The 144,179-nt window shown below is 35.1% G+C and overlaps 4 protein-coding genes across 5 annotated transcripts in view; 3 read left to right on the top strand and 1 right to left on the bottom strand.

Moving 5' to 3' along the window:
* Nucleotides 1-35,307: 35,307 nt before the first annotated feature.
* LOC126966963 (uncharacterized) lies at nt 35,308-54,965 on the top strand (the record flags this gene model as incomplete). The annotated part of the gene is made up of 6 exons (XM_050811279.1): nt 35,308-35,325; nt 42,043-42,482; nt 43,055-43,315; nt 47,456-47,572; nt 53,906-54,016; nt 54,602-54,965. Coding segments are annotated over 6 exons (1,083 nt in total), but the record flags the coding sequence as incomplete, so codon positions are not given.
* Nucleotides 54,966-64,208: 9,243 nt separating this feature from the next.
* LOC126966698 (uncharacterized) lies at nt 64,209-94,873 on the top strand. The gene is made up of 3 exons (XM_050810898.1): nt 64,209-64,592; nt 85,667-88,185; nt 91,986-94,873. The coding sequence occupies exons 2-3, from the start codon at nt 85,667-85,669 to the stop codon at nt 92,095-92,097; spliced, it is 2,631 nt and encodes an 876-aa protein (XP_050666855.1). The 5' UTR covers nt 64,209-64,592; the 3' UTR covers nt 92,098-94,873.
* Nucleotides 94,874-99,538: 4,665 nt separating this feature from the next.
* On the bottom strand, nt 99,539-128,342 carry LOC126966748 (ninjurin-A-like). 2 transcript variants are annotated; one of them, XM_050811018.1, is made up of 7 exons: nt 128,056-128,342; nt 114,210-114,297; nt 113,854-113,970; nt 111,399-111,509; nt 105,128-105,195; nt 103,998-104,171; nt 99,539-102,875 (listed from the first exon to the last, which is right to left on the bottom strand). In XM_050811018.1, the coding sequence occupies exons 1-7, from the start codon at nt 128,197-128,199 to the stop codon at nt 102,684-102,686; spliced, it is 894 nt and encodes a 297-aa protein (XP_050666975.1). In that variant the 5' UTR covers nt 128,200-128,342; the 3' UTR covers nt 99,539-102,683. The 2 variants fall into 2 exon arrangements, with proteins under 2 accessions (XP_050666975.1, XP_050666976.1); XM_050811019.1 differs by lacking the exon at nt 128,056-128,342 and adding an exon at nt 117,397-117,496.
* An 8,030-nt stretch (nt 128,343-136,372) lies between these two features.
* The window catches only part of LOC126966756 (23 kDa integral membrane protein-like), a 9,155-nt gene continuing 1,348 nt past the window's right edge, over nt 136,373-144,179 (top strand). Inside the window, exons 1-4 of the mRNA XM_050811037.1 lie at nt 136,373-136,549; nt 138,983-139,171; nt 140,196-140,348; nt 141,630-141,815. Coding sequence (XP_050666994.1) covers nt 136,490-136,549; nt 138,983-139,171; nt 140,196-140,348; nt 141,630-141,815 — 588 coding nt within the window. The 5' untranslated portion in view covers nt 136,373-136,489. The remainder of the gene's footprint in view (nt 136,550-138,982; nt 139,172-140,195; nt 140,349-141,629; nt 141,816-144,179) is intronic.

The raw sequence follows: 144,179 nt of genomic DNA, 5'->3' as shown, positions 1-144,179 counted from the left end.
CAGATAGTTTACCAGCACTGTTCCTCGTCAAATGTTCTGAAGTATTGGCATTACCTGTCACCTTGCTTTTTAAGAGATCAATTAATGAAGGTATCATGCCGATCAGGTGGAAGGCGGCATTCATATCACCTATACATAAAAAAGGTCAGAAAGACAAAGTGGAAAACTATCGACCGATTTCAAAATTATGTCTTCTTGCCAAAGTGTTTGAGCGCATCATCTATAATCAACTTTACCCTAGCCTTAAAAATGTGTTAAACCAACAACAGCATGGTTTTATAAAAGGAAGATCAACGGTTACTAATTTACTTGTTTTCACTGACTTCTTAACTGATTGCATGGACGGCGGTCAACAAATTGACGTTGTGTATACAGATTACACCAAAGCTTTCGACCGCATAGATCATAGAATCCTTCTTCAAAAACTTGCTGGTCTTGGTATTAGGGGTAACTTATTTAGATGGTTAAGTTCGTACGTAAAAAACAGAACTCAGGCAGTTGTTTTAAATGGCTACACCTCCTCATGGATCACGATACCTTCTGGAGTTCCTCAGGGCTCACTCCTAGGTCCTTTATTATTTATCTGTTTCATAAATGACATCGATACATGCTTTCATCATTCCAATTATTTACTTTTCGCTGACGACATGAAGATATTTCGGCCTATCAACGATATCTATGACGTTGATCTCCTTCAGGAAGATCTCAATAGACTAGCAACATATTGTAGTAATAATAAGCTTTGGCTTAATATACCTAAATGTCTTTTTATAAGTTTTTCCCGTAAAAAGCTAATCATCAAATTTAATTATACTATAAATAATCAATTTCTATTGCGGGTCGATTGTGTCACAGATCTAGGTGTAGCTCTTGACTGCAAGCTAACTTACGAATGTCACATCGACAATATTGCAAATAAGGCATCACAAGCACTTGGGTTTATAATACGTTCAGCGAACTGCTTCAAGAGAATGAAAACATTAAAAATTATTTTTTGCGCTTATGTTCGTAGTCATTTAGAGTATGCTAGTCAAATCTGGAATCCGGTATATATGATACATAGTAAAAGAATTGAACAAATACAGAAAAAATTTACGAGATTTTTAAATTATAAGTTCAGAATTCCCAAAACAGATTACAAGACTCGGTGTACTCGATTTCATCTCCTACCATTAACACTCCGTAGATCCATGGCTGATATTACGACTATTATGAAAATTGCTCAGGGTAAGATTGACAGTCCAACCTTGTTATCTAAAATAAACCTCAATATACCGTACCAACATTCTAGAAAAAAGAATCTCCTCCATATTCCACTCATGCGCACAAACTATAGATCACACTCCTTTATACCACGTACTTCGTATAATTTTAACAAACTAAAATCATCCGAAATAGATCTTTTTTGTTCCAGTTTAGGTAGTGTTAAGAAACATATTATACAAGATTATTTGCAAGTCACAGAAAAGTAATACAATGACAACATAATATATGTATACTTTAAGTCAATTTAAATTGCAAAAAATCGTAGTTAACTAGTACATAGTAATGCCTTTAATTAGTTTAAGCATTTGTAAAAACGTAAAAAAAATACTATTTAATACCTATATGTGGAGGCTTTTAATTGGCCTATATATAAACATGTAGATATATGTTTTTGTATTGACGGCTGTTAGCCACTCTATGAAAATAAAATAAAATAAAATAAAATTATAAGCTATTGCTGGTTGAGATTGTTAGCTATTACTGGGTGAGATTGTTAGCTTTTGCTGGATGACATTGTAAGCTATTGCTGGTTGAAATGTTAGCAATTTCTGGTTGACGTTGTTAGCTATTGCTAGATGACATTGTTAGCTTTTGCTGGTTGAGATTATTAGCTATAGCTGGTCGAGATTGTTAGCTATTGCTGGGTGATATTTTTAGATATTACTGGATGACATTGTTAGGAATTGCTGGATGATATTGTTAGCTATTGCTGGTTGAGATATTAGCTATTTCTGGTTGACACTGTTAGCTGTTGCTGGGTGAGATTGTTAGCTATAGCTGGATGACACTGTTAATTATTGCTGGCTGAGACTGTTAGCTATTGCTGGTTCACATTGTCAACTATTTCTGGTGGAGATTGTCAGCTATTGCTGGTTGACATTGTTAGCTATTCCTGGTTGACATTGTAAGATATTGCTAGTAGAGATTGAAAGCTATTGCTGGTTGACATAGTTAGCTATTGTTGGTTTAGATTGTTAGCTATTGCTGGGTGAGATTGTTAGCTTTTGCTGGATGACATTGTTAGCTATTGCTGGTTGAGATTTCAAGCTATTGCTGGTTGACATTGTAAGCTATTGCTTGTTCACATTGTTAGTTATTGCTGGATGATATTGTAAGCTATTGCTGGTTGATATTGTAAGTTATTGCTGGATGAAATTATTAGCTATTGCTGGTTGAGATTGTTAGCGAATGCTGGTCGAGATATTAGCTATTTTTGGTTGACATTGTAAGCAATTGCTGGTTGAGATTTTTTGCTATTGTTGGTTTAGACTTTTAGCTATTGTTGGTTGAGATTGTTAGCTATTGCTGGTTGAGATTGCAAGCTATTGCTGGTTTACATTGTTAGCGATTGCTTGTTCACATTTTTAGCTATTGCTGGATGACATTGTTAGCTATTGCTGGTTGACATTGTTAGCTATTGCTGGTGGAGATTGTTAGCTATTGCTTGTTGAGATTGTTAGCTATTGCTGATTCACATTGTAAGATATTGCTAGTAGAGATCGTAAGCTATTGCCGGTTGAGATTTATTGCTATTGTTGGTTGAGATTGTTAGCAATAGCTGGTTGAGATTGCAAGCTATTGCTGGTTTACGTTTTAGCAATTGCTTGTTAACATTTTTAGCTTTTGCTGGATGACATTGTTAGCTATTGCTGGTTGAGATTGTTAGCTATTGCTGGTTGAGATTGTTAGCTATTGCATGTTGAGATTTTTAGCTATTGCTGGTTCACATTGTAAGATATTGCTAGTGGAGATTGTAAGCTATTGCTGGTTGACATTGTTAGCTATTGCTGGAGGAGATTGTTAGCAATTGCTGGTTTATATTGTAAGCTATTACTGGTTGACATTGTAAGCTATTGCTGTATGACATTGATAGCTATTGCTGGTTGAAACTGTTAGCTATTGGTGGCTGAGACTGTTAGCAATTGCTGGTTCACATTGTTAGCTATTGCTGGTGGAGATTGTAAGCTATTGCTGGTTGACATAGTTAGCTATTGCTGGTGGAGATTGTATGCGTTTGCTGGTTGACATTGTAAGCTATTGCTGGGTGAGATTGCTAGCTATTGCTGGATGAGATTGTTGGTTATTAATTGATGACATTGTTAGCTATTGCTGGTTTAGATTGTTAGCTATTGCTGGGTGAGATTGTTAGCTTTTGCTGGATGACATTGTTAGCTATTGCTGGTTGACATAGTTAGTTTTTGCTGGTTGAGATTAATAGCTATTGCTGGTTGAGAATGTTAGCTATTGCTGGTGGAGATTGTCAGCTATTGCTGGTTGACATTGTGAACTAATGCTGGTTGTCATTGTTAGTTATTGCTAGATGAAATTGTTAGTTATTGCTGGTTGAGATTGTTAGCTATTGCTGGGTGATATTGTTAGCTATTGCTGATTGAGATTGTAAGCTATTGTTGGGTGAGATTGTTAGCTATTGCTGATTGAGATTGTTAGCTATTGCTGATGAGATGTTTGCTATAGCTGGATGAAATGGTTAGCTGTTGCTGGTTGAGATTGTTAGCTATAGCTGGTTGAGATGTTAGCTATATCTGGTTCATATTGTTAGATATAGCTGGATTAGATTGTTAGCTATTGCTGGATGAAATTGTAAGCTATTGCTGGTTGAGATTGTTATCTATTGCTGGTTGAGATTGTTAGCTATTGCTGGCTGAGATTGTAAGCTATTGCTGGGTTAGATTGTAAGCTATTGCTGGATGATACTGTTAATTATTGCTGGCTGATACTGTTAGCTATTGCTAGGTCACGTTGTAAGCTATTCCTGGTAGAGATTGTTAGCTATTGCTGTTTGATATTGTTAGCTTTAGTTGGTGCAGATTGTAAGCTATTGCTGGTTGACATTGTGAGCTAATGCTGGTTGACATTGTTAGTTATTGCTGGATGAAATTCTTGTTATTGCTGGTTGAGATTGTTAGCTATTGCTGATTGAGATTGTAAGCTATTGCTGGGTGAGATTGTTAGCTGTTGCTGGTTGACATTGTGAGCTAATGCTGGTTGATATTGTAAGTTATTGCTGGGTGAGATTGTTAGCTATTGCTGGTTGAGATTGTTAGCTATTGCTGGGTGAGATGTTTGCTATAGCTGGATGAAATGGTTAGCTATTGCTGGTTGAGATTGTTAGCTATAGCTGGGTGAGATGTTTGCTATAGCTGGATGAAATGGTTAGCTATTGCTGGTTGACATTGTTAGCTATTGCTGGGTGAGATTTTTAGCTATTGCTGGATGACATTATTAGCTATTGCTGGTTGAGATTGTTAGGTATTGCTGGGTGAGATTGTTAGCTTTTATGGATGACATTGTTAGCTATTGCTGGGTGAGATTGTTAGCTATTGCTGGTTGACATTGTAAGCTATTGCTTGTTCACATTGTTAGCTATTGCTGGATGAAATTGTAAGCTATTACTCGTTTAGATTGTTTGCTATTGCTGGTTGAGATTTTTAGCTATTGCTGGGTGGGATTGTTAGCTTTTGCTGTTTGATATTGTTAGTTATTGCTGGGTGATATTGTAAGCTATTGCTGGTTGAAATTGTTAGTTATTGCTGGAAGAAATTGTTAGGTATTTCTGGTTGAAATTGTAAGCGAATGCTGGTTGAGATATTAGCTATTTTTGGTTGACATTGTAAGCTATTGCTGGTTGAGATTGTTTGCTATTGTTGGTTTAGATTTTTAGCTATTGTTGGTTGAGATTGTTAGCTATTGCTGGTTTAGATTGCAAGCTATTGCTGGTTTACATTGTTAGCAATTGCTTGTTCACATTTTAAGCTATTGCTGGATGACATTGTTAGCTATTGCTGGTTGACATTGTTAGCTATTGCTGGTTGAGATTGTTAGCTATTGCTTGTTGTGATTGTTAGCTATTGCTTGTTGAGATTGTTAGCTATTGCTGATTCACATTGTAAGATATTGCTAGTAGATATTGTAAGCTATTGCAGGTTGAGATTTTTTGCTATTGTTGGTTGAGATTGTTAGCTATTGCTGGGTGAGATTGTTAGCTTTTGCTGGATGACATTGTTAGCTTTTGCTGGTTGAGATTTCAAGATATTGCTTGTTGACATTGTAAGCTATTGCTTGTTCACATTGTTAGCTATTGCTGGATGAAATTGTATGCTATTGCTGGTTTAGATCGTCTGCTGACAGAGATGATTTTGTTAGCTGGTTGAGATTTTTAGCTATTGCTGGCTGAGATTGTTAGCTTTTGCTGTTTGATATTGTTAGTTATTGCTGGATGAAATTGTAAGCTATTGCTGGTTGAGATTGTTAGCGAATGCTGGTTGAGATATTAGCTATTTTTGCTTGACATTGTAAGCTATTGCTGGTTGAGATTGTTTGCTATTGTTGGTTGAGATTTTTAGCTATTGTTGGTTGAGATTGTTAGCTATTGCTGGTTGAGATTGCAAGCTATTGCTGGTTTACATTGTTAGCAATTGCTTGTTCACATTTTTAGCTATTGCTGGATGACATTGTTAGCTACTTGAGATTGTTAGCTATTGCTGGTTGAGATTGTTAGCTATTGCTGGTTGAGATTGCAAGCTATTGCTGGTTTACATTTTTAGCAATTGCTGTTTAACATTTTTAGCTATTGCTGGATGACATTGTAAGCTCATGCTGCTTGAGATTGTTAGCTATTGCTGGTTGAGATTGTTAGCTCTTGCTTGTTGAGATTTTTAGCTTTTTCTGGTTTACATTGTAAGATATTGCTAGTGGAGATTGTAAGCTATTGCTGGTCGACATTATTAGCTATTACTGGTAGAGAATGTTAGCAATTGCTGGTTGATATTGTAAGCTATTGCTGGTTGACATTGTAAGCTATTGCTGGATGACACTGTTATGATGACGGTTGACATTTTTTGCTATTGCTGCATGAGATTGTTAGTTATTGCCGGATGACATTATTAGCTATTGCTGGTTGAGATTGTTAGCAATTGTTGGGTGCGATTGTTAGCTTTGCTGGATGACATTGTTAGCTATTGCTGGTTGAGTATTCAAGCTATTGCTAGTTGACATTGTAAGCTTTTACTTGTTCACATTGTAAGCTATTTCTGGATGAAATTGTAAGCTATTGCTGGTTGAGATTGTTAGCTTTTGCTGGTTGAGATTGTTAGCTATTGCTGGTTGAGATTGTTAGCTATAGCTGGGTGAGATTTTAAGCAATTGCTGGATGACACTGTAAATTATTGCTGGCTGATACTGTTAGCTATTGCTGGGTCACATTGTAAGCTATTGCTGGTAGAGATTGTTAGCTATTGCTGTTTGATATTGTTAGCTTTTGCTGGTGCAGATTGTTAGCTATTGCCGGTTGATATTGTGAGCTAATGCTGGTTAACATTGTTAGTTATTGCTGGATGAAATTGTTACTTATTGCTGGTTGAGATTGTTAGCTTTTGCTGGGTGAGATTGTTAGCTATTGCTGATTGTGATTGTAAGCTATTGCTGGGTGAGATTGTTAGCTATTGCTGGTTCAGATTGTTAGCTATTGCTAGGTGAGATTTTGCTATAGCTGGATGAAATGGTTAGCTATTGCTGGTTGAGATTGATAGCTATAGCTGGTTGAGATGTTAGCTATATCTGCTTGACATTGTTAGCTATTTCTGGGTGAGATTGTTAGCTATTGCTGGATGTAATTGTTAGATATTGCTGGTTTAGATTGTTAGCTATTGCTGGTTGAGATTGTAAGATATTGCTGGGTGAGATTGTTAGCTATTGCTGGATGACATTGTTAGCTATTGCTGTTTGAGTTTGTAAGTTATTGCTGGGTGACATTGTTAGTTATTGCTGGTTGAGATTGTTAGCTGTTGCTGGGTGAGATGGTTAGCTATTGCTGGATGATATTGTTAGCTATAGCTGGTTGAGATTGTTAGCTATTGCTGATTGAGATTGTTAGCTATTGCTTGTTGAGATTTTTAGCTATTGCTGGTTCACATTGTAAGATATTGGTAGTGGAGATTGTTAGCTATTGCTGGTTGAGATTGTTAGCTATAGCTGGGTGAGATTGTAAGCTATTGCTGGATGACACTGTTAGCTATTGTTGTTTGATATTGTTAGCTTTTGCTGGTGCAGATTGTAAGCTATTGCTGGTTGACATTGTGAGCTAGTGCTGGTTGACATTGTTAGATATTGCTGGATGAAATTGTTAGTTATTGCTGGTTGAGATTGTTAGCTATTGCTGGGTGAGATTGTTAGCTATTGCTGATTGAGATTGTAAGCTATTGCTGGGTGAGATTGTTAGCTATTGCTGATTGAGATTGTAAGCTATTTCTGGGTGAGATTGTTAGCTATATCTGGTTGATATTGTTAGCTATTGCTGGGTGAGATTGTTAGCTATTGCTGGATGAAATTATAAGATATAGCTGGTTTAGATTGTTAGCTATTGCTGGATGAAATTATAAGCTATTGCTGGTTGAGATTGTTAGCTATTGCTGGTTGAGATTGTAAGCTATTGCTGGTTGAGATTGTTAGCTATTGCTGGGTGAGATTGTAAGCTATTGCTGGATGATACTGTTAATTATTGCTGGCTGATACTGTTAGCTATTGCTGGGTCACATTATAAGCTATTCCTGGTAGAGATGGTTAGCTATTGCTGTTTGATATTGTTAGCTTTTGCTGGTGCAGATTGTTAGCTATTGCTGGTTGACATTGTGAGCTAATGCTGGTTGACATTTTTAGTTATTGCTGGATGAAATTGTGAGTTATTGCTGGTTGAGATTGTTAGCTATTGCTGGGTGAGATTGTTAGCTATTGCTGATTGAGATTGTAAGCTATTGCTGGGTGAGATTGTTAGCTATTGCTGATTGAGATTGTAAGCTATTTCTGGGTGAGATTGTTAGCTATTGCTGATTGAGATTGTAAGCTATTGCTGGGTGAGATTGTTAGCTATTGCTGGTTGACATTGTGAGCTTATGCTGGTTGACATTGTTAGTTATTGCTGGATGAAATTGTTAGTTATTGCTGGTTGAGATTGTTAGCTATTGCTGGTTGAGATTGTTAGCTATAGCTGTATGAGATGTTTGCTATAGCTGTATGAAATGGTTAGCTATTGCTGGTTGAGATTGATAGCTATAGGTGGTTGAGATGTTAGCTATAGCTGTATGAAATGGTTAGCTATTGCTGGTTGACATTGTTAGCTATTACTGCGTGAGATTGTTTGCTATTGCTGGATGATATTATTAGCTATTGCTGGATGAAATTGTTAGTTATTGCTGGTTGAGATTGTTAGCTATTGCTGGTTGAGATTGTTAGCTATAGCTGTATGAGATGTTTGCTATAGCTGTATGAAATGGTTAGCTATTGCTGGTTGACATTGTTAGCTATTACTGCGTGAGATTGTTTGCTATTGCTGGATGATATTATTAGCTATTGCTGGTTGAGATTGTTAGCTATTGCTGGGTGAGATTGTTAGCTTTTGCTGGATGACATTGTTAGTTATTGCTGGGTGAGATTGTTAGCTATTGCTGGTTGAGATTGTTAGCTATAGCTGTATGAGATGTTTGCTATAGCTGTATGAAATGGTTAGCTATTGCTGGTTGAGATTGATAGCTATAGGTGGTTGAGATGTTAGCTATATCTGGTTGACATTGTTAGCTATTGCTGGGTGAGATTGTTAGCTATTGTGGATGAAATTGTTAGCTTTTGCTGGTGCAAATTGTTAGCTATTGCTGGTTGACATTGTGAGCTAATGCTGGTTGACATTGTTAGTTATTGCTGGATGAAATTGTTAGTTATTGCTGGTTGAGATTGTTAGCTATTGCTGATTGAGATTGTAAGCTATTGTTAGGTGAGATTGTTAGCTATTGCTGGTTAAGATTGTTAGCTTTTGCTGGGTGAGATGTTTGCTATAGCTGGATGAAATGGTTAGCTATTGCTGTTTGATATTGTTAGCTTTTGCTGGTGCAGATTGTTAGCTATTGCTGGTTGACATTGTGAGCTAGTGCTGGTTGACATTGTTAGTTATTGCTGGATGAAATTGTTAGTTATTGCTGGTTGAGATTGTTAGCTATTGCTGGGTGAGATTGTTAGCTATTGCTGATTGAGATTGTAAGCTATTGCTGGGTGAGATTGTTAGCTATTGCTGATTGAGATTGTAAGCTATTTCTGGGTGAGATTGTTAGCTATAGCTGTATGAGATGTTTGCTATAGCTGTATGAAATGGTTAGCTATTGCTGGTTGAGATTGATAGCTATAGGTGGTTGAGATGTTAGCTATATCTGGATGAAATTGTTAGTTATTGCTGGTTGAGATTGTTAGTTATTGCTGGATGAAATTGTTAGTTATTGCTGGTTGAGATTGTTAGCTATTGCTGGTTGACATTGTGAGCATTATGCTGGTTGACATTGTTAGTTATTGCTGGATGAAATTGTTAGTTATTGCTGGTTGAGATTGTTAGCTATTGCTGGTTGAGATTGTTAGCTATTGCTGGGTGAGATGTTTGCTATAGCTGGATGAAATGGTTAGCTATTGCTGGTTGAGATTGATAGCTATAGCTGGTTGAGATGTTAGCTATATCTGATTGACATTGTTAGCTATTGCTGGGTGAGATTGTTAGCTATTGCTGGTTGAGATTGTTAGCTATAGCTGTATGAGATGTTTGCTATAGCTGTATGAAATGGTTAGCTATTGCTGGTTGACATTGTTAGCTATTACTGCGTGAGATTGTTTGCTATTGCTGGATGACATTATTAGCTATTGCTGGTTGAGATTGTTAGGTATTGCTGGGTGAGATTGTTAGCTTTTGCTGGATGACATTGTTAGTTATTGCTGGGTGAGATTGTTAGCTAGTGCTGGTTGAGATTGTTAGCTATAGCTGGGTGAGATGTTTGCTATAGCTGTATGAAATGGTTAGCTATTGCTGGTTGAGATTGATAGCTATAGGTGGTTGAGATGTTAGCTATATCTGGTTGACATTGTTAGCTATTGCTGGGTGAGATTGTTAGCTATTGCTGGATGAAATTGTTAGCTTTTGCTGGTGCAAATTGTTAGCTATTGCTGGTTGACATTGTGAGCTAATGCTGGTTGACATTGTTAGTTATTGCTGGATGAAATTGTTAGTTATTGCTGGTTGAGATTGTTAGCTATTGCTGATTGAGATTGTAAGCTATTGTTAGGTGAGATTGTTAGCTATTGCTGGTTAAGATTGTTAGCTATTGCTGGGTGAGATGTTTGCTATAGCTGGATGAAATGGTTAGCTATTGCTGTTTGATATTGTTAGCTTTTGCTGGTGCAGATTGTTAGCTATTGCTGATTGAGATTGTAAGCTATTGCTGGGTGAGATTGTTAGCTATTGCTGGTTCAGATTGTTAGCTGTTGCTGGGTGAGATGTTTGCTATAGCTGGATGAAATGGTTAGCTATTGCTGGTTGAGATTGATAGCTATAGCTGGTTGAGATGTTAGCTATATCTGCTTGACATTGTTAGCTATTTCGAGGTGAGATTGTTAGCTATTGCTGGATGTAATTGTTAGATATTGCTGGTTAAGATTGTTAGCTATTGCTGGTTGAGATTGTAAGATATTGCTGGGTGAGATTGTTAGCTATTGCTGGATGACATTTTTAGCTATTGCTGTTTGAGTTTATAAGTTATTGCTGGGTGACATTGTTAGTTATTGCTGGTTGAGATTGTTAGCTGTTGCTGGGTGAGATGGTTAGCTATTGCTGGATGATATTGTTAGCTATAGCTGGTTGAGATTGTTAGCTATTGCTGATTGAGATTGTTAGCTATTGCTTGTTGAGATTTTTAGCTATTGCTGGTTCACATTGTAAGATATTGGTAGTGGAGATTGTTAGCTATTGCTGGTTGAGATTGTTAGCTATAGCTGGGTGAGATTGTAAGCTATTGCTGGATGACACTGTTAATTATTGCTGGCTGATACTGTTAGCTATTGCTGGGTCACATTGTTAGCTATTGCTGGTTGACATTGTGATTTAATGCTGGTTGACATTGTTAGTTATTGCTGGATGAAATTGTTAGTTATTGCTGGTTGAGATTGTTAGCTATTGCTGGGTGAGATTGTTAGCTATTGCTGATTGAGATTGTAAGCTATTGTTAGGTGAGATTGTTAGCTATTGCTGGTTAAGATTGTTAGCTATTGCTGGGTGAGATGTTTGCTATAGCTGGATGAAATGGTTAGCTATTGCTGGTTGAGATTGTTAGCTATAGCTGGTTGAGATGTTAGCTATATCTGGTTGATATTGTTAGCTATTGCTGGGTGAGATTGCTGGATGAAATTATTAGATATAGCTGGTTTAGATTGTTAGCTATTGCTGGATGAAATTATAAGCTATTGCTGGTTGAGATTGTTAGCTATTGCTGGTTGAGATTGTAAGCTATTGCTGGTTGAGATTGTTAGCTATTGCTGGGTGAGATTGTAAGCTATTGCTGGATGATACTGTTAATTATTGCTGGCTGATACTGTTAGCTATTGCTGGGTCACATTATAAGCTATTCCTGGTAGAGATTGTTAGCTATTGCTGTTTGATATTGTAAGCTTTTGCTGGTGCAGATTGTTAGCTATTGCTGGTTGACATTGTGAGCTAGTGCTGGTTGACATTGTTAGTTATTGCTGGATGAAATTGTTAGTTATTGCTGGTTGAGATTGTTAGCTATTGCTGGGTGAGATTGTTAGCTATTGCTGATTGAGATTGTAAGCTATTGCTGGGTGAGATTGTTAGCTATTGCTGATTGAGATTGTAAGCTATTTCTGGGTGAGATTGTTAGCTATTGCTGATTCAGATTGTTAGCTATTGCTGGTTGACATTGTGAGCTTATGGTGGTTGACATTGTTAGTTATTGCTGGATGAAATTGTTAGTTATTGCTGGTTGAGATTGTTAGCTATTGCTGGTTGAGATTGTTAGCTATTGCTGGGTGAGATGTTTGCTATAGCTGGATGAAATGGTTAGCTATTGCTGGTTGAGATTGATAGCTATATCTGGTTGAGATGTTAGCTATATCTGATTGACATTGTTAGCTATTGCTGGGTGAGATTGTTAGCTATTGCTGGATGAAATTGTTAGCTATTGCTGGGTGAGATTGTTAGCTTTTGCTGGATGACATTGTTAGCTATTGCTGAATGAAATTATAAGCTATTGCTGGTTGAGATTGTTAGCTATTGCTGGTTGAGATTGTAAGCTATTGCTGGTTGAGATTGTTAGCTATTGCTGGGTGAGATTGTAAGCTATTGCTGGATGATACTGTTAATTATTGCTGGCTGATACTGTTAGCTATTGCTGGGTCACATTATAAGCTATTCCCGGTAGAGATTGTTAGCTATTGCTGTTTGATATTGTTAGCTTTTGCTGGTGCAGATTGTTAGCTATTGCTGGTTGACATTGTGAGCTGGTGCTGGTTGACATTGTTAGTTATTGCTGGATGAAATTGTTAGTTATTGCTGGTTGAGATTGTTAGCTATTGCTGGGTGAGATTGTTAGCTATTGCTGATTGAGATTGTAAGCTATTGCTGGGTGAGATTGTTAGCTATTGCTGATTGAGATTGTAAGCTATTTCTGGGTGAGATTGTTAGCTATTGCTGATTGAGAATGTAAGCTATTGCTGGGTGAGATGTTTGCTATAGCTGGATGAAATGGTTAGCTATTGCTGGTTGAGATTGATAGCTATAGCTGGTAGAGATGTAAGCTATATCTGATTGACATTGTTAGCTATTGCTGGGTGAGATTGTTAGCTATTGCTGGATGAAATTGTTAGCTATTACTGCGTGAGATTGTTTGCTATTGCTGGATGACATTATTAACTATTGCTGGTTGAGATAGCTGGATGAAATGGTTAGCTGTTGCTGGTTGAGATTGATAGCTATAGCTGGTAGAGATGTAAGCTATATCTGATTGACATTGTTAGCTATTGCTGGGTGAGATTGTTAGCTATTGCTGGATGAAATTGTTAGATATTGCTGGTTGACATTGTTAGCTATTACTGCGTGAGATTGTTTGCTATTGCTGGATGATATTATTAGCTATTGCTGGTTGAGATTGTTAGCTATTGCTGGGTGAGATTGTTAGCTTTTGCTGGATGACATTGTTAGTTATTGCTGGGTGAGATTGTTAGCTATTGCTGGTTGAGATTGTTAGCTATAGCTGGGTGAGATGTTTGCTATAGCTGTATGAAATGGTTAGCTATTGCTGGTTGAGATTGATAGCTATAGCTGGTTGAGATGTTAGCTATATCTGGTTGACATTGTGAGCTATTGCTGGGTGAGATTGTTAGCTATTGCTGGATGAAATTGTAAGCTTTTGCTGGTGCAAATTGTTAGCTATTGCTGGTTGACATTGTGAGCTAATGCTGGTTGACATTGTTAGTTATTGCTGGATGAAATTGTTAGTTATTGCTGGTTGAGATTGTTGGCTATTGCTGATTGAGATTGTAAGCTATTGTTAGGTGAGATTGTTAGCTATTGCTGGTTAAGATTGTTAGCTATTGCTGGGTGAGATATTTGCTATAGCTGGATGAAATGGTTAGCTATTGCTGGTTGAGATTGTTAGCTATAGCTGGTTGGGATGTTAGCTATATCTGGTTGATATTGTAAGCTATTGCTGGGTGAGATTGTTAGCTATTGCTGGATGAAATTATTAGATATAGCTGGTTTAGATTGTTAGCTATTGCTGCATGAAATTATAAGCTATTGCTGGTTGAGATTGTAAGCTATTGCTGGTTGAGATTGTTAGCTATTGCTGGGTGAGATTGTAAGCTATTGCTGGATGATACTGTTAATTATTGCTGGCTGATACTGTTAGCTATTGCTGGGTCACATTGTAAGCTATTCCTGGTAGAGATTGTTAGCTATTGCTGTTTGATATTGTTAGCTTTTGCTGGTGCAGATTGTTAGCTATTGCTGGTTGACATTGTGAGCTAGTGCTGGTTGACATTGTTAGTTATTGCTGGTTGAGATTGTTAGCTATTGCTGGGTGAGATTGTTAGCTATTGCTGATTGAGATTGTAAGCTATTGCTGGGTGAGATTGTTAGCTATTGCTGATTGAGATTGTAAGCTATTGCTGGGTGAGATTGTTAGCTATTGCTGATTGAGATTGCAAGCTATTGCTGGGTGAGATTGTTAGCTATTGCTGGTTGACATTGTGAGCTTATGCTGGTTGACATTGTTAGTTATTGCTGGATGAAATTGTTAGTTATTGCTGGTTGAGATTGTTAGCTATTGCTGGTTGAGATTGTTAGCTATTGCTGGGTGAGATGTTTGCTATAGTTGGATGAAATGGTTAGCTATTGCTGGTTGAGATTGATAGCTATAGCTGGTTGAGATGTTAGCTATATCTGGTTGACATTGTTAGCTATTGCTGGGTGAGATTGTTAGCTATTGCTGGATGAAATTGTTAGATATTGCTGGTTGACATTGTTAGCTATTGCTGCGTGAGATTGTTTGCTATTGCTGGATGACATTATTAACTATTGCTGGTTGAGATTGTTAGCTATTGCTGGGTGAGATTGTAAGCTATTGCTGGATGATACTGTTAATTATTGCTGGCTGATACTGTTAGCTATTGCTGGGTCACATTGTAAGCTATTCCTGGTAGAGATTGTTAGCTATTGCTGTTTGATATTGTTAGCTTTTGCTGGTGCAGATTGTTAGCTATTGCTGGTTGACATTGTGAGCTAGTGCTGGTTGACATTGTTAGTTATTGCTGGTTGAGATTGTTAGCTATTGCTGATTGAGATTGTAAGCTATTGCTGGGTGAGATTGTTAGCTATTGCTGATTGAGATTGTAAGCTATTGCTGGGTGAGATTGTTAGCTATTGCTGATTGAGATTGTAAGCTATTGCTGGGTGAGATTGTTAGCTATTGCTGATTGAGATTGCAAGCTATTGCTGGGTGAGATTGTTAGCTATTGCTGGTTGACATTGTGAGCTTATGCTGGTTGACATTGTTAGTTATTGCTGGATGAAATTGTTAGTTATTGCTGGTTGAGATTGTTAGCTATTGCTGGTTGAGATTTTTAGCTATTGCTGGGTGAGATGTTTGCTATAGTTGGATGAAATGGTTAGCTATTGCTGGTTGAGATTGATAGCTATAGCTGGTTGAGATGTTAGCTATATCTGGTTGACATTGTTAGCTATTGCTGGGTGAGATTGTTAGCTATTGCTGGATGAAATTGTTAGATATTGCTGGTTGACATTGTTAGCTATTGCTGCGTGAGATTGTTTGCTATTGCTGGATGACATTATTAGCTATTGCTGGTTGAGATTGTTAGCTATTGCTGGGTGAGATTGTTAGCTTTTGCTGGATGACATTTTTAGCTATTGCTGGTTGAGATTTAAACCTATTGCTGGTTGACATGGTAAGCTATTGCTTGTTCACATTGTTAGCTATTGCTGGATGAAATTGTAAGCTATTGCTGGTTTAGATTGTTTGCTATTGCTGGTTGAGATTTTTAGCTATTGCTGGGTGGGATTGTTAGCTTTTGCTGTTTGATATTGTTAGTTATTGCTGGATGATATTGTAAGCTATTGCTGGTTGAGATTGTTAGCGAATGCTGGTTGCGATATTAGCTATTTTTGGTTGACATTGTAAGCTATTGCTGGTTGAGATTGTTTGCTATTGTTGGTTTAGATTTTTAGCTATTGTTGGTTGAGATTGTTAGCTATTGCTGGTTGAGATTGCAAGCTATTGCTGGTTTACATTGTTAGCAATTGCTTGTTCACATTTTTAGCTATTGCTGGATGACATTGTTAGCTTTTGCTGGTTGACATTGTTAGCTATTGCTGGTTGAGATTGTTAGCTATTGCTTGTTGAGATTGTTAGCTATTGCTGATTCACATTGTAAGATATTGCTAGTAGAGATTGTAAGCTATTGCTGGTTTAGATTTTTCGCTATTGTTGGTTTAGATTGTTAGCAATTTCTGGTTGAGATTGCAAGCTATTGCTGGTTTACATTTTTAGCATTTGCTTGTTAACATTTTTAGCACTTGCTGGATGACATTGTTAGCTATTGCTGGTTGAGATTGTTAGCTTTTGCTAGTTGAGATTGTTAGCTATTGCTTGTTGAGATTTTTAGCTATTGCTGGTTCACATTGTAAGATATTGCTAGTGGAGATTGTAAGCTATTGCTGGTTGACATTGTTGGCTATTGCTGGTGGAGATTGTTAGCAATTGCTGGTTTATATTGTAAGCAATTGCTGGTTTACATAGTAAGCTATTGCTGTATGCCATTTATAGCTATTGCTGGTTGACACTGTTAGCTATTGGTGGCTGAGACTTTTAGCAATTGCTGGTTCACATTGTTAGCTATTGCTGGTGGAGATTGTAAGCTATTGCTGGTTGACATAGTTAGCTATTGCTAGTGGAGATTGTATGCTATTGCTGGTTGACATTGTTAGCTATTGCTGCGTGAGATTGTTAGCTATTGCCGGATGACATTATTAGCTATTGCTGGTTGAGATTGTTAGCTATTGCTGGGTGAGATTGTTAGCTTTTGCTGGTTGACATTGTTAGCTATTGCTGGTTGAATATTCAAGCTATTGCTGATTGACATTGTAAGCTATTGCTTGTTCACATTGTTAGCTTTTGCTGGATGAAATTGTAAGCTATTGCTGGTAGAGATTGTTAGCTATTGCTGGTTGAGATTGTTAGCAATTGCTGGTTGAGATCGTTAGCAATTGTTGGGTGAGATTGTAAGCTATTGCTGGATGACACTGTTAATTATTGCTGGCTGATACTGTTAGCTATTGCTGGGTCACATTGTAAGCTATTGCTGGTAGAGATTGTTAGCTATTGCTGTTTGATATTGTTAGCTTTTGCTGGTGCAGATTGTTAGCTATTGCTGGTTGATATTGTGAGCTAATGCTGGTTGTCATTGTTAGTTATTGCTGGATGAAATTGTTAGTTATTGCTGGTTGAGATTGTTAGCTATTGCTGGGTGAGATTGTTAGCTATCGCTGGTTGAGATTGTTAGCTGTAGCTGGTTGAGAAGAAAGCTAGTTCTGGTTAACATTGTTAGCAATTGCTGGATGACGATACGACATGGGTACCTTCAAAAAAGCGCCTACACCTTCCTTAAAGGCCGGCAACGCTCTTGTGATTCCTCTGGTGTTGCAGGAGAATGTGGGCGGCGTTGATCACTAAACACCAAGTGACCCGTACGCTCGTTTATCCTCCTATTCCATAAAAAAAGGAAGATGTGACATACCGCGAAATTCAGCCAACTTAAGACATTGGCATGAGTCAAATACAAATAATCTTGCATGAACAATTAGGTGTAAAAAAGTTGTTTTCGCGATGGATTCCGTATTTGCTCTGTGAAGAGCAAAAAGCGGCTCGCGTTACTTGGCGCGTCAGAACTCTCGAAAGATTCCACACAGGATCTCGAAATACTGTATATAACATCGTATCAGGTGACGAATCCTGGATATACGCGTACGAACCCGAAACAAAAAACCTACAAAACGGCCATTTTGGACACCCCAACTTCCGAATGGAATGGTTGCTTCATTGATTGGTTCCATCGTATGGAAAAAAGTGTCAAATTTTCGAAAAGCAATAAATACACTTTTAAATAGTTATGTTCTCACTTCCTTGATTCCCGAAATATTCAGTGCCGCCCTCGTACAAAACTGAAAATTCTATTATTTTCAAGTACATGACGATCTAAAGTAATTAGTATTTTATGGAAACAGCTATTGTCAGTATTCTGTCAGGGACGGCGATTCTTTTCGAAAATGATCGTTGTTTAAATCGATTTGAATCGTAAACTGATGAATAGATACACAAAACAATCAAGATCAAAAAATCGAAATTTTTAATCTTTTAACGACGTAAATCGAAAAAGATCGATTTCTACAAAATTGATTTTTCGAGTTTACATTTAAATGTAAATCGATTTTACGAAAAACAAAGAACATGTCATGATAAAATCATCTCATATTGGTAAAATTTGTTTTTTTCAGTTCGGGGAATTCAATAATACCAATTATTATTTTTATAACGTAATCAAAGTCAGATCAGATATGAAACAAGATATTTATTCAAAATGTATTTAATTCATAAAATGTTAAACCAATGTTTTATATCTAAAAATTCTTAAAATAATAGATTGTCTGTCTTTTTGTATCCAAGCTCCACTCATCACATGCAATATTGCCGGCAGTTGAAAAAAGCAAGGAACAGACTATTTCACGATACCCTAATACAACATGGCTGTTGAGTGAAAGCTGTGATTTTTTGTGGTACTTTCGACACCATTAAAGTATATAACCTCTTATAACAGAGTCTTCTAACATGTTTAGTAGACAATCATGATCCAAGGATTCACAAGCTCTAGAAAAATCTATAAATAGTGCTAACACATGCTTCCTTTTATCCAGGTTTCGGTTAACAGTATCCAAAAAATCAGATAGAAGGGATGTTGTGCTCTTTTTCGACTAAAAACCATATTGACTCTTACATACTATGTTATAGTTGGAATAAAATGAATGAATCAAGGCGCTTGTGTATTTTTCCACTAACTTATCAATGGATGATAGTTAAGATATGGGTCGGTAATTACTTACCATTTGCTATTTTTATAATATATAAATCCATAAATTAATAATATATAATTTATAACACCAGTGACGCGTCGGATTTGACACGCACAATTTTGAACAAAAGGAGGCGAAGTCAAGCATACAGCGATCTCGCAAGTTTTCAAATAAATAACCCTTCTACCGGAAACACCGTTATTTTACGGGTACATTCATCTTATTTTAAATATTTTTTTAGGTTTTTGTCAAAACAAAACAATCGAATGGCAATTTTCAAGGTTGAAATATCGATTCACTGGATCGATTCAATAGTGCATATCGATAAAATCGACCTAAAAGATCGATTTTTCGATTAATCGATATCTGATCGCCATCCCTTCGTTAGCTATTTGCTGATTGAGATTGTAAGTTATTGCTGGGTGAGATTGTTAGCTTACCTTACCTTGAAAATTGCCATTCGATTATTTTGTTTTGACAAAAACCTAAAAAAATATTTAAAATAAGATGAATGTACCCGTAAAATTACGGTGTTTCCGGTAGAAGGGTTATTTATTTGAAAACTTGCGAGATCGCTGTATGCTTGACTTCGCCTCCTTTTGTTCAAAATTGTGCGTGTCAAATCCGACGCGTCACTGGAGTTATAAATTATATATTATTAATTTATGGATTTATAGGTATATTATATAAATAGCAAATGGTAAGTAATTACCGACCCATATCTTAACTATCATCCATTGATAAGTTAGTGGAAAAATACACAAACGCCTTGATTCATTCATTTTATTCCAACTATTACATAGTATGTAAGAGTCAATATGGTTTTTAGTCGAAAAAGAGCACAACATCTCTTCTATCTGATTTTTTGGATACTTTTAACCGAAACCTGGATAAAAGGAAGCATGTGTTAGCACTATTTATAGATTTTTCTAGAGCTTGTGAATCCTTGGATCATGATTGTCTAGTAAACACGTTAGAAGACTCTGTAATAAGAGGTTATATACTTTAATGGTGTCGAAAGTACCACAAAAATCACAGCTTTCACTCAACAGCCATGATGTATTAGGGTATCGTGAAAAGTTATTTCTTCTATTGAGTAATAAGCAGCCAAAGTAGTTGATTTGTTAGCTTGAAATCCAGTTTGTTCTTTTTTTATAATATTATGTTTATTTAGAAAATGCATTATTCTTACATACATTGCTTTTTCCATTATCTTTGAGAAAATAGATATAAGAGTAATTGGCCGATAATTATTGATATCGGTTTTAGTACCCTTTTTGAGTAAAGGCATAATAACAGATAACTTTAAGATTTCTGGAAAGACACCCTGTGAAAAGGATATATTAATTAAGTAAGTCAAAATATGAGAGATATTGTGCTTGCAGTGTTTGAGTATTTGTGTAGATATGGAATCATAACCTGTGTGCCTTTGTATTTTTAAGAGAATTTATTATCTTTATTACTTCGTTTTCGGAACATGGAGAGAGAAATATACTATTATTGATTGAATTTATTTTGTATTTATATTGATTATTCCAATTATGATTACAATTTTTAGTCAAATCAATAAAGGAATTATTAAATGTTTTTGCAATGTCTAATGGGTTTGTTGTATCAACGTCGTTATAATGAATTAGGTCAATACAATTTTTAGCTATCATATTATTATGACTACCTTTTTTCTTTATTATATCCCATGTAGCTTTAGTTTTATTTTTTGAGTTTTGTATATATTGATTATTTAGGTGTCTCTTAGAGCAGTCAATACAAGACCGTAATATTTTGCTATATTTTTTTATCTTACTTTCATGACACTTTGATTTTTAGTGATTAAATCTCAACTGTCTTTTCTTAATACAAGCTACCTTAATACCTTTTGATATCCATTTATTATCGTCAACATAATTGGACATTTTCATTATATATGGGAAAGCAAAGATCGTATAACAGGCAGAAAAAATCATGAAAATTTTTGAAGGCTGTACTGGCATTTGACTCATTTAATACATCGATCCAATTTAGAGATTGTAAGTACATATTAAATTTATGGATATTCTCTTGACAATAATCCCTAATTTTTATAGACCAATTTTTCGGTTTATTTATAAATATTTTCGGTAAACTTTCTAGTTGGCATGATTCATGATCCGATAGAAAAAGTTTAATTACTTTGCCTTCTGCTGTAGGAATATTTGTCGCTGTTATATCTAGACATGCTTGTTGTCGAGTTGGTTCCGTTATATTTATATTAATATTGAAATTACTTAATAGATTTTGAAATAATTTTGATATCTGATTTTCTTTTAATATATCAGTGTTAAAGTCTCCGGCTAATATAATATTTTTATTATTATTGATGGTTAATTTATGGAGAAGTAGTTCTAATTTTTCAAAAAATAAAGTAATATTTGTGTTTGGTGTCCTGTATATACAAACAATGTAGCAATTTATCGCTCTTACTTCAACAGCACAACATTCAAATATTTTTTCGGTTGAGTATTCAGTACACTGATCGAAAATCTTATAATCTAGAGATTTCTCCAATAAAATACAACTACCTCCTCGTCTTTCATTCAATCTACAAAACGTCGAAACGACATCATAATTTTGCAGTATGAGATTAGATTCTTCTCCCCTTTTTATAAAAGTTTCAGTAAGACAAATGATACTTATATCTACTTCTATTTCAGACAACGCTAGCTCAATCCATTCTAGCTTATTTAAAACACCAGCAATGTTTTGGTGCAAGAGTTACATTTCCTTACATGGTTTATAGTCGAAAAAAATTAGCTTGTGTATTATTTTCTAGATTGTTTGAGTCGCTTTATTACAATAGTTTTTAACTGACAATATCGTTTTAACAATTTGTGTAGACATTTCTTTTTGGTTTCTAACGCTTCTATTTTTGTATTTTAGTTTATTTAACCAATCCTTGCATACCAAAAATTCCTGTCTATAATGCTGACTTTCTAATTCGTTGCTGATGTTGTTGCAAACTTTATTAATATAATTATTTTTAGCATTATAGTATCCAGTATAATTTACTTTTGAATTCAAATATTTAGAATTTGGATATTGTTGACATATTTGTTTTAAATAGTTATTAATAAGAATTTCGTTAAGATGAGGATTTTTCACAATATTCAATATTATAATATCAGTACCTTTTAGGTAGCGTAGGAGGGCAGCAGTCTCAGACATAAATACGAACGGATTTCTATTGTGTTCGCCTAAACTAAGAATGAATTGGTCCGTTTGGCAAGTTTTTATTTTGTAACACGAATCGATTATATTTTCTGTACTGGCTGAAGGTTTTGTTTCTGCTGAGATTTCATATTTTGAAGTCAAATTAAACGTGGAGAGTCGAGAAGCTATACCCACACATTGTTTACCTCCAAAGATAAATAAACGTTTTTTCTTTTTGGGTTTATTTTCCTCATGTTGCATGGATGTCGACACACTTTTTTTAGGCTTGAGATGATTATCATAGGGATTTACAATATCAAAATCAATCCTACGTTTACCTTTTAAAGTTCTAAGTGATGAGAACTTTTTGAATTTCTTATTAGAGCTATTTTGGTCGGTGTATATATTCAAAGTAGTTATTTTTCTTTCCAGTTCACTAATAATAATAAAAAAGTCTTCTTTAAGAAATTGTTTTCTAAAATGAATTCTTCTATTTCTCTATTTGCCTTGTCTAATAAACATTGCAACGTGAGAATTTTTTCTTTGAAATCATCTAATTCGCAATTAATTGTAGACAGGTCCGGTAAGCTTTTAATGTCTTCACTAGTGCTAGGTGATGTTTCTAAGTAGAGGTCATCCATACTCTGATTCTGTTTCCGTTTGCGTAAAGTTATTATTCTTTTTCCATAATTACTGTTTATCCAATTTAGAACTACCTTCATGAATTCACTTTATTTATTATCACAAAACCAAAGCTAAATTTAGTTAAGTATTAAACCTCGTGAGTGTTAGTTTCGTGCTAAAGTGGTTTATGCAAAATACATATCGGTGATAATTCGTTCAAATACACATATAAATAATCAAAATATAATAATCTCACTATTGTCACACAGCCAATCCAAAATAATGTATGTGAACGTCGAAATCGTGTGTTGTTGCATTTATTCAATATTTAGTGTTAGAATCACTCGTAAAGTATTTGTGATAACGTTTATTGTTGAAGCACGGAGTACTTTTAAAAATCAAGGTAACACAGATTTATTTCATTAAAATTTTTACAAACTTTTCTTTACTCGGAGATCGGAGACACCAACACGATAGGAGTGTTTATATGTTTATTCACTGATTTTAAAGCTTTGTCCACAATATATGTTGTTAGTCGCGTATGTATTATTTCACTGCACTTGTTTTTAATTGAGAAATTTATGTTATTTGATTTTTAATATACAATAAATACGGAGTCAATGTTTACAGTGGCTCGCTGGCGCCCTCTGGCATATGTCTATATCCTAAGGGTAGCATAATATATCCATTGTTTCATTTTTTATTAATTAAATAATTATAATACATTTCTGATGGTTTTAGACTGCATTATTCCGGAATTCCTAAATCATATTTTTTGAATTTATAGTTCTATAGGCGCGTTATGAAAAAAAATATGAGAGTGAAATTTTAAGATGCGCGCGCATCATTGTAACACAAAAGCAACTAGCAAGCAATTTTTGAAAATAAATATCTTGTTTCATATCTGATCTGACTTTGATTACGTTATAAAAATAATTATTGGTATTATTGAATTCCCTGAACTGCAAAAAACTAATTTTACCAATATGAGATGATTTTATCATGTCATGTTCTTTGTTTTTCGTAAAATCGATTTACATTTAAATGTAAACTCGAAAAATCGATTTTGTAGAAATCGATCTTTTACGATTTACGTCGTTAAAAGATTAAAAATGTCGATTTTTTGATCTTGATTGTTTTGTGTATCGATTCATCAGTTTACGATTCAAATCGAATTAAACAACGATAATTTTCGAAAAGAATCGCCGTCCCTGAGAGAATACTGACAATAGCTGTTTGCATAAAATAGTAATAACTTTAGATCGTCATGTACTTGAAAATAATAGAATTTTCAGTTTTGTACGAGGGCGGCACTGAACATTTCGGGAATCAAGGAAGTGACAACATTACTATTTAAAAATGTATTTATTGCTTTTCGAAAATTTGACACTTTTTTCCATACGATGGAACCAATCAATGAAGCAACCATTCCATTCGGAAGTTGGGATGTCCAAAAAGGCCGTTTTGTAGGTTTTTTGTTTCGGGTTCGTACGCGTATATCCAGGATTCGTCACCTGATACGATGTTGTATACAGTATTTCAGGATCCTGTGTGGAATCTTTAGAGAGTTCTGACGCGCCAAGTAACGCGAGCCGCTTTTTGCTAGCGAGCAAATGCGGAATCCATCGCGAAAACAACTTTTTTACACCTGATTGTTCATGCAAGATTATTTGTATTTGACTCATGCCAATGTTGTTGTAAGTTGGCTGAATTTCGCGGTATGTCACATCTTCCTTTTTTTTATGGAATAGGAGGATAAACGAGCGTACGGGTCACCTGGTGTTTAGTGATCACCGCCGCCATTCTCTTGCAACACCAGAGGAATCACAAGAGCGTTGCCGGCCTTTAAGGAAGGTGTACGCGCCTTTTTTGAAGGTACCCATGTCGTATCGTCCCGGAAACACCGCACAAGGAAGCTCATTCCACAGCTTTGTAGTACGAGGGAGAAAGCTTCTTGAAAACCGCACTGTGGAGGACCGCCACATATCCAGATGGTGGGGATGATATCCTAACTTGTGGAGTGTCGTGCGAAGGTGAATTCCTTAATCAGCTTACGCACAGCATTAACGTTTTCTTTGAATAATAAAATGAATGAATCAAGGCGCTTGTGTATTTTTCCACTAACTTATCAATGGATGATAGTTAAGATATGGGTCGGTAATTACTTACCATTTGCTATTTTTATAATATATAAATCCATAAATTAATAATATATAATTTATAACACCAGTGACGCGTCGGATTTGACACGCACAATTTTGAACAAAAGGAGGCGAAGTCAAGCATACAGCGATCTCGCAAGTTTTCAAATAAATAACCCTTCTACCGGAAACACCGTTATTTTACGGGTACATTCATCTTATTTTAAATATTTTTTTAGGTTTTTGTCAAAACAAAATAATCGAATGGCAATTTTCAAGGTAAGGTAAGCTAACAATCTCACCCAGCAATAACTTACAATCTCAATCAGCAAATAGCTAACGAAGGGATGGCGATCAGAGATCGATTAATCGAAAAATCGATCTTTTAGGTCGATTTTATCGATATGCACTATTGAATCGATCCAGTGAATCGATATTTCAACCTTGAAAATTGCCATTCGATTGTTTTGTTTTGACAAAAACCTAAAAAAATATTAAAAATAAGATGAATGTACCCGTAAAATAACGGTGTTTCCGGTAGAAGGGTTATTTATTTGAAAACTTACGAGATCGCTGTATGCTTGACTTCGCCTCCTTTTGTTCAAAATTGTGCGTGTCAAATCCGACGCGTCACTGGTGTTATAAATTATATATTATTAATTTATGGATTTATATATTATAAAAATAGCAAATGGTAAGTAATTACCGACCCATATCTTAACTATCATCCATTGATAAGTTAGTGGAAAAATACACAAGCGCCTTGATTCATTCATTTTATTCCAACTATAACATAGTATGTAAGAGTCAATATGGTTTTTAGTCGAAAAAGAGCACAACATCCCTTCTATCTGATTTTTTGGATACTGTTAACCGAAACCTGGATAAAAGAAGCATGTGTTAGCACTATTTATAGATTTTTCTAGAGCTTGTGAATCCTTGGATCATGATTGTCTAGTAAACATGTTAGAAGACTCTGTTATAAGAGGTTATATACTTTAATGGTGTCGAAAGTACCACAAAAAATCACAGCTTTCACTCAACAGCCATGTTGTATTAGGGTATCGTGAAATAGTCTGTTCCTTGCTTTTTTCAACTGCCGGCAATATTGCATGTGATGAGTGGAGCTTGGATACAAAAAGACAGGACAATCTATTATTTTAAGAATTTTTAGATATAAAACATTGGTTTACCATTTTATGAATTAAATACATTTTGAAAATAAATATCTTGTTTCATATCTGATCTGACTTTGATTACGTTATAAAAATAATTATTGGTATTATTGAATTCCCCGAACTGAAAAAAACAAATTTTACCAATATGAGATGATTTTATCATGACATGTTCTTTGTTTTTCGTAAAATCGATTTACATTTAAATGTAAACTCGAAAAATCAATTTTGTAGAAATCGATCTTTTTCGATTTACGTCGTTAAAAGATTAAAAATTTCGATTTTTTGATCTTGATTGTTTTGTGTATCTATTCATCAGTTTACGATTCAAATCGATTTAAATAACGATCATTTTCGAAAAGAATCGCCGTCCCTGACAGAATACTGACAATAGCTGTTTCCATAAAATACTAATTACTTTAGATCGTCATGTACTTGAAAATAATAGAATTTTCAGTTTTGTACGAGGGCGGCACTGAATATTTCGGGAATCAAGGAAGTGAGAACATAACTATTTAAAAGTGTATTTATTGCTTTTCGAAAATTTGACACTTTTTTCCATACGATGGAACCAATCAATGAAGCAACCATTCCATTCGGAAGTTGGGGTGTCCAAAATGGCCGTTTTGTAGGTTTTTTGTTTCGGGTTCGTACGTGTATATCCAGGATTCGTCACCTGATACGATGTTATATACAGTATTTCAGGATCCTGTGTGGAATCTTTCGAGAGTTCTGACGCGCCAAGTAACGCGAGCCGCTTTTTGCTCTTCACAGAGCAAATGCGGAATCCATCGCGAAAACAACTTTTTTACACCTAATTGTTCATGCAAGATTATTTGTATTTGACTCATGCCAATGTCTTAAGTTGGCTGAATTTCGCGGTATGTCACATCTTCCTTTTTTTTATGGAATAGGAGGATAAACGAGCGTACGGGTCACTTGGTGTTTAGTGATCAACGCCGCCCACCTCTTGCAACACCAGAGGAATCACAAGAGCGTTGCCGGCCTTTAAGGAAGGTGTACGCGCCTTTTTTGAAGGTACCCATGTCGTATCGTCCCGGAAACACCGCACAAGGAAGCTCATTCCACAGCTTTGTAGTACGAGGAAGAAAGCTTCTTGAAAACCGCACTGTGGAGGACCGCCACATATCCAGATGGTGGGGATGATATCCTAACTTGTGGAGTGTCGTGCGAAGGTGAATTCCTTAATCAGCTTACGCACAGCATTAACGTTTTCTTTGGTGACTGCAGTCTTTGGGTGACCTTGACGGGGATCATCACTGAGCAAGTCCATATTGGAATTCAGCAAACCAGCGATAAATTGTGGTTTGGATGGGGCTTCATCACCAAGTGCAGAAATCATCCGGTCAACACACTGTTTTTGTGTTAAACCACTTCGAAAGTCATAATAAATCATCGCTCTAGAATTTTCTCGAGTCAATTCCATTTTCTCAACGACTAAACAAGTTTGACAAGACCTTGTGACAAGACCGAGATTTTTTTTAAATATATAAATGGTATTCGATTTTTAAAACCCAGGAGTTTTTAATTAAAAAGATTTTAATACGACAGGAACGGTGGAAATATTCCATTCCCGATACTTTTAGTGCAGCCTATGTATGACGTCTCCAACTGTCAATAATTCACACTACCCCTGTAAAAAAGACGTAACTACACTTGCATCAAAAATGTTTTATTACGTAAATAAAGCGGGCATAATGGCTTACACGTTCTGTCAAAATATCGTGAAGCTATCGACAAAAATGAAGGAATAAATGCAAAAATACTAAAATTTTGCGACTTTAGAAATAATAAAATTCCAGCATAAAAAAGAGGTATGCATATTACCATTTATTTGCTTTACAATTTTCCCGCTTATAAAGTCTTAATTAGGTTTACGTTTATTAATTTTTTTTAAATTTTAAAAGAAGAATTACAAGAATAAAGCAAATATACTTAAATACTTGTTCCTACATCTAGGACTATTGTGTAATTCTAATTACTTATTTCTTCTATGTAACTTTTAACCGATAGTTTATGTGTGATTATTGTTACAAACTTTCCACCCATTAAAACTTCACAATGCGTAAAGTGTAGTTGCAGGTACTACTTTATTGCACGAAGCATTTCATACCTGATAATGGGTAATTTTTAATACATGGTTTTAATAAGAAAAAAAAAATAAAAATTTGTTCGTGTGATTAAAATTAAGTAAAAAAATAAACTATTTTTAGTGTCGTATAAAGAAAAAAGAACTTATTTGATGTATTGCAACTAACAATACAAGGCACGCAACTGTACCTACACCGCTTGCGGCTTGCTCGTCGGTTAGTCGTGCGCTAGCGTTGCTTCAAGTTGTACGTAGTGATCAGTGTGCTTCGATCACAAATATTATTACGACGACCTACGTAATAAATTATTTCGTATGTACCTTACTAGCAAAGCTGGAGGGAGATAATCCAACACACAAAGTACGACGGCGACTCTGAATCGAGAGTAAAACAGATTATTTGTATGACCTCCAAGCGAAATAGAAATTACTTCCGAAAAGAAGGCACCACATAATTATGAGAAATTTTATTTTGTAGCGTCAATTTCTACAGATTACAATAGTTGCGACAGTTGTTGACCATGTTGAAAACGATAATAGTCTGTTTGAAGTCACTGAAATTATGAGTACTCTTTACTGCGAAAACATAGAAGAACCTTTGAATCAAAATCTTACAATACCGTCGTCATCGAATTCCAATAAGACTTCAGAACAATCCACACAGATTAACTTCATCGCATCACAGTTCACGGTGTATTTGTGATTTGCCCCATATATATATATTTATATCTTTGCCCCATTTTAATGATGAAAATACTTTTCAAGAAGTCAGAGCCCTAAAAGAGCTAGAGATGAAAGTTCGTGGCAACTAAACAAAAATAAGCAATTGTAAAATTCTGAAAAAAGTTACCATTCTAAATCTGCCAAAAAAATAAATGGAAAGAAACATAATGGGTGATCCATGTACATGTAAAAAAAGTGCACAGAAGAGTTAGATCACTCAGAAAGACAACTTGCATTCGAAAGCTACTGGCAGTTAGCTAATCACGAGCATCAGTGCGATTATATTTTCAAATACGTTAAGGGAAAACCAACACGTGCACTAGTAGGCTAGAACAGACCTCGATCGCAGACAGTGATCTATACGTTGCCAAAAAGTAATGGACTTGATACAGTTACTGTTTGCAAAACGATGTTTTTACAAACACTAAATATCGTTGACAAAATAGGATAAAAAGCTCTTGATAAACATGAAATCCAGAAGGTTGTCGATCTGCGAGGTCAACATACTAATAGAACAATCAAAATAAGTGAAAGTACCTAGGTAACAGTGAAGATGTTTAGAAAATGAAAAACGGCTTAATGTAGCAAGTTGCCAATACTTTTATTGTTTTTCGAAGTAATCTCCATTCCTCTCTACACATCGTCGCATTCGATGGAACCACTGAGAAAAGCAGTAGGCCAATTCTTCCTCAGGGATCTATTCTATGGCATTTTCGTACGCTTTCACCGCATATTCAGGGCTCGTAAAGCGAATATCTCAAATTTTATCTTTAGTTCTTGGGAATAAATAAAAGTGCCTGGTGCAGGGCCTGGTGCCCTGCGACTTCGTCAGGACTGTATGGCGGAAGACTCATTATCTTGACACTTGCCATAGTCAAATATTCAACAATCCGTTTTGCAGAGTGCACTGAAGCATTGTCGTGGTGAAGGAGGATCCGACTTTGAGAGCGCTGCTGTCGAATTTTTCCCAAGACAACAGGCAAACAGCGATTGACATACCAGTCTCCAGTAAATGTACTTCCATCTTCTAGCACAAAAGTCGCGAAATGATCTTTCCGACCAAAGAATGAGGCAATCATCTTTTTTTCTTAACTTCTCCTTCCAAAGCATGTGCCACCGCTTCCTTCAAGCTGGTATGATGACTCAATCGTACGGCTCTCACTCTAACTTTGGCGTCCCGTATTCCATCGATGAACACTTGGAGCAACATTTCTTCTACTGCGGCTGGCGACGACTGATATGCTTTACGTACTAGTTTCTCAGCTTCCACAGACCACTGCTGTAGAGTTTCGTTGGCCCTTTGACTGCGGTCTTAAGTTGCGCCCGGTACACATGCTCGAGGTGATATCACCACAGCGTGCCTCCAACGCGTCAAGAAAGTCCTTGTAGGTCACTTCCTGCTTCCCAGCGCCGAGTGCTTCCAATACGGAGAGTGCATCGTCCCGGGGCGCTAGTGTGAGGGCAGAGTGCGCTTCTTGGTCACTCCAACCGCAGCCTCTTCTGACCGTCTCCAATTGTAGCCTGAAGGCAGCCCAGGAAGACTTGCCGTCGTAGGGAGGTACTTTTAAATTTCTGGTTGATGTGGTGTTTGTTGTGACACACAACCCTCTCACTGAGCTGATGAATAGTTACTTCCATCTCTCCCATCTTCCGTTCAAAGTTTTCTTCAACTTTGTCCATCTTCTTTTTCACACTGTCAATCCGGGCGATCCCCTTTTCCACAGCGTCAATACAGATTGGATGTCTGAAGCTGAACATTTCCAAGGTATATAATTAGCCAGTTAATATACACAGAGTATTCAATATTAAATTAATTAATATTTATCTTTTTTTTTATGGAATAGGAACGAGCGTACGGCTCAGCTGGTGTTCACCGCCGCCCACATTCTCTTGCAACACCAGAGGAATCACAGGAGCGTTGCCAGCCTCTAAGGAAGGTGTACGCGCTTTTTTTGAAAGTACCCATGTCGTATCGTCCCGGAAACACCGCACAAGGAAGCTCATTCCACAGCGTTGTAGTACTCGGAAGAAAGTTCCTTGAAAACCGCACTGTGGAGGAACGCCACAAATCCAGATGGTGAAGATGATATCCTAACTTGTGGCGTGTCGTGCGAAGGTGGAATTCGGCGGCAGGAATCAGGTTAAACAGCTCTTCGGAACACTCTCTGTGATAAATGCGGTAGAAAACACACAATGAAGCGACGTCTCTACGCAACGCCAAGTGATCCAGCCGCTCGCAGAGCACTAGGTCCCCGATAATTCGAGCTGCTCTGCGTTGCACGCGGTCATCGAGCAGATACTGGGGTGCGCCAGTCCAGAGATGACAGCAATACTCCATGTGTGGCCGGACCTGCGCTTTGTAGTGCTCTAGAATGTGGGCCGAAAATCTACTTAAAATACTTCTACAAATACTACTGTTCCAATTTTTTGACATGTTTATCTTCATTTATTTATCTTAATTATGGCAGTTTCGAAAACACGATTACGAAAAAAAATCTAGATAGATTTATTTTTTGAAAAATAGTTTTTATTTGAATTGTTTTATATTATCATAAAACTATGATAGCTATAAACACAAAACTTATTTAATTCGATAGTTTATTAGTATTTATAAATTTTCCTTGTGGGTTTTATCAATACGCTTTGTGAATTATTTTATATTAATTTTTTTTTCGTATTAAACCAAACGCGACGCCTTGGTTGCATGCTTGCTCATGCCAGAAGTACGCCCGTGACCACTGTCAAGCAATGTACTGTGTTCGTGTCTCTCGGGCTCACATTACGTAAGATTTTAGCAAACACGTACAAAGCGGGAATCATAGTAAAAAATAATGATGATGTGACAGCGTATTTGTTAAAATATATAGGTAAATGTAAGTCGGAAAGTACTAAAATAAAGTTAAAGTAATATTATTTTGAATATTGGATTTTTGTACTATGTACTTTAGGGAAGTTAGAAATCCAAGATGGCCGCCGCGCAAAAATATGATTTCAACAATATGGATATCGTGTCCGAGGTTCCCGAGGGTGCAGAAAACGATATTGGGATTATTTTTGAAATCCAAGATGGCCGCCGCTCAAAATTATGATTTCAGCAATATGGATATCGTGTCCGAGGTTCTCGAGGGTGCAGAGGACGATTTTGTGATAATTTTTGAAATCCAAGATGGCCGCCGCACAAAATTATGATTTCAGCAATATGGATATTGTGTCCGAGGTTCTTGAGGGTGCAGAGAACGATTTTGGGATCATTTTTTAAATCCAAGATGGCTACCGCTCAAAATTATGATTACAACATTATGGGTATCGTATCTGAGGTTCCCGAGGGTACAGAGAACGATTTTGTGATCATTTTTGAAATACAAGATGGCCGCCGCTCAAAATTATGATTACAACATTATGGGTATCGTATCCGAGGTTCTCGAAGTTGCATAGAACGAATTTGTGATAATTTTTGAAATCCAAGATGGCCGCCGCACAAAATTACGATTTCAGCAATAGGGATATCGTGTCTGAGGTACTTGAGGGTGCAGAGAACGATTTTGGTATCATTTTTGAAATCCAAGATGGCTACTGCTCAAAATTATGATTACAACATTATGGATATCGTATCTGAGGTTCCCGAGAGTGCAGAGAACGATTTTGGGATCATTTTTGAAATTCAAGATGGCCGCTGCGCAAAATTATGAATACAACATTATGGGTATCGTATCCGAGGTTCTCAAGGGTACAGAGAACGATTTTGTGATCATTTTTGAAATCCATCTCATGCGCCTAAAGAAGTTTCACTTCAAAATGCATAAAAATATCACAGCCTACTCTTGCGCAACCGTTTTTATAAAATATTAAGCGGTCCTTCCAGGGTGGGGTCGTTGACCCGCATCGCTCGGCTAGTATCTCAGCCATGCCCGCATAGAACGTATATCTAACGCTATAGATAAATACGTTCGAGTGATTTTTGCCTAAAGTGTTGGGAAAAACCTTGCCTAAGTATTAACTTTTACTGATACTCGTAGCTTGTATAATTAGTGAAAAGAAGATTTTTGACACAATTTTTCAATAAAAAAGTGGATTCGACAGATTACTAAATAAAAAGATATACCAATTTAAGTATTTCTTTCGCTCTCCTGTAAAACACACTTTTTACACTTATGCTATTGTTCTTCTCAAGGTATGAATTGTAGTGCCGCTCAAAATTATTGAGTTTTTCAATCCCAAAGCGAATCCCAAGCGGCAGAGCTTTGTCATGAGCAGGGCGTATCAATTACCATCAACTGAACGTCCTGCTCGTCTCGTCCCTTACTGGCATAATAAAGGTACATCTTTGACATAAACATTCCCGGATTTAAACCGCTAAAACAAATTTTGTTTTACTTTTACCGACACTGCATTAAGTACATAAAACGCGAAATTTTTTGTCGTGGCTTACGTTGCATTGTTTCCTTTTTTATGATAAAATTTTAAAATGTAACATATTTCTTCATTAGGTTCTGAACTTGTTTTCTATTTTTAAACGTACCCGTTTTTATGTCATCAAAACCAACCATATACAAAGAGATTTTTTTTACAGAAACACATACTAAATATTATGCAAAAGGAAATTGTAGAACTAATTAATTGGCCATCTCGGTTTTCCGGAACGTTTAGGAAAAGTTTTGTTGCGCATAGACGCTGTCGCGGTAATTACGGTCGTGATGCGCGTAACAATGCAATACATTCAGCTTGTTGCGGAAAATTAAACACACGTATAGTGCAGGGAGCGGCGGAAATGACTCACGATGATCATATTCGTCATATATCATTGTTGTAATGTCGTGTAAAATTTATGTTTCGTTGATACCAGATTTGAGCATGTTGGTAATTTTGGAACAAATAACTTCATTGTCATTCCGGACATTTACCAGACATTTCTAAGTCAGTATACAAACAAAAGAGCTTTGTGCACTGTCTATTACGTCCTTCTTCTCACTTCAATTATCGTTATCCCACTGCCTACAAGTAATACTATTACAATTTGTCCCAATCGCAAGCTAGATTTTTCAATCAGCGGGCAAAGGTCTGGGACTCGCAATTTCTACGCGCTTGCAAATGTTTTTCTCTTTGCAACGTCGCCGGAGCGTCTCTCTCGCCGCTGCTCCCTGAATATGACACACTGGATTATTCCTCAAAAAGAACGAAGATGTTTTGGTTGAGATGATGATGATGCTAAAATAAAAATTATAATGACGATGATCGTATGGCCCTGAGCTTGCGCCGATACAAACGTTTCTTATTTCCTACATGAAAGGTAGTACCGGACTAAGTGAAGTCAGCCCGTGTCACCCTTTACCTGTAAAGGTAATTTTTGCGAATGTCGTCCATTAAATCAAATACCGTATTATAAACTGCTAACTCTTGGTAGACCTAGATCTACAGGTTCCTCTAGATCTAAAACTGACGGAACAGATTCCACCATGATCTGGTGGTGGTATCGTGTTCTTCTAGTATTATTTCTTATGCTTATATGCAGCGTTATGGTGATAAGAGTACTAAAGCTCTCGCAAATCACCAATTGAGATATTACTGGAGAAGGCTACGGAGTGGGGTTAGTTGAATCTTAATCATTTTAGCCATTATAATGCGCTAAGGTAAAGTCACGCGTTCGTTATTCTTGTTACTCGATGATATTCTCCTTGGTGTCTTGCCGATGAGCTGGGTATTGCGTTTTCGTTATTAAATAGCCTAATCATGGCGTATTGCTCTCATCTCCTCGCTTATGTAAACCAGTAGCTTGAAATATGGAATTGGAGTTGCTCGAACTGACCAGTTCTAGTTCCTATTCTGTGAGCGGTTTGATGTTCAAATAGTGTTTTTTATGTGTATTTATGTATGTTTAACTGAGTATATTATATTAATTATATCGTTTTATTGTACCCATAAAATTAGCTATTTGCGACAAGATAATTTGCGTAATAATGTGTTAATATTATTAATATTATAAAATGAAACATAACTTTAATTTCCTATGAATAAAAAAATATATAAACTGTAATAAAAACAATTATAATTTGATTGTCTTATTCTTAGTAACAAATATATCATTATAATTATATCGACACGAAACATAGGCGTCAAGCTCATCACTATTGTAGAGATTTCTGCTAGATAACGCTTAAAATCACATAATATTATAAATAAGAGTGTGACAGAATACCTTCCCAGTGACGTGACGATATGAAGCATGCGTGGATTGTGGTAAGACGATTTTGTTTTAAGTTATTGTCACTTCTTAGACACATCAATCATTGGTAATACTTAGTCTGGCCATAAATACTGTTACAATTAAAAAATTAATAAGATATTACATTTGAATTTCGAATCTGTCATTTTTATATGATTGTTCATTGTGTTCTCTCATTTTGGCGCCAATACATTGTACAATATTTTGCGATGTTAAAATAGAGAATATTAAATTATGACTGCTGTGGTAGCTTATAAGTGAATTATTTCTTATCCATATTATTATTATATTTTAAGTTTAAGCATGTAAAGAGTGTAATTTGTTACTTGCCCAAATAAATAAATAAATAGAGTGGGGTGATAACAAGAACCGAATCGCTGTGATTGCATTACAGAAAGCAGGTATGCAGCCAAATGCAATTTTTTTAAACTCTCCATACGCTTGGTATTAGTAAAATATTTTTACCGGGCTATTAATAGGTACAATGAGACCTCCTCTGTTTGTGAAAGGAAAAGATCCGGCCGTCCACTTAGTGTTCGTACGAAAAAGGTGGTCAAAGCAGTAAGGGAAACAATTCGGTCGGAAAGAAAGGTCCGACAACAAAATATTTTATCTCCATAATACCTTTAATTATTTAAAATATGAGTGAGTTTATGTATTGTACTCAATTACTTTATTTTTCATTAAATTAAATTATTTTTACTAAGTTGTGCAAGTTTGAGTAAGTATTTTAGTTGCATCGCTTCACATACACGCACAGAATTTAATAAATATATTTTGATATTATATAGAAAAGTGCGTAAATCTATATTTCTGGCCAGACAGGTTATCAGAGCTTCACAAAAAACTATTTACGAAAATAATTATTTATTTTTACAGTCAAGACTTCCAGACCTATCTCCTGTTAATTCTTTTATTAAACTTTTGGATGATGAATAACGAGACGCTCTTTTATATTTTGTAACAGACCTCATGGCTGACCCAGACAAGGGTACTTGCTCAATTAATGAGTGGATCCTGCATTTACTCTGATATTAATAATTAACAAGTTGGTTCCTATTAGCTTCAATTAAACCAATCTATAAATTCTTAACACAATTATTTTCAAATTACGATTCATTTCTTAACATCCATAAATAACGCATCAATATTATATAAATACTAGTGGACCCAACAGACGTTGTCCTGTACACACGTTTTAAATTTGCAAAATCTGTCCAGCCGTTAAGAGGAGTTCTTATTTATATGGACGGAGAGAATTATATTATATGGACAGAATTGAGAATCTAAACCAATCTCAAATTCACTGAAACAAACAAAAATATCATCAAAATCGGTCCAGCCGTTTAGGAGGTAGTTTAATTGTGAATCTAAACCATTCTCGAATCCACCTGAAGACACACACCAATATCAAATTCACTGGAACACACAAAAATATCATCAAAATCGGTCCGGCCGTTTAGGAGGTAGTTCAATTGTGAATCTAAACCATCCTCGAATCCCCTTGAACTCACACAAAAAATTTCATCCAAATCGGTCCAGCCGTCTAGGAGGAGTTCAGTGACATACACACTCACAGAAGAATTATATATATAAAGATTATAAATATTAATATAAATACGATTATTAATTATTATTCTAGTTAATATTCCTTTTATATTCTCTAATGAAATATTGCATCCCAATATTTTTAATTAGTAATTTAATTATTTGTATAGTTATATTTTCCTCGTGCGTACAAAGACGCTTTCGTCTTTGCAATGATTCAACAGAAGCATAACACATTGTATCAATGTTCAGTGATGTAACACGTATCTACTTGGTAGCCGCTATTAAATGTGATAATCACATCACATCACCGACATACAACAATCCGTCAGTCATTGTCGGTGATTCATTGTAGCCCATGACGTGTTGTCTTGCAACAGAGTACATATTAAAACTCTTACAAACATAACACTATCAACAATTATAAAATAAATATACATTACAGAAATGTGCGTTGAACATCGAAATTAAACTACAGCTAGAACCACCAGGCAGTTTACCAGTGGGAGGCTCCTTAGCACAGGATGCCGGCTAGATTATGGGTACCACAACGGCGCCTGTTTCTGCCGTAAAGCAGTAATGTGTAAGCATTATTATGTTTCGGTCTGAAGGGCGCCGTAGCTAGTGAAATTACTGGGCAAATGAGATTTGACAACTTATGTCTCAAGGTGACGAGCGTAGTTGTAGTGCCGCTCAGAAGTTTAGGTCACATATTAATCCATATCTCATTAAAGCTAATGTCATTAACATGGAATATCGCAACGGTTACACCTAGCTACTCTTCTCTTTGGAATTGTGACGACCAAGACTACATAATGTGTTTTTCTTTATTCTTTTTTTAATTTTATTGTTTACTGGCACTCCGACAGTTAACCAGGTAGATGCTGAAAATCAGCGCTGCAGCCAGTATTGGTTTACAGTATGAGCTGAGCATCGGCCTTTTCCTTTGCCACACAGCCACATATTTAGTTAAGTTGTGATTAGGAATATATATTAAGTATTTAGATTGTATTTTTATGTATGTGGTATGGAATTTTTTTTTCTTATTCTTATTCTTAATGGGCAGGGCGTATCAATTACCATCAGCTGAGCGTCCTGCTCGTCTCGTCACGTATTTTCATAAAAAAAAGACCGAAACGTTGGCTTGGGTGGTTCGTGTCTTGAACCAGGTGCAGAGTTTTGCTGGGAAGTCCATAGTAATGCTTATAGTGTGTCTTGTTTTACTCCATCTACGATAACCTCTTCATCAGTATGTCTTCACTCCTTTTTGTGATTTGTGTGAGTTATATTTCATTATGTTTTTTTTTTTTATTATTTTTTATTAAACTACGGATTTGTTGCATTCCTACTGTAACAGCATTAGGATAGAGTTTGTACCTATGTCTAACATTTTAATATAACAAATGCGTTCAAGAAAATAAATGAAAAGGTTCTTAATTTGTAACAATATTAATGGGCAGATAAGTTATAGTATACTTAGATACCACGAACATTTAAAAGCACAAACAGTTGTTATTAATTGATCAAAGGTGAAAATGGGTGCACTTTAGGGTAGATATATATGTATTGGTTTTTATGGTAATAATATTTATTTACTTAAGGCACTAAACTAATCTATGACACTTGTTAAATGACTTTAAATATTGATTCTACTTGTGAGTACGCGGAACTCTTATTCTTATTAATTGGTTACAATAGTTAAAATGGTTACTCGGACCGGCCCTGTAATGTTTATAGAATAATGGTTAACGGTAACTGGGACCGGCCTGATCAATGGTTAAACACGCACTGCCTTACTGAAGGCAACACGTGGTTATAAGTAATTAATTTTATCTACTAAGCAATATTTGTAATATAATGCTGTTCAATGGATTTACTTCGAACAATAAGTGTACGGAGTCCGTTTTTTTTGTTATAAGCTAAATACTCTAAAGTGATATTATCACAGAGTAGTGAGCAGGAAGGTATTTAAAGTAGCCGTTGTGACAGTACTCTGTCTCTTGCGTCACAGAATCACTTTCTCTCAAATCAGTATGTCACTAACCTCTAGCGTTCCACAGCATAGATAATACAGTCATCAACTTTAAATCTAAGTTCATGAATACAATGTTTATTAAATCATGCGTGTAGTACAATTATATGAGTTTATTAGAGAGAATTATTTTGTACATTTGGCATAGCTTATTAAAACGTTTGTAGCTAATTAAAAAATATAATTTTTCAAAAGTACGTAGGTAATAAATACAATTGTATTTTATGTGTTTTGGCAAAGCTATGTACACCGTAATAGTTGCACATATCAGACACGTTACCCTGTATGTATAAAACTAGTTTGAAAGGATAATATTTGTTATGTGGTTGTATTTAATAAATAAATAAATTCAAGGTATGAAATAAAGTGCATTTAAAGTTTTCATATTAAATTGTAGGATGGTATTTATATAATAATAATAATTGAATAATTTATAGCTACTATGGCCCACATAAATGTCATAATACAGCCAGATATAATTATAAGTACATAAATGATTAAATTATTAAAAAAATTGAATTTTACATTATAATTAATATCAAAGCCCTATATTCCTCAGTCACTGTGTGCAACGTGCAGTTCACAACAGCGGTTTACTTAAACACAGTCGCTGTACGATCTTTGCATATAGTCAGTCCACAGGCTGCATATATAAGGTGCAGTAGGCCCTAAAAATAGTAATCTTAAGATCAGAAGAGCGCCTTGCAAACCTACGGATCACGATATTAGCTCTTACCGACATCGCCCTTCGTTCCCGCTCAACATCTGCGTCATCCTTCAGGGAAGGTGTTACTTAATGGCCAAGATATTTAAACAGATCAACTGTTTTTTATGAACATAATATTTAGATGAGCTGTATCTTTTTAAAAGTCTTATGAAGTCTTATATTATATTTGTCTAGAAGAAGAAATAACGAAATGTACGAAATAATGAACTTATACAGATTAACTGTGACATCTTCACTTAATAAAAATTACATAGTAATAGTTTAAACACTTGAATTGACTAAAAGTAGTGTTAACTTTATGATTTGTTGTTTCTAATATGATTTGTTACGAAGTTGTGCATTCTGAATGCTCTGTCATTTAAAACAACTACTAGAAATGTTGTTAAATTTATATTTAAAGATATTTGTACCTTTAAACAGAAAATTATAAATTAGACACACGATCAGTAGGAACCTTAATTTGTATTTATTATCAATGATTTTGCTGGGTGTTAAGTTGTTCAAATCTTCTCCTTACCCGACCAAATCTTGTATACTCTTGTTATGTTATCTGTCATCTAGTACGTCACATTGTTTTGGTTTTAATAAAAGTGAGTGATTTGGGCTCATTTCTCTTTTGTGTCATTATTTACTTGACTGCTTCCCAGTTTGCACCTTCCAATAAATAATAAGTAATTTTAGGTGAATATTTATTAAATCAAACTCTAAATACGTATGAATGAATATATTGACAGACTGGGATCTAACGTTCAATTATTATTTGGCCCCAATTGATTGTTTATTTCCAGTTCCCTAGAGGCTGACTACATGTTCCCAAATGATCACTACATTCTACCATACAGTCGAACTGTCTGGGCCCATATTCTGGTAGTGAGGACTTTTTTTCATTCATCAATCATAGTACCTATAATTATTTAATTTTTTTTTATGAAAATAAGTTTTTTTAAGACGAGCTTGACTTCAGCTGATGGTAATTGTTACGCCCTGCAAATTACAATGCAGTGCCGCTCAGGATTCTTGAAAGTCCCAAAAATTCTGAGCTCGTCACCTTGAGACATAAGGTGTTAAGTCTTATTTGCCCAGTTATTTCACCAGCTACGGCGCCATTCAGACCGAAACACAGTAATGCTTACACATTACTGCTTCACGGCAGAAAAAGGCACTGTTGTGGTACCCATAATCTAGCCGGATTCCTGTGCAAAGGAGCCTCCCACTGGTACCTGATACATACCTATTAACAAGACTGTTATTGTAGTATCTGTATTCATGTAATAACTACTAATATATTTCATGTGTTGTCTGTGTGTATGACCAACAGTGAGACAACCACCAGTGGTTGGTAGTTATATTCTCGACCTAAGCACAGAACTAAATTATTGTTCTGGATTTTGGGCTACACCGTGAGCAAAATAGATGTTGGATAACTAAACCTCTTGTCTTATTTCGTTGATTTCTTCGAATCGCGGAATTCTACTGCTGTATGGGATAAACATGTACAGACGCGGCACCGCTTTTTCGTGTCGAAAGTACATCTAAAGCGGTAGGTGCACGAGTGATAGCTGCTAATAATATAAAGCACAGGCCAATATACATCCTTCGATGGTGGTATAGCTTCCATAATACATATCTCTTTCCTTTGGGGTTGAGACAATATTATGTTCATGTAGTCTGACAGCTCTCCACAGCACCATAACACCGACACGTGACCTGGTCTGGCACGGGCCTCTGTCATATTAATAAGTTTGACAATTTAAAGAGGTAATTTCGCCTGCTTTATGAAAGGGAGAAAGAAAGAAAACAAAGCACCTTATCTACAGATTGCAACATAAATTATATTTTTTATTAATAATAACATAATAGGTATTTTTCTTTATTAAATTATTTAAATAAAAAGGAAACTTAACTTTTAACTATCTAAATTAGACAGCTAAAGTTTCAATAAATACGACTCCACTTAGGTGCAACTGTAGGTATACCAACAGAACAGGTAGAAAACTGATAAAATATTCTCGACGTTATCTGAATTTTTGTCAAAATCTGATAAAAATATTTATTTTCATCAAACTGGTGTTTGGTAATTGTTTTAAATTTTTATCTAGTGTTGTATACAGAACTTGGTGGAAAAAAATATTATTATAGTTTCGCCTATCTTCACAGTGAATTAGAGACTCAATGATATATATACCTGATATAAGTCAGTACATGTAATGGTGTGGTGCTCGTGAAGATCACCTTAGCCCTTTGCTCTTGCATGAGCATTTCTGTACAACTTTCCCATAATTATGGATTTCCCATAATATATAATTATATAGAATTTACCATTCCATGGATGATAGAAGATTATTGCTATAATGGATATTCTTATGAAAGCAAAAAATATAACCATATTCTTAGCACGCATACGTGTTATCTTTTTAAGCTGTAAACTGTGTAAAAACTTAAAATTAAACAATTTCGGTGTTTGCTATTCGTTTGACAGCAACGACTCATTTATGATTTACATCTAATATATAAAATTATCATGTCGCGTTTTTTTTTTTTAATTTTTTTGACATTTTTTTTTAATTTGCTTGATTATGAGTCAGCATTAAAAAATACCCACAACTTCAAATTTTCACCCATCTGCGATCAACAGTTACTTTTGTATCGTGATTTTAATATCGGCAATACAACGTTTGCTGGGTCAGCTAGTAATTAATAATATTATATTCTCAATTGAAATTTAGACAAAACACTTTTTACATAAATATTATAATTCATATTAAATCATAATATGTTTAATTATAATTAATCATAGTATGTTTAAAACAGGACATAATTTTGGCATATTTTCTCATCGCCGCGGCAGAATGTCTACAAGAAACCTCGGATGATAAAAACGTCACGTCGTTATTTCCAGTAAACACAACTAAGATTGAAAAATCCGAAGAAGAAGTTATCAATATAACTGATGTGCCCTCATCTCTTAATGAAAACAAGACTAATGAAAATGAAAGTAAAGGCAAAACTGACAGTAATGGAGAAGGTAAAAATACCAAATTTGATACAGCAATTTGGCACATAGATGCTAAACTAGTTGAACCAAATATTAAAGATAATAGTACAAAGCTTAATAAGACAGAAAATAAAGTATTTAAGCCAAGCCAACAATTAGGTACTTTTTACGGTGAAAATGCATTTATTGTACCAAAACTCAAAGATTCTGATTCATTCACACCGGTGATCAATAACCCATCTGTGAACCATAACAGGTTAGTAAAAGTAATTACGTAGGATAAAAAAATATTGTGTATGTGAACTTTATATACGTAATTGATTGGAAGGTTTCTTTGTTTTCATTTATTGTATACGTTTCATATTAATTTTAATTCATATAATAATAATAATATAAGCGTTTATACAGATAGTAGAATTTACATATTATAGATTTACTACTATCCTTAACTAAGTATCTATCACTATCCGTTTTTCTCTTGAAAAAGGCCTCTTCCAACTTTTTCCACTCTTTAGCCATGTCTTGCCTGCTATTATACTAAGTTCACCTGACTATCTCCTGTATTGTTTCCCCCTGTTTTCTTTTTAGGTTTCTTGATATCTGTGATATATTTGCTCCATTAATTGTCTATACCCCGAAGGGTGTGTCCCGTCCAGCGTCATTTAAGTTTTCATAAAGCATTGTTACATTAGTTTTTTTATGTTTTCGTTTATTTGATACAACTGACTAGAAAATATAGTTAAAATATCGTTCAACAAGTTCAAAGGTAAATGTTTTTTGTGTGACTAAGTTCTTCAGACAAATTCACTTCCTTTATTCGGTTTATAGTTCACCAAATGACGTTATCAAAACGAAATTGAGGATACCATACTACCCGACACCTTATAAATATGAAGATGTTAAGTTGAGAGACAACAGCCACACACTGCTCGACTCAAAGCCAACAGCAGAGGTTCCCGTGAAGATACCGGCCGGTGGGCTGTACAAATATCCTGATCCATTTAAAGAGAAACCTAGTTCTGACGGAGGACATGATGATTTTGGATTGGAATTTGACAATGATTCAATGAAAAATTCTATGAAAAAGCGGTGAGTGATCAGTCTGTAATAAAATAAATATTGTAAATTAGCTATTAATTTTATGATTTGTAAAGGCTTAATTCTTCAGTAAATTGTCGCAAAAATATTTTTTATTAAAATAAATAAAAATTAACGTTATTAAATATTGATAACGATTAATACTAACTGACCCGACAAACCTTATTTTATAAATAAGGTACTTCGAAAAATATAGGTTCTGGGTAAGTTATCACCAACATATCAAATAGCAAACCTTCTCCAAAACGTTAAATGAAGTATAAATTATTCTGTTTGGCTCAGCAGTTTTTGCAATATTCTAACCGAAGGCTTTTGCCTTTATCCGTGCCGTCTCTCCATTTATTAGTATATATAGTCATATCAACTACCATTGGATCACCTAAGTTATAAAATAAAAACTACGTATAATAAAACCGACTTCAAAAACTGAAAAGTATAAAATAAAGTAATAAAGGCTTAATTGCCTGCCCGCTTTTGTGGTTGTTTTGTTCTAGACGAGTACTAGTACCAGTGCCTTGCACCGAATGTCGGCTAGATTATGGGTACCACAACTGCGCCTATTTCTGCCGTGAAGCAGTTATATGTAAGCATTACTGTGTTTCGGTCTGAAGGGCGCCGTAGCTAGTGAAATTACTGGGCAAATGACACTTGACATCTTATATCTCAAGGTGACGAGCGCAGTTGTAGTGCCACTTAGACTTTTTGGGATTTTCAATAATCTAGAGCGGCATTGTAGTTTGCTGGGCGTATCAATTACCATCAGCTGCACGTCCTAACGGACGAGATGAGCAGGACGTTATGAAATAAGTTTCATAAAAAATCAAGCCATCCCGCTCAAAGTCACGCATGGCGGGTGTAGGTACCTGCTTACATTTGACTTGGCACCGACATCAGCCACCATCCACGTAAACAAAAATATTCATAAAAAAAGTACTGGGCCAAACTATGTTAATTTTTAAAAGAACCAAATGACAAACATATTGCATCAAATTATAGATGAATCATGCAAATCGGGTCATAAATCTACATACATAAAAAATACCGATTGAATTGCCAACCTCCTACTTTTTGAAGTCGGTTAAAAAGAGAAAATATCTTAAATAGTTAGAACAAAAGAAAGAGACTAATAAATGCATAAATCAAATGTATTTTAGTGAGTGAAAGGTGTAACACGAAGATAAAGACGTATGTAATAAATCTATAACAATCATTATACTCGGAAAGAAAGCTAATTGATCTCGTTAAGCTGTATATACAGGCGTCCCTTTATTTCTATTCGAACATTTTATAAAAATTACTTGCCTCGTCTGGGACTCGAACCGACTTGAATGTAAAAAAAAACACCCCTTCTTTTATGATGCCAATCGAAAGAATGGCCAAAAACTAATAACTCTTCTTAAGTAACATAGTATTTGAAAAGAAAGGAGCAACGTAAAACGTTTGAGCCAAATTTCAAGAAAGTTATTTATTGCCAACGACGACGTTCGAAAAGTAGAGATATTATAATTCCATAGATAGCATTGATTATTCGTAAATAAGTATCCACTTTATAATTAAAATACTTTATAACATTTTTTTAAGTTTAAAAGCGATACGAGAACGTGGGCGAGTTACAAATAGAATTGTGCCATATCATATCAAGTATTGACCATAAAACGATAAGAAAATCAAGAGGCAGCGGACTCATTAAAAGATTGGCGATATGCGTAAGACAGGAGGGATCACATTTGGAGCATTTAATTAATTAATTAACAAAAAAATTCCCACTATGTGACTACTTTCTCATATCTAGGTACATGTCATAAAAGTAGGAGTGTTTTTTTTACATTTCAGTCGATTCGATTCCCACATGAGGCAAGTAATTTTTAGTAAATCTTTGAATGCAGAATAACTAAATTTTACAAATAACATAAAGTCTTCTTTCAGTAAAATACCCTACCTACGCGATATTTAAGGTACTTTCCCTTCATGTCCCATAACTTTGGGACACCCTGTATATATAAAAATAGGTAACTTACTCTGTGCTCGCTCATAATTAGTTTTTGACCCTGGCTATTGATACACGGATTTGTAACGGTGCTATGCTTTTACTCTGCTCGCATTCGGCTTGTGAATCGGATTCTGAGTAATTATTTTCACTACCTACTGAAAAATGTATGTTACTGATTACTGCTGTATTGCTTAAATTCGCTTCGTAAATAAGCCATTATTTCTCGAAAATAGTAAAAGATAAAAAATTGTTATTGTGGGTTATTACTAAGAGATAGACATATACCCACCATCGCGCACTTTTTCGTCGAATAACAATGTCTTCATTTAGGATATCACATTAGAAAACTCTAAAATTATCAGTGTTTCTCTACTATCATCATAATCTTCATTGTCATTTAGCTGGAAGACGTCCACTTCTGCGTCTTTTGTTGCGTGTATAATTTATAGATGCTTGTCTATCTGTAGGTAACTTGCATTGATTTGTTCTATATTAATTAATATGATTATAATCATCAGTCACACACTACGTTCAATACATCTCACATTCAAATTATCCATAAATAAATTTTACTGAATCGACAAGCAAACCCATAGTATCTGGGCAATTATATATAGTATATTATGTGCATAACTCATAAGTAATACAAATAATAGTTTTTTATTAATATTAAAGGCAAAAAATTGCATAAGATGTGTATTAAATTAAATTTTTAGTTATTTGATACTTTTCAGTTTTTCAAGTCGGTTTTTTTTAAACGTTGTTTATATTTTATTTTTAACGTTTCAGTGTCAGTTAGTAATAATATATAATCAACTTGAATGAAAACTCCAAAAAAACCGTACACAGAAAACAATTATGTCATCCAGGTAGACGAAAATTTTTAAATATAAATGTTCATAAAATGAAAACTACTGGGCCAAACTATGTAAAATGTATGGTACCAAATTGCATCTATTTCGCATCAAACAAAAAAAGAATTACGTAAATCGGATCATAAATCTCAGAGTAATCGGTGTACATACATAAAAAAAAATACCGATCGAATTGTTAACCGACTTCCAAAAGGAGGAGGTCGTCTTGGAAGTCGGTTAAAAACGTACCGACATAGCTTTAGCATATCTTGATTTTGTGACAAAAAATCTCCTGTCTAGATGCATTATCCAGGGAGAAAAAAGGGCAATACGTTTGTATGGAAACGCTGCTAGCGTCCCCTCTTAATTGCGTTCTTAATAGTTTATACTTCTATAGTCGTTTTACATCTTTTTCTTGTTTTGTAATATCAAATTTAATCAGTAATAGAATTAAGGAAATATTATAAATAAAATTCTGAAAGTACGCAAGTACACATGCAAACTCTCTTACGAATTATATCTTAAAGGCATATTCCTTTAGAATTTTTTTTGATGTCATTTTTAATATACTAGATACTACTACCGCTTCGGAACCAAATGGTGCTCTGAGAGAGAAGAAGACACGCAAGAAACTCTCCCAGCATTCTTTTTTTGCGCTCTTTTTAATAAAATATACAATATTTTATTGTCATTGCTTTTGCTATAAATAATCATAATCTAGTCCCAGGCTATCCGATAACTTAGGTATGGAGTAGTAGGATTTACGAAAGAGCCATTTTTTAATAAAACATTTAAATTTTTGTATTGATAATGCCTGAACAGTGGCTGGGACTTATTATAAAAGGGTATAATTTACCCCTTAATCTTATGAAGCCTACTAGAATTAGTAACAAAGTTTCGAATCACCTCAGTTCATGATCTTTTAGTTAATTTTATTGTTTATAATTATTAAGTACGGTTGCAATAACCACATAGGAACCTATGAATAGTTTAGACAATGTGGAACTAGTTTAGAACTGAGTCGTAAGTTCAAAATAATTGCTCCAGCTAAATTCATTAAAATTTTCAAGGTTTCAAAAAAAATGGGAAGCCTATGGCTTCTTACTATTTTTAAAAACTCCCCAGAACATTGGCCAATAAAATGAGCCAAATTCAAAATTTAGCTTTGGACGTCAACTTCTCGGCCATCCTGTATACAGCATACCTGCCCTTGAGATTTGGAACTTAAAACTCCCTGGAAGATTTTAATGTAATTTATCTTAATTCTCTAATATTTTAACGTTTCAGTCAAAATCCGTGGCACACGCTCCTCAACTTGGTGACAGCGCTGCTGCCGGTCGGCATCATCATATCGGCGCTGACTCCTGGACTCGTCACCCTTCATACCACAGGCAACAAACAGCAGTTAGTATTGTTGACAGCTTGTAGTCCTTTGTAAACAACAACCTCAAACAATCAGAGATGGATGAAAAGAAAAGCTAGTAGAGAAACAAACAGACCGAAAATACTGCAAATGGTTTTATATTTAAAGCGAAATAGCGGATAATACCTAATTTATTTTATGTATCAATTATTGATTACAACAACGAATGTCAAGATCTTGCAGTTAAAATGCTTCTTAAAAGTGTGCCTAAGCCCGCACAGATTTGATTAGGGCTTTTAAATGGTCTTACGGATTATTGTTCCCTTCTTGTGAAATCGCTGTTCCATAGTACTACTGTCACTGTCGTGGTCACATGATTTTTCGCATAAACAGCTTATTTTAAACTATACCAAACATGCTCAATATAATAAAGATCCGCGCTGCTGGCTCGTTCGCTCTCACCTTTTCGCAATGTTGTCGAACTTGTGCAGCGACGTAGAGTCGGGCATTATCTTCCATTAGAGTGGCCATGTAAGATACCAGGTGAGCTTTTTAAACTTCTGTTACATAGTGCTGTGTCTTCATACCACATCTTCTACTGTTTTGACGAACCATGTCGATGAACAAACGTTCTGTTCGCTCGATCATCAAAATGCCATCCCACACCGTACACGAACCGTCTCCAAAATAAACAGGCTCCTAAATGAAACTTGTATATCACTCTCCACGTCGAAGATAGACTCTTCTTCAGCCGTTCGCACCATTTAAACATGTCCTACAATCATCGGTGAACAATGTGAAGGCCCATTGCTCTTCAGTCCAATTAAGTTGTTCACGCTCAAATCTTACACGAGCTTGACGGTGAGCTGTAGACAGCTTTGGACCATTTGATGGTCTAAAATGGGTGATTGCCGTTTCCTTAAGTTTACTCCGCGTACTTCATTCAGTTTTGTGTTGATGTTTACTGAAGTGAGGAAACGATTCCGTTTGGAAGTTGAGACATTAAATCCGTCGTGATGACGGGGGATTGCTTGAGTTACCCGTACCGCGTCACCTTTTATTAGAACCTGTCTCATCAAATCTTTGGTTTACTCAAGAAACCCTAGATTATAATTTCTAGCAATTGTTCGTTGATCCAAGCCTTCCCGCACCAAAGCCATTATTCGAGCAGCTCGTTTGGAGAAGTATCCATATTTATGGTTACGAAACAGTTGAGCTTTAAAGACTAATAATCTATACTATTGGTCACAATAAATTATGTCGCAAAAAAAAACAAAGAGAACTAATATCAAACTTTAATAACATACGAATTTGATTATGAAAGAGTTTATAATCAAAGAGCATATAAGTACTACGTAATACTATAATATTATCTTTTACTGAAGTTCTATTTTTAATTTATTTATTTTTTATTTTATTAATTAACAGTCTCGACATTTTCATTTAGTTTCATCTAAAAAGTTTGCATACTAAATAAAAATATTTATACATTTAGTATCGACCTTTGACCACTTCAAATGGAAGCTGTAGAGACAGTCCCTTAAAAAAATATAGCTATGTGTTGTTTGTCCGTTTTTCCAATCCTGAGGCTGTCTCTCTACTGATATTTTAATGGCAAAAATGAATAAGCAAACACTTATCATAAAAACAATCGCAGCAAATGATATTGTTCTATTTCATATTCAGAATACACAATATAAGCTGCTGTTGCGAATATTTTATAAAGAATCTGTAACCAGTTGAGGTGAAATGTCTCTTACATAAGGCTGGTGCGTGCCGCGTGCGAGGCTGGCGTGCGGGCCGCATCCGCGTCGCATGCACACAATAATATGTAAAATTTATATAACTTCCTTTATATGTTATATTAATATGTTGCAAAATATCTTAAATAACTTCAACTTAGTTTGTTCCTCTTTCTTCCATTCTTTATGCTGAGAGCATGAAATCTTTAATCTTTTAGTATCAAGTAATGTACAATTTCTTCTTCTTTTTTATTTTGTTAGTTTCAAGTATTACTAAAAGTCGGAACATGCAGTGTTGGTAGGACCGACGATCTGGTCAATATCGCCGGAATACGTTGGATGAGGGCAGTGCAGGACCGTTCGTCGTGGAGATATTTAGGGGAAGCCCTTTGCCCAGCAGTGGATGTCTTCCGGCTGATGATATGACGATGATGAAGTATTACTATAATAAATCCAAATTCTTCCTGCTAAAGAGTATTTACTACTTACAATTGGGAGGCTTCTTTGCACCGGATGCCGGCTAGATTATGGGTACCAAAACGGCGCCTATTTCTGCCGTGAAGCAGTAATGTGTAAGCATTACTATATTTTAGTCTGAAGAGCGCCGTAGCTAGTGAAATTACTGGGCAAATGACACTTGACATCTTACGTCTCAAGATGATGAGCGCAGTTGTAGTGCCGCTCAGAATTTTTTCAATAATCTTGAGCGGCACTGCATTGTTATGGGCAGGGCGTATCAATTACCATCAGCTGAACGTTCTGCTCATCTCGTCTTATTTTCATAAAATAAACAAATAAATAAATAAATTAACAAGTGGTGAGTGTGAGCATTCGATGGAGAAATCGATCAATGCTGATGCATGTGCATGTGTGTGTGGAATGATAGGTGACCAGGTGATCACCCCTACTCTGCAAAACAATCTCTGTCGCCAAGTATTTCCAGATCAAACTTATGGAAGATTTAATAAGATAGTTGTAACGCCAATAGTTCACTTCTAACTGAACTGACTATTAGAAGGAGCGACATGCTCTGTGCTTCCCTGTATCTCTGTGTACTCTACACTACAGATGATATATTGAACCGTGCTCGACTGGTAAATATGTCCTGTATACTTCATATATCTTGAGTTATACTGATAAAAATTCTTGAACCGATCGGAATAATACTAATACGAGATGCAGCGTGCTTCAGAGAAGGTATCTATATAATTTATGGTGATTACTTATTCCAACACCTATATTTTTTTGCCCTGTACTTTCCCCGGCGCATAAAAAGAATAGGGGAGTCCCAGGCCCATGGGTGTCGTAAGAGGTGACTAAGGGCTGTTTTGAAGTGGGAGAGTCACGCTGCCGGCCTTGTGTTTCCTTACGGAGACGCAGATATCTCGAGCCAGCGATACGTCAAATTTAACGTACCCCGGGTACAAAATTGAGCACAATTTTTGCCAGATACCCCGACGTGTGTACGTTAGGGAGGATATCTGCTGTTGCCGTCTCGGCAATTTTGAGGGTAGGGATCTGTCCACTGTCTGGCTCCGCGTAGATTTAGAGGACCACGTCCGCATCTATGCGTGTGTCTACAGGTCCCATAGTGGTAACGCAGAAACCGATTATCTCATGGGCTGCGTTCAAGTGGCAATTGACGACGTGCTTGCACAGATGCCTCCGGTGAAATCGTAGTCTTGGGTGATTTCAACGGGCACAATGCTAAATGGATGGTGATCCAAGTCACGTACCACAGACTACGCAGGGCGATCTGTGCATAATTTTGCATTGGCGTATGGTCTGTCCCAATTGGTTGAGTCGCCAACGCGGCTCCCGGATGTGGATAGCCACATGCCGTCCTTATTAGATCTTCTGCTGACTACACATCCCGATGGTTACCAGCTCTTTGTCGACGCCCCTCTCGGAACGACCGACCATTGCCTGGTCAGGAGTGTAGTGCCTATCCGACGCCCACGTCGCAGACCACCAGCGACTCGCCGCGTTTGGCACTACAAGTCAGCAGATTTGGGATAGGATGCGTTCCTTTTTTGCTTCCTGCCCTTGGGGCAGGGTTTGTTTCCCTGCGGATGATCCTAGTGCCTGCGCCGCTGCAGTAGCTGATGTGATACTACAGGGCATGAATATTTTTATACCAAGCTCTGTAGTACCGATCGGTGTCAGATCACAGCCTTGGGTCGATGCGTCAGTTAAAGCAGCATCTGACTGCAATAAACAGGCGTATCGAACTTGGGTTGCGCCACTGGGCACAAAGGATCCGAACTGCACAGTTCTTAAGAGGAAATACAACCATGATTTTTTAAGCGGCAAATCACCCGTGCAAAGTCAAAACACGTCGTCAAAATCGGCGAGCAGCTTTCCAGTTACCCGACCGGAACACGCAAGTTCTGGTCGTTGTCGAAAGCTGCTCTGGGTAACTTCAGCCAGCCGTCCATGCCGCCGTTGCACATGTGGAATGACACCCTGGCCCATATGGCAAAAGAGAAAGCCGATCCTCTGTGCGCTATTTTTGCCTCAAACTCGACTCTTGACGACAACGGAAAAACACCGCCGACCATCTCGCGGTGTCAGAGCTCTATGCCTGAAGTACAGTTCAGACAGAAAACTGTTAGGCGAGCTCTGTTTTCGTTGGACGTCAGGATGTCGAGTGGGCCGGATGGCGTTTCTCCAGTCGTGCTTAGAACGTGTGCCCCTCCTGAATGCCGGTGCTAACGCGTTTATTCCGGCACTCTTATTCCAAAGGCATAGTCCCTGACTCATGGAAGTCAGCCCTTGTCCATCCGATCCAAAAAAAAAGGAGATAGTTCGGACTCGGCAACTACAGGCCTATTGCTATTACCTCCCTGCTCTCCAAAATCATGGAGAGCATAATTAGCCGTCAGCTCTTGGTATACCTAGAGGGTCATCAGTTGATCAACGACCGACAATACGGCTTTCGCCATGGTCGGTCAGCAGGTGATCTTCTGGTATACCTAACACATAGATGGGCTGCGGCTATTGAAAGCAAGGGGGAAGGCCTGGCAGTTAGCCTGGATATAGCGAAGGCCTTTGATCGTGTATGGCACAAGGCGCTCCTCTCAAAACTTCCTTCATTTGGGCTTCCCGAGAGCTTGTGCAAGTGGACCTCCTGCTTCCTCACTGGGCGCAGCATACAGGTCGTTGTCGACGAACATTGCTCGAACCCGAAGCCCGTGAATGCTGGAGTGCCCCAAGGCTGTGTGCTATCTCCTACGCTGTTTCTTCTGCATATCAATGATATGTTGGACACCTCCAACATTCATTGCTATGCAGACGACAGCACTGGTGATGCTGTATACACGGGCCATGCAGGTCTCTCTCGGGAAAATGTCAACCAGTGCCGGGAGAAACTTGTGTCTTTTATCGAGTCCTCTCTTGAGAAGGTCGCGGTAAATTGAACCTTGTCCAATTTAACCCCCAGAAGACTCAAGTTTGCGCGTGTCGTATCACCGCTCTTCGACAACACCTCCCTAAAAGCCTCGCCTAGTATCGGAATACTGGGTCTCGAAATCTCGAGCGATTGCCAATTTCGTGGCCATCTGGAGGGCAAAGCCAAATTGGCTTCAATGAAACTGAGCGTCATTAATAGAGCACGGCAATACTTCAAGCCGGCCCACATTCTAGCGCTGTACAAAGCGCAGGTCCGGCCACACATGGAGTATTGCTGTCATCTCTGGTCTGGCGCACTCCAGTATCAGCTCGATCCATTTGACCGCGTGCAACGCAGAGCAGCTCGAATTGTCGGGGACCTAGTGCTCTGTGAACGGCTGGATCACTTGGCGTTGCGTAGAGACGTCGCTTCATTGTGTGTCTTCTACCGCATTTATCACGGGGAGTGTTCCGAAGAGCTGTTTAACCTGATTCCTGCTGCCGAATTCCACATTCGCACGACACGCCACAAGTTATCCCCACCATCTGGATGTGTGGCGGTCCTCCACAGTGCGGTTTACAAGGAGCTTTCTTCCACGTACTACAAAGCTGTGGAATGAACTTCCTTGTGCGGTGTTTCCGGGACGATACGACATGGGTACCTTCAAAAAAAGCGCGTACACCTTCCTTACAGGCCGGCAACGCTCCTGTGATTCCTCTGGTGTTGCAAGAGATTGTGGGCGGCGGTGATCACTTAACAACAGGTGACCCGTACGCTCGTTTGTCCTCCTATTCCATAAAAAAAAGACTAAGAAATACCTATACATTCGCAGTACAAATAATTCATTAAATGATATTAATAATATTAATAAATAATATATTTATTTGCAATATAATGGTGTTAAGATATTATAATAATGAACTTATATGTTTTGCTACCACTATTCCTAGCATGCAAATATTAAACTTAATAAAATTAATATCAGAATTTCTTAATCCATGAATTCCTTAACACTAAAAATTATAAGCATTTAGCCAATTACATAGCTTATTCTTAAATAATCTAGAATTTAAATTTTTAACGCTACTCGGTAACTTATTATAAACACGAACACAATTACATACACAACTTTTATTATATTTAGTCATTTTGGGAACATCATGTAGAACGAGTCTTTGTCATTACGCCGTTACAGTTGATTCCGAGGTATGCAAAATACTAAATGAATATAATATTGGCAGGTATGGCGACTACCACAGATCTGTTTCGGATGTGTCCGATCTGCCCCCGGTGAGCGAACGATGCAGGCGGAGATTGCTGTGCGAGATCCACTCCGAGAAGAACTATGTGCGGTGAGCAGTTTCTTGCATACATCACTAGTTTACCAGTGAGAGGCTCCTTAGCACGGGATGCCTGCTAGATTATATATGTATAGGTACCAGAACGGCGCCTATTTGTAAGCATTACTGTGTTTCGGTCTGTGTTCGCCGAAGCTAGTGAAATTACTGGACAAATGAGACTTGACATCTTATGTCTCAAGGTGACGAGCGCAGTTGTAGTGCCGCTCAGAAGTTTAGGTTTTTCAATAATTCTCAGTGGCACTGCATTGTAATGTTTAATTTAATTTTGTTGGGACATTCCTGCTAGATCACATATTAATCCGTATCTCATTAAAGCTAATGTCATTAACATGGAATATCGCAACGGTTACACCTAGCTACTCTTCTCTTTGGAGTTATGACGACTAAGACTACATAATGTGTTTTGCCGCCTGCAGTTGTAGTGCCGCTTAGAATTTCGGGTTTTTCAAGAATCCTGAGCGCCACTGCAATTTAATGGGTAGGGCGTATCAATTACCATCAGCTGAACGTTCGGCTCGTCTCGTCCCTTATTTTTATAAAAAAAAAGTGCATTTGAAATGTCGTACTTGCTTTCAGAGGTGCGAGGGCCACGCTGGCTAGAGCGTGCTACAAGATCCGCTGCGAGGACCCAGACGCCATGCATCAGCTGCTGTCGTGGCTGCTCAATCATCAAGCTGGACAATCAAATATGTATAGCCCGTATAGCACGTGACAGAAGAGACCAGTACCATAACGAACTCTGTTATAGACCCTTCACCAGATTTGTTAGGCAGACTAATTCCCACACAGAGAATTCGTTAAGAGTTACTTGACAATTGTTTGGTTTCACAATTGAACTACCTCCAAAACGGATGGACCAATTTTGATGATTTTTTTGTGTGTTTCAGTAATTAGTTTAATAAATTTGAATTAAAAATTCTACTTTTAGTGGGATTTTCTATAAAAGCGTATTTTTTTAGTGTTTTTTAACCATTATTTATTAAAATTTAAAACGTGTGTCGGGTCCGCTATTATACTATATATACTACAATCATTATTATATCTATATATATAAAAATGAATTGCTGTTCGTTAGTCTCGCTAAAACTCGAGAACGGCTGGACCGATTTGGCTAATTTTGGTCTTGAATTATTTGTGGAAGTCCAGAGAAGGTTTAAAAGGTGAATAAATAGGAAAATGCTGCTAAATTAAATAAAAACTACAAATTTCTTTTTCCTTTGATGTGTCGATACATAATTTCTATGAGAGAATTTATTGACGCACGGTGTGACAGTTCTGCTGTGAAACAATTTCATTACGACAGCAGGGTGAATATTTTAATAATAATAAAATGTTTTGATGTTATGATATATTATTGACAAATTCATATAAAAACATTATTTTATTTATTATAATATACAGAATAACGTCTGTCGGGTCAGCTAGTTAGGATATAAAATTGAATTAATAGCTGTCACAGTAGTTTTATTATGACAATAATAAAATGAAACTGTTTACAAGTAATTAATTTGTTTTAAGATTAGTGTTTTTATGATTAAAGCATTTGTTTTATACCGTGATAGAACTATTTTTTTTTTATTTTTTATTCACCCTTACTGTGAGAAACTACCAATTGATTTATTTATTAATTTAATGTCAATAAATGCACATATAATGTGCGTGTCTCCAACTCACCTAGTATGTAATAAACAAAATTATATACATACTGTTTGTCACTCGAACCGAATTTTTCCTATTGAATAATATTGTTAATTTCCACATGGGATACTCAAGAGATAAAGCCTATGTTATTATATTTGAAACTAAACGAAAGTTAGTGCTGGTTATATAGTTTCTAATATAAAGGATGGTTGGGTATCACGGACGCTCGCCACGCATGCGCGGGCATGACGCACGCGCCACACACTCACAGCTCGAGGATGCGTGGTACACTGTTCAAGCCCAGAGCGGAGAAGTCATGATGTAATGGAATTAACCATAATCTGTGGTCGGAGTAAATGTTTCCTGATGTAAGATGACAAGATGACACATTCTTCCTGTTTTATGTGATCAAGTATGTAAGTATTTGGCCCATCTGATTTGCAGCAGCATTACCAACCTACAACAGTGACTATCTGGTCTAAGGAGTATCCCGACAGCAATCCAAGACATTGGATGGCCAGTTTAACAGTGGCATATTTAGTATATTAGCGTATTTAGTTCCTTTACAGATCGGTCAAGCCATTCTCGAGTTATAAAAAGACATAGAGCTGTTTCACCTGATTCCGGCCGCCGAATTCCACCTTCGCACGACACGCTACAAATTAGAATTTCATCCGCACCATCTGGACGTGTGGCGGTCCTCCACAGTGCGGTTTTCAAGGAGCTTTCTTCCACGTACTACAAAGCTGTGGAATGAGCTTCCATGTGCGGTGTTTCCGGGACAATACGAAATGGGTACCTTCAAAAAAAACGCTTACACTTCCTTAAAGGCCGGCAACGCTCATGTGATTCCTCTGGTGTTGCAAGAGAATGTGGGCGGCGGTGATCACTTAACACCAGGTGACCCGTACGCTCGTTTGTAATCCTTTTCCATAAAAAAGATGACTACAGACATTTGTAGTAGGTATTGATAGGGGCACGACTTAACTGGGCCCAACTACACATTTCTAATGTCAAAGTTAAAGCTAAAAAACGCACGAACGTTTGATTCGTTAATTAGTTTATCTGTAATGAATAAAGTGCATTAAGTGTTCACAGATATTTACTAGCAAATTACAAAATAATAACTAGATTAATATTAACAAATAGAAGATAAAATTTTATCTAGCGACATGGTAAGATTCGTTAGTTTATATGAGAATGTTAATCTATTGTACACAATACCTATTATTATTTAATACAGAAACAGACGTGCATCTACACGCACGTGTTCAATAAAGACATTTATTGAATACTTTTTCAAATTCAAATTCAAATTCAAATATTTTTATTCAAAATAGGATGTGAAATCACTTATTGAAAGTCAAAAATAAAATTACCACCCATTCCAAAGTGAATGCCTCAGGCCTGAGAAGAATGGGCGCAACAAACTCAGCGGGCTTTTTTTTTCATCAAAAATATGTTTTACAATTAAAGTAACATTTACAAAGTAACATTGTACAATTAAACTTATTATTTAATAGCCTGAGGGCGGTCGCTCCCACACAAACGTTTTTTAACAATTCTTTTGAATAACTAACACCTTTGTTTTGAACATTTTCTGGGATCTTGTTGTAAAAGCATATACATCGCCCCACAAAAGACTTACTAACTCGACTAAGCCGAGTAGTAGGCATCATCAGTTTATGTCTGTTCCTGGTGTTAACATTATGGTTTTGACAGTTTCAGGCAAATTCACTTATGTGCCTATGAACATACATTACATTATCAAGAATATATTGAGAAGCAACAGTCAAGACGTTAATTTCTTTGAATTTTCCTCTCAATGATTCTCTAGGACCTAGGTTATAAATAGCGCGAATAGCCCTCTTCTGCAGCACAAATATTGTGTTAATATCAGCAGCGTTGCCCCATAGCAATATACCATAGGACATAATACTATGGAAATAACTAAAGTATACTAGTCGCGCCGTATCTATGTCAGTTAATTGTCTAATTTTTTTAACCGCGTATGCTGCAGAACTAAGTCTGTTCGCCAATCCTTCAATATGGGGGCCCCATTGTAATTTGGAATCTAGAGTTATGCAAAGAAATATAGCAGATTCCACCGGTTCTATCACCTCTCCGTTTAACAAAACATTTGCATTTACATTTTTGACATTTGGTACGGTAAATTTAATGAATTTAGTTTTCTTGCTATTTAACAATAGGTTATTAGCGCTAAACCAGTACAGATAAAATATCGTACGCTTTGTCATACATAGCTTGTGAAGTGAAGTGTCGTCCGCAAACAATACTACCTTATGTTTTTTCTCTATAAGATTAGGAAGATCATTTATATAGATAAGGAAGAGGAACGGTCCAAGAATAGACCCTTGTGGTACCCCCATACTGAGTGGAGTCCCAGGAGATCTCCTGCCATTCACGTTGACCCTCTGAATTCTATTGTTTAGATATGAAGTCAGAAGATCGAGCGTAGTTCCTTTTATGAATGTTGAACACAATCAAAAGCCTTAGATAAATCACAGAAGATGCCAAATGCATTCTGCGATTCCTCCCAGGCATCAAAAATATTCTTGATCAGCTCAACACCTGCATCCGTTGTTGAACGTCCCCTAGTAAAGCCAAATTGTTTCAAATGAAGTAACTTATGAGAGTTAAAGTAAGTAAGCATTTGGCTTAAAATTATTTTTTCAAAAATTTTACTAAGGGTCGGCAAAAGCGACACAGGACGATAGTTGTTCGGGTCAGAAGAGCATCCCGACTTAAATATTGGTGTAATTTTACTATGTTTCAGAAGGTCAGGAAACACGCCACGATTAATACAATTATTAAATACTATTGCAAGATATGGTGCTATGACATCAATTATTGAACTTATTATTTTAACAGAAATGCCCCATATATCAGCAGTTTTTTTCATGTCTAGAGATTTAAAAGTTTTAATTATTTCTCCAGGGCTAACAAAACTAAAATTGAAACTTTGTTGACATCCTATAACATTTTCCAGAAGAAGTGACTCAGCAACACTGGTGGAGGAGACCAGAGTGTTTGTGATAGACACTGGAATCTCAGAAATTTTTTTCTCAAAAGCAGTAGCAACTTCCTGCTGAGATTGAATTATTGTATTGTTTATTGATAGATTATATTCAATGTTGCGGTCTTTCAATCTTCCAGATTCCCAGTTAATAACATTCCAAGTCATCTTTATTTTATTTGGTGCATTTTTAATTATTTGTCTGATATGCATAGACTTTGCAATAGAACAAACACTTTTAAATAATTTAGAGTATTTTTTAACACACTCGAGAAAAGATGTATCATGATTATACAATGATCTCTCACTATACAGTTCATATAGCCTTTGTCTGCTCCTATGAATGCCAGCTGTTGCCCAATCATTAAATGACAGGAGACCACCTGATTTGACTGTCTTAGAAGTAAATATAGAAGCAAACTCTGTTTTAATTATTTTAAATAACATATCATAAATTTCATTTGGATTAATATTATATTTGAATAAATCCAAATTTGAGAGTTTAACTGACACATTGCCTCTATATTTCTCCATTCGCCTATTATTCACAGGAACAAACGTAAACTTTTTAATTTTAGTACATTTATTGACCTCAATATTAAAAGAGGCTAACTGACCAAAGTGGTCTGAACTCAGTTTGTTAATTATTGCCTGAGAAATGGGTTTATAATTGGTAAATATGTTTTCAATACAGCTTTTGGAGGTGCCAGTTACTCTAGTAGGCTCTAAGAAAATATTGGTTAAATCATATGATTTGAATAAAGATCTGAATCTAATACTGGTTGAGGATTTTTCTAATAAATTAATATTAAAATCACCACATATCATGATATACTTCTTGGACTCAGATAATTTTAATAAAACCTCCTCCAATACACTTTCAAATAATTCATAACTACTTTGCTTATTCATATTCTCTTCAGTCTACACTATATTATACTTAATAATAAATGCATATAAATTCTAATTAAAAATTATTGTGTTACATAAATTTAGACGTTGTTATCGATATTATTTGAAATTGAATAGTTATGAACACAAAATTATAAACAGTGCCAAGTTATTGAATATGAAATCACGTCGATCACTACGCTTTGCCTGTCTACTATTTGGTGTAATCACCAAACAACAGACATCATATCTTCATGAAAAACTTAAATTCTCCTAACGAAACGTAAGAAGTGTTTTATTATTAATTTGCCCCACACATAACACAGCCACATTTTGTGGAAGTTTTCGGTATACTGCTACAAAATGCTGGAATAACATACCACCTCCAATTAAAAGCTCTTCATCTGTCACTGCTTTCAAAACAAAATTCAAACGACACTTGCTAGAAGTTCCAACTGACAATTCAAAGTAACCAATTGAGTATCTTGCTCTGTTAATAAAATTTTATTTACCTACTTTAAATTTCTATAAGTTGATAGTGATAAGCTCTTAGGGATTTATTGTTATTTGGTGTTATGTATAGAACATCATTGGGTTTTATTGTTGATTTATTGATGTCATAAGGATATATTTTATTTTGTTTAAAAGGTCAAAGTTATGACTTATCTATTGTTTATTCAACCCTATTGTTATTTTATTTATAAGAAAAAATTTGCCGATTACTTACCAATGTTATGATATTATGATTTAATATTATGTTATTATTATTTTCCTTAAATTGATAAGTGTATTAGTTACTGACAGATTTAATTTTTATTTTAATTTTTTTGTATATATATAATTTTATTTTCATTGCCAATGTTTAGGGCTTGGTTTTAATTCTCAGAGTCTATGTCTCGGTGTCTAGGGAATACCAGCGTTGAGAAGTAAAATTGCCAACATAATGCTGACTAGACACCATTTTGATTCTGTAATGTCCATAATATTGTTATTAGTAATAAGATTTCTGTATTTTTGAACCAAATAAAGTTTTTAATTTTTAATTATCATTATAAAATAAATCGAACATGTTGACTATATAACAAATTTATTCGTAATATGTAACAGCTTGGCAGTAGTAACAAGCTGTCAGTAGGCCAGGCCGAGGAACACATCACAGTAAAAGCTAACACGCTGTAGGCAGACCAACAACATTAATCGCCGACATCCACAGTTTCTCTGGCGTCATTCATTTGATACTTTTCAACACCGTTCAGCGCTAATTGTGTCCTCCGGGCATCGCTGTCGTTAATTTCGATAACACTATACACTGATCAGCTAAACAAAATTCTTTATTAAGATATCTGTTACGATAACGAGATATTTATAACATTCGTATTTATTTATTTATTCGAACAGTACATCTTGAAACAGAGCGTCTGGGTTCAATTTAAGCAACAAATTTAAGGATTTGGGCCTCTCAATCCTTATACTATTTCAGGGTTAGCCACCACCAAATGTTACCTAGATATTGATAGGAATTCTTAATTCATGTTTCATGAGCAAAAGAAACCCGTAAAATTTACGATAATTAAATTTTTTAAGTTAGATTTTTTCGGTTAAAAACCAAAGCCAATGCTTTAGCAAGAACCCTCTTCTTTTAAGAGTCGAGACCAGGAATCAACCAGCGAACATATAATTTATTATCTTACTTATATATATTATATTTGACACAGAGTAAACATTACGAACAAAATCAGAATCCAAAAAAAAAATATTATCGAATTGGTGAAAAATCTATTAGCTACTCGTGTTCACTCAACTAAGCGCTCTATGATTGACAGTTAACAGCAGTGCAAACTAGCGCTCCCAGTGCCGGTCGACAGCTGAAAATATACGTTCTAATTGTCTTAAGACGTAATGTGTATTGGTATATAAGTAACGCTATTATCGCTTGGGACTAAAGTTATTGTATCTTTATTATTTTATGTTTATTATTGTATCTGTGCCAACGGATAATCTTATTTGAATCAATGGCAATAAAGAACCTTAATGAGCCAACATATTAAAGAGAGAGTGTCCTCTGAGTAATATCGACAACTGGAGAGCGGGCCCTGAGTGTAGTGAAGTACTGGAATGTCGCCGGTAACGAGTCCACATCCGGAAATGTATGTAATGTAAAGTGTAGGCACAGACGACAGTATAAAGTGTATTGTGTAACGCGGTGTTGAGAGAAAGTTGACGGCCTTGGTGGAGCTCATCTCTGCTGATGGCGGCGGATGTGTGAAGACATCTATCTCTCTACATTTCTACAGCACCAGAGTGCCCACATATCTCCGATCAGTATCCGGTGAAGCTGTTGGATCTGTATGGTGAGTTTGCTCCGTGAATCTTCACATAAAAAACAGTTGCTGCTTCATCCATATCTATGAAACTTACGTTAAAATTGGCAAAGTGTATATAAATAAACTAAACCAATGGACGTAACACAAATATACACATCATGACCTCATAAATAAGGTGTGCGCCACTGGTATATTCCAATGTTGCTAAAAACACATGAAAACAGGGGCGTACATACCATGTAGGCAATTAGGCAGTGCCTACATCGTTAAGAACCTAAATAAATATAGCACTAGTGTTAACGTTTCTTTTAGTTCAATTTGGTTCCGTTATTCTTTAACCAAACTGTTAATTCAATACAACAGTATTGTATTCAATAGAACCTATTGAACCTATACATCCACCCATTAAACTAAAGTATTAGATTGATCAAATGGTGCGTAAACTATATGCGAAACAGAAACAATTTCAATATTTAAACCTCAAAACCTAGTACTGTCTGTACAGTTATATCTACAGTGCCTACCTAAAAGAAATCCAATTGCACGCCCCTGCATGAAAAAATGAGCGTCGAAGCTCACGTGTATAATATATAATATCCGGACGACCGAGCCTTGCTCGGATTTTTAAGAATGTACAAAACTTGAACAAAAAAAAAACTAATAGGACTTCTAGATTCGAACCGGGGTCTTTAAATAAGTAATATTTTAATATTTACTATTTACTTAACAACGCCATCTGCTGTTGTGTCGTTAAAGCAATTAGTTGCTCACAAAAAATAGTATTATTATTCGCCAATAGATGTATATTACGATAAATGAAATGATAACAGTATATTACGATAAATGAAATACGAAAAAACGTAAACTAAAAGACATAATAACACGCAAAAACTACAAAATGGAATTGAGCAGACCACTTATCAAGGGCCAGTAAGGATAGATGATACAGTATAGATATTAGATGACAAAAGAAGAAGAGGTAGTGGTACTAGATGGAGAGACGATCTGGTAAATTACGAAGCAGTGCCATGGTTCCACACAACAAACAATAAGGATGAATGGAAGAAGATGGATAGGGCTTTGCCTAGCAGTGGGATGATATTTAAAATATTGTAAATTAATTAGCAATAGTTTTATATTGTAATAGGCTTTAATAAAATAATAAATAAAATATATACTTTTCCTTTTCTGAAGCACAAAGATGGCATTAATATTTTTATCTTCTCGATGTGTCTCGCGGCAAATGGCTGTCTCATAGAAGACCCAGATATTGTTTACAATCTGTAGTTTTGATTATTAATATTAATAATTTTGGATTTTTTAAATATTTTTAGTTGCAAATCTTACGTAATATGTTTTCGATATCTTTATCCTTTAAGTGATTTTGTGTATCTTGTATGACAGCTTCAATTTGATGACCGAAATGATATTGGCTATTTGCTTTTTATGACAACATAATAAAAGTCAATAAAACTACAAAAGTTGATCTTTAAATTTCTCCATCTATTGACACAGAAATTAATTTCAATCAGAACTTAATACTCGCTGTGTGGTTCTATTTAAAACATGTCGGGGTTTCCTTGATGAATTACGTCAAAATAATAAACCTAACGAAGGTAACAGTATTATTACAGTAAATATTGGTGGGAATTTTCGTCAAAAATCAAATCAACTTAGAAATTTTTGGGATTATTGTAAACGGTTAAATAAATCGATGAACAAATGAAAATTCTAAAAAGATTTTTTTTGCCTGTATAATATAAGTATAGGTGATGATAGTTTTTTTTTTTTTTAAATTGTTTTAACAGACACGTCATGATTACTATATTCTAATGATACTGCTATAAGAAGAAGACATATTTTATTTCGATTTTATAGTTTTAAATTCATAGATAAATTTATAAAATACTTAAATCTAGTATTGTACTACTAAATACGTATTAGGTAAGTACAATAATAGTTAAATATTTTATAACCGAGTCTAGATAACTTGCGGCTGATAAAATACTCGTATTAAATATTGTGATGAGTGTTGCTAGAAGTTCTATGTCTAATTACTAGACGTGAGACGTGAAACACAAAGAATTCACAAGAAGGTTGTTACTCTTACTAAATGAGTTAGAGATTAGCGCGGTCCGGCAAGCTTTCTCAAACCGCTTCAAGCCTTCGGTCCGTTCAAACATAACTCATGTAAAGCTTATGCAACATCTCCCTCTTCAACAAGTGAATGCTTACACAACCGTCTCTCCACCGCCACGCCACAACGACACACGCCACAGTCACAACTATAGCACCGCGGACACTTGACGACATATCTGCTGACCGTACACTAATCAAATACTCACGCTGAACAAAAAAATCGATTTCGAATATCTTGATTTGGATCTTGTTCATATTTTGAAAGTATTAAGTGACGTTTGGAGACTGTTGATATAGAATTAAGTAATTTGGATAACGACTCCAAGAATTAAGAAGACGGCTAGAGAGAGTTAAATTGTTTAATAATTTGAGAAGTGGTAGACAGGAAGTCGGGTTCCATTGTAAATTTTAAATTTTGAAAATAAGTGTGGACCGGACGAGTGGCGAGAGTGTGTGTACGAAGGTGAGGGCATGCGCCTGCGCCGTTGATAGTTTCACTTTCTAGGCGACTGGACGACACGGACAGCGGCCACAGGTAAGAATGCGTCATGCAAACGATTTACCACCACTGCACTAATTAATATTGCAATTTACCCTCATTTTGCACTTGGTGGTGTAAATTGAAGAACCTACCAATTATGAAGTTCATGCATCTTAAACAAAACATAAGAATTATATATTACATAATAAATATTACTTACTGAAAATAACATTGTATCCAGTTGTTGCTTAACACGTTATGTTGACAAAAATAATTTGCAATTAGGAACATTTAATACTTTCTGTTGATTCCTTGAACTCGATAACTGATTCTGTTTACCGCTTTCCCAGTACATCTTCTTTACTTTACTTTATTTCGTCCTATTTTACCTCAATTTCTATTCCTATCTCTTTGGTAGCTTAATGTCAAATGTTTGTTTTACTTCTATGGCCTGTACCTACTTACTACCTCTTGTTATTAATTTGCCTGTCATCATCATCTTCCGGAAGAAGTCAACTGCTGCACAAAGGCCTCCACCAAAGATCTCCACGATGACTGGTCCTGCGCTGCGCTCATTCAACGTATTCCTGCGATCTGGACTGGATCGTCGCATTCGTGGACTTTTCTGCACCACCGGTCCGTTGTACTATGTGCCCTGCCTACTGCAACTTCAGTTTTGCAATCATTTGGGCTATGTCGGTGATTTTACTTCTACTATGGATCTCCTCATTTCTGATTCGATCTCGCAGATCTTTGCCTGTTCATTTCCGCTTAAAATTTCTACGTCTAATATTCTGTCATCTTTTTTTTATTTCACGATTTATTTTTTAGGTTGGTAGAAAATTGTGCCAAGACTTGTTTAATTCCCTCTGGTTTGTATAGATTTGTTAAGACGACTAACTATAACTACTGCTTCAGTATATATGACAAGCATTCTTATACTTAAAAGTCAACTTGACCTAGTTTTCGGCCACAGAAAATGACCTAAACATTATCCAACAGCACCACCACCTTTCTTACACGTAGAACCAAAGTGTCACATTAACTTCTTTTGGTAGTGTCAAAGAATATTTAATAGTGCAACTTGTAGTGTTTCGTTATCGATATATAATTAGTACCTACTTTCAAAATAGCTCATACCCAGTACCCAGCAGCTGGCAGCGCTCCTTCGATTCTTTTTCTAATGCGCTAAATAGGTATTTCGGCAGCGTTCATCACTTACCATCAAGTCATCTGTGCGCTTATTTGTTCTGCTGTCCCATAACGGCCCTTCCCAACATTGAATCTATCTCTTGAGATAAAAATCGTAACTATCGTTGACTTTTCTGTCCCAATAAACTTATCGGCGGTAACTCACCTTATAGCTTACCGGCGATAGAAGTTTGTATCGAAACTGCAATGCACGCGTCCCAATATAAGGCGATAAGAATGACTTATCGGGTATATTGGGACAGCTAATTACTGACAGTGGTCGTCATTTATCTCCATCTGTAGATTGTATATTGGGAACGGACATTAGACAATAAAATAAATGACTACTTGTAAGAATAACTGTGTCAGAGTAAGTCCTGAGTCCTACGACAAGCTCTAAATGTTCGTTGCAGGACGCGTGCTGCGTGAGTCGTTGACCTACTAATGTTATCAGTAACACTGATAAGGCGAACCATTGTTACACTTACGTAATAAATATGTGCCTATTGCAACGGTTAAAAAATAAATTGAGTGCAAACTTCTTTATCTGCTACTGTTATAATAGTTACCCAAATTCAAATAAAGGTATATAAAAATGTATATTGTACCTTCCATCTGTACCGCAATTACAGAAAATTTGAGTTTTTATGAGTAGAAGAGTTTAGTAATATATTTCTACTCTATTAAATTACAAATAAGCAAAAAAATGTTGATCATAACCAAGTACCTTGCTTAAGATCAGTGATGATGGCTGTGAATCCTACTAATATTATAAATGTGAAAGTTTGTATGTCTGGATGTATGTTTGTACTTCTTTAACGCAAAAACTACTGAATAGATTTTGATGAAACATTACAATAATATAGTTTACACACCAGAATAACAAATAGGCTATAATTTATAAAAATTTTGTTGCTCGTCGGCTTTAAAAAGTAAGTCTGAGAATAAACGGTCGAACTCTTAATATCATTTATATTGCAAAACAACGTTTGCTGGGTCATCTAGTTAGTTATAATATTATTAGTATATTATATTATATGGCACAAGGTGCTTCTCTCGAAACTTCCATCAGTTGGGCTTTTCAAGCGTTTTTGCAAGCGAATCTCCAGCTTCCTCACGGGATGCAAGCATATAGTATATTTATATAGTTGGTATTTTCTTTGATAAACGCGAAATAAAATACTTTTAAAAGGATTGAGACGCGTGTAATTCTAACTGTATTTTTTACATAAGGTATTTGCGTAAAATATACATTTTTTATTTAACTTGGTGTTTCGTGACCTATGTAGAAGCATGTTGTCAAACTTATACCTTCTATCAATGTCCTTGTGAAGGTCGCGGAATGGGGTGAATTGAACTCTGTGTTCAATTTAACCACCGGAAGAATCCCTTTAAATTTTATACCTTCTTCTTTTATGTAGTTAACATGGGACACATTTTTATTTAAACCCCGGCAAACTTCGATAAGATATTTTTTAAATATTACTGAGTATTAATAATGATATAAATCAAACGAGTGCCAGGCCGATTGATGATACAGTCTGCAGCTGAAGTATCCTTCATCATTGTATTTCAATGTTCTTTGATGTATAATACAAAAATCACCTAATTAAGAAAACTCAGATATATACTGCATTTCATTTCAATGCATCTTAATTCCCTTAAATTGCAATTGTTCCATTGCAATTTAAATGTGCTCCTGTGTTCAAGTGGATACGGCAAGCGTCAAAAAATTGCCAATATCTTCTTATCCGTAGCCAAAAACACCAGAGAGAAATATTTAGCGGGTGTATTAATAATTGATCTTGATTCTAAGAGCCATAAAACAAAGCGCAACGCTTTTGTAGACAAATAAGTATTTATTTCAATTTAGCTGGCGGCGGCCATTTTTGTTTAGCATACAACAGGAAAATTTTTTTGTGATTTTTTTTTATAAAAATTATTTATTTGAAAGAAATCATAAGATCATGTTATAACGTGTCCACTTCAGTAAAAATAATACAAAGAATTCAATTGAAATATTTTTATTTAGACGCGTTTAGCAAAAACTCTGAAAGAGCGGCGATATCACAGCACGAATCTATCTTAAATCACGTTTTTTGCTTACAATAACCAAGGTTATTTATTTAGCAACCCGTTACATAAACCGCATAATGATACCTCGGATAATGTAAACACAAGTGGCTATAGCGTCTCAAGTGGCCGCGCCGGGTTTGGCGCCAAAACTGCAGATGGCTTCTGCGGGTGCGCGGGACGTGTGAGCTTAGCTTTATATTCGTGAATACCTAAACAACGTCGGTAATGTTAGCATTACTTAACACTTAACACTTAGGTGTTAGAGTACTCTAACATTGCACCATAACATATTTGTCAAGTGGAAACCAAAGTTTGGTGATTGAATACTAATATCGTATGTTTGGTTGCACAACAGACTGCAGAACGTCGACAATGCCCGCACGTTATTCGACTGCAAATCGTATCAAATCACAATATGACATTGTGTTCACCTGAAGCTTGCGACACTTCCATACCTCAATCGATCAGCACGTCGCGGTTTATTCCCAATTGATGAGTCCGTCTGCCCTGCGCTGAACAGTGATTATAATATATTAACGGCCTTACAAGTAAAATAATAATAATATTGACACACTCTTAGACAAATTATCTTGCCCAAAACTAGGCATAGCCTGTACTATGGGTGCAAGACAACGATATATAATACAATATACTTACTTAAACATACGTAAATACAAATAAACATTAATGACTCGGAAACAGACATTCATATTTGTCATATAAATGATTGCACCTACCGGGATTCGAACCCCGGGACTTCTAGCACACAAGGCACGGTCTCTAACCAATGATCTATAGGGGTCGTCGACAAATAAACTTGGTATAAGCTTATAATTGAGAATAAACCAAGATTATGCAAAATTTTGACCAATAGACATTTTGTTTATGATTGGTTTATTTGGACGTATCACGATTCCCGCGTTTTTTTCAAGGCTGCCGCAAAACCGCAAACTTCAGAATTATCATTGAATTGAGAGTGTTGCCAGCAATATAGTCAACGTATTGCATATTCTTGGATTATCCTCAGTTGTAACTTTATACCAAGTTTATTTGTAAGGCCTGGCCTTGATGTATGCAAAAATGTTTTCCCTAAAGGAATAAATTTTTGCATGCATCAACAGAATTTGTTGGAGGTTTCAACGAAATCGCTTTCTAACCCTTTTGAGATTAAATAAAATGATGTATGGTTGAATTGTGCATCTTATATAGGTCTATCTCTTAAGGATAACATAATATATCCATTATAATACTTTAAAAAATTGACAATTATAAAGCGATACTGTAAAAACAGCTTTTAAACGCACAAATACGATATTAATCCTTATGATTTTTATTACTAAATTAACTATTAACTATTTACAGTAACTTTTATTACACATGGCTACAGACTAAATTTTCCGAATACTTGCATATATTTTTTCTATCGATAGAAATCCGTCTGTTGGGTCAGCTAGTTATAAAATATAAATATAGTAAATATAGTATAGTAAATTAGTCAATGTACGGACATTTGGACCTGCCCGACTTGACAAGGATTGATACTCATTTTGTTCAGATAATAATAACTAACAATAGGGCCAGCGACAGTCTTAAACCTTCATATGCATCCGCACCGTACAATACTAAGTAATGTCTTTTACATAAAACAATGATTGGTATTGTAAGCAGAGATTTGTAATCTATGGTGAGAACTAGATCATAGATATTACGAAACGCATTTCCCATAAAACGAGACTCTTGTTTTTGTTACTTCTGTACTAAAACAAGTGTATTCACGTCGTAGAAAATGGTCCCACATTTGTGACGATTCCTTGATTTGATAATGCAATTGATATATGCTCTCAAAATATATATAACAGATATTTCATCAGCGTGTTTTATACTTATCTATCTGTCAGTCACTTTTTTTGTGCTGTACTGACAGTCCCGCAATTTTTTTTAATTTTAAACAAAGGACGAGACGAGCAGGACGTTCAGGTGATGGTAATTTATACTCCCTGTCCATTACAATGCAGTGCCGCTCAGGATTTTTGTAAAACCTCTAAAATTCTGAGCGGGATTACATTTGCGCTTGTCACCATGGGACATAAGATGTTAAGTCTCATTTGCCCAGTAATTTCAATAGTCCTTCAGACCGAAACACAGTAATGTTTACATATTAATGATTCATGGCAATAAACGCCGTTGTGGTACCCATAATCTAGCTGGCATCCTGTGCAAAGGAGCCTCCCACTGTTTATACTTTCAACGATTACATGTTTCACAATTACTTGGCAAAAGTTTTAGTAATTTCTATCGCTCAACGGGTTCAGCCTATCACCCGGTGCTCTCGTCAGGTCAATTAACTGATGAAAGAGAACATTACACAACTCTCTAATTCCAAGACAATACAATTAAAAGTGAAATTTTCTCATAAACTTTGAAACACAAAAGTTTAATCAGTGGAAACGGTGGAATCTAACATTATCGTTGCTAAACTTACTTTTTTATTAATTGTAATGACTGTTAATGAATTCAAAATAAAAAAATTTCATTTGTAGGCCACAAATGAAATTTTACAGAATTTTCTTTCAGTATGCGTTCCAGTTAACTTAGTATAGGTTGTTTAGTATTCAAAATTTGTTTGATAATGTAGGTGCTGATATACGTGCGGATAATATCTTCCTTCTAGGATATGATAATATGACAAATTTTTTAAGGGGACAGGAAAATATGATGGTGATAATTATAGTATAAATTATATATTTAACTAGCGAATAGAATATATATAGCGAAATAGTGAATTTTAAAAGGAAATAAAATAATAAAGGAACTTTGGAATTCAAAAAATAAGTAGTCATAAGCCATCTAGAATAAATTTCCCATCGAATGGTGGTAGTGTCATGTCGATACGATCAGTGGTTTAGGCGGGAAAGAGTCTCAAACAAAGACCATTTTCATTACATATTTATATAGAAAAATAGTTAGACTAAAAAGTAAAGTCCATTCTAAAGGGCCGACACCTAACGCTTTTGTGATTCCTCTGTTGTTGCATGAAAATGTGGGTGGTGGTGATCACTTAACATCAGATGACCTGTAAGATCGTTTGTCCCCTTTTCCATGAAAAAAAATTAAGTTATATTTTAGGTAGGTAAACCAAGTAACAGAATGTATGGTCAATTACCAAGGTCTTTAGTCCATTGGTATCACTCCAGTAAAATCCTTTGTACATTTTAATCATACTTCGTATTTGAAAGAAATCAGTTTAGACCTTAGGGCAAACCAATTCAAAGATTAATTTAATCGAAGGCTCTTTAGAAGTACTCTATAGTAACACTTATAGTCGTTTTATTAGATTGCCGAAATCCTGGCGTTTGGCAGCCGATCAAGTTTTACAATTAATTACTTTTCCAATTGGGTTATGAGGTAAGAGTGATTGGATGACGCAACACTTTCACCTCGCGGGCCGCGGCCTGTCTCTCTCATCGGGCTTCCTTCTGTTGCGTCACAGTCCATCGGTCGCGCTTGCTGACTTCCGATCTGAGAGTTGTACAACCTCGTATGCATATTTGTAGCTGCCTTGACTTACTTACTAGGACACATGTGTTATGTTGTTAAACTTTTCACCTTATGTAGATAGCCTTCCATCGAGCGACATCTGTCTATATTGTTCATATAAATGTGTTGGAGCTTTGTATATTATTGCGTCCAATCTGGGACATCATTGTATGATTGTATCTTCATGAACTTTTAAATGTTTACAAAAACAAATACTTAGCCCTTATTTCTGTTGCTAAGTTTTATCTATCTCAATATAAATTATTCTCTAGGAATACTAAATCAATATTGCTTTTTGGCAGCGGTAAAATTAGTATTAAATTGCTCTCTGACAAAGGTGTCCCCTAGTTTTAGAGATTGTTTTCTATTTGTGACTTTTATAAGCCATGTTTTTCCACAATTTTTTAATCATGATTATCATCATATATCATCTACCATCTCACTCTTTGACTCCCTGACCTTTTCTGACTATCGAAGGAAATAGACATCGGAATATGCAGCGATTGGTAAAAAGGTATACTAATGTATATATTTTCGTTATATTTCATATATTTTTAGATAATCGTTAGTATTGAATTATTATTATTCAAGTGCTGACTACAAAACTTAAATATAATATGTGGAATAGCAGACTGACAGATAGCATTTAAGCCTGTGATTTAAGTTCATGTTACAATAAATTATATAGAACATACCATCCCGGATCCGGATATATTCGAAAGGGTATATTCTTTTTTTTTTTAATAAATTTCTTTATATATATTATGGACCATCATCTACAGATGATGTTAAGTCCTCAACTTCTCCAGATGATACATTTGCGGTAATGTACTGGACATCTGGTAAAATGCCATTTTGACTTTTAGTGGCGTTTTGAGAATAATTAACTTATTATAACATTGTCACAATACACATGAAGGCAAATTTGCAAAAACCAACACTCAAAAGCGTTTTATTAGTACAAACGCTTGGCATAGACTAATTTAGTTGACTAAAAATTCAAATGCATATTTTTCCATTCTAAAATATACGTACGCATCAGTACTGAGAAGAACGAGCGCAAGAAACTCACCAGAAAATTATTTTTCTTCTTATATATATAAAAATGAATTGCTGTTCGTTAGTCTCGCTAAAACTCGAGAACGGCTGGACCGATTTGGCTAATTTTGGTCTAGATATTTGTGGAAGTCCAGAGAAGGTTTAAAAGGTGAATAAATAGGAAAATGCTGCTAAATTAAATAAAAACAACAAATTTGTTTTTCCTTTGATGTGTCCATACATAATTTCTATGAGAGAATTTATTGACGCACGGTTTGACAGTTCTGCTGTGAAACAATTTCATTACGACAGCAGGGTGCATATTTTACGAAGTAATTTTTGATATTATTGACAAATTCATATAAAAACATTATTTTATTTATTATATACAGAATAACGTCTGTCGTGTAAGCTAGTTTTAAAATAAAATTTCGTTACGATACAACTTATTAATCAAATAGTCTGAGGATGGTCACTGCATTTCCAAGTCATTAAAATATATATATATATATACTATTTAGTATATTATAGTTTTTAAGAATTCTTTTGAATTTCGTAACACAGTTGTTTTGATTATTTTCTGGGATCTTGTTGTAAAAATATAAACACCGCCCAACAATGGACTTACTAAGTCGATTTAACGGATTATTTGCCATTACAAGTTTTGTTCCTGGTGTTAACATTATTATTATTACATTTTCTTGAACATTTACTTATTTGCCTACGTCCATACATTATCATGAATATGGAAAGAGAATAGTTAATATGTTAATTTCTTCATATTTTTCATTTATTGATTCTTTAGAACCTAGGTTAGCGCTATTTTTAGCGCGACCACATAATATAATACTAATATAATTACTAAACTAAATACGCTGCATCTATTCAATCAACTGCGTTAAATTTCAACCATGTGTGCTGCAGAACTAAGCCTATTAGACTATCCTTTAATATGTGGACCCCACTGTAATTTGAAATTAAGAGTCCTACCAAAAAATCTTTGCAGATACCACCGGTTTTATTATTTTTAATAATAGGTTTTTAGCCTTAAACCAGTACACAAGTAAGAATATCGTATGATCGTATTTTCACTATGAATATAAATTAAGATTTTCCCGCAAACAATAATATTGTTGTTTTTTCTCTACAAGATTACGTAAATTACTAATATAAACAAGGAAGAAGAACGGGCCAAGAATAGACCCTTGTGGTCCCCCCATACTGAGTAAGGTCTCAGGATAGCTGGACAAACAATCAAAATGAAATGTCTTCTCTGGACGTACATCCTATCTCAATCGCCTTTAGTTGTATTCTTACCAAAACGGAGCAAGACTTTTAGTAACAGCTTCTCCAGTACGTAGTACATATTACCTATTTAGCTTAAGCCCTCTGAGTGGGGCACTGGTAGAGGGGCGCGGGGCGCGGGCGGGACGCACGAGAGATTCTCGGTTTCACTTTCCATGGTGGCCGGACATCGAGGTCGTTCACCTGACACCTGACAACACAACAAAGTTTGTGTAAAGTCCACGTTTCCAGATCGTGGTGAGGGACTAGCCTGCAATGAATGCAATCACTGCATTATCACAATATTTACATCAAATATATTATATAGCAAATTATATCTACACAATGATTGGTTCATATCCCGCTTTGAATATCTGGAACAGTAAGAGTTTATAATGTCCTCTTTGGATCAATACCATTTTTTATAAAACATTTAAATTTATTAATAGATAATGCCTGAACAGCTGCTGCTGGGACTTTATTATTAAAATGTATGCATTTACCCTTAAAGCGATTATATATCTTATGAAGCCTACAAGAATTAGTAACAAGCAATCCCTTATTTCTGGTGTTATAAAAATGAAATCACTATTTAGAGCAAAAGGGTGACCATTTTTCTATACGTATATTAAATTTTCTGACAATGAACAGTTCAACAAGGTTCCTTGTAACAAATTTCAGCCCTGGAGGAGAATTTTCCATTATGGCTTTCCATGGCTGACTTTCTTCTTCTCCGCAGTCATTCAGTTACATCCCTTACTTGTAGGTCTTCTTCCCGACAGATCAGTTGTCTTCCTCTACTTCTTTTTCTTTTCTCGGGTGCCATTCCACAATATATTTTGTCCTATTTTGGTTCAATGACTCCATTAAAGCTAAATTTATAATTTACCTTATAGTGACAGTGTGCAGTCGCTCGTTAATGTGTTTTGATAATCATCTCTCACAATATGTGGTCTGCTGAAAGTTCTGGATTTAAAAAAAATTTGTCAGTAGAAAAAAAACACCTAAGTACATCTTAGCGCGGTGTTTTTCATCGTTTTACTAGTAAACAACTTTTTGGAAGTGTTGGGCTGTATTTAACTAAAACCATACATTTATTTTCAATTAAATGACCCAGATTATCACAATCAGAAATCACTTATGGAGCAGATGTAAATTGCTTTTGGACGGTTTTTGATTGATAATATCTGCTGTACCTGGTGAAAGGGGTTGACTTCACAGTTAAGGTTGCTATCCCAAGAAATCGTCAAATAAGCGTCAATAATTGAAACAATTTCTTGGCGGTATAATTATATATCTACAGAATATGAGAAGAAAATTCATTCAAAGAAAAATCTTTACATTTCTATTCTTTATAGAGGGTGCGAAAAAAAACCACCAAAATTCATCTAACTTTTACAGTTGCTAATGCTAATCATTCAAGCTAGATAAAAATTGTACGAAAATTTATTAATGGTACACCACTATTTTACATAACATAGTTTTATAAAGAAAATTGTAATATGTTTGTAATAAATTTAAAATAGCTCCACTTTTGAATTAAAACTATGGCGATCTTGTGCGAGAGTGGTATCCTAGCTCCGTTCGATTTCTCAAGGCCATTGGCTCGGTCCCCAGCCTTAATCCACACCCATATATTTTTAATTAATGCTTGTCATCATCAACGTTGTCAACATTTCACGGGTGACAGCTGTGCAGTGTGTGTTTCTTGACGTTTCACGTGCTTCGTATGAGACCGCCGCCCGAGAGCGGAACACTTAATAATTAGAGTCGCCCCACTAACCAGCTTGTCTAATCCATTCTCACCTGCAGTGAAATAGTTGAACATAACGTTGTTTTGGCTGTAAGTTGCGTAAATTATACATCTGTGTTGCAGAATATTAATACTAAACTGACACACTTACACAAATTGTCTTGCACAAACTAGGCATAGCCTCTACTATGGGTACAAGACAACGATATAATATTTAATACAATATACTTACTCAAACATACAGAAATTATACTTATAAAAAAATACTTATAAACATCCATGACTCGGAAACAAACATTTCATCATATAAATGATTGCGCCTACCGGGATTCGAACCCGGGACCTCTAGCTCATTAGGCAGGGTCACTAACGACTGGGCTATATGGGGCCGTCAAATTTAAGTTTAATATTGACTCTCTCCTGATACTGTAATGAGCAACTCTTAATCTGAGCAAAATGAGCATCTCTATAATGTCCTCTTTGGATCAATACCATTTTTTATAAAACATTTAAATTTATTAATAGATAATGCCTGAACAGCTGCTGCTGGGACTTTATTATTAAAATGTATGCATTTACCCTTAAAGCGATTATATATCTTATGAAGCCTACAAGAATTAGTAACAAGCAATCCCTTATTTCTGGTGTTATAAAAATGAAATCACTATTTAGAGCAAAAGGGTGACCATTTTTCTATACGTATATTAAATTTTCTGACAATGAACAGTTCAACAAGGTTCCTTGTAACAAATTTCAGCCCTGGAGGAGAATTTTCCATTATGGCTTTCCATGGCTGACTTTCTTCTTCTCCGCAGTCATTCAGTTACATCCCTTACTTGTAGGTCTTCTTCCCGACAGATCAGTTGTCTTCCTCTACTTCTTTTTCTTTTCTCGGGTGCCATTCCACAATATATTTTGTCCTATTTTGGTTCAATGACTCCATTAAAGCTAAATTTATAATTTACCTTATAGTGACAGTGTGCAGTCGCTCGTTAATGTGTTTTGATAATCATCTCTCACAATATGTGGTCTGCTGAAAGTTCTGGATTTAAAAAAAATTTGTCAGTAGAAAAAAAACACCTAAGTACATCTTAGCGCGGTGTTTTTCATCGTTTTACTAGTAAACAACTTTTTGGAAGTGTTGGGCTGTATTTAACTAAAACCATACATTTATTTTCAATTAAATGACCCAGATTATCACAATCAGAAATCACTTATGGAGCAGATGTAAATTGCTTTTGGACGGTTTTTGATTGATAATATCTGCTGTACCTGGTGAAAGGGGTTGACTTCACAGTTAAGGTTGCTATCCCAAGAAATCGTCAAATAAGCGTCAATAATTGAAACAATTTCTTGGCGGTATAATTATATATCTACAGAATATGAGAAGAAAATTCATTCAAAGAAAAATCTTTACATTTCTATTCTTTATAGAGGGTGCGAAAAAAAACCACCAAAATTCATCTAACTTTTACAGTTGCTAATGCTAATCATTCAAGCTAGATAAAAATTGTACGAAAATTTATTAATGGTACACCACTATTTTACATAACATAGTTTTATAAAGAAAATTGTAATATGTTTGTAATAAATTTAAAATAGCTCCACTTTTGAATTAAAACTATGGCGATCTTGTGCGAGAGTGGTATCCTAGCTCCGTTCGATTTCTCAAGGCCATTGGCTCGGTCCCCAGCCTTAATCCACACCCATATATTTTTAATTAATGCTTGTCATCATCAACGTTGTCAACATTTCACGGGTGACAGCTGTGCAGTGTGTGTTTCTTGACGTTTCACGTGCTTCGTATGAGACCGCCGCCCGAGAGCGGAACACTTAATAATTAGAGTCGCCCCACTAACCAGCTTGTCTAATCCATTCTCACCTGCAGTGAAATAGTTGAACATAACGTTGTTTTGGCTGTAAGTTGCGTAAATTATACATCTGTGTTGCAGAATATTAATACTAAACTGACACACTTACACAAATTGTCTTGCACAAACTAGGCATAGCCTCTACTATGGGTACAAGACAACGATATAATATTTAATACAATATACTTACTCAAACATACAGAAATTATACTTATAAAAAAATACTTATAAACATCCATGACTCGGAAACAAACATTTCATCATATAAATGATTGCGCCTACCGGGATTCGAACCCGGGACCTCTAGCTCATTAGGCAGGGTCACTAACGACTGGGCTATATGGGGCCGTCAAATTTAAGTTTAATATTGACTCTCTCCTGATACTGTAATGAGCAACTCTTAATCTGAGCAAAATGAGCATCTCTATAATGTCCTCTTTGGATCAATACCATTTTTTATAAAACATTTAAATTTATTAATAGATAATGCCTGAACAGCTGCTGCTGGGACTTTATTATTAAAATGTATGCATTTACCCTTAAAGCGATTATATATCTTATGAAGCCTACAAGAATTAGTAACAAGCAATCCCTTATTTCTGGTGTTATAAAAATGAAATCACTATTTAGAGCAAAAGGGTGACCATTTTTCTATACGTATATTAAATTTTCTGACAATGAACAGTTCAACAAGGTTCCTTGTAACAAATTTCAGCCCTGGAGGAGAATTTTCCATTATGGCTTTCCATGGCTGACTTTCTTCTTCTCCGCAGTCATTCAGTTACATCCCTTACTTGTAGGTCTTCTTCCCGACAGATCAGTTGTCTTCCTCTACTTCTTTTTCTTTTCTCGGGTGCCATTCCACAATATATTTTGTCCTATTTTGGTTCAATGACTCCATTAAAGCTAAATTTATAATTTACCTTATAGTGACAGTGTGCAGTCGCTCGTTAATGTGTTTTGATAATCATCTCTCACAATATGTGGTCTGCTGAAAGTTCTGGATTTAAAAAAAATTTGTCAGTAGAAAAAAAACACCTAAGTACATCTTAGCGCGGTGTTTTTCATCGTTTTACTAGTAAACAACTTTTTGGAAGTGTTGGGCTGTATTTAACTAAAACCATACATTTATTTTCAATTAAATGACCCAGATTATCACAATCAGAAATCACTTATGGAGCAGATGTAAATTGCTTTTGGACGGTTTTTGATTGATAATATCTGCTGTACCTGGTGAAAGGGGTTGACTTCACAGTTAAGGTTGCTATCCCAAGAAATCGTCAAATAAGCGTCAATAATTGAAACAATTTCTTGGCGGTATAATTATATATCTACAGAATATGAGAAGAAAATTCATTCAAAGAAAAATCTTTACATTTCTATTCTTTATAGAGGGTGCGAAAAAAAACCACCAAAATTCATCTAACTTTTACAGTTGCTAATGCTAATCATTCAAGCTAGATAAAAATTGTACGAAAATTTATTAATGGTACACCACTATTTTACATAACATAGTTTTATAAAGAAAATTGTAATATGTTTGTAATAAATTTAAAATAGCTCCACTTTTGAATTAAAACTATGGCGATCTTGTGCGAGAGTGGTATCCTAGCTCCGTTCGATTTCTCAAGGCCATTGGCTCGGTCCCCAGCCTTAATCCACACCCATATATTTTTAATTAATGCTTGTCATCATCAACGTTGTCAACATTTCACGGGTGACAGCTGTGCAGTGTGTGTTTCTTGACGTTTCACGTGCTTCGTATGAGACCGCCGCCCGAGAGCGGAACACTTAATAATTAGAGTCGCCCCACTAACCAGCTTGTCTAATCCATTCTCACCTGCAGTGAAATAGTTGAACATAACGTTGTTTTGGCTGTAAGTTGCGTAAATTATACATCTGTGTTGCAGAATATTAATACTAAACTGACACACTTACACAAATTGTCTTGCACAAACTAGGCATAGCCTCTACTATGGGTACAAGACAACGATATAATATTTAATACAATATACTTACTCAAACATACAGAAATTATACTTATAAAAAAATACTTATAAACATCCATGACTCGGAAACAAACATTTCATCATATAAATGATTGCGCCTACCGGGATTCGAACCCGGGACCTCTAGCTCATTAGGCAGGGTCACTAACGACTGGGCTATATGGGGCCGTCAAATTTAAGTTTAATATTGACTCTCTCCTGATACTGTAATGAGCAACTCTTATGCTCCACCTTCTCGGAAAGTGATTTCGCGTGGATCAGACAGACAACTTATTACGCACAAAATATATGGGGCAATAAATTTAAAATTACTTTCCTCCCTAGTTTAGCGGGCAGAGAAGTCCATCCAACGAGTTTTAAGAAAACCATTGTTATTATTTAGATATTTAATGTTTCCAAGATATGTTAATACTGGCTAGTTACAATGTACACTCAAACATTGCGCAAAACCAGGCGCAAATCTGGTCACATGTGGATTGCTCTCATACTGGTCGGGAATCCAGTATCTATGAACAGTACAATCAATTCGCGTTGAGTAGAGATGACGTCTCTTTGTGTTTCCTCTACAGAAGTAATCACCGAGAGTGTTCCAAGGAACTGTTTGACTGCATGTTGTTTGAAGTCCATCTTCGCTCCACACAACTTAAAAACACCCCCACCATGCATGTCTGGTCCACTTTTGTCAGAGTGCGGATTTCAAGCAACTTTGCACAACCAAACTGTGCTCTTCAGGTGTATCCAGGACGATACGACATGCATGACAAACAGGTGACCCATAGAAGCCTGTTTGATCTCATATTTCAGAAAAAAAAAATTATGTGGTGTCGTGGGACACCAGGTAGGAACGAAGTTCCTTCGGCTAATGTAGAATCGACAAAAAGAGGGAGAAAGAGAAAGGTATTATACACTACTCGCTTGTGTATGCTACTGTCGCGCCTGCGCACGTCTCATTTAACGGTTTTATTCCACGCACTTTTCCACGCACTTTTTTCCACGGATTTTTTCTTACGGTTTTACTATCACATTTTTTTCAGTTCGGTCGCGCAGCAAAATCCCTATCCCCTCCAAGCCTGCCGTAAGGAACTTCGTTCCAAAAATTAAGTTTAGTTGCACCTCTTTAATTTTTTATTTTTAAACTGATGTATAGATATGATAGTTTATTCTGTATTTTTGTAAATTGCATGGTTTACTTAACTTTTTTGTATTTGTACTTAAATTATAAAAGTTAAGCGATAAATAAATGATTAAGTGGTAATCAATTTTTGTCTTCTTCTCATTCAAACAATTTACCCTTGTTACCAACATGGTAAAATGCATATCTGTCAAAAGAAAATATATCTTTGAATATCATTTCTTATTTAATCTGAAAGATGACCGTTGTAGAAATTATTTTGTATCTAAAAAATATCGTGTCGCACAATATTCGGCACAAATAATAAGTACGAAACATGAAATTATAACGTAAATATTATTACGCTGGTCATTTAAAACAACCTTATGATAAAGCCCACAATTTCATACTTCGGTGGTACGACACAATGACATTCATGTCACGAGTATACTTAACAATGAAAGTTTAAAATATAAGTTAATGTGAGCGTGAAAAGTTGATTACGTAATACAACATGAACAGCATCAGAATGAGATGCCAACCAAACCGGCCCCAGTAACACTGCTACATAACGATACATTTAAAACGACTTTTGAATTATAAAAAAGTGTGTGTGTACTTATGTATGCATGCAAGAAGTTACACTTCTTTGGCCTAACAAAGAAGAAATCCTTACAATTATTTATTCCTCGTGCTATTCTACGTTTGTACAAAAGAACATTGTTGTAATAATCTTGGAACGATGGCTTTGACAATTAATTATTAAATAACGAATACGGCTGTACGGGCTTGAACCGTTGGCCTATCCTAATAATGGACGAAGAAATCAAAAAACAATAACGAATGTCGAAAACGTCAGAAAATTTTAGGAACCAACTTCACACTTACTTTTGTGTTACTGTAATGCGCGCGCATCTTAAAACTTCACTCTCATTAAATTTTCATAACGCGCCTAAGGAAGTACGACTTCAAAAACTTAAATGATTTTTTCACTATATACGAGGATGTCGTGTTGAGCAGTATATGTTTAAACTTTTATCATCGCGGAACTCTAACATAGTAATTATTATGACGGGTACTCACGATATATATTTTAATAGTTTATCTACACCGATGCTTTAAATCCTCTATTAAAACGAGTGTTGTAATGTTGTACTGAATTTCATAACAACACTCCTATGTTTTTTTTTTTGATCCCTTCATGCGCAAAGAGTTCCAATTCAGCCACATTCTTATTACTCGATGCGTGGTATCTGTATGAATTTCAAAAAAAGAACATTTTCGTTTACGCGCGTTCCACACTACCAGAACGTCGCGCACCGTAAAAAAAAAGTAGGTTATTCGAATCCCCGCCATTTTTTTTCGATATTTCTATTGTTTTGTTTACAAAAAATTAGCGATTCATTTTAAACGCTGAATATTCGAGTGAATTTTAATTATTGCACTATACAAAATGTAAATTACTACTAAAATAAATAATTGATACATTAATACTTAGTTTATTTGTATATAATCAGTAATGAATGATATTAGGCTACTACTAGGACTGGTGTTTTAATGTTAGCAGTAAGCTAACTGTTCCAGAATCTTTTAGAGGATCCATATTCTTGGTGTAGATAAAATCTTGTATGCAACTGTTGATAATTAGGTATTAAAACACTCATGTGATACTATTATCACACTCTGCTTCGCCTCGTGTGATAAATCCACATTCGTGTTTTAATACCCCTTATTACTCAACAGTTGCATAAATAACTATTAACGCAGCCTTTGTCTGGATTGATTATGTGGGACTCACGAAAAACCTAAGTGCCCATTTAACACCACCTAAGGTTGGTTTTGGGCAAGTGCCCTATAAGCCTTCATAGAAGGCGACCTTCTCTTGTGGAGAGAGAGGTGCAAGGGCACGCCCTTGGGAGTATCTACTGGGATACAATAAGTAATGTAAAAATTCAGTTTTAATAACACAAATCAAAACAATAAGTTAAATGTCCACTTTAATCAAAGTAAAGAATAAAGAAAAACTAAGATACAATTAGTTAATTATGAATGAAATGAATTAAGAATATAATTAGACATTCATATCGGTGAGACAATCAAACGAAGCCAAGCGTCACGCCTGGTGAACAAACGCTTTCATTATTGTAAATCTAAGTAAATATTATGATGCTATTTGATGCGTGCGCCGCGCTAGCTGGTCGACGGTCGCTGGTCCCTGCTACTACATAGAATACAGACAGACAAGATGAACGTTTTAAGTCAGTGTTGCAACGAAATATTCTCTTTTTACACGCTTTTTATTAGAGTCACCTGTATGTTTGTTTGTTTGTAACCGACTCATTAGGGCGCGATTTTGACCATTTTGACATTAAACTTCCAGATTTCGTTCAAACTTCGTAGATCTATATATCGAGGGCCGATGACAATAAATGTATTTGGATAAAATTATTCCATTTTTCGATTTGCAAAATAAGATTCTGTTTATTTATATAATTTTCATCTATCGTCTATAAGGCAGGAATTGATTCTAATTTTAAATTTCAATCATTATGTTAAACCGATCTTATATCGGATAACAAAGAGAATTTTTAAATTAATAATGCAAATAATAGTTTTAAAAACACGCTTTTTTAAATAAACCAAACTAAAAAGTGGGAAATATTTTATATTTTTTCGTTTCGGTTCTATAGAATGCGTGTTTTTTAGTTTTTTTTTTACTACTATTTATTCTTCACTACTCATTTATAGCTACTCTTTTGTACCAATCATATTGTATTCTTTGATATTCTTTAAAACACAGTTTTGGATTACTTCAATAAGTCTTTTTTATTTATATTTATTTATAATTTGATACGTTGTTATTAATCGTTTCATTGTAGACATAGAGCACTTTCTTTCTGATCTGCGAGTAATATGCGTTCGTTCAGCCAAAGACAGAAAAGTTATTTAGACATTTTATCAATTGATTCATGAGATTTTTTAGACCGCTTTGGACTAATGGTGGTCTGAGAGAGAATAAATGGCGTAGGAAACTCGCCTAGTCTGCTGTTTTCTGCTGCTTACTAATACTTTAAAACACTGATTTAAATTTCACACCATTAATATCTAGTCCCAGCCGGCTTCATCGTTTAACTATATAACAACAATAACTATGAATTTACCACGGACGAGTAAAAATAGAAGGACTCCGTGTCATCTTACATAACAGTGAAGCACCAAAATAAGCCAGTACACGAGTTAATACATAGCCCCACGCACACACTTACACTTATACAAGCCGATCGGCCGCCATTATGAGATTTGCCATCGTCTGACAGATCAGTTTGCGTCGCAATAAAATATTTTAAAAATGCCGTTGTGCGTTGTGAAAAAGTGTAAAAACGATACAATAAAAGTATTTGTGGCCATATGTGGGAGTAAAAATTGTGTATAAGGTATCCCCCGTAACCGCACACACACTAGCATAAAGGTGCTTCACTTGCTAATATCAAGGCGCGGAGTCCTTCTTTTTTTATATCTTGGTATTTACTTCATCTTTTACATTAATTTACATTTACAGAAATCAAAGTTATAAAAAACAAATAACTTATATAACATCCTGTAACGTATCTACTTAATTATATAATCAACTTTACAAAGCCAAAGAAATATACATAAATATCACTTTACATCCCATTTTATTGATCAACGAAATCTGTTATTTAATGGCTTTAAAGGCCCGTGCGCCTCGTTTTTGCAATTTTATCGTCTGTTGTTCATAATGTTGGAAATATTGAATAATTTATGAAGGGGCAACAACAGTGTTAGACTTTAGTGAAACCTGGAGAGTTTAGGCACATGAAACACTATATTGCCTTATTTGTGGTTAGAACGCGTATTTTAATAGTCAGTGTAAGAAACTTGATATGGATGCGATGTATATTAGACAGACAGAGGGTAATTTGATCTATGTGCAGTCCTTGATATTCTGAATAAAATAATCTGACTAAAATAATATTTCAATGAGAAATAGAAAAGTATAAAAAAATGTATTTTACAAGGCTTAGAAAGCAAAGTCTGCCAAAATGAACTAACAAATATCGTAATATACATAATATTATGTATATTAATTATAGTAAAAGAAACTATAGTTTCACAATACGTATTATATACTAATATTACGTACAGATAATTTACATGCGAAAGTGGAAAGTAAGCGTTGTGGTGCGTTTAAAAACGTTAAGTAACAGTTTGGTAGGCGCGGAACTTTACACTCGTTCACCTACTGCCATGCTGAGGAGCCGGTGAGTGGTGACGTAACGAACGGAACTCGGGGGTAATCCCACGATCCTCTGCTCGGGATACATTTACACCACTGCATCGAAGGGCTCCTTTTTACACAGAACTTTAATCGTTTTAGCATATAAAATTAAAAACAAAATATTTCTTTAACAAAAAGTAGAAAAAACTAGGGGCGGATGTCTCCCATTAAGGTTATCGCCTATGTTGGGAGGCACGCTCTTTAACCTTTATTTATGATAAACAAAATTACAATAATTAAATACTTTCAAGCTATTTATAGAAGCTAACTGATATAAATATAAATTAACCTTTTTTTACTACAAACAAAATTGCAAAAATTATATACTTTAAAGTTATTTATAAAAGACGACTGACAAAAGGGAAGACACGATTCAGAGAAGGGGGGGAGTAGGATATGGTCAGGAGTGGTCTGAAGTGAGTTCAGAAGGGAAATTTTTACCTATAGTGTGTGTCAATTTACAAGCTTTTTCTGTTTTTCGCTACATTTTGTAAAAACAAATAGAGACCCATAATCTTATAAAGAAGGTAATTGTTAATGACATAAATTTTTAATGCGCATTAGGAAACTTTCCATATTCATTATTTCGAGTGGGGGGGCCTTTATCCGTGTACATTTTATTTCATTTAATTTAACTTTAAACTGCTTGTAAAAACGTCATTTTAGCATTAGCGTGTACAATACACGTTAAGCAAGCAGATAAACTGACAAACAATAAAATTCTAAATACTATTTATTTACCCACAGTTACATAAGTTCAATGTGTATAAATTGATTTTTTTTTAAATATTTATTGTACAGATACGGCACAATTACGATTTTATTATATTTTGTAAAATAGTCAACAATACTGTTTTCCGGTGTTTTGCAATAAATCATATATATTAATAAGTATAAGTCAGAAATATAGTGTATATGTAGCTGATTCATAATAAAAGTAATTTTTCTTTAATTTCAGATGGCTCCCGTGACCCACATACGGCTATGTGCCGTAATTTGGCTGTTCTGCGTAATCACTGCCAAGGCTGATTCAAGCGACAACACAACAACAACAAAAACCATCAGAACAACAATACTACCATCTCGGACGACGCGGACAGAACTTAAAGTCTCAAGGAGTCTCAATCCCCTCGACACGCAAACGGTTAACGTACGAACTAAAGCTGGCCATCTCACACAACTCATTGTAAAGAAAAAGGATAAAACAACAACACACGGAAGTACAACCCACGCACCAACAACTGTCTCAATCAAAACCACTTTACCCAATTTTATGTTGAACTCTACTGATGACAAGCAGAATAAAACTGATACCAGGGATCAGAGGAAATTGAATTTAGGTCAAGTCAATAGTGATTTAGCTGGGTTTGATTACTACATAAACCGAAATAAGCATGAAGAGTTTAGCGATATCAAAGCTGAATATGGTAACTGGTCACCGGTTTCTGTTTACCCTGAATCCCACATCCAGGAAGATGGTGGTAAACCTGACACTGATCCGGAAACCTCCAACTATTATCCAACCTATGACAATGAAAAGAAAACTGAAAATAAAAAAGTATATATAACTTCAACAAGCTACATGGACTACAACGGTCCAATAAAAAGTTACAGGTTCGATCCACACAACCCCGTCATTAAAAATGATAGAAACCCTGTTTATATTGAGGTAGTGAGCACAAAAGTATCCGATGATGAAAGCAAATCCCTTAAAGTACCAGACCCTGTTATGATAAGTTCAGAACCTATGCATATTAAGAAAGCAATTGACAAATATAATAAACGGGGACGATCAATTTTAACTTTAGGGAATGACGGTATACCTGAAATTCAGGGCATCAGAGTGCCGGATGACGAATCTGACAAGAAAACTTGGAGAAATGCCCGTGTAGTTAACGGTGAACTGCTGCCTTATCCCGAAGGTTATACCCCAGCTAAAGCTATACCTGAAGCGGATGTGTACCCCGATCTTTCATCGGCCGATCCATCTCAAAACTTAGGTCCCTTCACAAAAGAGGACAACTTTGAACAAACAGATGGACCTTTCACTAAATTTGATAATATTAAATTTGATAACGATGATTTCGTTCCTTCCTATCCGTACAAATATAAAAAGGAAAACCTTTTTGTTAAAACGGGGTATGGCCCATTTACTAAAGCTGATAATTCTAAGGTTGCAAATTCTAAATTGATTGATTATATTAAGCAAATAAATGAACAAGAATCAAAACGTGATTACTTCAGTGGACGCAGTTCTCGAGCTAACAACGGTGACTTAGATTTTGCTGAGAGCCACATCCAAAGGCGTATGTTACATCACCCCGGTGAAACAAATTTTCCTAATTCCGTAATGTACACCCCCAAAAATGCAAAACCAGGGTTTGATGAAAGTGTAAGAAACCCTGTCCTTCAATATGCTCACCCAGATCTTGGTGTTCAGCCTGCTAAAGCTGCTAGGGACTTTGAAAACAAAGACAGAAAGATCAAGTACTATACAAGTGGACCCAAAAGCGCTCATCCCTATCCAATGGAGCCTATTAATGGGTACAATCAGCAACGTAGTCAAAACATAGCAGTGTCAAACAGATATTATGAAGATGAATATAACAAGTTCTCGTATTATGATCACAGCCCAGCGAAATATCCATACAGTTATGGTTACGTTAAACGCACACCGGAGCCATCTCTATGGAAAAGATTCACTGACTCCATGAAGGATACAATAAACAGTGCAAGTGAAACAGTGCACCAGTTTACTAGACCTATAATAGATCCGATAGCCAAGGTAACTCAACCTGTATTCGATCCCATAGTAGAAGCTACACATAAAATCACGCAAAACTTAGGTTTATATCCGTCAAGTAACGCTATACAAAATCAAAGATACGCACAAGATAAAATAGGAGTGGCCGCTGTTGGTTCAGGTGCACCAGCTATGCTTCCTGCTCTTGGCTTAATGGCCGGGGGTGCAGCGTTGGGCCTTGGTGCCGTTGCAGTGGGACGTCTCTTAGATGTTAACTTAATGCGGAGCGCTGACAACTCCGACAGCATGGAAAAGGAACATAAGAGATCGTTCAGTGACGGTATCTACGACTACGATCGAACGATCTTAAGTAGTCAAAAGTTCTTTGATGATAATTACAAGATGCCTAGCGAAAATGTCTATGTTGTGATGTCTCCAGATTCTGGAGCTCGGACAAAACGTAATGCGGTGCTTTACCAGCCTATTAATGATATGAGTGGAGCTAGAAGGCGCCGCAGCGTGAAAAGAGCGCTCAACGATATGACTGAAAACATTCAGATGATCGATGCCGGTCCTGGACAGCCGGGTCTGACCGCTGCAGCCATGGTCCTGGTTAAACAGACTGATTGGAGGGACTCACAGTGTGCCAAGTTCACATTCTGTAAAGTGCTCACCTCCCAATCTTCGGACTCCTTATTTGCTATGGAAAAGAAAATGGAGTCACTTTTAAAAATGTGAGTTTAACTTATTGATAATATTTCTTTTTTTTATGGAAAACGAGGACAAACGAGCGTACTGGTCACCTCAATTCTCTTGCAACACCAGCGAAATCACAGGAGCATTGCCGGTCTTTAACGAAGGTATGTTTTTTGAAGGTACCCATGTCGTATCGTCCCGGAAACACCGCACAAGGAAGCTCATTCCACAGCTTTTAATAAAGGCTAAAATTCCACATAGTATTAGGAAGACGTAAATCATCTACTTAATAAAAATAAGTCTACCTCAGGATACATATTACATACATAATAGATGTTTATAGTTTATACTAATATATGATCAAATCGGATTCCAAATGTATCTTCGACCATACGTCAAATTTTTGTTCGTGTACCATTACAAAAATATTAGAGATTTGCCTAAAACTATATAGTGCATTAATTACTTAAATTAGCACGTGTACCTTCACTAAACTCTAGAGGCACACAGCGACTTAAACATCACACCCGTTCTACTTGTAGCAATGGCATTTTCTCTTTGCCAAGCAGGATGGCAAACAACCATCAGCCATAGATCAACTATCAAATACGCAAGCTCCAATCTACAAGGAATGGTTTACCAACATTACCAAATACCAATGGTATTTGATAATCAGGAGTCACCAACAGCTTGAGACGGCTTGGTGGCAAGGCCTGGATATTTAAAACCAAGTTCTGTAGTACAAATTGATAACAGATCACAACTCAAGCAAAATCCACGTTTATCGTCAAAATCGGCCAGGAACATTCAATTATCCAAATGTACACTCTAACTTCAATCAACCCACCTTACTTAGTATTAAAAACACATTTAACTATCATTTTAACAATTTGCTAGTTAAATGTTCCAAGTATCACGACATTTTCCTCTTTCCATTTGATTGAGAACATTTCCTGTTTTCCACTAATTTCTTGGAACTCTGTACAACCTTTATGTCACCGCCTTACACGGCACTTGGCTTTACGGATGAGTGAAAATTAATAACATATTAGATTATTAGTATTCAAACAAATATTATAGCGCGTTAAAATTTAATTGCAAATTTTCATACCGATGTTCCGAAACGCCTTGTGATTTCAACTGTCTGAACCGGAGAATTTGAATGAAATCGGGGCGAGAAAAATTAGTTCGATAAATGTTTGAAACCTTGCAGCTTTTATCGCTTCATGCCACTTGTTGAATGTCCATTGTCATTCGAAACGTCTCAAGTTGTCAACTTCCATGCATTAATTGTCGCTTCGGCCTTTAACGTTAATAATAAACTTACAACCTGATTGTTAAGTAGATGTTTATGTATGTATGTAGTATTTGATATAATGAAAATATCAACTTTAAATAAATAAAACGAACTTGAGTTATTGTCTTTTTGTCGTTTTGAAAATCACCTCTGAATGATTTTTATATCGAGAAATAATCTCATTAGCCACAGCCTCAATGTTAAATCAATCTAGATCTCGTCTAATACCAATACGAGCCAAGACCTTTTTTCAATAACATTGGTTGGCGCAGTCTTCTCTTTCCGCCATTTTTGCTATATATTGAAAATATTTTAATATATCCGTTAGAGCTGACTGTTTGAAATTCATTCGATCTCGGTTCCAATCTTTTGTTGAACAACAAGAGTTCATTAACTTAAATCAATCAATCAATGTTATCACGCTATTAGTAAAAATTTATCTGTGTGTGTGATCTAGAGGTCTATTACCAAAATCGAAAGCCGAATTTTCGGTCCGAAACGAAAGAATGACGAACTCCGAATAAATCCTATTACCAAGGTACTTCGGATCCGAATAGTTCGGACGGATTTCGTTTTGGAACCATAGACTTATATTCATAAAAACTGAAGTTGTAGTTACGATTATAATAATGTTAAACAACGAAGAAGTAAATGTCAAGACTTAATGTCTAATCGCGAACTTTGTATCGATCGTCGGATCCGAAACACTTTCGTAATAGGAAAAAATACGATCCGTCAAGCGAAACTTCGTATTTCGATTTTAGTAATAGGGCTCCAGATGTGATGTAAATCCGTAATCTAATGACGTTTTTTACATAATTAGTTACTTAGAAAATCTTGTCACTAGGTTTGTAACACTATCCGCTAGTTGCAAAAAGCATCTTTAAAGTTAATGTTTCATTAAATACTTATAATATCGTCACTTTCTTTTTTATTTTGACAGTCAAATATAGGATGTGATTTACGGCCGTTCCCAATATATTATCTACAGATTGAGATAAATTACTACCTTCTACTGTCAGTAATTAGCTGTCAATAATCTGAAGCTATAATAGAATATACCCAATAAGTCATTCTTATCGCCTTATATTGGGACGCGTGAATTGCAATTTCCATACAAACTTCTATCGCTGGTAAGCTATAGTCGTCCCATTGACAGACAGCGATAAGGTGAGTTATCGTCGATAAGTTTATTGGGACAGAAAAGTCAACGAAATTTACGATTTTTATCTCAAGTAAGAGATAGACTGAATATTGGGAACGGCCGTTACTCTATTGAACTAAGCTTCTTAAACACTGTATTTATTTATAACTAAATTGAAAAAAGAGTTAATAAACCGGATACTTATGATGTAATACAAGTTATTCGGGCACGCAGACCCGCGTTACATAACATATAGCTATTCGCGTGTCATAACAGACCGCTTGTCGCCAGTTACGTAAAATATAATAATAATATTATAAGTGAAAGTAACTCAACGGCATTCCGATTTCCGAGCGAGCGGTCAGAAGTATTATTATTGCGGAAATATTAATTGATAACTACACGTATATTTTATTATTTTACCTACGTACATAATTATCACGAACATAATAAGCAAGGTCAAGGATTTCTTTCTTTATTTGTTTTATTTACGACTAGACGAGCAGGACGTTCGGCTGATGGTTGGCCGTTCAGGATTCTTGAAAAGCCCAAAAATCTGAGTGGCACTACAATTGCGCTTGTCACCTCGAGACATAAGATGTTCTCTTTTGTCCTATATATAAGTATATATATATTTAAGACTCATTTGCCCAGTGATTCCACTAGCTACGACGCCCTTCAGACCGAAACACAGTAATGCTCCAGAATTTTTGGGTTTTTCAAGAATCCTGAGCGGCACTGCGTTGTAGGGCGAATCAACTACCTTCAGCTGAACATCCTTCTCGTCTCGTCCCTTATTTTCATAAAGAATAACGAAGACCGTATAGGAGTAGTATAAGAACGCTACATACTATTAGCGCTGGTCACGTAGGTTCATCCAATGAGAACCAACCCTATTACAAAGGCTGAGATATATAGAGCGTACTGAAACTTTGCTCAGACTTTACTTAAGTAAAACATAGCTAAGTATAAGCTTAGCATAAGCTTTTATTTCGTTGCACAAATAAAACTGAAAACAAAATTTTATGAATGTTGCGGGACTCGAACCCGCGACCTCTCGCGTTCCGTGCGAGCGCTCTTTCCAACTTAGCTAACCGTTCGAGTGACGTATCGTTGATAAAATCTTGTATATAATCTTTCAACTCTCAGGTTGTGGCTTCATCTACAGGATCTACTTTACAGTTGATAACCTGCTCAACCCTAATATTTTCAAATTGACTTGAGATGTCGCTCTTGCAAATCTAAACAATTTGTTATATATAATTTTTTTTTAGATTATAGAATATAATTTATAATAGATTTTTACTTAATTATTAATGTAACTAACCAGTTCAACATTATGAGCAGTACTAGATCTTACAATTGGAATATTAAACAACATATTGTTTGATCGTCAGGCTATCCCGAGGGAACAGCGAGAGCGCGTCGTCCGTGGCACACCAGCTCGGGGACGTGATGGCAGCCAGCCGGGACCACGACTGCTCCAGGTTCTACTGCGAAACTAAATAGAGGCACCAGCCCAGTAGTATCATACATAATACAGAGTGGGAATCAACAACTATTTCCGTAAAAAATTATGTATGAAATGTTTCAAAGTACCTACCTATAAGTGTTTACCGCGGCAAAAATGAATGTGACTGATGTAGGAGCACTGACCTCTACTATATACCACTGGACTGGCGGCTGTCAAAGTGCCTGTTTGATATTCGCCATTTTGGCGCTGTTGGCCATGTAGCGAGAGTCTGCGGTACTAAAACTAGTGTTGACAACCTCAGCAAACATCGATAGATGGTGGGAAACTATTTACAAAACAAAAATTGTGTAGTTTATATTATATTGATTCTTGAAGTATAAATAGCACAGAAAACGAACGAGATTAATTTGAATTAATTACATTTTGAAATGAAAAAATACTTCAGAGTATTGTACGTTCCTCCGCAGCCATTTGTATTATACGTCAAATTAGTTCACAGTAAAAACACTCAAAATACGGAACAGCTTGTCCAGTAGTATTTATACAGGTCAATGTGTAGGAGCAATGAGAATTATAGCCGCCATTTTAGGAGATGTCACTTTCGACATTTAAAGAGCCTACATCGTTAAATAATTAAAACATTATTGGACACATTTTGTGAGTCACATTCATAAAAATATAATTTGCAAGTTATTTCAACTTATGAAATAAATGAAAAAACAAAGAAGAAAACTACAGATTTGCAGAGTTTTCTAATGTAAATGTAACATCTAGTTCCTTGTGGCACTGGTTGGTAGCATAAACAAACATAAACATCTATATCTGTCGTCTAGTATGTGGTTATAATTTTAACACTTTTTTAATGGAAAAATATAATGGTATAGTTTTTCCAACAATACAATTAAGTACCTATTAAATCAATCACAATTTTTAAAAGAAGCGTCGATAATAAAGCATATTATTATATATAAAATAACATAAAAATGTGATGGTAATAGTTTGAGTGATGTTAATTTTATTATTTTGTTGTTAGGTAAATAATAATTGTCCAATATAATCATTACTTAGAGTCAGTATTGGAATGCTTACAAACAATATTGCCATACCGAAATATACAAGTTCGCTACATTAGACCGTATGGATGGATTGCTATAATTACTTTTCACAAAGCCATAATCAGAAATATATTACTGCAGACTAAAAGTCTCATCCCGTTTTAGACTTTAATGATAGAACGCGTAAGATGTACTTACGGCCGTTCCCAATATACTATCTAGATAAATTACTACCTTCTACTGTCAGTAATTAGCTGTCAATAATCTGAAGCTGTCTCAATATACCCGTATCAGTCATTCTTATCGCTTTATATTGGGACGCGTGAATTACAATTTCCATACAAACTTCTATCGCTGGTAAGCTATACGTCCTCCCATTGACAGACAGCGTGTACGGATCAAGTGAGTTACCGTCGATTAGTTTATTGGGACAGAAAAGTCAACGATAGTTACGATTTTTATGTCAAGTAGGCCACAACTGGAAATAGACTGAATATTGGGAACGGCCGTTAATAAGTAATTGATAGTCTTTCCAAAACAAAATTCAAATATATTTTTTAGCAGATGTACTTAATTGTATAATCATAAGTACAGGCTGCTTGCTACATACTGTTGTTAACTACTCTATCTAAGAAAAATACCAAGTCAAGAAATATTTGGTACCCATTAAAACGTAAATCGTCCATATTATGGTAGGTTAGATAGAATTTAATAATTTATTGTTATTTATAAGACGCTCATTATCTTTATTATTTTTTAACTTAATATACGCCTTGTATTTTTATTTACCAATTGGGTACTCAAGATGTCTCATATGTTAGGTAGGTATCTAGTAAAGGAAAGATATTAAAGATACCAGCTTCATACACGGACGAGTAAAAAAAGGACTCCGGGCCGTGATATTAGCAAGTGAAGCACCGTTATGCTAGTGTGTGTGCGGTTACGGGTGATACTAGTTACTACACAATTTTTTCTCCCTTAAATAATCATATATGGCCACAAATACGTTTTTACACTTTTTCACAACGCAAGACGGCATTTTTAAAATATTTTATTCTGATGCAAACTGATCTGTCACAGACGATGACAATTCTCATAATGGCCGCCCATCCGCCTGTAGTAGTGTAAATGTGTGCGTGGGGCTATGTATTTACACGTTCATCGGCTTGTTTTCGTGCTACACTGTTATGAAAGGTGACACGGAGTCCTTATTTTTTTACTAGTTCGTGGTTTCATAATGTCTTCAAGTGACTGATCACTCGCTTTAAGGTTGTAGGACCAATATGATGTGAACGATTCGTTCGGTTGCACTCTTTCTTGTCACTCGTTCAAAGCAACAGCAGTTCAGTGAACGTAGACCGACCCTAAGTGCAACCAGAAATAACGATGCAGTACCTGTACAATTGAGGTATCTTTACAACCTCACGGTCAAATGTGATCACCTATCTTAAAGTGACTATTGTGCCCTAGCACAACTAAAATATAAAAATATATTTTATCTGAATAAAATATATTAGTTATGTAATGAAAATATTTATTATCAAAATAGAAGTCTGAGCCTGTAGGTTCTATAACCTAAGTATTTTCTTTGTCATAACATTATGTATCATTCCAAAGGCTATATAATTCACTTGAGATCTATTAGATATGAGATAATAACTAATTTATTTAAATTATTGTTCGTGCAAGTAAGATGTAAATATGCTTCAAATATTTAAATTATTTTATTTATATTTACAATAAAGTATTACAAATATCTGATGTTTTATTTAAATTTTATGTAATAGCAACAAAGTGCTGTGATTTACATGTGTGTCAAAGAATATATATGCGAAGAAACTTTCACAAAATCATACTGTTTCTTATGAAGTAAAACTACATATTATGTTGAAAATTTTCATCAAGACTTAAATAATGCCATATTTTTTTTTAAATCCTACTAGAATAAATAGCACCCTTAATCCTTAAATTTGTTCTTATTTGGTAAAGTATAATTATATATCGACGGTGGAAAGGAAAATTTACTAAGCATCACTTTTTGCGAAATTGAGTTATATACATCAAACGATTCAGAAAAAAAAACTGCATCGTTCAGTCTCACTCTCATGCTTCTATAATGACTTTTATTGTCGCTTAGGTATTCGAATCTTAGGTGATTTTATAAAGTTTCCGGCGACTAAACGATAACTTTCTAACCTTTTTATAAAAAATGCCACATAGACAATTTTCCAATATAAGATATTGTACATAGTAAATTTTACCCGATTTTTATTTTTAGTACTTTGGATTTTAGGTTTTTTTTACTCGGACCAAAAAAATAAAAAAAAAACACTAAGATATTTTTGCTCTCTTGTTTTATTTTTGTTTTTGTGACTTAGATATTTTTACCATAACGGAAGTTATTGTAATTTGGCGGTCAGTCAATAATTGCCCTTTCCCACTATTTTAAATATGTCGTTTATTAATTTTTTCTTGAATAAATTCAATTTTATAGTATGTCGCTTGGTAAAACATGACCTGCTTTTACACTTTACTTTATAAACATTTTTGTCACTTAGATATATGTCACGTGGTTTGATTTTTATATGAATACGGCGGTTGTCAGATTTACAAGGGATGCGTTGTCGTTTAGTATCAGAGCGGTATGAGCTATATGGGGCTGTTAGGAACAAAAACACATTCAGGGCGCGACGAACCGTCGCTTGGTTATCACGTGTGTCTGCACTCACGTCGGTCAGACTGCATTCTATAGTAAGTAAATCAATAAAATATTATAATCAATAAAATATTATTTTCAATTATGTAATAGTAAATTTTACACCTACTTACATGAGCTAGGTTATTAAAATTATTTCCTATTTGATTTTAAAAGTCTTTTGTATTTTTTTTATATTTACAGCTATGAAGAAATGGAAGATGTAAAGGAATACGAAGGGCTAATTACTAAATCTCTTCGTCATGAGCAGTAATGGCGAATCCATGCTGTTATATTAAGCTCGTAAGCTAGCGGTATATAATCTTTGTTTCTACGAAAACGATACCCGAAAAGTATTTTTATTGGGACGAAAGCGACGGTGCCAATTAAATTGCCAGTATCCTGCACAGATATATAAAATCTTTTTACGAAAGAGGCACAATAAAACACTTACTCCTTACTGCGACTGCTACCCAGGTCAAAATCGAAATAGGATGGTTTTGACGATGATACACTCGACTTTACAGATATGCAATAATCTAGACAGTACATGCCAGTTGACAGTGTTCATGTAGTCAGCGAAAATAGTTTAAAGAAAAATATCATCTATGCACCCTCGCAATAGTACACTTTGTGTTTGCCAGTGTTTGCCACTGCTAGGAAAGAGCCCTTTCCATATGAAGTTGAAAAACTCAGCTATGAAGACTTATAAATGGGTATAGCTATAACAAATAAATATTTTAAAGGTAATCTTGTAGGAAAAATTAATAAAATTAGAATTGCCACCTTCAAAAAGAATAAGCCTTCAAAGATATCTGTGAAGTACACAAATAACAAATCTGTAAATTGGAATGAAATCCAGATTCATTCCAAAACTGAAATCCCGCCTATGACATCATGTTAGCGCTCTCATCTCCCAATAGCCACAGTAAAGTATGACGATTTAATTAAACTTTGTAAAGACAATGTTATTCCTTACTCATTTTCAACACGAGTATATTAATCTACCAAATTCTCTTCTCTTCTCTCTTTGCCTAAATCTGATATTGAAGATATTACTGATTGAAGATATTTATAACGAAAAAGCTTACTTTCTTACATATTCAATAGCTTAATAAATGTTAAAGAGTGAAGAATAATTTTTTATTTCTTTCTACTTTTTCATATATTTTTGCTACAAAAATAATTGTTACTAATCATGTTATAGTATTTAATTAGTAATGGTAAGATAATGGTTTGATTATAATGAAGTGATATCTTTATAATTTTACTTATTTGTATTAGAAGGCTTTAAAACACAAAGGGTCAAAGAAGTTCAGAATTCTAATGAATGCTCTGTGACTTTATTTACTTAAGTTTTACGTACGTTTTTTTTTAATTTATTTCATGTAACACGTACATAGATTTCATTTTAAACCTTATAGTCTTATTGATTTATAAATCTTCGATAAATAATAGATCTCAATATAGGTAAATTTAGGAAAAAGCTGGAAAAATTTGGCTGGTTATAAAAACGAAACTCAGTTCTGATTTTGGATTTTAGTAGATAAGGTTCTTTCTTTTTTTTTTAAATATTAACAGATTGTGATTTTGTCTTATTTCCATTTGTTTCCACGAATTTAAGAAAGGGATTTTTTTTAATTATTGTTTTGTTAAAACTTAAAACTATTACGTAATTCTATATTTATGTTACAAAATAAAAGTGAGTCGATTTATAAATGTTTTCTTTATTTTATCTTAATTTAAGCTTTATGTACTCATTTTTTTTGAGCCCCAAATAAAAATATTTCAGTGAAGATCGACAAACACATTGTTACTTGGTTAAATTTATCCTGTTGGTAACAGCTTATTTGAAGGTGTTTGACCAATTTTACCCAGATCATGAAAACATTGGATTCAGACATAGGATTTTTTACCGGACTTAAAAAATACAAAAAGAAGTATAAACGATTTATTCCCTGCATTTAATCGTTTGTTTATTGTCGGTTGGTAATTTTTTCCAGTTTCTCATTTTTGTTAAAATTTTACTAAGCGACACTAACTCGTTTATAACATAACATTATGAAGATTATAAAAGCTTTTATATTTCGTTGGAATCAAATTAATCCAATAAACCGATATTTTTTTATCAATTATGTTCTGAAATCACAAATTTCTTTTTGCTCTCCTGTAAAATTACCTTCATGTCGCTTAGTAAATTTTGCTTTTTCACCGTCGATATGTAGGCCTTGATCTCTGAACCTTTCAGTCCAAGGGATTCAGACCTGAGCTAGATGAGGGCCAGTCTTCAGATCCTATAACTTCCGTACCGTTGACTTCGAGCCTGCCTTGGGCAGTTCGTTCCTTGTGACCAATCTTGTAGGATACTACTAACGTTAATAACTTCTACTGTAAATAAAATAAAGTATTTATTCAATGCAAACTTTTTGGAATATTAAACGACTTATTATTATTATTTTTATATTTTTTCTCAGCATTTCACTGGTTTGTCTGCATTTACGAGTCAAAACCAAGTAAATGCAGCGTATGGTGTGTTAAATTTATGCGTCGGGTGGAATGTCGTGTTCGTCAATTTGTAAGAACTTTAATACGATACGGCATGTATTTAAGATGGCGGCTTTTTGTAAGGTGGAACATCATTAAGAGTTTCCTTTAATTCTAGTAGTTTGAGACTATGCTATTGGAATTACGTATACATTATTTTGGTTCCAGATTCTAGCCACGTGATAATTTTCGAGTGTTGCCTTCAAAGTTTCCGGCGAATTCTAGCATTAACAACAATGTCAACAATTATAGTTATGACAGCACGTGCCCTCACTGATCTCGTGGTCTTCGAGAGAGGAAGTATCACTACATATTATAAAATTAAGTCCTCCGCCGCCTCTGCCTGTCTGTCGGTTTGCGATAAATTCCAAACATGATGCACTGATTTTCATGTTGTTGTCACCGACGGATAGCGTGGTTCTCGAGGAAGGTTTTACTATATAATTTATTTAGTACTATATAATTTTTTTATTTTATTTGTTGGTGTCAGAAAAACATAAGTCGTCTGGCAGCTTTCAACGAATACCCTGTCTAAGCCCTTTGAGATACAACAAAACAATGTATTGTGGGATTGTGTACCTTATATAGTTCTACAGAAAAGTGCGCGATGGCATATGTCAATCTCTTAAGGATAACATACAATACCCATTATTTCAATTTACATTATTCCCGAATTCTTACATCATATTTTCTTTTCTATTGACAGAACAGCGCTTATCGGGTCAGCTTGTAAAAATATAATAGAATCTGTCGATAGAACCTATGATATATCTAATCTAATATACAACCAATTTGTTAAATTGTCTTGAAACTGGTCTACGGTTCCATATGTACTTATATTATCCTCGAAACAATTTTTGTGCTTTAATTATTATATTTAAAAGAAATAATCGATATTGACATACTAAATGCGTTCCAAATTTAAATACAGAACATTAAAAATACAGTAGCTTTAAGTTTTTTTTTATGGAATAGGAGGGCAAACGAACTTAAGGGTCACCTGGTGCTAAGTGATCATCGCAGCCCACATTCTCGTGCAACACCAGAGGAATCACAGAAGCGGTGTAGTAAAGATATTTACAGCCAGATCCATTTATTTTTTTGCGACTTATTATAAATAATTCATATGTCTTACTTACATTCATACTTTCCGGGTTTGTAAAGGATAAATAAAAGAATAAATTTTGCGGATTTTATATAAAAATATATTTCAATTGTGTAAACCTGTATGTAAATACTTAATAAGTACATCCCTCGTTAAGTTGCAATTCCCTGTGTGGATGTAAAACCACCCTATCGAACAAAACTTACTTCAAAAAAGTAATTTTAAACAGGGAAATAACACACAACAGAAAATAACATTGAACGTACCATAGAAATAGAAAAAACTCAATATTGGTCAATGGGGTGGCTGTGTTCACACAAATAGTTACAAAATAAATATAATAATAGTGTAAATAGTAGGTATATTTGCAAATTTATTCTCAAACAATTTTCACAATAATTTCATTAATTTTTTAAGGCTATGTACTTCGTTTTATTTATTTTTGTGCTCCAAAGCTTGGAATATAATTTTTTTCTTAATTATGTAACTAATCAGATCATATTAAATACATTTCTATTAGTTTACTTACGTTATTACTTCTATCTATTAATAGATTCAAAAACCGTTATTTAAACTGACTTAATACAATAAATAGTAAATGCAGTGTGAGTTGTTTCTTTTTTTTTTAGCAAAAAATTATCTATTTCAAACAGAACGCAACAATAACAGTAATATCTTACAATAATAACTACATAAGTATGTTAGACTAGGTATAATTATTATGAAGATCACAGAATGATAGCACGTGGTAGATATTGAACAACAGACTTAACGGTTTGCCGAATTTACTAAAGGCTGCTATCCCGTATAATTGAAACCATTTCTTGACGGTTAATATTAAGCTTATATTTTTACAAAAAATAAGTATACATCTACAGAATATGAGAAGAAAATTCATTTCTTTACATTTTAATTTTTTATAGACAGTGCGAAAAATAATCACCAAAATACCTCTAACTTTTACAGTTGGAGACATACTAATCATTCAATCCAGATAGAAATTGTACGAAAATGTATTAATTGTATACCAATACTATTTAACATAACACAGTTTTGCTAGTTTTGTAAAGAAAACTGTTAAATTAAAAATGCTTCTACTTCTGAATTAAAACTATGGACATCTTGTGCCAGAGAGGTAACTTAGCTCCGCTCGATTCCTCAAGGCCATTGGCTCCGTCCCCAGCCTTAATACCAGACCATTATTTAAGGTCATTCAATAGTTGGAGCCGTGGTATTAAGAAGTAACATAAGGTGAGGCCTTTTTCAGATTTAAGAATTCTAAAACAACATTCCGTCGCGCCAACATGGACGAGATGATGACCAGTGGGATATATAGACAGCTAAGGTTACGACTAAAAATTGTGAGCAAAAATCATAAAAATACAGACTTCTCAGTAATTTACTCTTCTTTTTTGGATATTGAATGGGAAGGAAATATTCCGATTGTTTTTTTTTTTTTTGCTTATTTTTATCAGATTTGTAGTTATACTAGTGCGAGGCTTCTGTTTGCGAACTTTTTGATGAAGCCGTTTTTAGCACTTTTTGGAAAAAAATATGCACTTACAAAAATAAAAATATCAATAGTAACAAAACAGAGAGATAAAGATAATGATGATATTTCCAATCAGAAAAAAATATATTTGAAAATATTTTTATCTTGAATTAGAAACCAAGGAGAAAAGAGTCGAGTACAATTGTATATAAAGATGGCTGCGAATGTTACCTCTGAACACGTTAAATTAATGACAGACAAAAACAGTCACGCAAGTATCTACTTGAAACTAACTCAAAACCAAGATTGGTGATATTATCTCCGATAGTGAAAGTTAATCTTAAAATAAGATACAGCAAATATTATTTCATTTAGTATAAATATACCATTTTATAATAAATGTAATAATAATATAAATACTTATGGCTAAATATAATGATGAGGCATCAAAATATATTAAAAAATATTGTACAAATAAGAAAACAAAAAACACGAGCACTCAGGAAAATACGTTCCTGGCGTCCTTCAATTCAATGAATGCATTTTGATACTTAGAGTATTGATAGAAATCGTCACTTAAGAAAAAGCGATAAAATGTGCCCTCCATACAATTTTTTCCCTTAAATACTTACCCCCTGATTCATATTTGTCTGCTAACTTAAAGCATTGCTAATTCTCACTTTGTCTTCTTCTATTGACCTAAGTCAGAATGAGAAATAACACTCTTTAGCAGCTGTTTTAAGTTAGCGGACCATTATAAATAAGGGGGTAAATATATAAAATACAAAAATCAAGATAAAAACTTATTCATAATTTCACTGCAGACTTATTTTATTGATTATCCCAGCTACTACATACACGTTACACTGCTAGAACAACTAGACTACATAGTAACTGCCACATACGTTGAAATGTATAAAAAATAAATAAATGCGGTCTACGGTTGGCAATAACATCCAAACTACGCCAGACGGAGCCGAAAATCAATCAACTTATACAGTAAGCCGCGTTAATAAACTTAATACAAATAAAAAAAATCTAGAATCACAGTTATTATTAAAATATAAAATCAGAACTAAAAATAAAGTTGCTTCAATCTGGCCTCCACCTAACAGCATTGTTTTTATTCTAAAAGCCAGTAGCCAAATGGAAAAACATGTAATATAATAATAAAAAAACGACGAGATGAACCTTCCAACTTATGGAAATTTGTTATTTAAACTTGAAAACTAGAAGAAAACATTAAAGACAAAATTTTAAATTGTTGTATTGTTAGTTTCCGTCGGAGTCGGACTAAACCATAGAAATCTGAAAAAAGCTAGCATTACTTAGATTTCTATGGATAGGGAATTTTATAATAGGAAACTACGCTTACAATGTTTGTCTGTGGCACGGACTGCCTAAGGCAATGTAAAAACGATCGAATGTAAATCGTTTTAGTCTTCTGAGTCGTTTTGAATAATACCGCTATTTACTTAGGTTAATGTGTTTCTGCATTACCAATGATCGCCCATAAAACAGATAATATAAAAAGTCATGTAGAAATAATGCAAGAAAAAAATACACCCGCATTAAGAACCTTTTCAATTTTGGAGTCACTTTAAAACAAGTGTGTCAATTGTGACATAAATATAAGTACTTAAGTTGAGCCCACGCCGGTGGAGTCTACAGAGATTCATTGAAAGCCTTAGACTATTGAAAGCTTCTCAGCTATCCCACAAGAGTGGAGGTTATCCGTTTTGCTGCGGAAGTGGCACTCCCTCCGGGGTGGCGACACTGAACGACGTGATGAACACGTTGACTATTGTAATCAGGAATACTCCAAGAACAGTGAAGTTATTAATTTTGTCCGCTTTGCAGATATCCTTGTCATCCTTCACATTGTACCGGCTGTTCATTATCAAACCAACGCCTACTGCAATCTGCAAGAAAGCGAAAGTTGATTAAACAACTGAGTAGTTATTTGTCAAGGGCTTTACCAAAAGTGACAGAGAGAGGCATCCCGATCTGCCACGCCCAGACCGTTCGCTTACAATATTCTCTGTTTAATGTAATTATATTGTTTAAAACAGTTGAACCAGAACCAGTTGTTCTAGACTCGGATTTAACCGATATCAATACTACTAATAACCTTTAATTAATACTACTAATAAATTTAATTTTTTTAAGCATCACTTTTTTAGGTGTCACTGTCCCAGTCGTCCCTCGTTCTCCAGAAGAATCGCAGAAGCTTTTCCAGCTTTTTAAGTAGGTGTCTATATAATTTTCTTATTCTTTATCTCATTGTTAAACGGTTGGCCGTAAAGGTGGAAAAATAATCTGTTTAAAATTTAAAACTAACATGACGCGAATAAGAAACATTCGAGAAGGAGACAGATCAAGAAGTGAAGCGAGAATGACCGGTTCCTAACCTAATATTTAATATACTAAATATCACTCAATCATTTTGACAGAAAGAAAAACAAATGAAAACTTTTTGGAAACAACATTTAACTTGATTCTTGTTTTGAAATCTAACCGATTCAATATCATCAAAACCAGCCAGATACAAATAGTACGGCCAAAGAGATTTTATGACAAGTTGATTATATTCTATACGAAAATACTTATTAGCCGACCTAATAATAATTATACACGCACTAAATATTAATCTTAGATAATTAATACGTCTAGATAGAGTTTCTTGCTGTTAGACAACCGATAAAAGCAGGCCAGGAATTATACTTTATAGTGCGTGACAAGCTTCGTCTTACACTCGCGATTTGTATGACTCTTTGTGTTAGTGTGCGTGAATTGCTCAAAATACAGGTTAGTCCTAAACACAACGCGACGTTTTTCGACGTTTCCACAGCTGTCATAGTCTATCTAGTCGTATAATGATCTAAGATAATAATATCGAAATGTTAGTGGATGTGGTTTAGCCATATGTGGTACATTGTAATCATGAACATATCGCAGCTTGCTTGCATTTGTGTTCAGAAAAGCCGGCTCTGTTATTCTTGGCTCCAAGTTCACTTTCTGCTGGTGCGTGTCTACCGACTTACCTGCAGCACGATGCTGAGTCCGATGAAGGTGAGACTGGGGTAGTAGTAGCGGTGGGAGGAGGCGGATTCTATCACGTAGCGGAGCTGATTGGCGTTGGCGCTTAGCAGGGCTAAGTCCATCATGCCCTGTGCCAGGTTCTTCTTCTGCTGGTATGTGTTCACGTCAGGAATGGACTACAACAACAAATATATGCTATGAGGAGACACTCGAAATTGAAAAAAATAAAATGGTCTTAAAATTATTAATTTTTATAAATAGCCCTGGGCCTTTTCAGCAGACTGTATTTGAATGAGATATTATTTTTTTATTAAAATAAGGGACGAGACGAGCAGGACGTTCAGCAGATGGTAATTGATACGCCCTGCCCATAACAATGCATTGCCGCTCAGGATTGTTGAAAACCAAAAATTCTGAGCAGCACTACAACTGCACTCGTAACCTTGAGACGTAAGATGTTTAGTCCCATCTGCCCAGTAATTTCACAAGCTACGGCGCCCTACATACCGGAACACAGTTATGCTTACATATTACTGCTTCACGGCAGAAATAGGCGACGGTGGGGTTACCCATAATCTAGCCGGCATCCTGTGCAAAGGAGCCTCCCAATGGTCAATAATTGATGCCATTTAATACATTTCAGCCGTTTGATCGGGAGAAGAAGAATTACTGTAGAACGTTGACTTATTTGGATAAAGAAAAGAGCATTCGCCACATGATCCAGGTTATTATTACAGCCACCCATTATGAATGATAATTTTGCCATACCAAAGCCCTAAATACGTTGACAGACATTCTCATTCAGTAGTTCTAATGTACTTTTTGAATATGCCCATGTCATTGTATTTTCTTTAATTAACACGAGTGTTACACATTTAAATAAAACACTTTTAATGGATTAAAACGCGTGTAATTGTTACTGTGTTAATACATTTGATTTTTGCGTAAAAGTTACGTTTATATAATGAGTGTCTTACTTAAATGCTCATATCATATCGATCTCACGTTCTTCGATCGGCAGTTAACTGAAGACCACCACACGGCAACCCGCGTACATTCAGCATGATGGGTATTACCACCTCAGGTACTGTATGTACTCTGTTGTATGACTACCAAAAACAAATCAACTTACTCCAGGCGCCATCGGTGATCCCGGACGATCGTCGACACCAAAACGGTAACCGAACCCGTTCACTCCATCTGGAATCAACACGAGACCAAGTTAAATTATCTACATCATGGGGATACTTAAAACCTGGCAACTCTCCTGCGACTCCCCTGGTGTTGCAAGAGAATACGTGTGGTAGTGATCATTTTCACATTTATTTTTCTCCATTTCCCGTAAAATACTTATATAAACATGTGTTAATTGTTAAACAAAGATAATACTGGCATCATCAGATCATAGTTTAAGCCAAAACCTGAGAGTTTAACGAAGCATACAAGATTTTATGATGATACGTCACTCGAACGGTTAGCTCAGTTCAAGTCAATTTCCTAATATGCAAATATTGGGCTTGCGCAGGTTATCAACTGTAAAGTAGATCCTGTAGATGAAGCCATAACCTGAGAGTTGAACAAAGCATACAAGATTTATGACGATACGTCACTCGAACGGTTGGCTCAGTTGGGAGAACGGACCGCGAGAGGTCGTGGGTTCGAATCCCGCAGCGTTCATAAAATTTTGTTTTCAAGTTTTATTTGTGTATTAATGCCAGAGGTGAGGGTTATCACTTTAAAAACATAACAAATATTTAAAGGCCATATATTATAGTGAAAGAGTTTGTGTGTCAAGTCAAATAATAGAGATATTGTCCCCCGTTTGCTGGCTTCGACCGCCGTAGTTATTTGTATGTGTACACGGCGCAGTGATTGTCTATGTGAATGTGACCTGGATTTGCCAGCAGATCAACGACTCCTGCCCATTATTATTTAATCACTGGTAAGTAAACCAGAATTATTATAAAAGTCTACGTACATTCTCAGTTATTATCAAAGTCAATATCATAGTTTGTTTATATTCTATAGCCACATGTAAAATTGTGAATACATCCACTTGAATAAATAATATTTAAAATCTCGGGCAAATTAAACGTGTAACACAAATTAGTGTTAAAAGAGAATAGCTAACGGTGAGAACTGTCTTTAGTGAGGTAGGTTTAGTTACGTTCCACTCAAATACAATTAATAACAATGATTAAATATGAAGAGATAAATCACAGCACCTCATCTAGTCTAATTAGAACTAACAGATATATTAGATGGTTTGTGATCTTCTCTCCATCCAGCCTAGTGAGCAGGCGGTCCGAGGTTTGAGCCTCCTTCCGAGACGCCCCGCGCTTGTGAGCTACATTTGCGGCCTCCAAGGCTCCCGCCCGGCTTCGCTGTAAAAGCCTTTAGGGCTCTCAGCACAGAGGAGGTTTTTAGCCGGTAGGGGTGGGTCACCCGAGCCCGACATATGGGCCCCGTCTCGAAGCCTTCAATACGTAAATGTATTTTCCTCCTCTAGAAAAAAAAGCACCTCATCAAAACCAACCGTACCTTTTCCATTTTGAGGTATCCTATAAGCCTTGTAGATTATTTAGCTGAGTGTTAAATTAGCAACAATTTACAAAGTAATTGTATTGACTAGCAGAGAAGCGCCCTCCGATGTTAAATTCATCAAGACATTTATTTGTACAATGTTGCAAAAATTTAGTAAAATAATCAAGAATCTGAATATAATATGATTTAGTAATTTGGCAGCCGCATGGCATTTTTCGCTATTAGTATACCAGCTGTTTTAGAGCCAAATGGTATTACCCGCCGCGATGACAAGCGTCCTGATGGAATGACCCTGGTGGCTTGGGCACGGGGAAGGGCGCTGGTGTGGGACGTGACTTGCGTCGACACTCTGGCTCCTTTTCATGTTCAAGTTACGTCAGTTGGTGCTGGGGCTGCTGCTTCGACTGGCGAAGACAGCAAGGGTCGCAAATATGTTGGTCTGTGTGAGTGATACTTCTTTGTGCTACTTGGTATCGAGATACTTGGCCCGTGGGGCCCTGTGGCGTGGAGAATATACAAAAGCGCTTCAATAAAGCTACTGGAAACCCAGGCGTTGGCAGTTATTTCTGTCAACGGATTAGCCTAGCTATCCAACGCGGAAATGCTGCCAGTATTCTTTGTACGGGTCCACGTAGTGAAAGTTTTAATTTTATGTAGTCATAGTATTGTAAATATAGTTATAAGATTTGTTTTGTTATCATATATACTATATGATTTAGTAAATATACATAACTCAATAAATACCAACAATTGAGCTATGACTCACTCTGGCATTCCTACTGCGGCCAACAATTACAAGCACTTTATATGACCTTACAAGGAATAACCGGAGTATTAGCAATGTATAAAGCATTCGCGTCACACGTAACAATAGTTTCCTCGTTGAGTACATTTTCATACAAAGTATAAATAGGTATTCAAACCAAATTATATCAGAGTTCTTCAATTAGGTAAAAAAATATGCGAATGAATGTCGTACATTTTAAACAACTTGATAGGTTTTAAAGTGATAAACCTCACTTCTGGGATTAATTACATACATAAAATTTGAAAACTAAATTTATGAACGATGCGGGACACGAACCCGCGACCTCTCGCGTTCTCTTTCAACTGAGCCAACCGTTCGAGAGACGTAAATTTCATAAATCTTGTATGGTTTGTTCAACTAGCAGGTTGCACATTTTCCCATTTACCACCATTTCGGAAATGGATGAGCTGTAATGAGGAGAAATAGCAAGAAACTCATTGCCACTCTTTTAAATGAATATTTACAGATTCATCATTACACAAAATATTTTTTTACAATTTATGTGAAGCGATGCAAGTGTAAAATAATTAAAAAAAAATCTGAACTACTTATCTCTAGAATTCTTTAAATTAAGAGCAAAAGTAGATTCATATCTATTGAAAGGTCATTCACTAAAGATTTTTATATTATCCACCTTTACAATTATTAATAACTAGCTGACCCGGCAAACGTTGTTTTGCCATATAAAGTATAATTCACGCGATAGTTTTATAAGTAATAAAATATTGCCTATATTATAGCCTGTACATCATTTTGTTCTATTGTCAATAGTTTTTGCAGCGCACGCAAAAATAGGTTTTCGATTTAACACCTTGTGTTACAAAATAGCAATTTTATTACGGATCCCTAATTTTGAAAAAATAACATAGCCTATAGCCTTCCTCGATAAATGGACTACCCAACACTGAAATAATCATTCAAATCGGACCAGTAGTACCAGAGATTAGCGCGTTCAAACAAACAAACAAACACTGCAGCTTTATAATATTAAGTATAGATTTGTGAATGTGAATATTATACAATGTTTCAAAATGAGAGTCTAATAAATTAAATTTATAATAATATTATATGTTACTTTTGAGGTTAGTTGAAACTCATCAAAAGTCAGACAAACATATCTCGTAAACATAATTCGTGGAAGAACTACCTTAGTACTTAGAACGATAAATGTTATTAAACGATGGAATAATCACAAACAGACGAATGAACAAAAGATAATTTTAATTGTATGTGAACGGAGCGTATAACTTTTAACACTATCGTCTTTTAACAATATAACGAGATATTTTTCTCATGAATCGAATTTTATTATTTCATATAATTTTTATTTTCATTTTATCTTTTAATTCTTGTTACCTATTTCATTCAATTTAATATTTTAAGATTGTAATTAGTTAATTTATTTATTATTTCATATAATTTTTATTTTCATTTTATCTTTTAATTCTTGTTACCTATTTCATTCAATTTAATATTTTAAGATTGTAATTAGTTAATTTATTTATTATTTCATATAATTTTTATTTTCATTTTATCTTTTAATTCTTGTTACCTATTTCATTCAATTTAATATTTTAAGATTGTAATTAGTTGTAAATTTAAGGTGTGAGTTTTTCATTGCTAATAAAGTGTTTCTATTATATATATCTTCTATATATAAAAATGAATTGCTGTTCGTTAGTCTCGCTAAAACTCAAGAACGGCTGGACCGATTTGGCTTATTTTGGTCTTGAATTATATGTGGAAGGCCAGGGAAGGTTTTATAATGTGAATAAATATGAAAATTCTCGGAAAAAAATAAATATATACAAAAATTTTGTTTTTCCTTTGATGTGTCCCCCGTAGTTCAGAAATCAAATTGAAAGAATAATTTAAAATAAATAACTAATCAGATTTTATGTATCTTTCTTTCTAAATGATACTAAGTACTTCTTGGCCAACATTCAGAAATATAACAGCTGTTTCCAGATGACTTCTATTTTGCATATCTACCCGTAAATGATTAGCCTAGATAATTATAAAATAACTATATAACCTAAATATATACTTTTATTTTATTTTTATTTATTTATTTATTTAGATTCACCAGTGGTAATTACAATAATACATTTATAATTATTATTATTATGCTAATTTACAAGGGTCTTATTACTAAATGCATTACCTTTTAAGGTGAATACCGCATGCTAAATTATATTGTGTGAAATAGTTACATAAAATAAATATAAGTTATAAAACAACCATTCTATAATGTAATGAAATTAAGAAATTAACAAAATCTACTAAATAAGTCAAGATAATACTCTGAAAATCTGTCGTCATCTATTTTTTATACCCCAAAAATTTTAATTATTAATTTTCTTATTAATTTATATGGCAATAAAACTAGTATTCTATATATTCAATTCTAAATAACATCTAAATATGTTCTTACTGTAAACTCTTCGCATCATCGTGTATATGTATTTCATTATTAATACTATTACACATTACTGAGTTTGCATCTCTGTTCTAAATATTCCTTTCGTAATATGAAAATTGGAATCTATTAATTATACAAATGATTTAAGTTTTCTTTAGTGTTAATTCCGCCAATATTTGTTTTTAAAACAATTCGACACGTGTTTCGCCTCTACACGAGGCATCCTCAGGACGTGTTGTCTCGCTAAAATCTGGCACGAGACTCAATTGTTTTAAATTGTTTTAAAAACAAATATTGGCGGAATTAACACTAAAGAAAACTTAAATCATTTGTATACTTATGGATTTCCGCAAAGTAACGCCTAATTCAATAAAATTTTCTTTTATAAATATAGAAGTAGGTAAGGTTGAAAGCTATAAATAAAGTTGTAAAATAAAAAGTGTATACAAGATACTGTAGAAATAGGTTTTTCTTGTGATACATAACTATTGAAAAGCGAAAGAATTAGCTGTTAATAACTTATTGTAAGTATTATATGTTAGCTGTTAAAGGTATTTTAACGGTCTCGTCTGGATATATTATATTTATATTAATTATTATTGCATGCAAAGTGACCCGTCCACCACCCGATAATAATTTAGTAGAAAGATTATTAGTATATTTATGTTTTATGATAATATAGGTATTGTACAATGTGATGTGCTGTTATATCGGTTGAGACTGATGTATGACAAATACGGTTAGTAAAACCAGATTTAACTTATTTCTGTATATGGTATCTAACTATGTAGTAGTAGTATTTATTTATGCAGTATTTTTTTTTTTGATATAATTAATTAAAAAAAAGCAAACGGGAAGTGAATAAAATTTAACTTGCAAGATTTGATTACAGACAGACAACGGGGCAGGTGAAACTAAATAAAAATGCTTGTCATAACAATAAAAATTAAAAAAACGTGATAAAAAAATAAAGAAATTAAAAAAAATCAAGACGTACCCCAGGCTCGAACCTGGGACCTTCTTTACAATAAGCATACGTGATAACCGCTGTTCCACGGTAACTGTCATGACCGTGCCGAAATATATATCTATATACATCTAGTAAGTGGGGTGTTAGGCTATTTTCATTACGGAATTTCTGGATTCGGTCTCCACGCTCAAGGCCCGCGATAGAAGCTATGCAATAGCTTAAAAATGTATTACAGTTTAGATATTTATGAGCACTCAAGGCTTGTTTTTCCTCGTGCTATTCTACGTTTTTAAAAAGAACTATTTTGCAACAATCTTGCAATGATGGCTCTGACAATTAATTATTAAATAATGAATAATATGGCTGTATGGGCTTGAACCCTTTGCCTGTCCTAATAATGGACAAAGAAACCAAATAAAAAAAAATAACGAATGACGCAAACGTCCGAAAATTTTAGAAACCAACTTCAACGTGTTACTTTTGTGTTACAGTGGTGCGTGCGCATCCAAAAATTTCACTCTCATCATTTTTTCATAACGCGTCTAAAGAAGTATAACTTCAAAAAAGTATACCTAAACAGTAGTGACGTGTAATTTTGATTTGGCCTGAGTGTGTGGGTGTGTTTGTATGTACATGAGAACGTGCAGTGGACCAATCACCGTAGGGGTAGTCGGGCTCGTCGGTGGAGAACCATTTACCGTCTTCAGTTCCGACGCCGTCATCCTTGGTGGAGTGGTGGGAGCCTTCGCGCTCGCCGCTATCTCCATCTCCTGTAATGTAAACATTAACTATTAAGGTTACTGCGTGAGCCTTCATTACTCCTGTTTAATGTTTAGTGTCTACAAGAATATAACTTACGGCCGTTTTCAACAACGTATCTCTAGTTACGGATAGATTGCTATCACCGTTTAATGACAATATCATAAGATATTAGATAACTAATATCTATACATAGTTATGTCCAATATAGATATATTATTAGTTATAGTCCAATGCTATCTGTCGATAGGTTATTGAAATGTAAGTAAGTCTACCTCTGGTAAGTTAAACTATGGATAGATAGGTAATTGAAAACGGCCGTTCGATGACATTGATTGGATAACGTTTTAATACAACGTGCAACTTATGCGTCATAACTCTACATCTGGGAAATAGAACAGCGTGTCAATGTTGCACTTGGAGTGTTTGCTATCATTATCAACCAGGTTATTACTTCCTTGACCTTTTAACAGTGTCAGTCTTTTGGCAGTGGGAAGGGCACATAGTTCGACGGACAGATGACCGTTGGGACAGAAAAGTCCTCCAATAGCGAACACGTACCGAAAGGAACAGTATTTGTAATCCCCCCACAAGATGGATCGACGATCTGGTCAAGATCGCCGGAATACGTTGGATGAGGGCAGCGCAGGACCGATCGTCGTAGAGATCTTTGGGGGTGGCCTTGCCCAGCAGTGGACGTCTTCCGGCTGATGATGATGACCTTTTAACAAAATAGCTACACAAACTACGCCATCAACTTACTGTAATACCTACGTTACGAAGCTATCTTCATTGTTTATCTAAATACAGTTGATTGACTAATTATCTCGTGTCCTGATGCTCCACGGATTCAGCGCAGTTGCTTCATTAAATGTTCAAGGTCCTCTACCACTTTAAAACCATAAAAATAATGCACAACTTCAGATATTACATCTCGAAATTATTTTAGAATAAAACTCTACATCTATGAATAATTGCCTTAGTTTAGTAAAAATAATGATAGTAGTAAAGAATATGATATTGTATAACTTAATTCAACATGTTCACACAAAAAAATAAAAATACAAAGCAAAGTAATTAGATTTTGTGGTCAGGCGGCCAAGAACATTTAATCATTATCACATATGGAACGACCGCAGAGTTCCCGCATCCTTTACAAGTCGATAACCTAGTTGTAGTTTATTTAATTCATAATAGTGTTTTTTCTTATTAAATACAGTGGATGTAGTAGCTTACGAACTAATCAGTAATTTAATTTATTTATATTTACAATTTAAATACTTACAAGTAAAGAGACAAATATAAAACTAAAAAACTATGAATTAAATATGTGACATAGTTAGATTAGGTTTTCTCACTTTAATAATATAAAGCTTTTAATAAGTTTTGTCATAAGATCGATCTTGTCCTAGAATCGCGAGATAAGAACGAAATTTAAAAAATAAGTTAGATTTAAAAGTTTAAATATATAACTTACAATATAATTTAAATTAAAACGAATAGGTGATGCTTATGTAATTAACAGTAATATTTTTTAACACAACCGTCATAATCTGCACTATGCTTTGTCCTTTTTCTTTCTCTTTTAATTGTTACTAAGCACATAAATTTTATTTTATTTTTATATAGATGTTCGTGTTTATTTCTCTCAAATAATAATTTATCTGTGGCTAATGTAGTTGGTTTCACAATTAACAATTAAGGTTCATATGTATTAGTTATAGTTCATTTATTGTGTCACTGTTTATTGGTCCTAATAAAGTAAATAAATAAAAGGCCCTTGAAGGCTGCGAGTATCTATAAAATATAATGAGTGATTCCTATGCAACATTACTTTTTGCGCGTCACTATTTTACACGGGTTCTCTTCTTCCCACATTCTCTTGTATCACCAGAAGAATCACAGGAGAATAAAAATGTCATATAAGAAGCCTCGTGAGTCACAGGAGGCAACAAACACACAACAATTCAACAGCAACTCATCAATATTTTCTGAATTATCGAAATCATATATCCATATATTGCGGACCTCTCTTCTTACAAAGTAAGATCTACAGTATGAGAATGGTTTTTACTATTAATCTATAATGAAACCGAGAAAATCATCAATTCAAAATTAATATAACTTAATATATTTATTTAATTATGTATATATAACTATTTTACAAAGTTCTTTATTATAAGATAGGAATATGTTAGAGTCAGATAAATATTGTTAGTTTTAGTTTTATTACATTCATTATTAACATTAAATTCAATTTAATAATTAATTAAAATTATTTAATGAAATTTACATTAGGCATCAAGAGCATGTATGTTATTATAATTAATAATGAATAAATGAATGAATATTTACCTTTAGGATTAGTCTCTGCCTTGCCTTCTGGCTCCAGCAGACCATCGTCAATGCCAGGGTATGGAGCGGAGGTATCGTGAGGCATGTTTCCATCACCCAGGTCGTCTACTTCTGGACCTGTGTCAATTATGACAGTGTTATTTGTGTTTTTTGAAGTCATGATCATGTAGCCTTCGGCAGATGAGCACATTTTCTTTTGCTTAATTTGCTTATTGCTAATTAGGACCTCAAGGTCACAATGGATGTATAGTTACGGCTTTTTTAATATAACACGGAGGGCCATAGTAATATTCAGTTTTAAACAATAAATAAATAATTATAAATTACACTTGGGAGTCCCAAGCTATCCAGCTTACCAGCTAGCGGCGGCTTCTGCGGATCCTTGGCGGGCTCAAGAAGCGGCTGAGCTGGATGCGTGGCATCTGCGTCGTGGTTCTTGGTTGGCTGCAACAAACAATTATACTCGTACATAACTCACCCATGCAACTTATTATTATTATTATTTTTAGAGTTTATTCCTTAAGAATCGATGTTAATATAAGCACCCGGTATGAGAAAAATATGGAGAGTAAAACCTTCTCATCAAATGGCATAGTAACGTTATTGGTGCGCATCATTTCTCGTGCACCTTTCACTTTCCTGTATTTTGAAGCTTTATTATATTATTGAAATTGATTTATATACTTATGTATATAGTAACTTTCATAAAGTTAAGTGAAAATTTATGAGTTATGGAAGAAAATGGTGTAAATATTAGTGCCGGAAAACTGATAAACACGTGTGAACTAAGTTACAATTCATACATTAATATGACATGTATTGTATATATAAACATGTGTGCTTTGTATTTATTAAATATTTAATTATCAATATAGTTTATACAAATTTATATGTGCTATGCACATAATTAAATGTTTAATTTACTATGGAAAGTATACATAGCGAATTTCACGCCAAATAGGCAATTTTTAACCAAACCTATCATTTTATTTTTTAATTAATACGCTTTTATTCTTCTTCTGTATGTCTTTGTAACTGACTCCATTGGACTTGATATTGTTTAGTACCTGTTCAAAGACTCTTCTTCTGTTCAAAGTTCTTGAGGAGTAAACTTCAGTCGTCCGTCGGAGTTGACACACACACTTTTTTATTTTATTTTAACTATTCATATATTATGTATAGATTGAAAATTATATTTAAATAAGACACTTTTAAATGATTAAAACGCGTGTAATTGTAACTGTGTTTTTACATTAGATTTTTGCGTACAAGTTACATTTTTATTAATACTTTAGTTAACCCGACGTTTCAAGACCTTTCCAGATCTCGTTTTCAGGGGAAAGCAAAGATCTAATGTAAGAACATAGTTACAATTACACACGTTTTAATCCTTTAAAAGTGTTTTATTTAAATTGAAACACTCGTGTTAATCATTAAAAATAAAGTTAATTATAAATTACTTCAAACCACTCACACACATACACACACATAGGTATTATCTCTTTTATAATAGGTTGTAGCCATGCTTGGTAGCTTCAAATTGTAAAAAAAATATTGTTTGAGACCAATCATTAATTGCTATTATTATTTCAATATTATCAAAGCAAACCTTAATATGTGTCGCACTTCAACATATATTAATGCAAACGCTAGAAAATAAATCTTGACGTAGAATGTTCCTTAGGTATATATTACGTATATATATAGTATAACTAGGAAGGTAAATAATTGTAAATTATTCATCACGCTCTACAAAAATTGAGTAAGAAGAAGTATTAATTGTTTTCGCAAACGTTCCAAGTAAGTTATGGAATGACATGACTCATTGTGCAAAGGGGAAAATCCTACAACTTAAATGTGTCACGAATATTGCAAATTAAATCATTATGAGCGATTGAGTCAAGAAATAAGCATTATTAAAACTTTCCCCGCAACATAATAACAAATAATGTTTTTGTAATGAAAGGAAATAAATTAAAAATGTGCTAAATGATTCGACTCATTTCCCATTCCCCCATATTATAGGAATAAAGTAATAGATGTCGGGCCAACGCTGATACAAAGTGACGTCAGATTTTTTTATGAATTCGATTTTCATCGACATTGTTAACTGGACTGGATTGACATCTGCATTAGCTAACGATCGTCAAAGTCTTTCTATAGATGTAGAAGTAAGATACAAAATTAAGAGTTATATATATTATGGTTAATCGTTCTCTGGGTTTGGTCGAAGAGAGAGAAATCAATTCCTGACCGTATATGATATGATGAAACCCACAATAGTCTACGGTTAGGGCTAAGAGGATGTAAATACTATTTAATTAGAGACGGGACTGCCTAAGGTAAATTGAAATTTGGTTTAGACTTAAGTTTGAAATAGTAGTAATTACAGTATGGCGATTTGCGATGGAGTAGCCGTATTAACGGCTAAGTTTGAAAGCGAACAATAATTGCTTAAAACGTAGTGGATATCGGCATCTCTGCTTTTTACAAGATTATAGCCTTCATCTGTGCATCTATCAATCACTGCACGTTTCATACAATCGAGTGACTCGCTTTTTTCTTAGAGAGTTTCGCTGGGCTGGTGTACGGCACTGCGCACCTGCACATGTGCACTAATAGTTAATTAAATATATTTTATTATGTAAAATATAAATACCTTACTAACACACCAAATTTCTTGCTACCTTAAGTAGTTGGCGTTACAGAAGGTATCAAAATATACGAGAAATTACATCATCAACCCATTTAGTACAAAAGGAGGCCCAAATATTCAATGTTGGCTCTTGGTAACTGACTTGGTTTAAATCTTAGAATGTTTCTTTAGAGATAGGATATGGCAATATTTTTAATTAATATGTAGTTAGCAAATAATAACCAAGGTCGATTGAGGAGGGTCCGTGGCTAGTACGGAAGTCAATACTGGATAGGAGCCGATCTAATTCCTATCCGACAGATATGTTTCAAGCGTTTAAGCAAAAAGCAATCATATATCGTGAACTTATAATGTAAAAATGTCAAGACTCTATCGTCACGTGATTTATATTGTAAAGGGTAGTTTAAATTGAGTTTGGATGGCAAATGTTATTTAGTAATAACTATGACTTACGTTAGTTACAAAAGCATAGAGATAAGAGCACGCACTTTGAAATGGAGATGGGTAGGCAACATTATGAGGGATGAAACACCAAAATGGACTAGAGCAATAACTGAATGGTACCCCAGAGGAGATAAGAGGAATAGAGGAAGACAGTTCATACGATGGGAGAATGAACTGAAACAGATAGGCGGACCACTATGGACTAGAATAACAAGGAACCGGAAAGAATGGAAGACCTTGGAGGAGGCCTTTGTGGAAGGACAAACAGTTAGCAGAAAGAGGACACAGACTGTTTAAAAGTTACTGCAAATAATTAAGTTAATAATATAGTTATGTAAGATAAGTTAACTAATTAAAATGTTTTATAGTATGTGTATTAGTTAGTTAGTACATTTTTATGTTTTGTTAACTGTAATAAAGGCTTTATTATTATTATGACTTACGTTAAATATATCCACGATACTGTAATCTCTGCGCTGAGTCATGGTGATGACGGTGCACCATCACAACACCACCACTCGAGCCGATCTCGTCTCACGACTGATAGGTTAACTAGTTTACAACTGTGTCACGAAGTACAATAGTAAGGTCGGTATTGCTAACAGTGTCACAGTCATTAGCGAAGCCTAAATTGTTATCTCTACTGTTGACAATCGGTATGTCAATAAAAAATATTCTAAGAAAGTTATTTGTATACAAAATTCGTAATTTAAATGGAAAAGGGGGACAAACGAGTTTGGGTCGCCTTTCATTTATGAAAATAAGGGATAAGAAGAGAAGAACGTTCAGCTGATGGTTATTGTAACTCCCTGCCCATTACAATGCAGTACCGCTCAGGATTCTTGAAAAACCCCGAAAATTCTGAGCGGGTAATTATTATTTTATACTTTTTTCTTTATAAAGTTTAAGAAAGGTCTTAACGTGGGCTATAATAAATACTTAGTACTGCCTCCTCTAGCTTCTATTCTGGCATACTCCTAATCAAATTATCAATAAAATATTGAGATATTCCGTTCCATTCTTCCTGTAACGCGATTTTAAGTTCTCTTAAATTAGCAGCGGCAGGATTTCTTTTCCTAATTTATATACCAAGCTTGTCCCAGACATGTTCTACATGTTCTATGGGGCTTAAGTCAAGCGAGCGTGCTGGCCACCTCATAAAATTGATATACACATCTCGAAGGTATTCAAAAACAACGGCCGCAGTACGCACTAATAATTACAACAAGAAAAATCATATTTATTTTTTGCGTTCCGCTTAATTTGTCCATAAGTGTAGCATGGCCAAATAGAAATAAAAATTGCTGAAAGGGTGAGATTTTTTTTTATAATAATTGGATAACAATAGAATAAACTGAAAATATTTTCATTAAATTAAAAATGATCCTTGATCTAACTTCTGCTTTATGAAGAAAAAACTGGAAAATTGACAATATCCGAGGCTACTGCATCAGTTGCACGTGTATCCGGCGTGTACTTTAATTTCGTGACAAATGTCTTGTTCTCAATACAACATAATATATTAGTTTCGTGACGAAAGAACAGCGATTATAGATTATTAATTGACTAACGTGCTATTTTTGTTACGATAAACATAATGCAATTTTCTTTGAACTAAATAGTTTCGAAATTGTACTGTGAGTGTGTAGAGACTGCACCGCTCCAATTTATCCCTACTAATATAATAAATGTGAATGTATGTTTGTTTGTTACGCTTTCACGCCTAAACCACTGAACCGATTTTGATGAAATATAATACAGAGATAGACAAGAGCTTGGGAAAGGACATAGGCTACCTTTTATCGCGAATAAAAGGCTTGTCGGGGTCAAAATAGAGAGTGGACGTTTTGTATGAAAGTTCGTCACTATCGAAGATAACACCATGAAAATTTGTATTTAGATTATAAGAAATAAATAAATATTTGTTCTAGCTTTTTTTAATTTAGACATGTGTGGGGGTGAAAAAGGGGGATGAAAGCTCTATAGTTGTTAGTTTTTAAAAATGTATTAATGACAGCAGTTTGTAGTGTATTATTTGCAAAGTGAGTATATTAAAAAAATAAAAAATGCTGCCCAAAGTAACTATTGCACGCGCACGAAGTCGCGGGAATAATTATAATATATTAGTGACAGACAGATTAGATTCTATTGAAATATTTGACAACGAAAAAAAAACATCGAGAAATATCTAAGATAACAAATAAAGAAAAAAATTGATACGTTAGACTTTTATAATTTGAAATGTAAAAGATCTAGATACCTAAAGTAGGTATGTATTTTAATATATTTGACGTAATTTGTTATATATCTACCAACGTACCATGCACTTGGAGTCATCGTTGCTATTAAGGACGTGGTCCAAATATGAAACAATAAAAGTTGCATTTTTTACACTAAAATTCTCTTATTAAAAATTTTGCTACAACTGAACTAAATTCACAAGGTGAAGGAACACCATACGAGCATCATTTGCGTTGCGGTCACCAGAAAAAAAAATATTTTTACCAAACTCCAGCGACAATCGAACCCAATATGTGTTCGGCACTTAGCCATTTGAAAAATATTAATGATATCATCATTAAGAACAATGAGTAACTGACTAAAAGATGACTGACCTTATCAAGACTGTGTGGCGTGGGAAGACGTATACTGCAGCCGACCCGAGACAAAGTCATAAACATAAGTATAATAACTGAAGAATTACTCAAAATTAAATAAACGGGGCACATTAAATAAAACTAACAGCTGTTAGTGACAAAATTTCGAGCCGTTTAAATAAAAACTGATGCAATAGATTATGTCCCCAAGATAAGAGTAATAATTGGTATGTCCATACGTTTTTTTAATCTTTATTTATTTATACAAGGTTTGATCACAGAGTGAAAATGCCACCCTCATAATGTTACAAATAGCAAAAAAACACATTTTATATTGTATGCATCCTTAAATCTACAACATTCTACACATAAAGGTGAGGTAACTTTACACATAAGATACGCAAAGTTATTGAGTGGAATATGTCCGGATCGAAGTCTCAAAGCAGTAACAATGTCATTGTCATATTAATATTTTCGAACCAAATATGAGCTATACTGGGTTGTATTGCTTTAAACCAAATATTTTTGGTTTAGTATATTTCATCAAAGTACTAATTCCATATTTTATTATATAGGTCTCGAATGTTTTTAACATTTTAGAATGAAAAGATTATTCCATCATCACAAGCTTCTATGGCTAAACTATCAACCTACTCGTTACATGAAAGTTGAATATGACCGGGAATCCACTGCAACACTATATTGACTTTTTCTTTAGCAGCTTATTATAGTCTTAAACCTGTTCTAGTTTTCACTCGAATAGATAATATTGGATAAGAACTTACCCGCAGGCACCACTTTGTCTGCTTGAGTCACAGCAAATTAACATATTGATGCCATAGATAGTTCAATGTTAGAGAACAGAGTGAGTTTAACTTAGGATCTAAGGTTTTACCGCCATTACGCTAAAAAATACAAGAATATTTCCTGTATCTTAGAAAACCTGAGAACCCCACTGACAGAAGTAAATACCTATATAAGCTTCATAAGATACATAATAGATTTAAGGGTAAATTTTTTACAATAAAAACACTTTTACAATAAAAAATGGCTCTGTCGTAAATTCTAATACTCCACAGCTGAATATCTAAGTGATCTGGCAGCCTGGGACGAAATTATGATTATTTTATAGCAATAGCATTGACAGTACAATATTGTATTTTTGATTAAAAATAGCGCAAAAAAGATTTCTGTGTTTCTTGCGCCGCTTCTTCTCTGTCATTTGTTTCCGAAGCGGTGGTATTGTCTAGTATATTAGAAATGACATCAAAAAGAATCCTAAAGGAATCAATTTGAGAAAATAAATGCCTTTTGTGCCTTTATACATAACAATATGTTTAGATTTACAATCTTCAATAAACCGTATGTTCCAATTTGGTACTTGGTTCGGTACCTTCACATTATTTATTGTTAGATGTGTACACCTACCACGACTTCCTACATACACAATCTTAGAGTTTACTTGACCTGGAGGGGATACAGAGTACAGACATCCACTTCCTACCGCGGCAATTCAAATACATTGTAAGTCACAAACAATTGAAAACAAAAACACAATAGCGCGATACGTCTTGATGAGAACATAAATATTGAGTTTTTATCGCGGATTTCTCGCAAGATATTCGCTTTCTCAGACCGCGCACGCCACTCCGCAGAGCTGGAAATATTTCATTAATTTATTAATTATTCATAACTATCCTTTCTTCAGATTGTTATGAAGAAACACTAAAAATAGCTTCGATCACCTATATTGTTGATGTTAACGTGTAAGTTATTATATTAAGTCTTCACATTTATTACAAAATTTTGGATGGAGACAGCAGACGTGAAAGTCTATAGGTTCGGAGAATTTCTTAATTTACTGGAGCGTCTGAAGAATCTATCACTTTTGGACCTATATCTATTCAACATTTCTTTTATTATCGTTGATAGTTTGGAAAACTCAGTATGAATATATTTCTTTTTAATGCGCTTTTTTTAATTATTATTCATACTGACGTTAGTTCTATCATCTATCTCCACTGTACTAATGCTATTTAAATTTTCGCCTTCATATGTTCGTTTATTCACCGCTCTTATGGTGAATCAAGACATCATGTGGTAACGCACCTGTGAACAAATTCGGCTAGCAATACCGGCTCAAAATAGCTTGGATCCAGCGTTATTTTCAAAAAGATTAACCGCACAGTAGACGTGAATACTTAACTACCAACCTAGTCTGTTATGCTGGCGTAAATCGCTTCAAATGGACAAGTTTTGGAACAGACTAAAACTTGATTTAGAACCATGGTACGCATAACCAGATTTGTTATTGAAGTGAGGGACAAACGAGGGTTACCTGATGTTATGTGAACACCGCCGCCTACACTGTCTTTCCAGTTCAGTTTCGATAGTTTGTTTACTGCTACATAGCTATCTTAATGAAAAAATTACCTGCCCGGGATGAAAGAAAGCTGTAAGTCAGCCTGACTTGCTTGCGGCCGTTTTCAATAATGTATCTCTAGTTCCTCACAAATTGCTATCACCATTTAATTACAAGATCTTATCTATCCATCATTATGTCCAATATGGTTAGCGATCCTATCTACTAAGCTAGAGGTCCCGGGTTCGAATCCTGGTAAGTGCAAGCATTTATATGATAAATATGGATGTTTGTTTCAGAGTCATGGATATTTATATGTATTTATGTATGTTTAAGTAAGTAGTAAGTATTAAATATATCGTTGTCTTGCAACCCATAACACAGGCTATATATGTCTAATTTGGGGCAAGATAATTTGTGTAAAAAAGTGTGTCAATATTATTATTATTATATTATATAGCCCAACGCTATTTGTCGATAGGTTATTGAAATGTAAGTAAGCGTAAAAGGATAGATTTATCTACCTCTAGTAAGTTAAACTAAGGTTAGATAGGTTATTGAAAACGGCCGTTAGAGGGTAAGTTCTATGTAACAGATGCGAATGGATTGAGATGGAGTCGTGCATAAATTTTAGGACCAAAAATCACAATACACTTTTTAGGGTTGGAACACAGACTGAACATTATTCAAGTGCTTGCGGCTCAAGCACTGACCCTTGGTAAGCCCCTGGGCAAAATATCACTGGATAACTCCTCATCTTTTTCACTTAATTTGAACAATGGATGTGATTTTATTAAAAATTTAGATGAGGAGAGAGAATCTTAAATTTATCAATAGGAGACAATTTAATTAAGTAAATGATTCAAAGTGGGATAGTATTATATCTACAATCTTAGTTGAAATTCAGGAAAAAGTAAAAGCTAAAGTATTACGGTAACATTAAAACAATGGTTTACTGATATAACGGACGTTTGCATCGAACAAAGTTAGATTAAGAAAAATTCTTGATCATTCTACAAATTCTTCTAAATTTATTGATTCTCATCAATGAACTCAAAGCACAGAAAGTGAAACTTGGCCAAACTGAAAAATTTCTTGGAACTTAGAAGTCTATCTAATGCATACAACAAAAACACAAAACACAACGCTATGCTCATATTGGACAGTTATATGTACAGACCGGATTATACGCAACATAAAAAGCTTCAAATATGCATGAAAAATACTTCAAAAATGCATGTAAAGAGACAGAATAAAGTTAGTTTCACTTCTTTTATTTCAAAATCAGCATTCAATTTGTACAACTATCCATTGATAGACCATTACGTGAAACATTATTTAATATTTTTGTAAACAAATAAAATGAAGTATTATTCCAAATTTTCAGTAAGATTGTGTCTGCGATTCAAAATTTTTTAAGGCAAAAGTAGTCGCTCCACATCTACTGAGGTAACTAGGCAGAATTTGAACTTGGGTGCTATTTTAGCACTTATATTTTCTGACAAAAGTTTTGCCGTCCCATTAATAAAACTATCATTTTATTATCATACTAAAACAAAACAAACGTGTGGCTGCCGAATGCGCCGAAAATACCTTATCTAGGTTTTAAGGAAAATATGCAATTAGCGCTAAGGATGGATTGAATATGCAAATGCATATAATTCGGTCCTTAGTGATATATCTTTGTGTCGTTGATTTGCAAAACTCAACCCCACATCCAATAGGCCCTGAACTGAACTCATGACGAACGTCACTGTGACGCATTTATATCTAACGCCAAGAGGTACAATTCAGGTAATCAAATGGTTCACCTTAACTCAGTTCGCATCAGCATTTGTGGTGATAAAATACCTATTTTCGTGGGAGAACTCCTTTTAAAACAATGCAAGGACTTACCAGCTGCTCGCAGACTAGCTATTGACATTAAAATTCGGACGCGTGAATATTATAAGAGCGCTTTCACACTACGTCCGATCAGAGTCCGATCCGTACCCGTAAAAACACGGTCCTGAGTAGTCGTAGAATTATCTCTATGGTAGTTCATGCACTAGATCCGGCTTCCGTCATCCAATTTCTTTCCGTCAACCGTTAATCTCCGTTCCGGAAAAGATTATTAACGAACCGAAGTAGCATAGTATTAGTATTATTTGTATGCACGCTTGCGCACTGCGTCCGATCCGAATTACAGGAATGTGTAGTGTTGATCTATCTTCAAAAGTACTTATAAGTAAACAATAATAAATATTTTCTGATTTAGAACCGAGTTTCACTTAGCTTAATGTGACTGCAAGCATTTTTTGTGGCGGTATACATTATCTAAATTTATGTCTTGTCGCAAAATCTTGTATGTGATGTAAAATAAAATCGAAAGTGGAAACAGCGATTCGGTAGTAGGTAATTATAAAATTACCTGTCGTATTGACGTAACACTGCGTGGTGATTGTAAAAAGATCCTTTTAAACGTCGGTCCACCAAGAGAGGGTGCACCCAGAATTATTTACTTCTTCTGCAACTTCGTACCTACAATATCATTGACAGGATTCATGATCACCGACGTGAATGCTCGTGAATGGTGTGGTTCCGGTAAAATGACGTAAACCAAAAAGTGGCCCCTAAATTTGCTTGGAATTGGTTCAGAGATCGGACAAGTGCGTCAGCAATATCCGAATTCGGCCCGAGATTTCTAGACCTTATTTTCACGGGTACGGATCGGACTCGGACGTAGCGTGAAAGCGCTCTAACACTGTAATGGAGTAAAAATGAGTCTTTAAGTTAGTTTTGTGTTGTTATTTCTTATTTTAGTTATCACTAACCCATTGTATCCTTTGTAGAATACGAAACGAAAAAAAATCATTTGATGTATGTAGAATTTAATAAATAATTACTTTGATTCCTGGCTATTTTCCTATTTATTCTACTAGTAATACTACATAATAGACAATTTTATTTACTATCTTAATTTAATATATATATCCAGTGTCCTGATATTTGTTTTAGGGAACTCCTAAACTAATGAACGGATTTTAATGGGGATTAATTACTTCATGGAGTGCAGTTTAGTCCAACTTGAGAGAAAGGATAGTTTTTATTTCAATTTCGGATCCATAATTATTTTTATTTCCAATATTTGATTTGTATGGACATATTTTTCTATGAGACAATTTTTTAACGCCCAGTTTGACCATTCGGAGGGCCTACCATCAACTTTTAATAAGCGTTGCGATTCCGATGCAGTTCAGCCTTTTTTTGTAATTATTAAATAATAGTATAGTTCTTTGAATTACAAATTAAATGTTTGCTTAGGTGTTTTCGTAAAAATTACGAGTTAGGAACGCACCTCCATTGATGTTTGAGTTAACAGGACCACACATTTTTTTTAATTCGTTCTTGCGGACAGGCTATAGTCCGGACCCTTAATGCCTCGTCTTTAGTATTTTCATTTTTGGTATTTATTTTCAGTATTATGTTTTACAAAAAAGTCCGATAAAGTATTCTCATCTCATCTTTAATCAATAAAATTTTCCTTTTCTGTATGTTTTCACTATTTTTTAAAAGTTAGTAACAACACGATTCACTTTCCTCTAAAGAAGTAGGAACTTTTTTCGAATCGCTAACTTTGACACATAAGCTATCCAGTTTGAGTTGAAATATTACCTCATGGTACGAATGAATGAACGAACTAAATCAGTTTACGATTCAGTTGATATCATTTTTGACATTCAATTGACATCATTGCGATTTAATCAGTTGATTTGACGTCAACCTAAATTAGATAGCTCTAATCACGTCGTGGTACGAAATAGCAAAGCAGTTCATTTTAGGTTGTCAATTGAATCGCAATAAGAGATGTGAAACAATTTTATTATAACAACATATGCTCCATATTTAACGAAATAATTCTTTGTGTTTTGAATTATTTATATATTCATAAAAAACAGTATATATATTAATCGCGATTACCAATGAAGTTTTCACTTCTGCCGCACGTTCTTAAGCACGAGCTTACATATATATTGTGTATCTTACGGCCAACACCCAGCTATTGAGATTAAATGTGATTATAGAACTTAACATTAAAAAAAACATGTCACATAGATCCATAGTAGACTCTAACTTTAGTAAATGTGGTATGAATAATTGTATACTTGAACTTAACACTAACAACTGAGGAACTATATTTTTTTTATATTGACACTCTTACACAATTTATCTTGCCCGAAACTAGGCATAGCCTTAACTTAAACATACATAAATACATTTAAACACCCATGACTGGGAAACAAACATCAATATTCATCATATAAATGATTGCACCTACCGGGATTCGAACCTCTAGCTCAGTAGGCAGGGTCACTAACCACTGGGCTATAGGGGTCGTCCCTATATTATAACGCCACAGTGACTAAGTGATGTCAATTATCCAACTGTTAGGGTTTGATGGCCGATTTGAGGAGATACACCGCATTCGTAAAATATTAAAAAAATATATATGCTCGTTATGCTTACTATTAGGCAAGTCAAGTTAGTAAGTCTGTTGATTGGGCAAATTATATGCTTTTAAAACAAATTGTATTGCGCAATTTAAATATTTTTAAGAAAACATTTATGCTATAATAGTATTATTTCAAGACAGAGGAAACATCTTTATAATATGTTTTATCGCTATTACATTGCTTGCGCGTCTCATTAGTTATCAATTTATGTTGATTAACGAACGTACAGTGGGTGAATAACACTATTATAACTTTACTCAGAAATATTTCCGACAACCAAAACTACTGTGTCCAAGTGTTGCGAGCTAGGATGGATATGGCAATGGATTCTAGATTCAAATCCCGCTAGTGTCACAGATAAAATCATTCAACGGGATATAATTAATGAAATCTATCTACTTGAGATAAATTAAGACATCGACCATCATAATTATAAATGTCGGCGTATTCCAGCAGTTTGAAAAAGGTGAGCTTTGATCAGAAGAAGCGGCAAGTAACTCTTTTAAGTTGTTAATGAAGGTACATTTTAGTTTTCAATTGTATTTTTTTTATAAAAATAAGGGACGAGACGAGCAGGACGTCAGCTGATGGTAATTGATACGCCCTGCCCATTACAATGCAGTGCCGATCAGGATTATTGAAAAATCCAAAAATTCTGAGCGGCACTACAACTGCGCTCGTCACCTTGAGACTTACGTGGTCAAGTCTCATTTGCCCAGTAATTTCCCTAGCTACGGCACCCTTCAGACCGAAACACAGTAATGCTTACACATTACTGCTTCACGGCAGAAGTAGGCGCTGTTGTGGGACGAATAATTTAGCCGGCATCTGGTAAAAAGGAGCCTCGCACTGGTAAGTACCGCTGACCAAGATGTTGTTATGACCAAGTACATTTTTCTGGTTTTTGATGGTTTATATAAAATAATAGCCATGTCAATAACTGTAAGTGTTTATCATGCTGCGAATATCTGTATCTCCGAGACAATTTATACCTATAATGACTTGTAACCAGAAAAAAATATGTAGACTCTCTCTACATTAATGTTTAAAATTCAAAATAAAAATCAATATAATATATTCGCTTTGGCTGTTAATATATGAGCTAAGGTTTCGCAATATACGTCGAGTGTATGAAATAATCAAGGTTCAATGATCTCTGACTCAATATTTGGCCCCGAATGGCCTTCGTAAGACAGTGAGCCTCTCGGCGTTATTGCTGATTATATTTAAACTACTGTTTGGTACAGGTGTGTGATTCTGTAGGTAGCCGGGACGGGTGGTACGAGTTCGTGGCTTATCAACAACGCAGTCCTCACTGATTCACCATTTAGGATAAAATACTTTTAAATGATTTAAATTATAAATCATTTTTATCAAATATTATGGCAAAAAATTAACAGGATTCATTTCACTCCCAAAACGAGATGATATTTATATTATCCTTGTTTCAGATTTCAAAGGGACCAAACCAGTAAAAATTGGACAACAATAATAAATTTCTCATAAATGTAAATGAATATTTTAATTAAGAAATGACTTTTATTTATATAACGCACCCATAGAACAAGTAAAAATAAGTATTTTATTTTTGTTTAAAATATTAAATATCCTCAGAATGACTATCAAATATTAATTGAATGAGTTACTTACTTCATCCTTATGATTCTTCTCATTCTCAATCACGATGTCTGGTTTGTGGGGAAATTTGGGAGACGTAGCTGTGCCGAAAACCATTTCTACATCATTTACATCCAAAGAGACTTTCGTCTCTTTCGATTCCTTCGAGTTCTCCATCACGGTAACACCAGAAAAATGTTATCACAGAACTTAGCACTGCTACAGATTTTATTTTATTATTATGTTTTATAATTTACGTAGATCTAAGAGCGCGTAAACACGTTATGTCGACGTAGTGATGTGAATCAAACTGACTCCTGAACACAGAGAACTGTAATGATAATGTTTGTGTAATTATGTTTCATTTAGCAGTCAATGAACACTTGTCCATTTCTAAATATATCTAGTTCTTTTGAAAAACAGATTTCTTGACCGGAGTGTGGGCGGTAGAATCTCTACCACATTTTCCTGTTCACCATGTCACACCGTATGACTTATCCCATATTATACCATGATAGCAACTCAATACTGGGTTCACTAAGTGTTCATTTACGTCTTTTAATTGATTTTTAGCTTCGTGTCTTTGAAATGTTACGTGAGTTAAAATTATATAATAAAGACAAAGCTCCAGTAAACTACTAAGATATTAGATTAAAATAAGGTGTAATTAAAATAGTTTTTAAGTAGCGAAGATATTGAGAAAATTAAAATTTACTTTCAGATTTTTTCATACTTTTGGTTGTATTATAAATATGCATACATTAAATTTACATTTACAACATTAAATTTAACAGAGGCACCACTCTGGATATAGATTAAAGACAGAGTAGTTCCTATTAATTTAAATCTGTCCAAAAAATTCTGATAGGTACATACCAACATATACCCATAATTATAATTACGAAAACAATAGCAGTAATATAGAGCGCTCAAAAGGATTACAAGGAAAATCCTTTGTAAGTTATAGGTATCATCCCAGATTTTGTATTTCTCCTCTATTATATCGGTGACAGCAGTAAAATAATTTGAAAAGCAATTTAAAGTATAAATTATATACTTTGGAACGCGCCAAAGCCCGTAAGGTTTGTAGGTGTCAAGATGGCCGAATATGACGTCACGCTTCAAAAATCAATGAAAAAACGTAATAATATATTTAATAATCTCAATACTCACATCAAAAGTGGGTCTTTTTTTAAATTCCTATTACTTTTTATTCTTTAGTACTGTCATCATGTCCATTGGATGGTGCCCAAAAAAAGTTTGGCAGTTTGCTCTAAGAATTAAGATAGAATCGATTAATGAACTAATATAAATATCGTAAATAGTATAAGTATCTTTAGAACTATAAATAAAAAACTGCGAGGTTATAATACACTATACCAGTAGTGTAGAATATACTATGACAGAAGATGAAATAACCAGAATTGAGAAATTAAAATTCAGCAAAGTGTATAAACAAAAAAATAAAAACCGAACAGTACAGATTCTACACGATCATGAACTGCGATTAATGGGGTCAGCCGAACAGATGAAATGGACGGGGCTTCGAGTCGGAGCGGTTTAGTAAGGGGGGTGGGGGAGGGGGGAAGGTTTATGGGCTAAGATTAAGATGATCAAGATAAGAAAAATAAAATGATTACTTCATGGAAATAATCCGCAATCATATCTAGATATGGAATAAAGCGCAGGTCCGGTCACATATAGAGTATTGCTGTCATCTCTGGTCTGGCGCATCCCAGTATCAGCTCGATCCATTTGAGCGTGCATTTGACGCAGAGCAGCTCGAATTGTCGGAGACCCAGTGCTCTGTGAACGGCTGGATCACTTGGCATTGCGTAGAGACGTCGCTTCATTTTGTGTCTTCTACCGCATTTATCACGGGGAGTGTTCCGAAGAGCTGTTTAACCTGATTCCTGCCTCGGAATTCTACATTTGGACGACACGCCACAAATTAGGATATCATGGTGGGGCCATCTGGATATTTAGCGGTCCTGTACAGTGCGGCTTTCAAGGAGCTTTCTTCCACGTACTACAAAGCTGTGGAATGAGCTTCTTTGTGCAGTGTTTCCGGGACGATGCGACATGAGTGCCTTCAAAAAAACGCGTACACATTCCTTAAGGGCCGGCAACGCTCCTGTAATTCCTTTGGTGTAGCAAGAGAATGTGGGAGGCGGTGAACACTTAACACCTGATGACCTACACGCTCGTTTATTCTCCTTTTCCATTAAAAAAAAAATAGAAATGAATTCATTTTCAAATGTTATACTTATTTAAAAGTGATAACCATGTGCTACGTATGTACTGTGGAGTGACAAACTAATTCATACCGGTCAATGGACCTTGGCTACATTACAATTGGGTAAACTTTGCATTACAATAGTGTTATATTCACATTTAAACATGTAAATTTCCAACAGAATTTGTTAGACTTGCTAATAAATTGTAACGTAGTGTATTGACAGGCGACCGTAGACTTTACTCGAGGGTACCTATCTTATCAGATCACACCATCATCATATATTCGCTGGCAATTTTTTTTTTATATTTTATATTCTAGTGCGGGGATTGTTCAAAATCTAAGGGCCAAAACAAACGAGGTGAAATACAATTAGGTAGTGCAGTATCTAGTTGGAGCACAACGGAGACCAATGCTTAATCTAAGATAATATTATTACTTCAATATTATCAAATCAAACCTTAATATGTGTCGCACTTCAACATAAATTAATGCAAACGGTAGGAAGATAAATCTTGACGTAGAATGTTCCTTAGGTATATATACCTAGTTTTGCCATAAATACTGAGACGAACAAACAAAAATTGGAAGATGCCATTGAGTGTCAAGATACCGCATACAAGCATCTTTACAAATAGCCAAAACACACTACAATATAAAGTTGCCGTAATCAAAAAGCTTTTGTTTTTAGGTGGTGCGGTATCTAGCGGTAGAGTGATGAAGCGCAGCGGAGACCTATCCTAAATCTAAGCATTTACAGTATCTTTCTGTAGAATTGGCGACATTTTTGTTAAGTATTTTAATATAACACACTATGCTATGTCCCCAGCGGAGATCCGGTCCACAGGTTTAACAAACGTTTGTGAGGAAGGAACTAATTTAACGAACATTACATTATAATGAGTAATCTTTTCTTATTTGTTAATTATTTTTCCTTATTATTTGACATTTATGATCGGAAATTGGCAACGCTAACACCAACGACGTCACAGTAATTGTCGTCGCATTTGGCTAACAGTCAAAACAAGAATATCAGGTTTGACAGACTCGTATCTGTATCCATGGGGAAAACCTTTACCCGTGAGCGTGCGATAACACAAGTAATACTTATCTTAATATATATAACTTTTACCAGTAGGAGGCTCCTTTGCACAAGATGCCGGCTAGATTATGGGTACCACAACGGCGCCTATTTCTGCCGTGAAGCAGTAATGTGTAAACATTACTGTGTGTAGGGGGCCGTAGCTAGTGGAATTACTGGGCAAAAGAGACTTAGCATCTTATGTCTCAAGGTGACGAGCGCAAAATATTTGAAGTGCCGCTCACAATTTTTAGGCTTTTCAAAAATCCGGAGCGGCACTGCATTGTAAGGTAGGGCGCTTCAATTACCATGAGTTGAACATCCTGCTCGTCTCGTCCCATATATTCAATAAAAAAAAATTAAATCTAATGTCCTGTTTGTTTCCAGTGAACTCCTAAACTAATGAACGGATTTTAATGAGGATAGTCCAACTTGAGAGATTTTATTTTGATTTGGGTCCCATAACTTTTTTATTTCCAATATTTGTTTTGTAATTTTTATGAGAGAATTTATTGACGCACGGTTTGTCAGTTCTGCTGAGAAACAATTTCATTACGACAAGTAGCATATTTTACGAAATAATTATTTGAAATACTAGCTGACCTGGCAAACGTTTCCTTGATAGCCCAGTTATTATATTATGTTCACCTCGGAATTCGAGATACCCAGCTGTAAGTCTGTAAATACTTGTATATTGACACCCTAAAAGTTGTCTCAAAACCTACATATGGTAGGGTGTAAGCAACTATTAAATTTCAAGGTCCTGTATTTCTCAGTGGTTCCATCGAATGCGACGATGTGAAGGAACGGAGATTACTTCGAAAAACAATAAAAGTATTGGTAACTTTCTACATTAAGCCGTTTTTCATTTTCTAATCATTTCCAGTGTTACCTAGGTATGACCTAAGTTTTCATTGACTGCATGCGAAATATTCGTTGTATGCTTACTTTTTAACTATCTAGCAAATATACATTCAGTACAAAATTGTTCGGGTGTTTATTTATTTATTTAGTTTAACAACATTTTATGTTTTTTATATCACGATACAGACACAATATATTATGCTACAAACAATAGATCAGTTCATCTATCAAAATTAAAATATGAAAGTGTGTTATTTACAGTGTTTTTACCATAAGAAATACGAATAAAGTGATAATTTGATATTAAGACATGAAATCAAAATTAATAGATAGATAGAAATATTTTATTGAAGGCAGAAACAGTCTCGTTAAATAAAATATTAAATAAAAATAAATGATAACTGTATTGATTTTTATGCAAATTTCTTTTAAGGCAAGCAGATATTAGCACACACATACATTCACATTTAATTTTTATTTTTTAAATTTGTTTCGTTTGTCATTGTCATTTGTCGAGGAATCACTGACCCCGAAGATACAGTTTTAACTAGTTTCGGGGTCAGAGGTCTTTTAATATCACTGCAAAACCAAATTTTCAATGTTCAATGTATTGTTACAATTAGCGATAAAAAGATGTAAATAATTGGTATTATGTAATAAATATTGTACATTTAGTAATTTAAGTTATTTGCAGTGAGTGTAAAAGAAAATGAAATAAAAGTATTATTATTATTATTATAATATTTTAAAGGCTATCAGAAATACTAATAAATACCGAAAACCTAAAAATTTAGAATTACTACTTCGTTTCTTAACACTTTAAATAGATTTTATTTTGTTAATAGTTACAATATAATATAAGCGTTTATTAGGGCACTAATATTCAAAAGGCGTAGTTCCTGACACCTGGAGGTCAGCTCTTGTCCATCCGATCCAAAAAAAAGGAGACAGTTCGGATCCGGCAAACTACAGGCCTATAGCTATTACCTCCCTGCTCTCCAAAATCATGGAGAGCATAATTAATTGGTATACCTACAAGGTCACCAGTTGATCAACAACCGTCAATACGGATTCCGCCAGGGTCGGTCGGCAGGCGATCTTCTGGTATGCCTCGGTACAACGGTAAATAGCGGCGGCTAAAATGAAAAAAGAGAGAAGGCCTAGCAGTTAACCTGGATATAGCGAAGGCCTTTGATCGTGTATGGTACAAGGCACTTGTCTCAAAACATCAATCAATTGGGCTTCCCTAGAGCTTATGTAAGTGGACCTCCAGCTTCCTCACTGGGCGCAGCATTGAAGTCGTTGTCGATAGTTATTGCTCAAACCCGAAGCCCGTGAACGCTGCAGTGCCCCAAGGCTGTGTGCTATCTCCTATACTATTGCTCCTACTCTGGTCACCTCCAACATACATTGCTATGCAGAGAACGGTACTGGTGATGCCGTATACACGGGCCATGCAGGTCTGTCTCGGGAAATCGTCGACAAGTGCTGAAAGAAACTTGTGTCTCCGATCGAGTCCTCTCAATTGAAAGCTAAATATGTTTTTATGAAAAATTGCTGATTTACTTTGTGCGGGCGTTTAATTTATTTTAAGCTCCTTACCTTTTGAAAACTAATTGAACGCAGATCACGGTCACTATCGATTATCATTTAAAAGTAAAATTGTGATACGTGAGTGCACCTATGAAGTGCTGTTCATCTCGTCGCTACCCGGTACTAATTACAGGTACCCAACCTGTAATTAACTGATTGAATATTAATCTGGCTCTGCATTATCAATCGGAGTTGTGCTCACAGTTCGTATATTTACGCTATTTTTTGCTTGACATTTTAAATTTTTTTATTATGTTAGTACTAATGTATAAATACGATGGATGTTTTTTTTTAAATATATTCACTCAATTTTATTTACGTATACATTGCTAATATTATTGTGAGCACCGGGGATTTAATATTTTTTAGGCCATAAGTCTAACCCTAGAACATATTTATTATATTTAGAGCTGATCAATTTTAATATTACAAGTAGTTAGTCAAGGAGGATAAACGAACAATCCGACGAACAACTACTAAGGTATAATCAGTATTAGGTGACCAGTACCCTCGATAGTCATCCTATTCCATCAAATAATTATGCGATGTCTGGAAGCGAGTGTGCGACATGGGCGTTGAGGTGAAAGCGCAAACCTGGTCTTTTGGGGGTTAATCTAAACAAGATTCAAAGTCAAATAAACTTTATTAAATTAAGCATAAAATAGGCGCCTTTGAATAGTCACTATAAATATTTCTTTGAAATGACTAAATTCACTATAATATGTTCGGAAAAGGAAGTTGAGCTCGTGAGCAAAACATGCAAGAAACTCCACGGCCACTGTTTTCAATCAAATAGAGTATTTTACAATGTAAAAGTAAGAGTATTTTACAGTCATATACATAACAAATTATTTGGTAAGATGCCTCTATATATGAGTCGTGTTTAAATAATATAAATTATTTCATAAAAAGTAATAAAGATTAAACTGTATAAATATAAAATATCGTATATTAGATGTATCAACCATGCTAGCTTGAATTCATTGTTTGTGTAGTGATGCTTCGGGAACATGATTTCAATGATTCATCTGGTCAAGTCGTCTGGATATGTTGGTCATGGCGAAGCTTGTTGATCTTCGAGGTAAATATTAACTCTTGCTAGCAGTAAGCAGTAGCCGGAAAATGTGTCAACAGTAATAAGAACTGAACGCCTTGCACGCTTGAGTGTTGACATAGATTCGTTTGCAACTGTGACAATTCAGCGAGCGATGCGTGGCGGGTCTTATCCGTGGTCGCAGATCGCTCATATATATTTCAACACACGATGATGTCTCTCTGGTGCCGCTTATAAATCTGGAGGTGTGCTTATATTTCTACCATTCAGCACAATAACAAGAACCTTAATCGGGGATCGGTACTCCCGTTGGTTGCAGTCAGTAGCTGGTTGTGTCAGAGATTGTCTTATAGTGTGTGTATTACCTTTATCCACATATGCACACACTCATCTCTCAAACTAGTATATAAGCTATTGAATACTCTTAAAAAAATAGCTTATAATCGCAGTCAGACTTATAATTATTTGAATACCCGAACCTCCAACTTCGAATGGCGACCCTGCCAGTGCTGCCTGTCGACGGCGCTGCGCAGTTGGTACACATAAATTATTGTCTAAAACATACATATAAATATATATATATAAATTAGATAAAAAAATAATTAAAGTTTAAATTAAATTCTTCACTATATACTTAATTTCAAACCAAAATTAAAAATAATATAAAATGAGGAGTTCAAACTAAAAAATGAAATAAAAGTGAGAAGTGTTTGTTAGCTTTTGCTGTACTGCTGCTGAGGAGATACAAAAGCACAAGCACTTACTTGTAAGGAAAACTACCAACTACCTACGGAAACTTGGAACCCCAGAGTTAGAATGATAAAAGAACACGTCCTATCCGTAGCCGCTGACATGTCGCAGTATTCTGAGTCAGGTGTTCTGAGGAAGCTTGTCAAAGATGACAAGCATTCATTCAAGTTAACTCAAAGAAGAAAAAATTAAGCCTGAGGCTTATCCTCAGCACTACTTTGCAAATTTACTGATACCAGTGGAAGACTTCTTTGAACAGGTTGCCGGCAAGATTATGGGTACCACAACGGCGCCTATTTCTGCTGTCAAGCAATAATGTGTAAACATTACTGTGCTTCGGTCTGAAGGGCGCGCTAGCTAGTGAAATTACTGGGCAAATGGCAACATCTTATGTCTCAAGGTGACAAATACACTTATTGTAGTGCCGCTAAGAATATTTTGGGTTTTTCAAGAATCCTGAGTGGCACTGCATTGTAATGGGCATGGCGTATCAATTACCGCTGAACTTCCTGCTCGTCTGGTCCCTTATTTTCATTAAAAAAAAAAACATTTAAGTACCAAAATATTTGTATATCACAACATCTTTTATTGATTCAAGTTTTCTTGTTATTAGCAATGGCTCGGCGCGGGCGTGACCGGTACAGGTAGATTAAATAGGCACCGTAAAGTATATCCTGTCATATCTGAGTAATACTTTCTGTGAACTAAACTAACACTCGTTATCAACAGAGCTATCTAGAGATAAAAAGCAGCCGCACCGCCAGCGGCCTGCACGCATTGTGTACGAGGTACCAGCGTCAGTTCAGTTTCACGTCAGTGATCAGTCGCTAGTCAACATTTGGAAGGTGTGAGCGACAAAGTATTTTGTGGTGTTACAAAAGAAATCAAGATGGGTTGCGGTGAATTTTTGGTTAAATACATATTATTCTTTGCGAATCTATTCTTTGCTGTAAGTACAAACATTCGATTGATATCTTTAAGCGTATATATACAGCCTGTATTTATTTAATTCTGTTGATGCACTAGTTTATTGCTTTAAACAGAGAATTGTCTTCTAGTTAGCACAGTAAGTGTTACTGATAATATCTTTATAAAACAAGACAGCCTGAACATTTGACGACTCGGATCTAAATTTAATTTATTTTTTATTCTTTTCAGGGTTCCACTGGTAACAAGGGACCTTAATTTTTATATCCGTTTCCATGTGTTGTTTATCCATCCCGAGCTATACTTAGTACTACTAGGAATAGATAACTCTAATTATAAATATAATGATAATGCAACATTCCCTACTATAACATAGGAATAATTTTAGTTGCTCAGTTACCCTGTGTACTGTAGCACAATAGGGCGTTGTTCGATAGGTCTTTAATATTGCCGGTTGGTTAAAAGTAACCGTTTGCGGGTGATGTTAAATTGAAATTTCAAATATCAAAATATAATACGTAGAGAAAATGGTAATAAATAGAAATGAGACATACCTACTTCACGGTTGTTCTAGTTGGGTTCCATAGTAGGTACGTCGGAGAGATCGGACCCAAGTATTCTTCGATATAGTCTTAACATTATTGTTCTCTAGTGACTAACTCCGCAAATATCCATTTCATAGTAAAATTAATGATAAGCATGAACCAGCACTTAGTGATACAATCAATTTCATACTTAGGTACATTTTATCGTTTGAATGAATAATCAAATTTCGACTGAAAGTTATGTTTCAAGGGATATCTTGCTTGCCTTCGATGCGATAAAGCTTACAATTGTTTATACAGATACAGAACTAGATAAGCAATACATAAGATACATTCAGACTGGGACGCGTACGTCCAATTACAAAAACTTAAATTGTCCTTATTATTATATGAAAGGGTTGCTGCACATACTATAATAAATTGCATCAAGCACATTAAAATATCATTCGAACTTGCTATAAATAAAAAATATTTGATTTTCGTGTCACAGTCGTATCTCGATCGAACGACTTATCTGCATATCACTCGATTCACGGACCAATTGGAACGCCCGATATCCACTTGGCTCACACAAGTTTTCCATTCAAATGATTACTCATAACCTGATCTATAAATTAACTAGGTTGTAACTTAAGACAATATAAGTTTACTGCCCAGACAAATCTATGAGTATTACCATCACCAGAACCGCTTTGATCTGTAAAGAAAACTCAAATAATGATACAACTTGCCTGCGTGGCAACAGCTAATGTAGAGTGAGGCTTGTCATTTGTAATAGAGGCGAGAAAACCTAAAGCAGTAGATACATATTAAACCGGATATCAATGATGATATACATGAGCCTGATAGCTTTGATTTAGCATAAATGTCGTGTTTGGTGAACACGTTTGCCTCAACAAATCAACGAGCAAATCACACACAACCTCTAAAACAATAAATTCTACTGAAGTGTGAGGTCTAATGGGCACAGCCACATTCAGCGGTCATACACCAAGTCCTTTTCACACGGAACATTTATATCTTATCTGCACATTTAGGTTACTGATAATGGCAATCAATAAGTATGCATGTGGTTGATAGTGTGCATATTTATAAATTCTAAGCATTAACAATATAATCTGCCTCAGATTTTGCATTATAGAATAATAAGGTTACAATGATGGCATCATCGACAATAATAGTAATTTTTTTTTTTTAATATCAGGTCCTTGCATATAAAAAGGCATTTTACATGGAACAACAAATTATGAAAAAAGGATATTAAATATTTGCTCAATTAATAGTGGATATTGACATAAGTAATTAATTTAACGAGCTGATTTCTTCAGCGCTGGTTACATGGTTATATATATATTTTGGAGAATACGATCTCAACTCTTTTAAGTAAAAAATATACGAATCAAGATCTGAGCAATTAAGCAACTGCTCGTTGTAAACATTTGGAAAAACGCGTTTTTCTGGCGATGACACTTATCCAAATTGGTTATTCGCTCTTAACATCCTATGTGTGGTAAAATTCGTAAAAATCATTAGAGACAATTTTGAGATACACAAAACATAGAAACAGAAATAAGTATAGAGGTTGCTAGAATTGCTAGATTCGATATAAGTAATTTCGAGAGCCTAAGACTCCGCCTATTTCATATTAATATGTAATTTACTTATTAGTTAGAAGTTATTGATGTATATTGTAACGTTCATAATTTGATTACATCTTTGAATTTAATTATAAAAAATCACTGTAAAGTACAGTTTCAATTATTTGATGTTTTTTGAATATATATACTATCTATAATACTATGACGAAGACAATGACTTTCCAACGAGGTAAAGTTCCTAAATCCCATCACGTGATGTTATACCAGAAACTTACTGAATCTTATTTTATAGAAACTTGACTGTTATTCCAGCTGGCTGGCATCGCCCTCATCGGTCTCGGCGTGGCAGTCCAGCTCCAGGTGTCGGAGGTAGTAAATGTCATCGAGGGTAATTTCCAAGTGGCTCCCATCACAGCCATGGTGGTGGGAAGCATCGTCTTCATAATAGCGTTCTTCGGCTGCTGCGGCGCCATCCGGGAGAGTAACTGCATGTTGGTCACTGTGAGTATCTTTGCTAAGATAAGTAATAGTGGGACACAAAACAAATATAACTTTATAATAAAACATAACTTCCAATATGATATCTTATATATAAAATTCTCGTGTCACAATGTTCGTTACCGTACGACCTCCGAAACGGCTTGACCGATTCTCATGAAATTTTGTGAGCATATTGAGTAGGTCTGAGAATCGGCCAACATCTATTTTTCATCCCCCTAAATGTTAAGGGTGGTCCACACGATTTTTTTTTTAATTTTTTTTACATTTTTTTTTAAATTTGTTAGATAAGTCAGCATTAAAAAATACATACAACTTTAAATTTTCACCCATCTACGATCAACAGTTACTTTTGTATCGCGATTTTAATATCGGCAATACAACGTTTGCTGGGTCAGCTAGTAATATTATAAATTTTAATTAATTATTTAACTAGCAGCGAAACCTGGCGTTGCTCGGGTGAAATTACATCGCATGTTTAATTATTATTTTCAGTTGCACGCATTTAGGAACTTTCTAGATCATTCCAGAAAGTCTTAGAACTTTCTAGATCATTCACGAGATATTCAGAATTTTACAGAAGTTTATATTAGTTAGACAAGGACAGATGTATATAATTTCACATTTTTGCCACCCACAACCTCTAGCTATCCCGACCAAACTCCCTTATGCACGCCAGGGGACCGAGGGGTATTTGCCACCCCAACGGGAATTTGAGGGAAGTTGCGGATGATAGAGAAAACCGTGGAAATACGTACGAACATTAGCATTTTATTTTATATATTAAGTTGATTTGATTATTTAGTTGATTTCATTATAAAGGTACCTGTTTGATAAAATAATCATCCTCAAACCTTTAAGGCAATATGCTAGTAATATCACTTGTGGTACTCGCCCACCACACTTTATTTACTAAGCTACAACAATTCTTACTTGTTTCTATATAAATCCCACTGGTTGTGGCAGGGAATATGTATGTAATATAAGATATTGACTTTCGATTTGAAGGTAAATTATGATGTTTCAGTATTCACTGTTCATGATCATATTGATGCTGATCAAAGTGACGCTGGCCGTTCTTATCTTCGTGAACCTGAGCGACTACACGGAGGGAATCTCACAATGGTTGACAAACGCCTTCAACAAGGACAGAACTGCGTTCCAGGAGATTGAGAGAACAGTAAGTGACAAACGATTTCAATTAGGTACTCGTTTAATTTTATAGAGAGGAAATATCGCGCTTGGTAGATATTATCATAATTATATATACCTACATGTATAATATCTGGAGGATTTGCCTCTTTTCTCGATATTATTTTAGACATCTACCGCTTTTTCGTTAACTTATCGCTTCTAGATGTCCCGCGATCTGCTTGGAATAGATAGTGTACAGTCAGCAAAACAAAATATATATACGACATAAAAGTAGTCCCCGTTGCCCGTTCGGTCTTCGTTCGAAGATATGAGATGTAAGATTTCGTAGAAAAATCAAGAATTATTCTGAACACCTAATGTTTGGTAACACCATAAAACACCATAATAATCATAAACACGTGAACTTTATAATAGCTTTTATTTTATTTTGTAGCTTTAACAGGATGTTGGGAGAAAAAAATAAATATCTTAAAGTGTTGTGGATGAATTCAACACAATAATTATTATAGGTGCTTTTGAAGATATATACCTATCAGTACTTTAAGAGGTAATTAGCTGACTTGCTACTATATTCTCGTATATCATATTATGAGGTACATAAATATATAAATTGACAGTTATTTCTTTGTTAACATGAAAGTAAAATTTTTATGCTGCTCGAAAAACAAATATTTAAACTCTTACCAAAGCAGATGACCTAATATTATGTGGAAAACAAATTTGTAACTTGAATATTTTGATGAGGGCTACGCAGGGCCTATCGTAATTGCGATCTTTGGGATAGACCTTTGTCCAGCAATGGAAGGTTCTGACTTGGCATCAATGATGATATTTCTGAAACCTCAAAGCTACCAGTTGGTCGACATCTTATAAAGTACACACCGAGTTTAACATCCAAAAATGTCAATTCGTTCATAATTATTTATTTGTGTAATGAACTTCTCTCAGAAAACATAACTGGGTATTTAAATAATCTTTAAAAGCAAACATTCAAAAATAAGTCAGAAATAGATATTTTAAATTTAATGCAATTAGTTGCTTATTATGTTGATAATATATTAAATACAAAACGTTAGCGCTAAATAACTTTCACAGATAATTAAATTGATGCTAATTTCTAGATCAATGTTTAGTACCTACCTAGCTGTTTTGTACACAGATAAGTTTCGAGTTTCTTTTGGACGACATATCATACACAAATAGATATCATAAAACATAAAAAACATACACAACATATTATCTGCACAATATGGAAAGCACTTCCATAAACTTGCATACACTTATCTAAATATCCTCTCGTCACCAGTTCAAGTGCTGCGGACCCCAGGGTGCCATGTCCTACTTGAACGTAGTCCTGCCCGAGACATGCTGCGAGGGCTCGCCCTGCACCGTGCTCAACGCCTATCCCAGCTGTTCCAGCACGGTCGAAGACTTCTTCCAGACCTTTGGCGTCGCGATCGGATCCGTTGCCATCGTGGTTGCTGCATTGGAGGTATACGAGCCATAGCTTGAGCCAGTAGTTTATTGTGATTGCTCGAACATGATTTTAATAATATTTTGGCATTTGATAGCTCAATTTTAAGGGGAGGTATTAAGAGCGGCTATTGGAAAGAGATTTGAGACAGTCTATAGTATAGACTGTCTCAGCTCTTACTAATATTATAAACCTAAAGAATTTGATTTTTTTAAATGTCCAAATTTTTGTTATTACGTATCTGATTTTAATAATTCAAGCCTACACTGGTGTGATAGTTAGTGATACGTTTATTAAATGTTCTACGATATAAATTGATCAACAAAGACCAGAGCCGCCGCCTTTCGACAGTCGCCGGTTCGATCCCGGCCTGCCATCTATAGCCAACTCGCACTGGGTGTACATGGGGTTGAGTCCGACGTCCAACGTCCAAAGAAGGGGCAGTAGATGTAATTTTATTTATTTTTTCTCAAATATTTATAGCAATGACAGATGAAACAATCAGATGTCGTACCTGATGTGAAGCAGCATCATCTACTCATAACAGTGTCAATATGGTCGCAACTGTAAAGCAACACAAATCGACTTATGGAGTAGCGTCACATGAGTAAAGAAATTGACTCATGTATGGTACCGTGTAAGGTAGCTACGACTGTCCTCCTGAATATTGAGTATTGGTTTGTGGTACGTGTTATTACATTGGCGCTCACTCAGTGGGAGGCTCATTTGCACAGGATGCCGGCTAGATTATGGATACTGCAACAGCGCCTATTTCTGCCGTGAAGCAGTAATGTTTGTATTCGAAACTTTGTTTCGGTCTGAAGGGCACCGTAGCTAGATAAATTACTGGGCTAACGAGACATAACATCGTATGTCTCAAGGTGACGAGCGGAATAATTGTAGTGTCACTCAGAATTTTTGGGTTTTTCAAGAATCCTGATCGGCACTGTATTGTTATGGGCAGGGCGTATCAATTACCATCAACTGAACGTCCTGCTCGTCTCATCCCTTATTGTCATCTCGAGGCGAACAATGCACGTAAAGACCATACAGTTATATCTACTTTCTTGTGAAATACTGAAACTCAAAAGAGTGACAGGGGTATTTCTTAAAAGGCATAAAAGGCATTTATTCTTTATATAATTCTTTTTTATGTCATCTATCTATCATCTCTGGTCTGGCGCACCCCAGTATCAGCTAGATCCATTTGACCGCGTGCAACGCAGAGCAGCTCGAATTGTCGGGGACCCAGTGCTCTGTGAACGGCTGGATCACTTGGCGTTGCGTAGAGACGTCGCGTCATTGTGTGTCTTCTACCGCATTTATCACGGGGAGTGTTCCGAAGAGCTGTTTAACCTGATTCCTGCCGCCGAATTCCACCTTCGCACGACAAGCCACAAGTTAGGATATCATCCCCACCATCTGGATGTGTGGCGGTCCTCCACAGTGCGGTTTTCAAGGAGCTTTCTTCCTCGTACTACAAAGCTGTGGAATGAGCTTCCTTGTGCGGTGTTTCCGGGACGATACGACATGGGTACCTTCAAAAAAAGCGCGTACACCTTCCTTAAAGGCCGGCAACGCTCCTGTGATTCCTCTGGTGTTGCAAGAGAATGTGGGCGGCAGTGATCACTTAACACCAGGTGACACGTACGCTCGTTTGTCCTCCTATTCCATAGTAAACAATATAAAAAATCTATAATATACTTGATACTACTTCCGCTTCGGGAATAAATGGCGCTCTGAGAGAGAGGGCGCAAGAATTTCTCCCAGCATTCTTTTTTGCGCTCTTTTTAATAAAATATACACTATTGTACTGTCATTGCTATTGCTATAAAATAATCATAATCTTAATCTAGTCCCAAGCTGTCCGATCACTTAAATATTCAGGTGTGGAGTAGTAAAATTTACAGACAGAGTCCTTTTTTAATAAAACATTTAAATTAATTTATAGATAATGCCTGAACAGTGCCTGGGACTTTATTATAAAAGTGTATACATGTACCCTTAAAGCTATTATGTATCTTATGAAGCCTACTAGAATTAGTTACCAGCAATCCCTTATTTCTAGTCTTATAATACTGAAAATCAATAATAAGAGCAAAATGGTGACTATTTTTGTGAACACATATTAAATTTTCATAAATACATTTACTATTTAATGTACAATGAACAGTCATAATATCTTGTCCTTTCTTGCCGCTACACATTGTCTTTACTTTGGCTCCGTATCGATAAATAATTTTTAAGTCACAGGCACTCTGACCATAATCTGAAGGGCGCCGTAGCTAGTGAAATTTACTGGGAAAATGAGACTTAAGATCTTATGTCTCAAGATTCTTCTGCATTTAATGACCTCACTATGCGACCACGTCACATTATCTA

This window comes from Leptidea sinapis, chromosome 11, assembly GCF_905404315.1.
Source record: "Leptidea sinapis chromosome 11, ilLepSina1.1, whole genome shotgun sequence".
Classification (NCBI taxonomy): Eukaryota; Metazoa; Arthropoda; class Insecta; order Lepidoptera; family Pieridae; genus Leptidea; species Leptidea sinapis.
This window is presented reverse-complemented; position numbering and strand designations above follow the sequence as displayed.

Bases quoted from the DNA above. Each gene is read 5' to 3' on its own strand.
- LOC126966748 (XM_050811018.1), bottom strand. From the start codon at position 128,199: ATGGAGAACTCGAAGGAATCGAAAGAGACGAAAGTCTCTTTGGATGTA. The intron at 114,298-128,055 runs GTAAGTAACTCA...TGTTTGTTGCAG, and splicing joins AGAAGAATCATAAGGATGAA to CCAACCAAGAACCACGACGC. The intron at 113,971-114,209 runs GTAAGCTGGATA...TAATTGACACAG, and splicing joins GCAGAAGCCGCCGCTAGCTG to GTCCAGAAGTAGACGACCTG.
- LOC126966698 (XM_050810898.1), top strand. From the start codon at position 85,667: ATGGCTCCCGTGACCCACATACGGCTATGTGCCGTAATTTGGCTGTTC. The intron at 88,186-91,985 runs GTGAGTTTAACT...TTTGATCGTCAG, and splicing joins ATGGAGTCACTTTTAAAAAT to GCTATCCCGAGGGAACAGCG.